Below are 144179 nucleotides of genomic sequence, written 5' to 3'. Positions count from 1 at the left end.
GAATCAAACCAAATAACAAAAAATCATCAAATAACAAAGGAAGACAGCAAAAGAGGAAGAGAGGAATAAAAGAACATAGAACAGATAAAATAATGAACAAAATGGCAATAGTAAGTCCTCACTTATCACCAATCACTTTAAATGTAAGTGGATTAAGTATCCCAATCAAAAGACATCAGGAGACTGAATGAATAATAAAAACAATCCAGTTGAAAAGTCATCCACAAGTTACTCACTTTAAATATAACGGTACACATAGTCTGAAAGTGAGGGTATGGAAAAGATATTCCATGAAAATGATAATAAAAGAGTAGAGTTGGCTATACTTATATTAGACAAAATAGACTTTAAGTCAAAACTGTCATGAGAGACAAGTCATTATATAAAGAAAAAAGGGTTAATTCAATAGGAAGACACAATAATTAAAAATATGATCCAGGAATCCCACTTCTGAATATATCCAAAGAAATTTAAAACAGCAGTGTGAAGAGGTATCTGCACTCCTCTGTTCATTCTAGCATTATTCACAATAACCAAGATATGGAAACAACCTAAATGCCGTTTGACAGATTAAAGGATAAAGAAATTGTGCCATATATATACATATATATACATATATGTATATATATATATATATATACACAATGAAATATTATCCAGTATTAACAAAAGAAGGAAATCCTGCCATTTGTGACAACATGGATGAACCTGGCAGACATTATGCTGAGTGAAATAAGCCAGACACAGAAAGACAAATACTTCATGATGTCACTTATATATGCAATCTAAATAGTTGAACTCATAAAAGCAGAGAGTATAATAGTGGTTGACAGAGCTGAGGGCTGAGAAGAAAGGGATGTTGGTCAAAGGATACAAAAGTTTAGTTATATGGGATTAGTAAATTCTGGAGGTCTAATATACAACATGGTGACAATAGCTAACAATACTGTATTGTTGTACTTGAAATTTGCTAAGAGAAAAGATCTTAAATCTTCTTAACATACACACACACACACACACACACACACACTCAAATGGTAACTATGCAGAGATGATAGATATGTTAATTATCTGGATTATGGTAATCATTTCACAATATACCTATATAAAAACATCAAGTTGTACACTTTAAATATATATAATTTTTATATGTCAATGATAATAAATTTCTTAAAAACCTAAAACCCATAGAAATATACTCTCTATATCTAAAATGTTTTAGATTTAATGTATAATTTGAATATTTATGGGAGAAACATTTTATTCTCATCTAAAGTTCTTTATTTGTGTTCATAAAAGACTGGATCAATTAATAAGCAGGTAATTATTTGTGGGATGTTGTTTGAGATTCAGTGCATTGTGTATTGAATTGCACACAAGCATATAAGAAAAGTTTAAAAAGACTTGTTCAAGAAATAGAGTTAAATAACCATTCAAAGCATTAGCTAAATAATTGTCAAAATGGACAGTGCAAGTGCATCTCATGGGAAGGTGGCGTTCCACATCAAGTGGGCTGAAACAGTCTGGGAGGATCCTTGTTGCATGTAGGTATTGAATTAACATATTGCAATTGAAAGAGAAGTGAGTATGTATCTTCAGAGGACAGAGAGAAGGCCAGTGGGCTGGGGTAAAGAGTAGGTTAGTAGTATTCAGAAATCAGGTTGGTTAGGTTAAATGGTGTTAGGCTGTGGAGACTTTTTCTTTTTCTTTTTTTTTACTTTATTGAGAATTACATTTACAAGAGTAGGGAGAAGAGATTCATTATCAGCATAGGGCCAATCTTGTTACCCCAACTATAACTCCTGGATTATTTTGAAGCAAATCTGAGCCATCATATAATTTCAAATATAAATAATTCAGTAAATATCTCTAAGAGATAAGTGTTCTTCATACTTTAAAAAAATCACACCATAATACTATTATCACATCTAAAAATAGTAATATCAAATATCCAGTCAGTGCTGTGAACAATGTTAATGTAGAATTGAGATTCAAAATTTATCATGTAGGCACTTTTGTAATACTGGGGAGGAACACCATAAGGAGAATATTTCCAGATGGTTAATCAGGAAAAGTGACATGATAAAAATAATATCTGGAGACATATGGGCTTTCTAAGAAATGGTTGCAATAATTCTTTGCTTCGGTTCTGTCCCACATACACAAAACAGGCTAAACACAGAGCAGAAAATGTAATTGTGGATATTCACAAATGTACAGTATTAGCTGAGCATCTACTATATGTCAAGCACAATTTTCTGTGGTGGAAAAATATATATGCTATGGAATGAGACAGAAATAACACTTGTTCTTTTATATCTTGCATTCTGGAGGTGTGAGACGTAATATATAATAAACAAATGATCAACATATTTGAAATAGAAAAAGTGCTACAAATAAAATTAAACATAAGTTAATGATAAAGAGTGACTAGTGGAAGGTGCAGATAGCTATTTTAGAATGACTGACTACAGTGGGATACTCTGAGATGGTGACATCTTAGCTGAGACCTGAGTAGTAAGAAGAGACCAGCCTTCAAAGATCCAGAGACCTTCCTAAGTCAAGTCCTATGGGCTTGCCTAGAGAGAACAACAAATAGAAAATCAGTGAGACAGAAATGATCTTGGCTTGTTCAGTGAGGATATGCGATAGGTGAGGGAAGAGTGGCGGGACAAGATGATGTATGGCCTTGTAAATATCTGGATTTTATTTACTGTGCAATGGAATGATATTGGAAGGTTTTGTAAGTAACATGAACTGAGATTTAAAGAGATATATATATATATCATATATATCATTTATATATGTATATAAATGATAACACTGACTGTGGTAGGAAAAATTAAATGTGGGAGGAATTGAATGACAGTGGAGTTCGGGAGACTAGTAACAAAACTTCATCCTTCTACAGGACTATTTCTACTTAAAACAGTGGAACTAAACCAGCTAAGATCAATCAGTCTTTTCATTTTAGCAGTCTTTGAGGTTATAATATTTCTGTTAATGAATCAGTGATGATGAATATGACTGAAAAAATAAATGATTAGGACTACATTACTATGTACGGATTTTCTACAAATTAAAAAGTATATGTACATAAAAGAAAAAACATCTTTTTACTTATGATGTGTTGACATTTACATTATCACGTGTTGATATTTTATGTTTGCATTATGCAACCTGATTATACTGTGATAAAAATGAAACAATAACTAAAGAATAGCTAAAATAAACCCTCAGATCAAGAAACAAAAACAAACAATGAACATTCCAAAATAGCCTGTTGATTTACTTCGAATGGAATGTCAATAAAAATACTACATATAAAATTTTGTGAACTACATTTAAAGCAGTACTTACAGGGAAAACTTAGCTTTAAAAATACTTTTTTTAAGAAATAGGAGACAATTAGAATGATTGTAAAAGGAATTAAAGCATTCTATTTAAGAAGTTGGAAATATAAGAACAGAGTATATAAAAGATATAAGAAAAATAAAAGTTTTAGATTTTTTTAAAAAGTTGAAAATTTAAAATAAATAAAATGGGCTCTTGGAAAAGATAACTGGAAGAGAGAACTCTTTGGAAAGGTCATTCAGTTGAAAAGGGAGATAATAAAATCAAAGTATGAATTTAATAATACAGTAACTAAAAACATGTGTCTTAAAATATAAGAAGGCTGTGACAAATCTCTGCCCCCAAATTTGAAACCTAGATTAAGTGGATGGATTTTTTAAAATAAATATAAAAAAATCTAAAAATAAAATTGATCATTTAATGAATTAAAATATAATCAAAGATTTAACACACGTCTAACTAGTTTAATAAATGAGTTCTAACAATCTTTTAAAGGATAGCTAAAATTCATCTGTTTATGATGTTCCTGAAAATAGAATAGCAATGAAAGTTGTAGACAGTGTCTTAGAAGGCTGGTAAAATCTTGATTCTAAGAGCAAATGAAGACAGCATAAAACAATTGTAGGCAATGCCACTGAATAAAAATTCTTAAAGAAATCTTTCAAAAAGACATATGTACCCCCAATGTTCATTGCAGCTCTATTTACAATAGCCAGGACATGGAAACAACTTAAATGTCCATCGACAGATGAATGGATAAAGAAGATGTGCTACATATATATAATGGAATATTACTCAGCCATAAAAAGAAGTGAAATTGGGTCATTCGTAGAGATGTGGATGGACCTAGAGTCTGTCACAGAGAGTGAAGTAAGTCAGAAAGAGAAAAACAAATATTGTATATTAACGTATATATGTGGAATCTAGAAAAATGGTACAGATGAACCTATTTGCAGGGCAGGAATAGAAACACAGACGTAGAAAATGGACATGTGGACACAGTGGAGGAAAGGGAGGGTGGGATGAATTGGGAAATTAGGTTTGATGTAAATACACTACCATGTGTAAAATAGCTAGCTAGTGGGAACCTGCTGTATAGCACAGGGAGCTCAGCTCTGCTCTGTGATGACCTAGATGGGTGGGATGGGGGGGGGGTGAGATATTAAAGAAGGAGGATATGTGTATACATATAGCTGATTTACTTCACTGTACAGCAGAAACTAACACAACATTGTAAAGAAATTATACTCCAATTATAAAAGAAGAAATATTAAAATTTTACAAAAAAATGCATCATTAAATAGTTTATTTCAGGAATGCAATGATTGTTTAACATTATAAAACTTATCAATACAAATTAACACATTAATGACTAATAGAAAAAAGATTGCTAGAAATAGAAGAGAAGGTCTTGAATTTGATTCATTCTACATACTGGAAAACTATCACATACCTCACAGTGGTCAAAGAAGCTTTAGATGAATTTCATTTAATATCCAGAAATAATAAAAAGATGCCTGATATTACTGTTGTTCAAAATAGTACTGAAGATTCAGGTCAGAGTAGTTCATTCATTCATTTGTTCAACAAATATTTATTGAGCACCTACTATGTTCTAGATAATGTTCTAGAGTCTGAGATACTGCAGTGAATGAAACTTAAAAAAAAAACTGGTGCTCATGGGGCTTACATTCTACTAAAAAGAAATAAACATTAAATTGGTAGGTAAATTATATAGTATATTAGAATGTGGTTAAGCACTGTGAAGAAAACATGACAGTGAGGGGAAGATAGGAAGTGCAAGAAGTGAAGTGTTTGGATTGGCTGCAGTTTTAAAACAGAAAATCAGGAAAAGCCTTACTACAATGTGATTATAAACAAAGATGGAAGGAAATGAGAAAGTGAGTCATATAGATAGGTGGAGAGGAGCATACCATACAGAGAAAATGCAGATGTAAAGGCCCTGGGGCTGGTGCATTTGAGGAATAATAAAGGGATTGTTGCTGTGGCTGGAGCTGTGAATGAACCAAGGAAAGAGTGGCAGGAAATGAGTTCAGAGAAGAAAACGAAGGCCTGAACACCAAGTGACATGGGAAAATATGAGAAAAAAATGCTTTTTTTTTTCCTTAACAGGACCATTTAGGTTCTTAATTGAGAACAAACTGGTCATTATGGGGACAATTAGGGAGCTAATGACATAATCTGGGAACGAGGTAATGGTGGCTTACATGAGGATGGAAGGTATGACTATGGTAAGAGGTGGTCAGATTTCGAATATATTTGGGAGACAGAGTTAAAAGAATTTGCTGATGGATTGGATGTGGAGTTTGAGAAAAAGAGGAGTTCAGAAAATTGTCAGATATTTTTGTCTAAATAACTGAATTAATGGCATTACTATTCACTGAGGGAAGCAGGTGTATGGGGAAGAAAGATAGGAATTTGAGTTTGGAGTTAAGTTTGATATGCCTATTAAGCATCTAAGGAGATGCTAAGTAAACTGTTGGATATAAAGGTCTTATTTCTAATGAGAGGCTTATATTGGAGAGCAAACTTTAGAACTCATTAGCACATAGACAGGTTTTAAATGTATGCTAGATGAGTTCACCAAGGAAGTCAGTGTCAGTACAAAAGATAAATAGTGGGCCCTTGAGGATCTCTATGTTAAGTCCTCAGGGGATGAAGAAGAACGAGGTAAAGGGACTGGGAGGAAATGGCCAGTGAGATAGGAGAAAAAACAGAAAAATGGAATGTCATGGTGGCCATGTGAGGAAAATCTTTTGTTATTGGGGTTGGGTGATCAACCATAGAAAATGCTCATGAGAGATCCAGTATAATGATAACGGTATGTAGCACAGTAGAAGTCATTGATGATCTTGACAACTGTAGCTTCTGTAGAATAGTGGCTTAAAACCTGACTGGAGTGAATTTCAGAGAAAACAAAAGAAGAGGAATCAGAGACAATGAGAGTAGACAACCCTTTCAAGGAGTATTGCTGTTAAGGAGGAAGGAGAAATGGGGTGGCTGATGGAAGGAAAAGTGGGTAAAGAGAGGTTTTCTTAAGATGTGAGAAATGATAGCATGTTTATATTTCTGATGGGAATAAGATAATTTGGAAGGAAAAAAATAACGGTGTTGAAGAGAGTGGGAGGTTGCTTCAGCAATGGATTCAGTAGGCAAGAAGGATGGGAACAAGGAAGTGGTGCTTAAGTGGAGAGGATTATCTAGGCAAGTGCAGAGACAATAATAACAAAAAGGAAGACAGAATATTTGGCCATTGTGCTTATAAATGGGCGGATAGGCTGATGAGAACTGTTGAAGTTCCCTTCCATTTCTTTCCGAGTAAAGAAAGCTGAGTCAACTGTGGGATGTGGTGTTGGTAGTTTGAGGAGAAAGAAGTCATGAGATAGACTTCTGGCAGAATGAAAGGACTAGGTGATATGCTAAGAATACAAGCCTACACTAAATGTCGACATGATATTTGTAGTTGTGAATTTAATGTGAAGTTAATCTTCATGTCTATGTATATAATATGCATGTGGAATTAGAAGAGAACACACAAATCTGCAGTATTTAGAGATAATATGTTCATCTACACATAAAACCCAACAAATTTATCACAAAATCATTTTAACTAAGCAATGTTTCAGTATATAAATTTAATTTAGAAAAATCGCCACATCTTTAAGCATTAAGAAAATATACAGCCAATAAGAATATATATTTATATATAATTATTATATATTATATATATTTCATGATATTGTTCACAATAAAGAACTAAAATATGCTATGTAAGGATTACATTAATAAACAATATATAGTAATTTAGAAACAATGTAACACTATAAAAGAGCTATGAAAATAATAAAAATAGAGATAAGCATTTGGTAAATGGTAATAGATAAATTTTTAAAAAATTTTATTGGGGTATAGTTGATTTACAATGTTGTGTTAGTTTCAGGTGCACAGAAAAGTGAATCAGTTGTACATATATATATATCCAAACTTTTTCAGATTCTTTTCCCATATAGGCCATTGCAGAGTACTGAGTAGAATTCCCTGTGCTATATAGTAGGTCCTTATTATTATAGTTATCTATTTTATATATAGTAGTGTGTATATGTCAATTCCAATCTTGTAGTATATTCCTCTCCACTCCTTATCCCCTGGTAACAATAAGTTTGTTTTCTACACCTGTAACTCTATTTCTGTTTTGTACATTTGTACCTTTTTTTAAGATTCCACATATGAGTGATATCACATGATATTTTTCTTTCTGTGTCTGACATACTTCACTCAGTGGGACAATCTCTAGGTCCATCCATGTTGCTACAAATGGCATTATTTCGTTCTTTTCATGGCTGAGTAATATTCTATTGTATATATGTACCACTTCTTCTTTATCCATTGATCTGTCAACAGACACTTAGGTTGCTTCCATGTCCTGGCTATTGTAAATAGTGCTGCAGAGAACATTGGGGTGCAGGTATATTTTTGAATTATGGTTTTCTCTGGATATATGCCTAGGAGTGAGATTGCTGGATTATATGGTAGTTCTATTTTTAGTTTTTTAAGGAACCTCCATACTGGTCTCCATAGTAGCTGTACCAATATACATTCTTACCAGCAGTGTAGGAAGGTTCCCTTTTCTCCACACCCCCTCCAGAATTTACTATGTGTAGATTTTTTGATGATGGCCATTCTGACTGGTGTGGGGTGATACCTATTTGCAGTTTTGCTTTGGATTTCTCTAATAATTAGTGATGTTGAGCATCTTTCCATGTGCTTTTTAGCCATCTGTATGTCTTCTTTGGAGAAATGTCTATTTAGGTCTTCTGCCCATTTTTTGATGGGGTTGTTTGTTTTTTGATATTGAGCTACATGAGCTGTTTGCATATTTTGGAGATTAATCCCTTGTCGTTTTCTTCATTTGCAAATATTTTCTCCCATTCTGAGGGTCGTCTTTTCATTTTGTTTATGGTTTCCTTTGCTGTGCCAAAGCTTTTAAGTTTAATTAGGTCCCGTTTGTTTATTTATGTTTTTATTTTCGTTACTCTAGGAGGTGGATTGAAAAATATCTTGCTGTGATTTATGTCATAGTGTGTTCTGCCTATGTTTTCCTCTAAGAGTTTGATAGTGTCTGGCCTTACATTTAGGTCTTTAATCCATTTTGAGTTACTTTTTGTGTATGGTGTTAGGGAGAGTTCTAATTTCATTTGTTTACATGTAGCTGTCCAGTTTTCCCAGTGCCAGTTATTGAAGAGACTGCCTTTTCTCCATTGTATATCCTTGCCTCCTTGGTCATAGATTAGGTGACCATAGGTGTGTGGGTTTATCCCTGGGCATTTATCCTGTTCCATTTATTTATATTTCTGTTTTTGTGTCAGTACCATACTGTGTTGATTACTATAGCTTTGTAGTATAGTGTGAAGTCAAGGAGACTGATTCCTCCAGCTCCATTCTTCTTTCTCAAGATTGCTTTGGCTATTGGGGGTCTTTTGTGTTTCCATACAACTTATAAAATTTTTGTTCTAATTCTGTGAAAAATGCCCTTGGTAATTTGATAGGGATTGCACTGAATCTGTAGATTTCTTTGGGTAGTATAGTCATTTTCACATTTGATTCTTCCAATCCAAGAACATGGTGTATCTCTCCATCTGTCTGTGTCATCTTTTATTTCTTTCATCAGCATCTTATAGTTTTCGGAGTACAGGTCTTTTATCTCCTTAGGTAGGTTTATTTCTAGATATTTTATTCTTTTTGATGTGATGGTAAATGGGATTGTTTCCTTGATTTCTCTTTCTGATCTTTTATTGTTAGTGTATAGGAATGCAAGAGATTTCTGTGCATTAATTTTGTATCCTGCAACTTTACCAAATTCATTGATGAGCTGTAGTAGTTTGTGGTGGCACCTTTAGGATTCTCTATGTATAGTATCATGTCATCTGCAACACATGACAGTTTTACTTTTTCTTTCCCAATTTGTATTCCTTTTATTTCTTTTTCTTCTCTAATTGCCATGGCTAAGACTTCCAAAACTATGTTGAATAATAGTGGTTAAAGTGGACATCCTTGTCTTGTTCCTGATCTTAGAGGAAATGCTTTCAGTTTTTCACCATTGAGATTGATGTTTGCTGTGGGTTTGTCGTATATGGCCTTTATTATGTTTAGGTGGGTTCCCTATATGCCCACTTTCTGGAGAGTTTTTACCATAAATGGGTGCTGAATTTTGTCAGAAGCTTTTTCTGCATCTACTGAGATGATCATATAATTTTTATTCTTCAGTTAGTTGACATGGTGTATTATGCTGATTGATTTATGGATATTAAAAAAATCTTTGCATTCCTGGGATAAATCCCACTTGATCATGATGTATGATCCTTTTAATGTGTTGTTGGATTCGGTTTGCTAGTATTTTGTTGAGGAGTTTTGCATCTATGCTCATCAGTGGTATTGGCCTGTAATTTTCTTTTTTATGATATCTTTGTCTGGTTTTGGTATCAAGGTGATGGTGGCCTCAGAGAATGAGCTTGGAAGTGTTCATTCCTCTGCAATTTTTTGGAAGAGTTTCAGAAAGGTAGGTGTTAACTCTTCTCTAAATGTTTGGTAGAAATTGCCTGTGAAGCCATCTGGTCCTGAACTTTTGTTTGTTGGAAGATTTTTAATCACAGTTTCAATTTCAGTACTTGTGATTGGTCTGTTCATTTTCTATTTCTTCCTGGTTTAGTCTTGGAAGATTGCACTTCTAAGAATTTGTCCATTTCTTCTAGGTTGTCCATTTCATTGGTGTATAGTTGTTTGTAGTAATCTCTTATGATCCTTTGTATTTCTGTGGTGTCCATTGTCCTTTTTCATTTCTAATTTTATTGATTTGAGTCCTATCCCTTTTTTTCTTGATGAGTCTGTCTAAAGGTTTATCAATTTTTATCTTCTCAAAGAACCAGCTTTTAGTTTCATTGATCTTTGCTATTCTTTTCTTCATCTCTATTTCATTTATTACTGATCTGATCTTTATGATTTCTTTCCTTCTACTCACTTTGTGTTTTGTTTGTTCTTCTTTCTCTAGTTTCTTTAGGTGTAAAGTTAGGTTGTTTATTTGAGATATTTCTTGTTTCTTGAGGTAATATTTTATTGCTGTAAACTTCCCTGTTAGAACAAGCTTTTGCTGCACCCCATAGGTTTTGGATCATCGTGTTTTCATTGTCATTTGTCTCTAGGTATTTTTTGATTTCCTCTTTGATATCTTCAGTGATCCATTGGTTATTTTGTAACATATTGTTTAGCTTCCATGTGTTTGTGTTTTCTACAGTTTTTTTTTTTTTTCCTGTTATTTTCTAATCTCATGGTGTTGTGGTTGGGAAAGATGCTTGATATGATTTCAATTTTCTTAAATTTATCGAGGCTTTATTTGTGACCCTAGATGTGATCTATCCTGGAGAATGTTCTGTGCTCACTTGAGAAGTGCACTCTTCAAATATTTTCTCAGGCTCTTTCTCTTTTTCTTCTTCTTCCTTGGGACCCCTGTAATTTGAATGTTGGTGCATTTAATGTTGTCCCAGAGGTCTCTGAGACTGTCCTCATTTCTTTTCATTCTTTTTTCTTTATTCTGTTTTGTGGCAGTGACTTCTGCCATTCTGCCTTCCAGCTCACTTATCCATTCTTCTGCCTCAGTTATCCTGCTATTGATTCCTTCTAGTGTATTTTTCATTTCTGTTGTTGTGTTGTTCATCTCTGTTTGTTTGTTCTTTAGTTCCTCTAGGTCTTTGTTAAACATTTCTTGTATCTTCTCAATCCTTGCTTCCATTCTTTTTCTGAGATCTTGGATCATCTTTACTATCATCACTCTGAATTCTTTTTCAGGTAGATTTCCTATCTCCTCTGCTTTTTAAATTTATTTATTTTATTTATTTATTTTTTGGCTGTGTTGGGTAGTCGTTGCTGCATGTGGGCTTTCTCTAGTTACAGTGAGCAGGGGCTACGCTTCATTGCAGTGCACAGGTTCCTCATTGAGGTGGCTTCCCTTGTTGTGGAGCACAGGCTCTAGGCACATGGGCTTCAGTAGTTGTGGCACATGGGCTCAGTCGCTGTGGCTCATGGGCTCTAGAGTGAAGGCTCAGTAGTCGTGGTGCATGGGCTTAGTTGCTCCATGGCATGTGAGATCTTCCTGGACCAGGGATCGAACCCATGTCCCCTGCATTGACAGGCGGATTCTTAACACTGTGCCACCAAAGAAGTCCCTGCCTATCTCCTCTTTTTTTAAATTTTTATTTATTTATTTATTTACGGCTGTGTTGGGTCTTTGTTTCTATGTGAGGGCTTTCTCTAGTTGCGGCAAGTGGGGGCCACTCTTCATCACGGTGCGCAGGCCTCTCACTGTCGTGGCCTCTCTTGTTGCGGAGCACAGGCTCCAGATGTGCAGGCTCAGTTATTGTGGCTCATGGGCCCAGCTGCTCTGTGGCATGTGGGATCCTCCCAGACCAGGGCTCAGACCTGTGTCCCCTGCATTGGCAGGCAGATTCTCAACTACTGTACCACCAGGGAAGCCCCCCTATCTCCTCTTGATTTAGTTTTTCTTGTAGGTTTCTATCTTGCTCATTTGTCTGCAACATATTTCTTTGTCTTCTCATTTTGTCCAGCTTCCTGTGTTTGTGGTCTCCTTTTCACAGGCTGTAAGATTGCAGTTCTTCTTGCTTCTGCTGTCTGCACCCTGGTCAGTGAGGTTGGTCCAGAGGCAAGTGCGATTATCCCCTTGATAGGGGCTTGACTGGTGTTGTGGTGACCAGAGCCTTCCCTGGATATTGAGCGGGGCCTCCCCTTTGCTCTGTGGTTGTCACTGCCCTGTCAGGAGTGGGGTCTGCTCCTTGGTTGTTGGAGCAGAGGCCCCCAGATCTGTTTCTTAGCTGTGTTTCTGATCTGCAGTGTGAGGCAGCTTGGATTGGAGCACTCCCACTGCAAGAGAAGCCACTGAGTATTTCTCCTCTGCAGCTCTTCACCTGTGACTGTGCTCTGTTGTGTCCCCTTTTGCCCACTGTGCGGGCTCACAAAGGAAACTATTGTTGGCACTGCTCTTGGTGCCACCTGAACTGTGGATATGCCAGCAGTTGGCCCTGGTGACTCTCAGGCATTGTTTTCATCAAGCCACTGGTGCAGATCTGCTGAGGTCAGGTCCCAGGACTGCAGTGATCGTGTACGTGAACCGACTGGGGGAGCTATGGAGGCTGCTCAGACTCTGGCCTGGCCCAACCCCCATGTGTACATTCCCACAAAGCCCACAGCTGCTAAAGCCAGACCCATCCCATCTATAGAAGCGCTTGTCCGTTTGGATGTTTTGCAGGTGCTGAATTTAAGAAGCTGTCAGCAGGGTTATAACTCTGTGGTTGGCGCAGCCATGAGGAGAGACTTTAGCTCTCCTTAGTCACGTGGCCCCTGGGGCTTAGCTGTAATTTCAGTCCCACCTCTGCATGTGTTCTTCCCAGTGGAGTCTGCGCCAGAGATTGCCAGAGCACAGGAGTCTCTCAGGCAGGAAGAAGCCCAAGTTGGCGATAGGGGTGAGCAGGCCGCCCAGATGGCAGGCTGCTGAGCTAGTGATTGGAACGCAAGAACCGATCAGGAAGTGATCGGGGTGAGCGGGTCGCCCAGTCGGGGGAGGAGGTGGAGGAGGTAATGGTAGGGGCGCGCTAGCTGGCTACAGCGGGAGCCCTCCCTGTTGCCAGTGGAAGCAGGGGCCATCGCGTGAAGAGCGAGGTTGTAATGGCAGCCCCACCCTTTTTGCGTCATCCAGCAATGGCACTTTGCCTCTGTGGCAGTCTGGGCTTCCTCCACGAGCATTCCTGGTTGCGGAGCTCCTCACTCCCATCCCCTCAGGCTGTCTCCTCACAGTAAACAGCAGTCCCCTCCTCGAGTCTGTTCTCCAACCCCACGTTCCAGTACCCGGCCCCTGTATGCACTGGCAGACACCTGTCTCAGGCTGGGGCATGCAGGGCTGTGGCATGGACCATCTATGTAGGTCTCACTCTGTCCTACCTGCCACAGACTGGTTGCAGGGCTCTCCTCCGAGCTCCTGAAGCTCCCCTTCTGTCCCAGCTGACCTCCCTGCTGGTGAGGAGGGCTTCCCCAGATGCCAGAACCTCTCTTTACCTTCAGTTTTCCAACAGGGGTGCAGGTCCTGTCCTTCTTCCTCTCCTCTTCCTTTTCCCTTCTTCTTTCTTTTGTCCCACCCAGTTACATGGGGATCTTTCTTGTCCTTTTAGGTGTCCGAGGTCCTCTGCTAGTGTTCAGCAGGTGCTCTGTGAGAACTGTTCCACTCGTAGATGTGTTCTTGATGCATTTGTGGGGAGAGGTGAACTCCACATCCTCCTACTCCTCTGCCATCTTGGAAAGTCTGTATGTGGTAATAGATCTTTTGAACTAATCTTCATCAGAGTATAACTAGAAAAGGTAGGCAAAACATTAAAGAAAAGTTATATTTGAAAGGGAAAGAAAGGTATAAAATAAAATATTGGGACAACATCCAGTAGTAAAAGGAAGCTCAGAGAGGTAAGACAGATTTGGTGCTGTTTTTCCTGTAGGGGCATAAACCAATTCATGAAGAAGTATCTGGGAGTCTGAAAAGTGGAATAAAGTTTTAAATAAATTAAAGCAGCTAGAAGGACAAAAATTGGAGTTTGCAACTTTATGAAGAGAAGCCTGGTACCTCCCAGGAATTAGGTGGGGGCCAAAATGGACTAAGCCATAACAGTAAGGATGAAGTGGAAATAGGTCAGATGTCATAAATACTGAGGCCCAACTTCAAATAGTCTTAATCTCTAATCAGATTAATAATCACTAATGATAATGCCTCTACCATCCTGAAAACATATACAAGTTTTCTCTGGGGAAAGTTATCATCATCCTATGTTTCAAATTATCTTCAGAAGTTTTTCTTATGTATTATCTAACAAACAAACAAAAAATCAGTCATAAATGTTAGCATTAGAGCATTTGGCAGAGAACTAGACATTATTTTTTAAGGGATTCATAGAAATTATAGAATTGAAAAAAAATAATAACCAAAATTTTGTACTTAGTGGATGAAGTTAATGGCAAATTTGATATAGATGAAGAGCAAATGTAAAACTGTAAAACACCAGAGAAGAAATTATTCAGAAAAACTGTGTAGAGACAAAAGTTTGGAAAACACAAAAGATAAGCCAAGAGAGATAAAGGAAGAGCAAGAAGATCTAACATATGTGTAATTGAGATCCCAGAAGTAAATGAACTTCTTGAACACACTTGAAGAGAAAGTGTCTGGGAATTTTTTAAAAACTGATAAAAGTCATAGATCACAAATTTGAAAGCAGTACATATTTCAAACATGATAATTAGAGGAAATGACATCTCAACATTGTAATAAAACTGTTGAAACCAGGCAACAATGCAATTTTTAAAGTTTAAAAGAGAAATTATTTTCAGAGGAGCAAAAGTAAGACTAACAGAAATAACAGAAACCAGAAAATCACAGAATTATATTTTTAAAGCAGTGAAAAGAAGTATGTAATTGTCAACTTGGTCATTGAACACATCCTTCTAAAATGAAATAAAGACACATTTCTTTTACTTCCTCCAGCAGTGTGTCTTTAGTGCGCAGTGGGAGTGACAAAGATTTCTGCTCCTCCCCCAGGAGTTTGGGACTTTTGCCCGCCAGAAACAGTGAGCTAAAGCAGGAGGAAGTGATCCTTTGTGACTCCTATAGCAGTGATTGTGCTCCTCCTGCATGCTTCTGCATGCCACAAGCAAGGGTTTCTCTAATGCCCTGTCTTCCCTTTTCATGTGCATACCAGCTAGAGATCCATGGGTAGTTGATTGTAAGTGTGACCTTACCTTGTGTCTGGGTGGCCAGGGGTTCTATATTCTTTCCTATATCTAGCCTTTAGAAATAAATTAAAATTTCAGCTTATTTTTCCTTATCCATTTGTATGGGTAACAGCTCTTCTTCCTATGCTTTTCCAGTCTGTGCTTTCTGTCTCTTTTCAAAAGGATTTGCCGTCTGTGGAATTAATACTCCTTGAGTTCTGTGTGACTTCTCTCTCTCATGAGGTCAAGAAAACTTATTATTTTGTAGGTGATCTGGATTTTTAGAGTGCAGTTGTTGTTCTTCCAGGTTTCTCTAAATATATTTATAAACAAACAGAAAATGTGAGGATTCATCATTATTATATCAATATATGTAGTAAAGAAAAAATAGAGTGTGTTCCTTCAATCAGAAGGCAAATAATCTTGGAATCTCAGATATTAAGAAGTAATGATAAACCACAATAAAGGAAAATATAAGGATAAATCTAAATATATTTTGACTAAAAGCACTAATAATGATGTGTAGGTTTAAAATATGTATATAATTAAACACAAGTGCGTAAGTACTACACTAGTACATAAGTCAGTATGAGAAGGACAAGAATAAAGAAAAGGCATTTGAACATCCTTGCATTTTCCTGGAGAAAATAAGGTACTAATTTTAGTAGTCAAGGATATTTAACTGGGAACGCATGCATGGGTGCATATTGTAATTTCTAGAGTCACCATACAAGAAATCTGAAATTAATAGAATAATTCTATCTGAGATAGACATTCAATCAAAAATAAACTATGAAAAGAGAGAAAAAGCAAACACAGGACAGGAAGGACAAACAGAAAGCAAATGATAAGATAGAAGATTTAAGCCAAAATTAGCAGTAAGATGAATATTTCATAGTGATTAATGATTTTATAATGATAAAAAGTCAATTTACCAGGAAGATATATAAATTCAAAATATATATTTATATAATAAAATATTCTCAGTATATAAAAATTAGGGATTTTGAAATGAAAAATGAATGCCATACATTTAGTGGGAAATCTTAATATACCTCTGAAAATTGATGGAATAAGCAAAAAAAATCATTAAGCATGTAGAATATTGAGAAAGAAGAGCAATAAACAACAGAAGACATTATCTTAAAGTATACATGAAACGTTTATAAAAATTGACCTTAGGCTGGAGAATAAAGTATGTGTCAACATATTTCAAAAGTGTGAAATCATACAGAGTGTGTTCTCTACCATAGTAGAATTACTCTATGAATAAATAGTTACTAAAGCTTACCATATATCTGATAATTAACTAACACACTTCTAAATAATCATAGTGTTAAAGCTCAGGAGAGTTATTATCTTTGGGCAGGTGGAATGGTATATAGACTGGAAGGGTGCTAGTAATATTTTATTTCTTAATCAGTTTTACTCATTTAGCTGTACTGTCATGTTTTGTGTACCTTTCATATATTTGTTTTACTTCAATAAAAAATAAAACTGTGGGCCTAAAAATAAAAACATGTAAATAGATGAAAGGAAAATATTACAGAGTTGATGTGTTGAGTCGTATGTATAGAAAAAATTGATCTATGACAAAGATAACATAACAAATCAATGAGCAAAGATGAGTTGTGTGATTGTCTTGGGAAAAATGGCCTACTAAATTAAAAAATAAGTAATAAAAAGCTTATACAAAAGTGGAATCCAAATAGCTAAGCCTTAAATAGAAAAATAATACAATGAAATACATATGTGTATGTGTATTCACACACACACATACGCACACATGCATAGACAGACGGGAGAATGTCTGTAACCATGAAGTGGGGAAAAACTTCTTAAGATAAATGTTCTAGCCAGAAATCAAAAGGAAACTGATGGATGTGCCCACATTAAATGTATGTTCAAGGACATAGATGATGGATTTAGAGAATATTTCAAATGAGTATAGTTTTAATATCTGGAAAGCAGAGGGAACTTCTGCAAATCAAGAAAAAAGACAAGAAACCTTTATGAAAAAAAATAGATGAAGTGTATGGATGGACAATTCACAGAAGAGAAATATATAAGTAGGCTAATGATCATAAAAAGGGTGATTATCAATCTCACTAATAAACAGAGGAGGGAAAAAGAGGGTTTTTTGCTAGCTTTAATTCATCAGATTGGCAGCTATGTCAGGTAATTCGAAGTGAATGTGTAGATGTGTGGAAACAGGAAGCCTCATGATCTGTTTATAGGAGACCAAAACAATACAGTCATTCTGGAGAGCAGTTTATAGAGCTTAATGAAATTATGCATTCATACGGAAATCCTAAGCATATATTCCAGAGAATTTCTTGCATAGGTCCATAAAGTCAAAAGCATGAAGGAAGTAGGGGAGTATTTTTGTGGTTGTTGAGGAGTTGGTGATAACCCATGTGTTCATCATTATGGAACACACAGATTAAATACAGTGTACATATATGCAAAGTGTTATCAGCCAGTAAAAACAATTGATGTGTAAATATCTACAGAAACTTGTGTTGATGTTCAAAATTGATTTTTGATTAAAACTTTAAAAACCAGTATAATTACTATAGCAAAGTACCATCTGTATACATTAAACTACAATCCCACACCCAGAAAACCTACATTTTTGAGAGGGTACATGAATATGCAAGTAAGCAGATAAAGCACATTAAAAGATATGGTGTATATGGAATAGGGTGAGATGAACATTGTGATGAAAAATGAACGAGAAAAATAACAAAACAAAACAAAAGAGGGCTGTTGCTGGAATGATCATGATATTGTTCCTTGAACAGAGAAGTTATGATAAACTCATTAGGGTAAAAAAAATGAAATATCTGAAAAAGGAAAATATTCATTTAGATAAATCATATGCCACCATTTTTACACTGTGAGATGTCAGGCTTTTGTTTTTGGATTGTTTCCTTTACTCCACTTTATTCCTTTTTACATAGATATAAAAGTGAAACTAAGCTGAGTGAAATAGTAGAAATCCTTGGTTGGAATTCCTTGCCAGAATGAATTATTAAAGTCATGTAAAACTCTATCAAAAAGTGATATTTAAAATGAGAAACATACTGTCACTGAATACTAGTTTATTAGTGATTTATCATACATTTTGCTACAAGTGCAGATTTCTTAGACCAGTTTCTTTTACATGATAGGACTGTTTACATGATAGACATTTAACAGAGTGTATTAAAGAGGGATTGACTTTTCAAAATTTTAGTTTTCAAATTGTTCATTGCTAACCACACTTAATATGTAAGACTAATCATAGTATCCAATGTAATATTTAATTTTCTTAAATTATGTAAATTAAGAAATTTATGTGAATGCTCTTTAGGAGCAACAACTGTAGCATCAACATGATAAGGACTCTGTTTTTTTCTCTCTATGAAATTCTTATATAAAGATTGATATTCTCACTCTCTTTGTCTTAGGATGCCAGCTGTGTAAGTGGAGGGTGTAACGTTGTGTAAGCAAAAGGAAAGATAAAAATGTACTCAAATACATGAGCTGCACGAAGTAACCTCATAAGCACAACTGCCATCTGTTTCTGGGTTCAGCTAATGAGAGAACTTGTTCAATTGCATATCGACTTAATCTGAAAATAATAAAACCATGACTCCTATGAGTTAAAAAACGTGCCCCTCTAACCTCCACTTCTCAACCTCTAGTTTCACTTGTTGAAAAACAAACAAAACAAATAGACATGTGGCCACCCACATGGCTGTGTAAATTGAAGAAAAGTGAAAATAACGTGCGACAGAATGCCTGAAGGTTTCACTTAGTACTTCACACATGGACTTAATCACTTTGGCAAATGCTCTCTCCCTCCCATATGAACTTTATAGACCATTTTTTCAAATGAAAAGTGCCCTCTCTTCTTTCATGTTTTAAGAACTAGTGGCTCAGGGAAAAGCTGGGAAGTGATTTGGGAAACTGTGTCATCATCTAGGAATTTTGCTGCTTTTTTTTTTTTTTTTTAATTCACTGGAAATGTGCCAATAATGTAGGATGTTAAAATTTCTGTGAGCTTCTTGCTGTATGTGATGGTATGTATGTGTGGGTGAGGATGTGTGTGTGAGCACGTGCACACTCATTATCTAAGTTAAGTCCTTTTTCAACCTGGAAATGTTTAAATTCCATTGGATACATATACTGTATTAAGGCAAGTCAGTGTTCCACTGGGATATCGCTTTTAGAGTTACTTCTAGAGGCTAACTGCTGTGTAAATCAATGATTAGAGCTAATGATCAAAATCATCCGATTGTATTAACAATAGAGAGGGACATAATTCTACACCTACTTGAAAATTTTCAGACAAGACCACTTTATTCCTTAAAATTGGAAAATAATCAACTCTCTAGTGGAATGGAGACTTTTCTTTTCCTGATACCATGTACAATTTAAGTTTACATGGAAAGTATGAATAAATTTGAAGAGTAACAACAACTATTGTAAGGCCTTACTCAGAGAAGGATTTCATAGATCTGCATACACAGAGCTGGTCAACAAAGATCACATGAGTCCATTTAATTCAATAGATTAAAAGTCAGCAGGCACCTACAATAATAAACCCAAAACAATTAAGAAAATGGTAATAGGAACATACATATCGATAATTACCTTAAATGTAAATGGATTAAATGCTCCAACCAAAAGACAGAGATTGGCTGAATGGATACAAAAACAAGACCCATATATATGCTGTCTACAAGAGACCCACTTCAGACCTAGGGACACATACAGACTGAAAGTGAAGGGATGGAAAAAGATATTCCATGCAAATGGAAATCAAAAGAAAGCTGGAGTAGCAATTCTCATTTCAGACAAAATAGACTTTAAAACAAAGACTATTACAAGAGACAAAGGACACTACATAATGATCAAGGGATCAATCCAAGAAGAAGATATAACAATTGTAAATATTTATGCACCCAACATTGAGGTACTTTGCACCTCAATACATAAGGCAAATACTAACAGCCATAAAAGGGGAAATCAACAGGAACACAATCATAGTAGGGGACTTTAACACCCCACCTTCACCAATGGACAGATCATCCAAAATGAAAATAAATAAGGAAACACAAACTTTAAATGATACATTAAACAAGATGGACTTAATTGATTGTTATAGGACATTCCATCCAAAAACAACAGAATACACATACTTCTCAAGTGCTTATGGAACATTCTCCAGGATAGATCATATCTTGGGTCACAAATCAAGCCTTGGTAAATTTAAGAAAGTTGAAATCATATCAAGTATCTTTTCCAACCACAATGCTGTGAGGCTAGATATCAATTACAGGAAAAAATCTGTAAGAAATACAAACACGTGGAGGCTAAACAACATACTACTTAATAACCAAGAGATCACTGAAGAAATCAAATAGGAAATCAAAAAATACCTAGAAACAAATGACAATGAAAACACAATGACCCAAAACCTATGGGATGCAACAAAAGCAGTTCTAAGAGGGAAGTTTATAGCAATACAATCCTACCTCAAGAAAAAAGAAACGTCTCAAATAAACAACCTAACTTTACACCTAAAGCAATTAGAGAAAGAAGAACAAAAAAACCCCAAAGTTAGCAGAAGGAAAGAAATCATAAAGATCAGATCAGAAATAAATGAAAAAGAAATGAAGGAAATGATAACAAAGATCAATAAAACTAAAAGCTGGTTCTTTGAGAAGATAAACAAAATTGATAAACCATTAGCCAGACTTATCAAGAAAAAAAGGGAGAAGACTCAAATCAATAGAATTAGAAATGAAAAAGGAGAAGTAACCACTGACACTGCAGAAATGCAAAGGATCATGAGAGATTACTACAAGCAACTCTATGCCAATAAAATGGACAACCTGGAAGAAATGGACAAATTCTTAGAAATGCACAACCTTCCAAGAATGCACCAGGAAGAAATAGAAAATATGAACAGACCAATCACAAGCACTGAAATTGAGACTGTGATTAAAAATCTTCCAACAAACAAAAGCCCAGGACCAGATGGCTTCACAGGCGAATTCCTTCAAACATTTAGAGAAGAGCTAACACCTATCCTTCTCAAACTCTTCCAAAATATAACAGAGGGAGGAACACTCCCAAACTCATTCTATGAGGCCACCATCACCCTGATACCAAAACCAGACAAAGATGTCACAAAGAAAGAAAGCTAAAGGCCAATATCACTGATGAACATAGATGCAAAAATCCTCAACAAAATACTAGCAAACAGAATCCAACAGCACATTAAAAGGATCATACACTATGATGAAGTGGGGTTTATCCCAGGAATGCAAGGCTTCTTCAATATATGCAAATCAATTAACGTGATACATCATATTAACAAATTGAAGAAGAAAAACCATATGATCATCTCAATAGATGCAGAAAAGCTTTTGACAAAATTCAACACCATTTATGATAAAAACCCTCCAGAACGTAGGCATAGAGGGAACTTTCCTCAACATAATAAAGGCCATATATGACAAACCCACAGCCAACATCGTCCTCATTGGTGAAAAACTGAAACCATCATCACTAACATCAGGATGAAGACAAGGTTGCCCACTCTCACCACTTTATTCAACATGGTTTTGGAAGTTTTAGCCACAGCAATCAGAGAAGAAAAAGAAATAAAAGAAATCCAAATCGGAAAAGAAGAAATAAAGCTGTCACTGTTTGCAAATGACATGATACTATACATAGAGAATCCTAAAGATGCTACCAGAAAACTATGAGAGCTAATCAATGAATTTGGTAAAGTAGCAGGATACAAAATTAATGCACAGAAATCTCTGGCATTCCTATACACTAATGATGAAAAATCTGAAAGTGAAATTAAAAAAACACTCCCACTTACCATTGCAACAAAAAGAATAAAATATGTAGGAATAAACCTACCTAAGGAGACAAAAGACCTGTATGCAGAAAATTATAAGACACTAATGAAAGAAATTAAAGTGATACAAATAGATGGAGAGATAGACCATGTTCTTGGATTGGAAGAATCAACATTGTGAAAATGACTCTATTACCCAAAGCAATCTACGGAGTCAATGCAATCCCTATCAAACTACCACTGGCATTTTTCACAGAACTAGAACAAAAAATTTCACAATTTGTATGGAAACACAAAAGACCCCAAATAGCCAAAGCAATCTTGAGAAAGAAAAACGGAACTGGAGGAATCAGGCTCCCTGACTTCAGACTATACTACAAAGCTACAGTAATGAAGACAACATGGTACTGGCACAAAAACAGAAACATAGATCAATGGAACAGGATAGAAAGCCCAGAGATAAACCCACGCACATATGGTCACCTTATCTTTGATAAAGGAGGCAAGAATATACAGTGGAGAAAAGACAGCCTCTTCAATAAGTGATGCTGGGAAAACTGGACAGCTACATGTAAAAGAATGAAATTAGAACGCTCCCTAACACCATACACAAAAATAAATTCAAAATGGATTAAAGACCTAAATGTAAGGCCAGACAGCATCAAACTCTTAGAGGAAAACATAGGCAGAACACTCCATGACATAAATCACAGCAAGATCCTTTTTGACCCAGCTCCTAGAGAAATGGAAATAAAGACAAAAATAAACAAATGGGACCTAATGAAACTTCAAAGCATTTGCACAGCAAAGGAAACCAAAAATAAGACCAGAAGACAACCCTCAGAATGGGAGAAAATATTTGCCAGTGAAGCAACTGACAAAGGATTAATCTCCAAAATTTACAAGCAGCTCACGAAGCTCAATATTAAAAAATCAAACACCCCAATCCAAAAATGGGCAGAAGACCTAAATAGACATTTCTCCAAGAAGATATACAGATTGCTAACAGACACATGAAAGAATGCTCAACATCATTAATCATTAGAGAAATGCAAATCAAAACTACAATGAGGTATCACCTCACACTGGTCAGAATGGCCATCATCAAAAAATCTACAAACAATAAATGCTGGAGATGGTGTGGAGAAAAGGGTACCCTCTTGCACTGTTGGTGGGAATGTAAATTGATACAGCCACTATGGAGAACAGTAAAGACATTCCTTAAAAAACTAAAAATAGAACTACCATACTACCCAGCAATTCCACTACTGGGCATATACCCTGAGAAAACCATAATTTAAAAAGGGTCATGTACCAAAATGTTCATTGCAGCTCTATTTACAATAGCCAGGACATGGAAGCAACCTAAGTGTCCATCAACAGATGAATGGATAAAGAAGGTGTGGCACATATATACAATGGAATATTACTCAGCCATAAAAAGGAACGAAACTGAGTTATTTTTAGTGAGGTGGATGGACCTAGATACTGTCATACAGAGTGAAGTCAGAAAGAGACAAACAAATACCGTATGCTAACACATATATATGGAATCTAAAAAAAAAAAAAAAATGGTCATGAAGAACCTAGAGGCAAGACGGGAATAAAGATGCAGACCTACTAGAGAATGTACTTGAGGATATGGGGAGGGGGAAGGGTAAGATGTGTCAAAGTGAGAGAGTGGCATGGGCACATATACACTACCAAACGTAACATAGATAGCTAGTGGGAAGCAACCGCATAGCACAGGGAGATCAGCTCAGTGCTTTGTGACCACCTAGAGGTGTGGGTTAGGGAGGGTGGGAGGGAGGGAGATGCAAGAGGGAAGAGGTATGGGGACATATGTATATGTATAGCTGATTCACTTTGTTATAAAGCAGAAACTAACACACCATCGTAAAGCAATTATACTCCAATAAAGATGTTAAAAAAAAAAAGTCAGCAGGCAACTTGGCCTGTTCCAGATGCTCCTGTGAGTGCTCTGTGGATGTGTTCACCTTAGCCTTGATTTCCATCCTTCCTAATTCCTGTGCTTCATTTATATTTGTTCCATAAATCCCATTCTTCTTGACATGCATCTACAAGTTGGTATTTAGCAAAAGACCCTCCACCAATCAAGACACTTTACGTCACCACTTCCCTATATTTGTCATTCATGTATTAGAGGTTGGCAAATATCTTCCATAAAGTGTCAGATAGTATTTTAGGCTTTGCAGGCCAGAGGGTATCTGTTGCAACTACTTAGCTCTCCTATTGTAATGTGAAGGCAGTCATACATAATGGGCAAGAATGAGTGTAGCTCTGTTCCAAAAAAACCCTGTATTTACAAAAGTAAGTGATTAACTGGATTTGGCCCTTGGAGTATAGTTTGCTGACCTCTGAACCATGACTGTTCAGATGGGGAGAGAAACCTCTTCTTAGTGGGAAGACAGTTACACTGTCTTTGTGTTGATGTAAACGCAAACACCATTTTGTTTTTTGGTTTTTTTTTGGCTGCATGGCGTAGTTGTGAAAAGTATAGGCTTGGTGGCAGAAAAACTACAAGCTCTGTGATCTTGGGAAAGTGACAAACTTTCAAATCTTTTTTTTTTCTCATCTGTAAAATGGGATAATGATAATATATACCCCAAAGATTTGTTATGAGATAAAATGAGAAAATATATATAAAGTGGACAGTATAGTTATGTCATATTTCAGGGTTTTGTTTTTAGAAAGTGACCTCCGAATGTAGTAAATTAACTATATCAATACAAATTCCTTTATAAAATCTCTTGTAATCAGTGTCTTGTTAGGCATTGATATTACTAATGTTGACAGTTCAAGATTAAATAAGAACAAGAGCAAGGAAGCAAAATGAAAGCTATAAGAACAAACCAGAATCTTTAAGTTTGAAAGATTCCATGGACTCTATCTGTTCTATTTGTACAATTGGTAACCTTATTACCTTGGAAATTGTTATAAGTTAATAATAAAAGCTATGAACACTTGATGATGACTTTTTATACATAAACACTATGTGAAGAAGAGATGAGATATCTATTAGGAAGAGGGCATTTGAAGTGGTTCTCAACCATCCACTAGGAGTGAGTCACTTAGATGAACAGTATTTATTTGAAATCATAGTACTCTGAATCTGAGCTTCTGAGAAATTGCCCATGTTTCCTCTACATTGCTTTGTCCCGGCAAAACTGGGGCATGTACTTTCTTTCTTTTTTTTTTTTAAAGGGAACGATATCTATTTATTTATTTATTTTGTCTGTGTTGGGTCTTCATTTCTGTGCGAGGGCTTTCTCTAGTTGAGGCAAGCGGGGGCCACTCTTCATCGTGGTGCGCGGGCCTCTCACTGTTGCGGTCTCTCTTGTTGTGGGGCACAGGCTCCAGACACGCAGGCTCAGTAGTTGTGGCTCACGGGCTTAGTTGCTCCGCGGCATGTGGGATCTTCCCAGACCAGGGCTCGAACCCGTGTCCCCTGCATTGGCAGGCAGATTCTCAACCACTGCGCCACCAGGGACGCCCAGTGCATGTACTTTCTAGTCTCTGAACTCAAAGCTAGTATGTTTACCTCATCAATTTAGTTGAGTATGTTCACATTCCCTGAAGGAAATAAATTAAGAACAAATATATTATTTTAGTATGATCCTAAATGGAAATGGTACAAAATATGAATCTATTTAATAAGTATTAATGTTCAAGTTTGGTTGACTTAATAATATGCATTGAGTAAAAACTATGTCTTTACTGCTGCATTAGGAAAAGTGTAATGTGCTAAATTCAGAATGTATTTTTCAAATTCTCTTCCTGTGATATAATTGTTTCACCAATAAGCCTTGATATAAGGATTTGACTGTAGTGTCAGACTGAATGCCTGGGATGATTCCATTGGACCATTAGATCATAGCTAGTGCCAGACAGGTCCCACAGAAGCTGAGGACCTATACTCTACTTTGTATATATAGAGAAGAAGCTCCATTAATGTTTGTCAATTTGAATTTATTCCTATAGTAGATTGCTCAGTGTGAATGCATACATACTCTATTATTTTTAAAGTTAGAATTCTATACTGTATGTTTAGAGAGCTTCCAAATTTTTCTGAGCAATGGCAAAAGATAAGATTTACAATGATATACGAAGAAAATTTGGTGGTCATGCTATCTAAGAACATTTTGGAGCATGTACAGCAAATATCCAAATAATCAAGCTCTTGTCTGTACCTTCTTGAGGTTTTCAAGATGTCCATAGTTTCCTGTAAAATATAATTTCTAGACTAGTGAGTTTCCATATTTGTCTTTTAATGTAATTCAAATGCCCTGCTTTATATGTATGTCCTGTGTTTTATTATAAATGTGTGTTCAAAAACATTTTCTCTTGATGAGTTTACTATAATATGCTAAGCCCCATGAATAAAATCACTCAGTCTCTTTTCAAGAATATTGTAGCAAGAGGCAAAACTTTAAAAAATTCCATTTAATACGGATTGCAACATAGAAAAGATATATTTTTGATTCCTAAATAACATGCGATATACATTTTTGAATGAACATCAGTATTTAAAACCACTCTTTATATTAGGACTCAGAAATTATTGTCAGTTTAAAACAATTCTTGCTGGTTAATGTATACATAGTGACATATACTCTGGTACAGTATAGAAAAGCGAAGATGGTTTTTCAGCTCTTGCTAAATTAAGAAAAAAAAGGATTCAAGTGGGATTTACATTCTGTAGTGGTTCTGTTGCACAGGGGGAAAGATAAAGCTATAAGGCAATAGGACTCTTAGATCATTTTCTCCTAGACCTACAGTCTGTGTTTTTAACTATATTTAGATTTTTAAACTTCTTTCAATGCAATTTGAATAACACCAAAAGTTTTAATTTTAAGTGGCAGATTTTTTTTTAATCTGGGAAAAACAACACAATGTCTCTTTCATTCTTTCTTTGCTGCTCATAATAATGGTATGTTTTTGTCTGTCTTCTTTTCATTATCTTTCAAGCCTTCCTGTAACTGAGTACTAAAACTGGAATCGTTGGCTGTTTTGGGGAGTCCCGTAACTTTCCCTGTGTGTACAGGCCCCGTGAGGACAACCCTTGTCTTAGTCCTCATCAGTGTTAATGTTGACCCAACTATCTGCTGAGGGGAAAAACGAAAGCGCTGAAAAGTATGTACCCTCCCCAGCCTTTTAGGGAGGGAGATGTGGGGCTGGGATTTTCTCAAAGCAAATTTTATCAAATGCATGACTCTCCCTGAGCACTCATTGGCTGGCAAGATGCAGAGAACTCCAGATTACTGAACTCCTACTGGGATACCAGAAATAGATAAATATGACCAAGGATTTCCAAATCCTCAGCCAGCCAATCAGAGGATATGGCCATAACACACTGGCTACAGTGTGTTTTGCACATGATTGTAAAGCCCTAGACAACTGGACTTGAATTCTTGATATGTAGTGATTTTGCATTAAAACCATCAGACAAGTTTTGGCTGGCTTGTGCCTCAGAATGCTGGGATCAATTATTATTTGGGAATCAGCTGTTTCTTTTTTTCTGATAGGAAACATTGTGATGGAAGGAATTATTACATTGTCACATTGTTTTAAAAGCTGAGCTCCAGGCAGCTTTTGCTCATCCCTGGCTGATTGAGCCTGATCAGGACTGATGGGAGATCAACTTCTGGTTCTTGCCATAAACCTGCTTCATCATCTGGGAAAGTGCAACTGCAAGCCATTATTTCATATTTTCAAGAGTTTATGATAAATTTAGCTGGCACTCTGAATTTAACAATAAATTAAAAGCTTTCATATTTTATTATTTTAAAAGGAGGAGCTCTGAGCACCACAGCACACTTTCACAGTATTTCTAAGGAAGGTTTGGCACAAGAATATTAAAGTTTCAGTACCAGATATTTAAGCTTTAACTCCATAACCAAAGTTCTTTGGTTTTTAAAATTTATTTTACTAGCCAACATGATTGGCCCAATATTAAAGGACTTGTTTCTTCATTAGATCCTTCATAAGCAAAATGAAGTTTCAAGGTGTATCAGTTTTCTGATAATTCAAATAAAAACATGTTTACATTAATCTCCTATGCTTCTATTTTATATATAAGCTAAATGTCCTTAGCTATTTCCTTCACTCTAGCAAATATATATGATCGTAAGGTGAGGAATTTTTAATTTACTTTAATATCTTTACCTAGAGTAAATGTAAATCTCATGTCTTAAGCAGGAACATTTGGAAAACAGAGAGTGCCTTTTCCTAATTCTTCCTGTCAAAACACATGCCTCAATTTAAACACATCCAACAAAATATTTGCACGTAATGTAGAGTATTTGTTTATAATATTTTGTAAGATTGTAGAGTTTATATATGTTGTTCATAAATCAATATGTATGCATAACCAAGAAATACGTGCACAGCATTTATAACAATTGAATGGTGTTAACTGTAGGTTTCTGAACTTATCTCAGACAGGAATTGGGTCTTTTAATTTTTTCCCAATGGAATTTATTTCTCTGTCTACAATGGTAGTTCAATAAATATTGTTATCTTACTACCTACATACCAGATTGGTAAGTTTAATTAAAATTAATTTAAGAATAATACTCAGTGAACATGAGTGAAGCTCTTTGGAGCACTCTTAGATATTTTGGGTTAATTATTTCTTTTATTATATAATAACTCTATGAGATAGAAACTATTATTATCTAAGCTTTATAGACCCTAACACTGAGGCAGGGGAATAGTAATGCCTTACTTTAAGCTGCACAGCTACCTTGAATACAGTGATAGAGCAGGACATGAGCTTAATCTTTTTTTTTCTTTTTTTCCAGTTTTATTGCGATATACTTGATATATAACCTTGTATAAATTTCAGGCATACAACATCATGATTTTATGTATTATAAATTATTAAATGACTGCCACAGTAAGTTTAGTAAATATCCATCACCTCACATAGTTACAAAGTTTTTTCCTTGTATTGAGAACTTTAAGATCTATGCTCTTAACTTTCAAATATACAATACAGTATTGTTAGCTATAGTCACCATGCTGTACATTACATCCCAAGAACTGATTTATCTTGTAACTGGAAGTTTCTACCTTTTGACCTCCTTCACCCAATTCTCCCACCAACCATCTCCCCTAACCCCCAACCTCTGTTTCTAGGAGCTGTGTTTTGTTTTTTTTTAGATTCTACATGTGAGTGAGGTCATAGAGTATTTGTCTTTCTCTGATTTATTTCACTTAGCAGAACGCTCTCAAGTTTCATCTATATTGTTGCAAATGGCAGGATTTCCTTTTTTTAAAAAATAAATTTATTTATTTTTGGCTGCATTGGCTCCTCATTGCTGCACGTGGGCTTTCTCTAGTTGTGGCGAGAGGGGGCTGCTCTTCGTTGCGTTGTGCGGGCTTCTCATTGCAGTGACTTCTCTTGTTGCAGAGCACGGGCTCTAGGCACGTGGGCTTCAGTAGTTGTGGCTCGCAGGCTCAGTAGTTGTGACACACGAGCTCTAGAGCGCAGGCTCAGTAGTGACATGAGCTTAATCTTAATAGCTCATGTTGCTTACCACTGGACTACCCAACTCCATCAAAGATTTTGGAAACCCATTCTATGTATTGACTTTTAAATGCTCAGAGAAAAGAAGCAGGAATACCCCATCACCCCATTCTTTTGGAGTTCATAGTGCACAGGTATAGCCAAATATCCAAACAAAAAAAACAGTGTGATGTGTGTTACAATAAATATACACACCAATTTTTAAATTAAATTTTTTATTTTAAGATTTTTATTAAATTAATATTTTTTATTTAATAAACATTTAAACAATAAAAAATGTATTTTAAAAAATAAATAAATATACATACCAATGTCCACAGGAGACCAGAATAGGGAGCAGTGCGTTTGCCTGATGGAGCTAGAGAAAGTATCCCAGAGGAAGTGAAATTTGTGCTGGATCTTAAAGGAACAGTGGAAAATTTCTGGGTGAACTCGGAGTGAGAACCCCATAGATGAGTAAACAGAATGTGGGAAGGCTTGCAGGTGTAAATTTCAGTAAAGCATTTTACTTGACCAGGAAGTTGAGTTGACTCATATTTTTCCTGGCTGCATGGTAGTCTGAAGTTTAATACCAGCTTACTTACAGAGTTCGAATTCTTTTTTCTGTTTAAACCCAGTGGCACTGCCAGAAATTTGTGAATAAAACATTTAGCATCAAAGAAACATCTATAGTTATTTGTTATTCTGGTACTATTTATTTATAATTTCTTGTGCATCAGAGTAAGGTTACCGATCTAAGGAGGTCAGTATCTGATTTTCTTACCAAGATTAAAAGAAATCTTATGAATTTACAGTGGATTGCAAATATTGCAGATGGAAAGGAGGGAAATCAGTAGAAAAAGAAATCCTGACGATGCTATGAAATGACAATCTAAACATCATGAGGACAAGAATCTTTGTCCATTGCTATATCCTCAGTACTAGAATATTCTTGGCAAATTGTGGGCACATCACAAATATTGTTGAACGTTTTTGAGCGAAATAACAACTAGGTATGAAGAAAACATACAGAAACAACTAATATAAAAACATAGCTATTGGGAGTCATTTAGAATAACTGATGGCAAAAATACACATCTGTAGCTAGGTGTATGAAACAGTATATAACAGGTGATGCTCAGAATGAATCAGGAAACACAGGAAAGGATTAAATCATCCTGAATACTTTGTATAATAAAATGTGGAGAACTTTTACCTTTTAGAAAAAATTAAAAAATGAATAGAATAAAAAGAATCAGTGATCAAAGCAATAAATTTCTCTTTCAGAAAATTTACTTTTATTGAATATATTCTAACAATGTTAATAAATCATTATTGTAATCTAATAATTTCATTTAAATGTGTGCTAATTTAAATACTCAATAACTACTACAATGTTTCTTCATCTTAAATAGGCAAATTTGAAGTTGACTTCTATTGACAGCAACTTATATAATAATGACAATTAATTAAATCCACAATATAGTTGAGGAGTTTTTCCAGGGTTTGCTTTAATAGTTTTCACTATTATAAGGTTTAGTTATTTAAAGAGAGTGAAAGTATTGACTTCTTTGATTCATTTTAAACAATTGAATATGAAAAGTTTCTCTTTTTTTTACTACAATTGAAACATAGGTAATTCAACTGATTATGTGCTGGCTTTTATGTTACTTTATTTATTTATTTATTTTTTAACATCTTTATTGGAGTATAATTGCTTTACAATGGTGTGTTAGTTTCTGCTTTATAACAAAGTGAATCAGTTGTACATATACATATGTTCCCATATCTCTTCCCTCTTGCATCTCCTATGTTACTTTAAATCAAAATGATCCTTTTTAACAACAGTTTATGACGTAAAGCATTAACTAGGCCTTCCAAAATTGAACATAGCTCTTGATAACTATCCTTTTCTAAAAAAAGAGAATAAAAAAGATTTTATTTTTTCTTTGTGATCATACATATTTTATTTCTTGACCTCATTGTAATATACTAACTAGGTCCCCCATGACAATCTTGAAACAGGAATGGGGCATTGTTTGGTTTCATTCCTAATTTTAAATGCAGTGAATATGAAATCTCACCGTATGTTCTATGGATGCTTTTTATTAATAAGTTTCATAAACTTAATGAAGTTCATTTCTATTCCTAGTTCACTTTTTAAAAATTAATAAATATTTAATTATTAAATAGTTTTAGATTTATAGAAAAAAATGTGAAAATATTACATATACCCTATACCTGTTTTCCCTTATTATTAACATTTTACATTAGTATGGTACATTTTGTCACGATTAACAAACCAATACTGATACACTTTTATTAATTAAAATCCATACTTTACTCAGATTTCTTCAGTTTTTGCCTCAGGTACTTCCTCTGTCCCAGGATTCCATCTTTGATACCATGTTACATTTAACCATTTTGTTGCCTTCAGTTACTCTTGGCTGTGACAGGTTCCCAGACTTTCCTTGTTTTCTATGACCTTGACAGTTTTATTTATTTATTTATTTATTTGGTGGCAGGGGGCAGGAGAGGGTAAGTCCTAGGTTCTAGTTGGGTCTTTTGTGTATTCCCTATATTGGTATTTGTATGTTAATTTTTTCAGGATTACACTGAAGTTAGAAATTTTGGGGAGGAAGACCACAGAGATAAAATATTCTCATCACACCATATCAAGGGGCCATACTATCAACATGACTTATCACTGTTGATGTTAACCTTGATAGCCAGGTAGAGCTAGTGTTTGTTAAGTTCCTCCACTGTAATGTTACTCTTTTTCCCTCTTATTGCACTCTTTGGAAGGAAGACACTATGTGAAGGCCACACTTCACGAGTGAGGAGTTATATTCTCCATCCCTGAGGGTTAAGTGTCTTCATAAATTGTTTGGTATGGGATAGTTGCCTATTCTCTCCCATGTATTATTTATTCAATCATTTATTTATAACAGTATGGAATCATGGATATTTATTTTATACTTGGGTTATAATCCAATACTACTTTATTTATTTTGCTGCTCAAATTGTTCCAGATTTGGCTATTGGGATGTTTTTCAGTTGGCTCTTGGGTTCCTTTGACATATCCCATTATTGTGTTTTTGTTTGTGTACTTCCTTGTTTAATGGCACTGCACAGTGCTACAGGTTCATCTTGTATATTTCCTTTCCCATTCTTAGAATCAGCCATTTCTCCAAGGATCCTTGATTCTTTTGAATAGAAAATTGTATTAGAAACCAAGACCTAGGCACTAGATGTGCTGCTTGTTACTGAGGCATGATGGCTTCTAGGCCTTTTAAGCTGATAAAATCAGTAAATATATGTGTGTATACTAATCCATATACATGCACAAATCTATTGCTATTTCTCTATATAACCCTCTATATTTATATTATGCTAAATATCAGTTTATACTGATGTTTCCAACTCAAATGCATACCTCATGGGTCATTGCAGCCTCCTCCTCTTGATTCTCTGTGACCTTCCACTCCAACAGTGAGACTCCTGGCTCCCATCCCTCTACCATCCACTTAGTTAATTATTCAGTATACATATATAGTGGTTTTTGAATTGATAACCCATACCTCCATGGGAAACAACTTTATAGTGCTATGTGCAGTTCCTTTTGCTTTTAGTCTTATAGACTCCACATATTTCCAGTTACTTAGGTCAGCAGCATTTCCCGCTATCCCCTTTAGGAAGGTTAATACATTTGTAATATAGATAGATTCTTTAGTCATATTCTTCATTCCATCTCGGGATCTCCTGACCTCCTAAGTGATTTTTTTAAAAGTTGCATACATGAAGTTACCCTCTGTGCTGCTGGTGTCATGTATCCACCATTACAGTATCATACAGGATAGTTTCACCAATGTAAAAATTATCTGCACTGTTGGTGGAAATGTAAATTGATACAACCACTATGGAGGTTTCTTAAAAAACTTAAAAATAGAACTACCATATGACCCAGCAATCCCACTACTGGGGATATACCCTGAGGAAATCATAATTCAAAGAGACATGTACCACAACGTTCATTGCAGCACTATTTACAATAGCCAGGACATGGAACCAACCTAAATGTCCATTGACAGAAGAATGGATAAAGAAGATGTGGCACATATATACAATGGAATATTACTCAGCCATAAAAAGGAACGAAATTGAGTTGTTTGTAGTGAGGTGAATGGACCTAGACTCTGTCATACAGAGTGAAGTAAGTCAGAAATAGAAAAACAAATACTGTATGCTAACGCACATATATGGAATCCAAAAAAAAAAAAAAAATTGGTACTGATGAACCTAGTTGCAGGGCAGGAATAAAGAGGGAGACATAGAGAATGGACTTGAGGACATGGGGTGGGAAGGCGAAGCTGTGGCAAGGTGAGAGTAACATCGACATATACATACTACTGAATGTAAAATAGTTGGCTGGTGGCAAGCAGCAGCATAGCACAGTAATATTGGCTCGGTGCTTTGTGATGACCTAGAGAGGTGAGATAAGGAGGATGGGAGCGAGGCTTAAGAGGGAGGGGATATGGGGACATGTGTATGCATATGGCTGATTCGCTTTGTTGTGTAACAGAAACTAACACAGTATTGTGAAGCAATTATACTCCAATAAAGACCTATTAAAAAAATTTTTCTGTGCTTCACCTAATCAACCTCTCTCCTTCCCGTCATCTCTGACAGTCCATTTTGACAATAAGAACTTATGTAACAATGACTGAAGGTGCTAGCCTAGGGAGTGCTATTGGCTCTTTCCTTCATTTGACTTATTATTATTTAATCAATCATGAGTCTCCTTATACTCCTTTATTTTAAAAATATTCTGAGATCTGACATTTCTGAGTCCATAAAATTAGTTTCTCTAATTTTATTGGGATGAATTAGCAACCACACATTTTGTGTTCCTGGAGAGACCTTGTTTTCTATTGTGTAAACTCTGTCCAGAAACACCTTGGGATGTTAAAACTGAGAACTTTGCTTTTTAATGATACAAATAATACTTTTCATATTACCTGTTTATACTGAATCAACTGTGCCATCATAGTAAAAGAGATTTCCCTTATGTGTGCCTAATTTTAATTATAATAGCCTGCTATGGATCTGGTACATTCTATAAAACGAACTATACCATGTGATAAATGGTCTCTTAGTTATGTCATGAAATTTTCTTTTTCATTAAAAATTTCTACTGTGGCATATACATAGAGGGGACACTCTAGTTGTCTCTCCAACATCCCTTTTGCCATTCCTCTTATGTGTAGCAGCCATGTAATTTAGTAGCAGTTAATCCCATCCCAAACTCTAGTGGTGAATCTTGACTTGTAACAAAGACTTCAATCAACCAGCACATGGCATTCCCTTGGCCACAGGATTTAGCACAGTGGTAATCAGTGTAACACTCAGCAATTTTTTAGATTTCTATGGGATGATATCCCTTTTCTCTCTCTCCTGGATGTAAGTGAGGAACTATGACCCCAGTCATTGATGACATCCATATTGTGACCCTGAGTGAAACCAACCTGAAAACATAGCTCATGTAAGAAGGCAGAGGTGAGAAATGTCAGAGATGTAGACCTAGAACCTTTATTTTATTCTACCTGAAACCTACCTCAGGACATTTCGGTAATATGCTAAAGTAAATCCTCTTATTTAAGTTGCTTTATGTTTTCTATTATTAGCAATTCAAAGTACTCAAACAATAAGCACAATTGGGAAAAATGAAGCTTTAGGCTGTTTAAAATTCAGTAGATTAACATTCCAGTATATCTACTTTGACCCTGCTTTGTCAGTTCTTCCTTGTTTCTCAACTCTTTCTGAGTGCTTATTTTTATATTGTAGATTACTTTTATCTATCACATCTAGACAATCTGCTTAAAATGTGAAAGAAATTATTTTCATGAATTAAAATTTTCCAAGGGCTCTAGCAGCATAGGGCTCAGGCATAAAATGAAATAAATATAAATAAAAATTTTAAATAATATATTCTATGATTCTTATGACTTTTCTTTATTATAATTATTTTGTATCTCCGGGACATGAAATATTATACAAATATAAGACTAGCTATTTTCTACTCTGCACCTAATATAGTAATTAAGAACTTCAAATATTTTATATGCATTTTAAATTGAATAATATAGATGGGTATAGTCTCATTATATACTATTACATCTAATACTACAATTAAGCTGTTCTTGAATATTTGGTTTTGGTCAGTTTTATAAGTATATACATATCTTCCTGTTTTTACAATCCCTTGCCCAATATGCTTCATAGTAGATTACTATTAATTGAAAACTTACTGTGTGTCAGGGATTTTATTACAGTTTAAACTCTTCTAACTGTCTTAACAGGTAGGTATACCAATTCATTTTGTAGATTAGACCAGCGGTCCCCAACCTTTTTTGGCACCAGGGACCGGTTTCGTGGAAGACAATTTTTCCATGGATGGAGCTGGGCGGGGTGGGGGGTGGGGATGGCGGGAATGGTTCAGGCGGTAACGCGAGCAATGGCGAGCGATGGGAAGCAGCAGATGTAGCTTCGCTTGCTCACCCACTGCTCACCTCCTGCTGTGCAGCCCAGTTCCGAACAGGCCGAAGACCAGTACCAGTCCTCGGCCCGGGGGTTGGGGACCCCTGGATTAGATGACTGAGATTCAGATCGATTTGGTCTCCTCCCCAAAATCACACAGCTACTAAGTAGCTCGAGGGGTGTTTGAAACCTAGGCCTGTCTGACTCCAGAGTCACTTAATTTACTCGGTGAATTTTCAAGATCCATGATTCTCCCATCTTTTTTTTTTTTTTTTCCTCTCAGCGCCTGCCCACTCGTGTATAAGAACAATAGTGTTTTAATCTAGCCTAGAACACTCTTTGTGAGGGAAGGAGGTAGGAAAGTGGGGTAAGAGGAAGGAGGAGGGATAGAGCTCTCCCATGGCCAGGTTCACTGCTGGAGCAAATCAGATCAATTCAGGAAATTCTAAAGAATAAGCACATGTGGTGGACAGCAGAATGGACATGTTGAAAGTGGCTTCCTCGATGTTCTGTGGTGAAAACATGGATGATAGATGAATCGCCATGCTTCTTAGGGACTCTGAGAGTGTGGAAACTCCTTGTAGAGGCATGATTCTAAAAGAAATCCCCATGTTCTTTTGAGACTCAAATTTATTTACTTAGTTTTTTTCCCTCTGTAGTCGGGGAGAGGGGGAAGTGAGTGGCACATCCTTTTTAGCCTCCCATAACATGGCCCATATGGAACTCCTTTTGTTTGACAATTCCTTTGATGCTAAATTGGTAGTGATTAATCCCTTTTAAATTAGATATATTATTGCATCTTGCTGGCAAAGCCTTTTAACTTTTTACAAACTTTTTTCACTTAAAAATTCTTAGTGACTTAAAACTTCCAAGAAAGATTTATGAGACACAGAAATTTTCACTTTTTTTAGAGTAAAAGTTCATTATGTAAAACCATTCTTTCAGTCCTGCTGATACCAGAGAACAGTTAAATAAGTGAACGTAATATATTTTTATTATTATTTTACCAAGCTTAGTGACTCCTCTGAAGACATCATAGTAAAATTTCACTCAGGGCAAAACCACACTGAGTTATGTGGTAAGATATGAGGGCAATTCACCTCTACCTGAAAAATGGAATGTATTATAGAATAGATTCAATTATGAAAGATTGTTGAACTCAAGTGCTCTAATTCTTTATATCTTCAGAGAGCACTGAGTAGTAACGACTAGTAAGTAGACTTTTCTATAGCTAGATGAAAGGGAAAAGATATTTGAAATGTTTCTGTTCATTCAAATCAAATAAAAATTTAATTTTTAAGTTGATCACGCAAAACATCTAAATAAAAATAAACATAACAAATAGACATGTACTGTCATCCCTCAGTATTCTGAGGGATGACAAGGAGATTGGTTCCAGGACACCTTGCAGATACCAAAATCCAGAGGTGTTCAAGTCCCTTATATAAAATGCTCTAGTACAGTTGGTCCTCTGCATCCATGGATATAGAGTGCCTACAGTATTAGGTATTTAAATAAAATAATTTCCTCCTTCATATGGACCAATTTTCCTAATTGATTCAATTAGCTAAAAAAGGGAAAATCTCCCTTTCCATCTGATTAGGTAGGTCTGAAATTTTTATATTGGAAAGTCTTCAGAGCAGCAATATGGTTGGATATAAGTGTGTTGGAGTTGGAATCACTGGGTAGGAGATTTTTTGGAAGATGCCTGTGCTTTGCAAACCAACTCTATTTTTCCCTTGGAGTTCATTTTTACAGTGCGTCTTTAAAGTTCCACAAGTTAGCCCTATCTTGCTTGTCTTTGTGCTACAGAGCAAGGAAGAAAGAACTTATTATTCTGTCCTTAAAAAATTAGTGATGATCTCCATTAAAAGATTCTGATGACTATTTGAAAAGTGTGGCAATAACATACATATCATATAGTCAAGATGAAGTTGTCAACTAAAATATGCACTACTTTTATAGCTTTGGTATGTACTTGGTGGCTTTCTTGTTATTGAAGAAAACTGAATAACAAAAAGATGGAATTTAATATTATCTTAATTACTGAAATGGGAGTAGGAAGTTTATTATTCATACTAAGATATTTTTGGCATGTATACTATAGAACTATTAGGTATTTTTAGTTTGAAGGAGATAGAAAAACTAAAATTTTTACAAATTGCTAAAGTTCACAAGAATATAATGCAGGGCTGTTTTTATTCCAGATCATTGGGCCAGTTCCCTTCCATGTGGATTGGCCCTTAGTCTTTCCAATAAATTCTGTGTCAATTTTAAACTAGTTTTAACCCAGAGCCTCTGCATAGTTTGCACGATTGAAATGTGTCTAAAAAGACTTTAGTGCTCAGTTTGGTCTATAAATTTACCTTAGGGGTGTTTGGAGTTTTTAATTAGATATTTTTATTTATGTATATATAATGTGTGTATTTACAGTTACATGCTTACACCACTCATGTGATCACAGTAACCATCATAGAAATATCAAAGTGTGGTTCGTGATATCCATTTAAAATTATTGCACAATTACATTTTATGGCACTGTGCATGTGACAAGATGACATTTTAAATGATGAGACATTTTCCTTTTATCTTTGTATATTTTATACATGAAGTAAATTAAGCAAGAAAAAATAAGCTAATCTATGAATTTTCAAATTAAATAAAAACAAAAGAATTAATATATTTGAAATCACTTTTACTTCCATTTTAGAAAAAATTGAAGAATTCATAGGTTTTATGTTCTCATGATATTATTTTTTCCTAATATGGATACAAAATACAATATATTGGAGCAAAATATAAATTATATTATTTCCCATTATTTCACAGTTCAAAACATTGAGCATATATCAATATATAAAGAAAAATGAAGTGTATAAACATTCATCTGGATAATTCCAATACAAAGTTTTGCTGAAGCATTGAATTTATTTAGATGATTTAAACCTTGATTCATTTTAATTTTTGGAGATGCAGTTAGTGTTTCTTTATACACAATAAACCATGGCATTTACATAGGTTTGTATTGTATAATAGTATGCTCCTAAGCACATTATCTTACTCGCACCTCATAATAAATGTGGAACATGGCCAAGGCAGGTTCTTTCCCCATTAGTAAATGAAAGGCCAGAAATATTGAAAATTTTGTGCAAGTTCACGGTGTCACTAAAGGGCAGAGACAAGAATAGAAGCAAGCACTACAGAGAAGCTATATTTTTCCCATTTCAACATGTCTGTTACAAAGAATGCAATGGATAGTAACAATATATATGATATATATAGATAAATTTAACAAGAATTGTGCATGCCTATTTGAAGAAAATGGCTGCATTTTACTGAGGGGCATAGAAAAAACTTTAAGTGGTGAGAGAGAGATTTCTGGAGAGGAAGAAGTCAGTTCTCTCCAAGTCAACCTATAAACTTCACACATTTCGAGTCAAACTCCCAGTGGGATTTTTCTTTTTTTTTTAGAACTTGTCAAATGATTCTAAAGTTTATCTGGGAAAAAAATTAATGAATAGCCAGAACTTTTATTTTTAAAGAAGAGCAATGCCCCAACCAGGTTGTAAAATGTACTCTTAAACCATAAAAATAATATGCAGTAGGGTTGTTCCAGACCAGACAGAAAGATCTGTGAAACGAAGAGAAACCCAGAAACAGAACAACTATATATGGAATTTTAGTATAGGATAGAGATGACATTTCAAACTCGTGAGGAAAGAATGGATAATTGAATAAATGGTGTTGGAGCCAAATGGAAACACCTAACACCTTATACCAAACTGAATTCCAGATAAGTTAAATATTTATATAGAAAAACTGAACTTATAAATCTACTGGAACAAAATATAAGTGAATATTTATATACTCAGACAGAGAAAGCATTTTCTAAGACCCCATACCTAAAGAAGAAAGATTTATAAATTTGAGTACATAAAAATGTTAAAATTTAGTATGACCTATAATTATAATTAAAATTTAAAAGGTGATTGGTGAACATAGGGCTAATAACATTAATAATGAGGAATCTTATCAATTAATAAGAAAAGTATGAGCATGATAATATAAAAATGAGCAAAGAACAAGTGTCAATAATTTACTAAAGGAGAATTGCAAATGAACAAAAATCAAATGAAAATGTTTACTAGATTAACAAAATAGGCACATTAAGCCAAGGGAGCAAGTTTCCTGTAAAGGAAAACTAGTAGTGATTTTCATCAAATATTGAGAATACAAAAGTTTTTAAGTCTTTCACACAGCCAGCTTCGCAAATGCCTCTTACACATTGATTATAAGTCGGAATCTGTGAACATTTTCCTCTAAAGAAATCTAACTTTCAATTTGACAGAATATGTGATAGGGCGGGTAATATGTGGACTTTGATTTACTCCAGTATTAACTCTGACATGTGCCAAAGTATATAGTGGCAGTGGGCGCAGCTAGGTGACACTGTATTATTAACATCATTTTGTTATTTTTCTCTGATGCTCATGAGTAATCTAGTGGAAGCCAAATGGAATACATTGCTTTGAGATAGCATCCTTATACATTCAAGAGAGAGCTGGGAGTAGATTGAGCAAGTGAGGCACTAACATAGGTTACATAATTTAAGGGGACACCAAAACAAACTAAAAAAAAGACCAACAAACAAGAAACCTGCAGTAACCAAGATAAGTAGAACTTTAATGCAATATTGTAAAAATTAAAATGAATGCAAAAAAAATCCTGATGAATAATATGTAAAATTTAAAAATAAAGGCAAGATCAATATTCTTGATTATTTTTTTCCACACCCTCCCATATGACTCTGAATGGCACTGCTTTTAAAGAATAAGATCAAAAGGACATTTACAAATGTCCGTGAGAATTTGAAGTGCTGGTTCATAGGAACAGTGGCAAATGTTAGAAGGGAAAACAGTTTTGAACCTCAGCTAATTTTCTCCTTTGAGGTAGGCTATTCTAGATGGCCAAAGACCTAATTTATTAAGCCCATTTTGGGTAACTAGAGAAAATATGGGAGAGTACTGGATTTAAATTATGTCTTACAGATGGAATAATGGAGCATCTCCTTTTATTCCTTTCCACTCTATCTATTCCCAAGGAGTGGAAGGTCTAACATGCTATAACTGGGCCCTGGTGCTAGAGAATAGAACTTTCAGAGAAAGGAGCTATGAGTTTCAAGTACCCTTTTCTCTATGAAATGCATTCTTGACACTTCTTCCTTTGAATTGCTTTGTGTTCCTTCTCTCCCAGCCTTAGGCTAATTATCTGGAGAGAAACAGTGGGGTATAATAGTTAAGAATGTGGTCTCTGGAGTTGAACTGCCTGGATGTAAATCCTAGCTCTATCACAACTGCTAGATTATCTCGGGCAAGTTACTATATTCCTCTGAGCCTTAGTTTTATCATCTGCAAAATGGGTCTCTTAAAGTTGTGAAAATTAGATTAATTAATACATGAAAAATGCTTAAAGCAGGATCTGGCTTGTAGGATATACTCACAACACTTAGCTATGACTATCTTATTATTACATATGAAAAACATGGAGACTTCTCTCCAAGCCCCTGTGCTCTCCCTAGTTCAGAAGGGGAGAAGAGAGCAAAGAAGTTTGGGACCTAGGACCCAGTTGGTTGCATTTGTAAGTTTGATTGATGTATCCTCTAGAATATGTATGTGTGTCCTTTATCACTTAGGGAACTATATCTAGAGAAATGGGTTAGAATCTTAGACAACTGAACCCTGGATTTCCTTGTCCTTGAAGAAATGACATTGATTATTGATAATTATCTAAACATGTGGACATTAATTTTCTGTAGTTGTAATTTAAAATGAGTTAATATAATTTCAAATAATGCAATGTGGATTATAAACAGGAGTTTTATTTGCATGTTTTATGTTAATATTTAAAAACTGTAGTCATTTTCATAAGAATTCAGAATTTGATGGGATTCAATGAAACAAAATCTTCAAAGCCACACTGCTTATTTTTCATATTTGTTCTTTCTAGATATTTTCCTCTCCATCTTCTGTTGTTCATGCTAAAGTAGGATCTTTTAAACTTCTTAAGTGTGGCGATAGGTTTTGTGTAGATGGGTTCCATCGTTAGGTTTATTTACCTGAAAAAGTAAGTCAATAACCTGAAGTCATACTGAAAAATGCTGTGGACAGTAAGTGGTTTCAGATGCTAGTGATTTTCATCGACAAATAACATAACAGCTGAAAAAATACCATAAAAACATCACAGACTAGAAGTAGGGGTGTGAATTCCACATTACCACATGAGAAAGTATATATATTCATCCATATTTTAGACTTTTCAAAATTCAAATATATAAAAAGGGGTATTTCAGAAGCTAAAAGGAAAAGATGTAATAAAAGTATTTAATATTCTTTGGTATACTTACATCCATACACATTATGTTTATAATTATAAATGTGTTTTCCAGCATTAACAAACATTTTATTGAAATATATTTGATATATAACACTGTGTAAATTTAAGGTGTACAACATGTTAGTTTGACACATTTAAATGTTGTAATATGATTGCCATTGTAGTGATAATTAGCACCGCTATCATGTCACATAATTATCATTTCTTTTTAGTGGTTGTGATAATTAAGAGCTAGTCTCTTAGCAAGTTTGATGTTTATAATACAATATTATTGTCTATATTTACTGTACCACGCATCGCATCTCTAGGACTTACTACTCCTTGTGAGTTTGTAGCCTTAAACAACATCTATCCTATCCCCTCTCCCCCCAGCCCCTGCTAACTGCCATTTTAGTTTGTTTTTATAGATTGGACTTTTTCAGATTCCACTATAAGTGATATTATAGTGTACTTTTCTTTGTCTGACTTACCTCACTTAGCATAAAGCAGTTGCTGTGACTACAGCACATACTGACCATACGGTAGAACTTTGCTGTGAATTTGTGCCACAGCCCAGTGTAAAGAAAAAGGAAATTGAGAGTGAAGACTCTCCAGGACTGGATCTCTGTCTGGTATTTGCTAAAGAACTTTAGAGGCTGCCTGTAGCAGTGATTGTTATAGTGTATCAAGTTTTCCCTTTATACTTTGGTGGTAATCGAGAATTTATAACCACAGGAAATATTTTCAGTTTTATAATTCTGGCCTTCTTAGACATTTCAAGATATGTTGCAATGAAGTTTGGGGCTCTTTTACAAAATCCTGTTGGGATAAAATGTGTTTCTCATAATTGTCTGATCAAAGATGCATCTGGTACTTCTCAGGCTCTCTGACCTGAGGCTTCTGGTTCAGTAGGTCTAGGATGGGGGTGGGAGGTAGAGACATAGTCCCATCATATGTCAGTGAGAGAGTAGTTTAGAAATAATTTGCCTTTAAAAAGCTAAAAGCTTTGTTACAATTAATGTACTTACATTGACATATCATTATCACCCAAAGTCTTTAGTTTTCATTATTTTGCCCTTGGTGTACACTCTATGCACTTGAACAAATTTATAACGACATGTATCCACCATAGTATAAACATGTTAATGATGGAGGGGGCTATGCGTATGTGAGGGACGGGAGTATATGGGAAATCTCTGTACCATCTGTTCAATATGCTGTGAATCTAAAAGTGCTCTAAAAATAAAGCCTTAAAAAAGCTTAACCTAAAAAAGTGAACATCGAAACTTGAATAAACATTTGAAAGAAGCGAATGCTGAACAATATTGTATGTTTAGGAGATTTTGAAGAGAAGATTGAGAATATTAGAAAGAGGTAACCGGATTGGTCTGACTGATTTTAATAGATTTCCAGCCCCATTTTTTCCCCTCAGTGATGCTTGATGGCTATTTTACTCGCCCTTTGCATTTCCTATACTATCTGTTAAAAATCCCACCCATTCCCCACTTGAGCCCTTTTATTACCCATTCCTAGGTCACATAGTCTTGTTTCTGAAACCAATAAGGAAATAATTTTTACTGGGTGTGAAATCACTCTAAAACCTCCATTTTATCTCTTCTTTCCTTTCTGATGCAGAGTAAGATGTTTCCCTTCTCTTTCACAAGGAAGTTTCTTCAGCTAGGCTTTGAGCATTTTCTCAGGACTTTAATCCAACAATTCTCCTTCTTCTCTGATTCCTTGTATTTTTGAACTCCTGTCCTTTCCTTGCTAGCTCCTTCCTCATCAAATCTTCCTCACCCTGAGGAGATTATTTCTCACAATGCTGCTTTCTTTATTAGCTATATCATGTTTTGTTTTCTCTCCATCATTACTCAAATTCTTGGAGTACAGGTCCTAGGCCCTTTTCTGTGTTTCAGACTGCTGTCTTCTCGTATTCTCACATGGCCAAAGGGTTGAGAGAGCTCTCTGGGGTCCCTTTTTTGAAGGCACTAATATCATTCAAAAGGGCTCTACCTTCATGACCTAATTACCTCCCAAAGGCTCCACTTCCTAATAGCATCACATTGAGGATTAGGATGTCAACATATGAATTTTGGGGAGGCACAATCATTCGATCCATTGCAGTCTCAATCTGAGCATGCCAAAAAGTCAGTGATTTTCTATCTCAGATATGCTTCTCCTTCACCATCTCCTGTCTTAACAAACAACTTCATTTATACTGGGATGGGTTCAGTCTTGGCCCCATTTCCTCTTTTTCCTCATGTCTATTAAGTTAGCAAGTCCTAACAAGTCTACACACATAATGTGTCTCAAATTCCTTCTCTCTGCTGACGCTATTACTCTTGGCCAGTATGACTTATAGCCTGAGTACTGCAGAGATTACTAATTAGTCTCCCTTCTGCTTCACAATCTCCGTCTATAATCCATTCTCTGCAGAACAAACAGAATGATTTATTTCAAATGCAAACATAAATTCATCCCCTCTGAAAATCTGGCAATAGTTACTTTTGACTCAAAATCCTTAACAGGTCCTACAGGACTGTGCATAATTTCATGCTCCCTCCTTATTTTTTTCTCTTTCTCTTTCCAGGTTTACTTTCTGCTTTACTGCCAACCTCCAGTATCCTGTGCTTTACATCTTAGTATCCCACTCATCTTCTTGAGGTTGCTTAAGGATTTCAAGCTCCTTATGCTGTAGGGCTTTTTCTTAAGTTATTATTTTCCTGAAGTTCTTCCTCCTCTATTGTTATCTGACTACCTTCTACTTTTCCGTCTTGCCCTAGCTTGAATGCTGTTTCCTTAGCGTGGCCTTCCTTGAACCATTAGCTGAAGAATAGGCAAATTGTTTAGGTTCCCTGTTTATATTCTTTCATAGCAGTCAATATTTTCCCCTACAGTCTTGCTTGCAATTGTAATTGTATACTTATTTGTAGCATTATTTCTTTAATATCTCTCTCCCTTATTAGACTGTAAAGGCCTGGATGGCAGAGACAGTTATCTCTTTGTGACTGCTGTATAAATATTGCCTCGTATAGAACCAAGCACTTGGTAGCACTGAACAATTTACCCGTTGAATAAAGGATTGAATGAATAAATGAATGAATGAATGATGCTTAGCATTCAGTGACTAATTCTGTTTTCAATTTGCTTCAATGACACCTCCATAGAACCATATTCACAATTGCTTTCTAAGTTGATCTCAGATGTGACAGCAAGTACATTTTCTTGAGGATCTGTCTTCTTACTTTTTCCTATCAAGACATAAATCTTGGTTTTATATACTTCAATGGTTATGACTACTAAGTACCTAAGGTCATAGAACAAAACAAAGCAAAACAAAACTCTATTATATTACGTGATTCTCGAGTCTCAGTTGTGGGATTATTAGTCTCTCACTTTATTTAACGTGAAATTCAAAAAATTTGAAGAGAAATGCCCATCTCCAAACATTAATATTACCATGTGCTGTCCTTCCACTGATTCGACTATAAATCTTCTGTGTAGTCAATAAATGGTTTATTTAAAACGGGCCATAATTGGAGTCATAAGTCAGGCAGCTTTGAGTTCACTTTGAAAAAGTAATCAGTTAGACTACTAATTTTAAAGAAAAAAAAAAAGAGCTCACTGTTTAGCATATGTATCTCTAGCATACATGTCTTTAGAAAAAGATAGTAGCACCTCATTTTACTGCTTCAGAGATATTCTTTTTTATTATTAATATTCATTGGAGTATAGTTGCTTTATAATGTTGTGTTAGTTTCTGCTGTACAGCAAAGTGAATCAGCTACACATATACATATATCCCCTCTTTTTTGGATTTCCTTCCCATTTAGTCACCACAGAGGACTGAATAGAGTTCCCTGTGCTATACAGTAGGTTCTCATTAGTTATCTATTTTATACATAGTAGTGTATATATATCAATCCCAACCTCCCAATTCATCCCAGTCCCCCTTCCCCCCTCCCCCCCGGTATCCATATGTCCATGCTCTACATCTGTGTCTCTATTTCTGCTTTGCAAATAAGTTCATCTGTGTCATTTTTCTAGATTCCACATATAAGCGATATTATACGATATTTGTTTTTCCTCTTTCTGACTTACTTTACTCTGTATGACAGTCTCTAGGTCCATCCACGTCTCTGCAAATGGCACAGTTTCATTCCTTTTTATGGCTGAATAATATTCCATTGTATATATGTACCCCATCTTCTTTATCCATTCTTCTGTTGATGGACATTTAGATTGCTTCCATGTCCTAGCTATTGTAAATAGTGCTGCAATGAACATTGTAGTACATGTGTCTTTTTTTTTTTTTTTTTATGGCTGCGTTGGGTCTTCGTTTCTGTGCGAGAGCTTTCTCTAACTGCGACAAGTGGGGGCCACTCTTCATCGTGATGCGCGAGCCTCTCACTATTGCGGCCTCTTTTATTGTGGAGCACAGGATCCAGATGCGCAGGCTCAGTAATTGTGGCTCACGGGCCTAGTTGCTCCGCGGCATGAGGGATCTTCCCAGACCAGGGCTCGAACCCGTGTCCCCTGCATTGGCAGGCAGATTCTCAACCACTGCACCACCAGGGAAGCCCCACATGTGTCTTTTTGAATTATGGTTTTCTCCAGGTATATGTGCAGGATTGGGATTGCTGGGTCACATGGTAGCTCTATTTCTAGTTTTTTAAGGAAGCTCTATACTGTTCTCCATAGTGGCTGTATCAATTTACATTCCCACCAACAGCATAAGAGGGTTTCCTTTTCTCCACATCCTCTCCAGCATTTATTGTATGTAGATTTTTTGATGATGGCCATTCTGACCGGTGTGAGGTGATACCTCAATATAGTTTTGATTTTGCATTTCTCTAATAATTAGTGATGTTGAGCATCTTTTCATGTGTTTGTTGGCCATCTGTTTGTCTTCTTTGGAGAAATATCTATTTAGGTCTTCTGCCCATTTTTGGATTGGGTTGTTTGTTTTTTTTTTAAATTGAACTGCATGAACTACTGTTTGTATATTTTGGAGATTGATCCCTTGTCAGTTGCTTTGTTTGCAAAATTTTTCTCCCATTCTGAGGGTTGTCTTTTCATCTTGTTCGTGGTTTCCTTTGCTGTGCAAAAGCTTTAAGTTTAATTAGGTACCATTTGTTTATTTTTGTTTTTATTTTCATTATTCTAGGAGGTGGGTCAAAAAAGATCTTGCTGAGCTATATGTCAAGGAGTGTTCTGCCTGTTTTCCTCTAAGAGTTTTATAGTGTCTGCCTTACATTTGGGTCTTTAATCCATTTTGAGTTTATTTTTGTGTATGGTGTTAGGGAGTGTTCTAATTTCACTCTTTTACATGTAGCTGTCCCGTTTTCCCAGCACCACTTATTGAAGAGACTGTCTTTTTTTTCCATTGTATGTTCTTGCCTCCTTTGTCATAGATTAGGTGACCATATGTGTGTAGGTTTATCTCTGGGTTTTTTATCCTGTTGCATTGATTCATATTTCTGTTTTTGTGCCAGGACCATACTGTATTGATTACTGTAGCTTTGTAGTATAGTCTGAAGTCAAGGAGACTGATTTTCCCAGCTCCATTTTTGTTTCTCAAGATTGCTTTGGCTATTCAGGGTCTTTTGTGTTTCCATACAAATTGTATAACTTTTTTGTTCTAATTCTGTGAAAACTGCCCTTGGTAATTTGATAGGGATTGCAGTGAATCTATAGATTGCTTTGGGTAGTGTAGTCATTTTCACAATATTAATTCTTCCAATCCAAGAACATGGTATATCTCTCCATCTGTTTGTGTAGTCTTCGATTTCTTTCATCAGTGTCTTATAGTTTTCTGAGTACAGGTCTTTTGCCTCCTTAGGTAGGTTTATTCCTAGGTATTCTATTTTTTTTTTTTTGTTTTTACAGTGGTAAATGTGATCGTTTCCTTAATTTCTCTTTCTTATCTTTTGTTGTTAGTGTATAGGAATGCAAGAGATTTCTGTGTATTAACTTTGTATCCTGCAACTTTACTAAATTCATTGATAAGCTCTAGTAGTTTTCTGGTGGCATCTTTAGGATTCTCTATGTATAGTATCATGTCATCTGCAAACAGTGACAGTTTTACTTCTTCTTTTCCAATTTGGATTCCTTTTATTTCTTTTTCTTCTCTGATTGCTGTGGCTAAAACTTCCAAAACTATGTTGAATAATGGTGGTGAGAGTGGGCATCCTTGTCTTCTTCCTGATCTTAGAGGAAATGCTTTCAGTTTTTCACCATTGAGAATGATGTTTGCTGTGAGTTTGTTGTATATGGCCTTTATTACATTGAGGTAATTCCCTCTATGACCACTTTCTGGAGAGTTTTTTTTAATCATAAATGGCTGTCGAATTTTGTTAGAAGCTTTTTCTGCATCTATTGAGATGATCATGTGGTTTCAGAGATATTCTAATGGACAAATTCTAATGGACAAATACTATGATGGGATGACATATGGATTCTGTATTCTTAAAATTGTAGGTATTTTTTTTTTCCCAAGTAAAACTTTTAATCTGACTTTTAGATTTTCTGAATCCTACAAAGTCAAACCAAAATAAGTTTTATTGGGAGAAAAAAGCATAAATATGACAAAGAAAATATACAAATAAGGAAAAAGAACTGCCATTTCAATTAAAAAGAAAGCAAGATAAAATTATAGGTACTATTGTAAAGCTTTACATAGAAATAACATTTTGTGATGATATTGCCATCATGTTCATAATCTCTGCCTTATTGATATTTTATTCTTTTTTTCTTTTCCCTAATAGACAATGTAACCCCATACCAAAAAGAAAAAAAACCTTGTTTTATAGTTTTACACATAGATATAGCTTTTTAGATGTTTGAAATCAAGCAGCTGTGGATAGATGTTAATTTATACATCAATATTAAATATGCATATACTAATTTTGAATTAATTCATGTGTTAGAACTTGAACATTGACTAAAGCTTTGAACTAAACAAATATTATGAGCTTTGAGCTTTGGTAGATTAAACACGTATTTTTAAAACTGAAAAATGACTTGAAAATATAATTTTTACATTAGTTTTCACATTGCTTTGTATTTGCAAAATACTTTTATGACTATGGCATACTCTTTTAGTTCTTATTTCATATATGAATAATAAGGAATAGAAATTTCAGTGGATCACCAAAAGTCACATCTCTCTACTATGGGTAATATTATAGAAGTTCTCCAAAAGATTTCTTTTAGAATGTTGGGATAGTTTTTTAGTGTAGATAGAAATATTAACTCTTGGTACTTCAATATATTTAATTTTGGTATTTACATTTTAAACAGGTTCTAAAAATTCTGGTATTTCGATTGTGGAAAAAATTGGTAAGAAAATTTTTATTTATTGTATTAGATATTAATAGGGGTCTCCATTTTGCATTTTTGATGGAATGTGTTAATGAGAGAAAGGGTAAGTAATATTATACACTGCTAATAACTGAAAATATCTTCCCCAAAGGTCACAAAAAATAATCAATTTTCAAACCCTACCATCACCATTACATATTAAATTACAGTGACTGACTTTGCTTATTAAAAAAAAAAAAGTTTATTTTTTAATAAATTTATTTATTTTATTTTATTTATTTTTTGCTGCATTGGGTCTTTGTTGCTGTGTGCGGGCTTTCTTTAGTTGTGGCGAGCAGAGGCTACTCTTCGTTGCGGTGCACGGGCTTCTCATTGCAGTGGCTTCTCTTGTTGCAGAGCACGGGCTCTAGGTGCGCAGGCTTCAGTAGTTGCAGCGTGTGGACTCAGTAGTTGTGTCACGTGGGCTTAGTTGCTCTGCGGTATGTGGGATCTTCCTGGATGAGGGCTCAAACCTGTGTCCCCTGCATCAGTAGGTGGATTCTTAACCACTGCACCACCGGGGGAGCCCCTGACTTTGAATTTAAAGAGCAAAATTTCATATATATTTTTTAAAAAGCCCTCACACCCTTCAAAAATGTATTACAAACCTAGGGCTATTAAAAATATTAAAACACATTCTTGGCCACTTGATTTACATTTTTGGAATACCACCTACTATCCCACAACACTTGTAATTCTTTTCACATTCAGGTATACTCTGCTGCACCTGACCATCTTTTATGAAGTTCCAAAAAATCCCTTTTCTCAGCCAGGGTAATACTCTTAGTGCCTAAGTTTATATTGAACTCTAGACTGCTAAGTGAATATATTTTGTTCTTTTATTTTTCTGCTGATAAAAAACAAACCCCTCATTCTTATGAGGTGCTCATTTTCTATAAAGTGCTTCAGGTATGGGCTCATGAGTCTAGGGAGGCTTTTGTTTTTTAAGTGATTGAGAAAAACTTATAAAACTAAATTTTATCCTTAATGTTGCAAAGCTGTGAATGTATACATGTCTTATATATCTTGAGTTTAATCAGCTACTTGCCCATCAACCTGGTGAAGACTTGCCTAACTGATAGGTAGAGAATGTGAGCTGTGAATAACATCTTACAAATTCCTGGATTCACTTATGCCACAGAATCTCCAGTTAAATAATGAAATACAGTTCTTTTAAAAAATTATTTATCCCATGTATTCTATTTTACCAAAGACTAGATAAAATTAACTTCCTACCTGAAATAGTGCTAATACTGTTGTACTTTTCTGCCTTTCACTGGGGTCATTCCATATGTTTTGATCGTGGATATACAAGCTTCTTCTACCAGTGAATATCTTTGCTAAAGTAAGCAACATAAGAGGAAACTTCATTTGACTTACCAAGTGCTTCACTAATTAAAAAAAATAAGACTCAGAATGTCTCAGGCTTTTGATTCTCTTCTAAGAATAGAATCAAAACAATACTAGCAAATCAGGTGTGAAATCAGGAAATGACATAAAGAGTGTCCATTATGTATTTCCCTTTCATAGTATTCCTAGGAATAGCTAAAACATTGAAGAACATTAAGTTATGTTAAGAAATCAAAGTACTATAGAGTGCATGTATCAAACATCATATGACTAACATTGAACTCAGTTTGAAAAATCCATTTAGTGATTACTGACAACCATTGACATTTTATTTCTTTTTCTGGAATAAAATCCTTGCTTCTGTGAACATCTTGCCCTTGCCACTGTGTTTATTCTTTCATCTTTACTGAGACCATTTGCAAACTTATTTGGACACAGCCAAAGTTTTCTATAGACAGTCCACTCATTACTGTCTCTATAAATTACCAGGGAAATTTTAGAGTGATGACCCAGTATAGGTCTCATATAGCATTTTTATATTGCAGTGTGAACAGATAATTTTACCCATATCTTTTCACAGTTTTGATTGATTTACATAGTTCTGTACTAGAGCCTTCCTGAACAGGGTAGAAAGAGGGTCTCCCACCCTTCTCACAAGTTATTCCCTTTAGCTGGCCACACTGCTCAGTTTTAACCATTAGCTATCCAAAATATTCATACCCTTTTTGAGGATGATTACGGGGATTTACATTGAATAATATTGACTAATAACTTTAGGAACACTGTGCAACTTAAGAATGACATTTTTTTTGTTTTGCAACAATTAAGAAATCACTGGAAATGGTTTTTGTGGAATGTTGTATCTTTCAAATTCTTGGGCTATATAAAAAATATTACTTTATTTTTCCTGGCTCAGTTCCTTATGTTAATAGTTATTACAACTGGTTGTTGAAAATAGCTGTATGTGTATGGTATAGTCATATATACAAGCGATACTAAAACCTGCAGTTTTAATTTTCTGAACTTGCTATTTTGGTTGATCTATTTTCTGTGATTTGTATTACACTTCTACTCAGATCTATTGAATGATTCTTTAATTCAGCAATGCCTTTATCCAGTGTTTGTTAATAATTCAAAAAGGCAAGTTTTCTACAAAACTGGGGAAGAAGTAAACCATTCTTCATTCTAAGAGCATTCAGTATTTAGAACATCCTCAATACTGATGGATACAAATTATTTTTCTATTTCATGACATAAACTGAATTATTTAGCTTTCTCTAGGTCTGACAAAGTCAGGTATTTGGTGTAAAATGGAATTGGATGGATCAAGTCAAATTCACTACTGGGAGAGATACATTAGCATACATAACACACACATACACTCAAATTTTATGGCCTTCTGAGCATAAATAAGTAAAAAGGAAGACTTTATGCAGAAGCAGAAAGGTTGTCCCTTAGCTAATGTGATTGAGTAAGTGCTAAATCACATTAGCTCTTCAAATATTTCCTAATAACTTTAACCCTCCTTTTTTGTAGAAAGTTCCTCTTCTCAAAGTGGAGTGTGAACTTAGCTGGTGGCACAGTGTGTGGTAGGTTAGGAGAAGTACTAGGTAACCATGTTACATCTTCTAGAGTGTTAATTTTACAAAAGAGTGAATATTTTAATGTAGATATAATATAGAATTTATTACAACCTTAACACATAAATCTGTGACTTCAAAGAAGTTTCCTGATTTTTGCAGTCCACTTCAGGAGACCTCTCTTTCTCATCCTTGATGAACCAGTTTGCCAAACAAGTGTCTGGATTGTTTTTCATTGAAAGTAGCTGGTATGGCTGACATATTTTGATTTAAGGCGACTCGCTGTCTGAAAATAACTTCTTTTGCTGTTCTTTTGAACCCAGACACTTAGAATGATTGCAATGCTTATAACAACTGCAATCTCTTTGAGTTTTTCAATAAACTTATTAAAATGCATATGTCATTAGGAAATGATGATCAATTACATTGTCATTTATTATCACAATAACTTGTACTTCCAGCAGATAAGCAACTACATAAATGTTTAAGGAAAAGAAAATGTGAAATATCCATTTAGGCAAGGTAATAAGGCACTGATTATGTGGAATACCCTGATTCTTACCCCATCACAAACACATAGATGTATACTGTTAATGAGGGTAGTCATATGATGTTGAATAACTAAGAATTGTATAAAAATATTGAGAATCTCATGAAGTGGATGAAGTAGAAGGTATAACTAATTGTTCATTCAGCTTGGAAGGTAAATGTGTTTAGGATTGATTGGGATCGGTAGCAACACATTGGTCCAATATGAACTGTATCATAAATAGATTTTTTTTCAGGAGAGTTCAGTTTGCCAAGTTGTGTGTCTGTGTGCAGTCTGACACACCCCAAGCACAATTTGGCCCTTTTCTTTTTTTTTTTTTTTAATTTATTAATTAATTTATTTTTGGCTGTGCTGGGTCTTTGTTGCTGCGTGCGGGCTTTCTCTAGTTGTGGCAAGTGGGGGCTACTCTTCATTGTGGTACGCGGGCTTCTCATTGCGGTGGCTTCTCTTGTTGCGGAGCACAGGCTCTAGGTGCGAGGGCTTCAGTAGTTGTGGCACGCGGGCTTAGTTGCTTCCCGGCATGTGGGATCTTCCTGGACCAGGGCTCAAACCCCCGTCCCCTGCATTAGCAGGTGGATTCTTAACCACTACGCCACCAGGGAAGTCCCATGGGCTCTTTTCTTATGGCCCTTAGTCCCCTCACTATATAAAGGATACCTAAAGCTAAGACTATTTCAAAAACCTAGCATAGTGCCTAGACCTACAAACTACTTCTTACATTTTAAATCTTTTCTTACCTCTTTATTCTACTCTTACTACATTTTGTTAATTTACTACTGGGTTTAAAGCAATAAGTCATTGGCCAAAAAAGGCTTATATATGAAATTATACCACTGCTCTCCTACTTCATAGTAATTGGAACATGGTCAACTAGTTTAAACAATCAAAATGATTTGCTGCTACACATTTCCGTGTCCAGTAATGCTTTTTTACTTTGAGCATTTCTTGTTTTTATCTGAGATCTCTGCCTGTATTGAGTCAATTTTATTATCATTACTGGTGCTCTCAATCTTTTGGCAACATCTCTGTAGCCTCAGGAAGGGCAGCCAACCAGCAAAACGAGCAAAGGCAGAAGCAGGAGTTGGTGGGGAGGGTTGAGGAAAGAGAGACCAGGAGTTCAGCCAACCAGTCAGCCAGGGTACTCAGCTAGTTCCAAGAGGTCAGGCATCAGTCAGCCAATATTTGATAAACAAAAGAACTCAGCTACTGAGCTTCAGTCAGCCTCATTTTACTGAGTTCTATCTTGGGAGAGAGATGACCTGACTCTTCCTTAAATTCCAGTGGGCCTTCCAGCTAATCACTATGCTCTGGAGCCAAATTCTGAAGGGCGTTACATTTGTGGCAAAAAATTACGTCCTTTTCATCTGCATGGGAAAGATAAAAATATGAAAGAAAGTTCAAAGATATTCTGTTTGCCAAGTATCCAGATCAATAACGGTGTAATCGTATTCTAAATCTCACGGGACAGAACGAATGGTTGAATTTTTCATTATTTTTTGTTTATTATTTTTAATTTCCGTCTTTAGTTTTATCTATGTTTTGAAATAGTTTAAAATTTGCATACAATTTGCCATAAGGTACAAAAAACTTATAAGTTCTAAGTACAAAGAACTCCTGAGTACAAAAAATTCTCCTGCAAAAGTAATACCATGCTTTAGAGTCTCAAACTAACACAGTACTGCATTTGTTCTCTCTCTCTCTCTCCCAAACAAAATCTCCTACATCATCTTCATACAGTTCTCCCAATCGAGAAATCAACGTTGGTATGTTATCATTCACATTTTACCAACTGTCTCAGCAGTATCTCTTTTTCCTTTCTTGCCCAGGATCCTATCCAGAAACATATGTTGCACTTAGCTATCAGGGATCATAAATTATCTTTGATTTGTTCCTAAATCTTTCCTTGTCTTATATGTCCTTGATAGTCTTGAGGAATGCAATTATTTCATTCTATCAGGTGCTCTCAACCTGGGATTCTCTGATGCTTCTTCACGAACGGACTCAGGCCATGCTTTCTTGGCAGGAATATCACAGAAATGATGCAGGGCTCTTCTCAGCGTATCCCACCATGAGGCACATGACGTCACTGTCTCACTACTTGTGATATTAACTTTTATTACCTAATCTAGTTGTTATCCATCCCTTTTCTCCAATATAAAATCACTATTTTCCCTTTTGTATTTGACTAATATTTTGTGGGGTGATATTTCAATATTTTCTAATATGCTGTACCTCATAAACTTTTACCTACTGGCTTTAGCATCCATTAATGATTCTTATGTATATCAGCTACTCCTGTGATAGCTACCAAATGATGAATATCTATTTTGTTCACTCTTTCTACTTCGATTAGTTAGCATTCTACTGTTTCTTATATTCTGTGATTGATATGCCTCTCCCTTTTAGTGTAGGGCTTGATAATATAGTTTCAAAATTTTTGAAGTCAATGATTAAAAGGGACAGTTATATTTTAAACTTTAATGAGTACACTTATTTTATATTCTATAAGAGGATCCTTGAAAAGGAAACAAAACAAAAAATGACAATTACTTAGATTTAAGTAGATTAAAAATGCTGTCTGATGAAAAACTTCTCAAAAACAACCAAACAAACAAACAAAAAAGTCCAAAACTCAAGAGTGCCTACAAATTAATTATGGACATTGGCAATGTTCATATTAAAGCAAAAAGTTACAATTGTAGATTATGCTACATAGGTATCAATATAGGACACATTTTGGTAATAAGTGAAGTGAAGTATATGCATTTTAATATGACATATGTAATAATATATATAACTATGAAATTTTTGAAATTAGATTCATCATTGACATAGATAAACTTAACTGATGCTAATATAAAATAAATGAAATCTATATAATTTTTCTATTTTTCATAGATCTTTCAATAATAGTCACTATTATTTTTTACTGAGGTATAACTGACATATAACATTACGACTGTTATTTCTTGATAAGACATACCATTTGGCATTCATTTAACACATACACACAAAGAACAGACAGTCAAAATGCTAAAATGTAAAGCCCTAGATCTGACACTCTAATTTATGAAGTTTCCATTATTTCTTATTTTCTATGTAAACTGGATAATTCCTGTTTGACTTTTTCCTCTCTTTCTTACTATATGTATCCCTCCTTACACTCTTACTTTTTCTTTTGGACAAAGACCCTGTGTTTAAAAGAGAAACTTAACCTGATTAAAAATCATTTATTAGCATGACATCTGCTTATATCCCAACTTTAGATATGAATCTAGAATGATATGTAATATAGACACAATGCTTAGGCACAGTTATCTCATTGGTATCAATAATTATATAATTCTTTGATAGATATCTGGAAATTTATATAGCTTATGTGAATCTAGTAATAATAGAAAAACAAAGTCACAACCAATGAGAACCTTGGTAATGCCTAGGGTCATGAGATGGAGAAGCCAAGTAAAGAAAAATTCAATAAGATGTGAGAGGGTAGTTAGCCTTCTGGTAAGAGATTATCAGAGTTGCTATGATGACCTGATAGTGCCTAAAAACACTGAAATAAATTAGCTGCTATTTTTAATGTTATCCCCATCCTTATTTTTATCCATGCATTTGAATTTTTCTGTAAATGAAGCATGTCCTTTTTTATGTTACCACTACATCAAAATGATTCTCTCAACTACCATTACATTATATAATCCATTAACTGGCTCTTCCAAAATTGAACTTGGCTCCTGGTGACAATCCATTTTAACAATAAGAATCCATAAAACAGAGACCGAATACATCAGTAGACTCAGTAACATTTTCTTGGCGTAACTTCATTGACCCACATGGAATGTAATTGGGGGTAATTTCACAGAGATAATTAGAAATATTACAAATTTCCTGAATTGTTTTCTGAGATTATCAGGGGACTGAAACATTATATTAAGGATACTGAAAGACTATCAGTGAATTAGAATTAAAAGGACTATCTATATCTAAGATTTATATACCTATACTATTTATTTATGTTATTATGTTAGGGAATGAAATATGTTGTATGAAAAACAGTATTTTTTTTTTTTTTTAAAGTAAGGGACATCTTCTCAGAGGAGACATGATTTTAGGCAGCCTGAGAACCACATAGTGAGGTTTTTCCCTTTCTTTTTTTTTTTTTTTTTTAATGATATTCTTGTCTGCTTACATTCTTTTTATTTATGTATGTGTGTATGTATGTATGGCTGTGTTGGGTCTTCGTTTCTGTGCGAGGGCTTTCCCTAGTTGCGGCGAGCGGGGGCCACTCTTCATCGCGGTGCGCGGGCCTCTCACTGTCGCGGCCTCTCTTGTTGCGGAGCACAGGCTCCAGACGCTCAGGCTCAGCAGTTGTGGCTCACGGGCCCAGTTGCTCCGCGGCATGTGGGATCTTCCCAGACCAGGGCTCGAACCCGCGTCCTCTGCATTGGCAGGCAGATTCTCAACCACTGCGCCACCAGGGAAGCCCGAAAAACAGTATTTTAATGTAGAAATGTATTCCAAACTTCTTTTCAGTGTTTTTTGTTTTATTTTGTTTTTCAGATAGAATTGTCTGACAAACTATCAGTAGTTTAGGTTCCTGATCTATTTTTATATTTAATGTACTATATAAGAAATGAGATACTAGAAGCTAACCGTTGCACCCTTAGTTCACAAATGTTTTTAAAAGCGTGTTTTATGGAAGTCCTGTGTTTCTAAACTTTAAGGCATTGCTAGCCGTATTATTTATCTGACTTAAGAGATGCAAATGGCATTCAAAGTAATATTAACTGAAGAATTGATTTTAAAAATATAGAGGTAATTACATTTTAATTATGGCAGATTAAGGTCCTAATAGATTACTCTGAAGATAACAACTATAAATTCTGGACAAATTTTTTTTTAAAAAAGCTTCCTGAAAACTGTAGAGAGTGAGCAGAAACAAGGGAAGGGGACTGAAACTTGGCTGGAGAGACCAGCATGGCATTTTTTGAGCTTTGAAGTGCAGGTGGGCTATGTCACAGAGTACCATGGGTTGTCAAAATCACTAATAGAAGCATTCTATCTTTTTGGCTTGCATAGAATAAGTGTGAGGCCGTCACCACTAGAAAATGAGGGTGGAATCCAGGAAGGATAGGATCAGAAAAGGAACGTCCCAATTTTTGGTGTGTAAGCTTTGCCCAACTGTCTTGAACAACCATGGTTACAAGGAAATGATTCAATATAGCTTTCAGCATAGGCTAAAACACCTGAACTGAGATTTGAATTGTTACTCACAGGGGAAAAGAGTTTGTAATTTGAGACTAACTTAGTTATGTACCTGCTAAAATATAAACATCAATGCTCTTCAGAGACATATAACAGAATTCACTTTCCATATAGAATACTGATAGTGCCCAGGACTCAATCCAAAATTAGTAGACATTCAAAGAACAAGAAAAATGTGCCCCATTATCAAGGGAAAATATAATCCAAAAAGGCCAACTCCAAGATACACCCAGAGTTGGAATTGTCAGATGAAGACTTTAAACCTGATATTACAAGTTTGCTTACAACTGTTGAAGAAAAAAGATACAGTCAAAATGATGAAAAGATAGGAAATAGAAGAGATATAGAGATATGAAAAGAGACCAAATGAAAATTTACAACAAAAATATAATACTAATTATATTAAATATTATATATTATAATACATTAAAAATACTTATCTAAAATAAATATTTTTAAGGGATGGTCATAAAAGCGGGACGGAAAAAACAAAGGTATGTGAACTTGAAATAGAGCATTAAAAATGATCTGACCTAAAGAAAAGAGAAAAATTGAAAAACTTCTTTTCTTTAGTATTTATGTGTAGCTCTTCTCAAATGATAATTTAAATTTTATATGTGGAAGCCCCAATCTCAAGCTTTTTCTCTAATTTAAGGTAAGTACTTTAGTAACAATTTCCTCTTTAAAACACAATATTATAAAACTTGAGAGGTACAAGCACACAGATAATAGAGCAAAAATTGAAACCAAATAATCCCAGAAAGCAGTTAAATCTTAAAACTGTTATATTTCTTTGCTGTTTCTATATAAGTACACAATAGCATTTTCCCCATACTATAATCATTACAAAATATAACTATATGTAAATTTTTTCTGTCTACGTTTTTACATGTGAATATTTATTTCTACCATAAATAAATAATATGGATTATAAATACAGTTATAAATGTAATCCTTTCACTGGAATTTTTCATGAATTTCTGCCACTGTCCACCCCTTCTTTGTACGTTTGGGAATAGAGGGAACATGGCAGGTATATTTTTGCCATAGAATTGTAGTTAAATTTCTATGTAGCATAAAGTATTTATAGTTTATATGTAAACAATCAAATCAGTAGGCTGTAAAAAAATACAGGATTCTTGTGCAATACCCATTAACTTCACTTGTAATTATTAGAACTAGGCTTCAATGTGAGAAAGTTTTGCTTGCAGTATTTGCTTCTGTGATCACCTTCATGGCTTTTCTGGCACACCTTGAATGTGTAGGGGTCTAAAGATCTCTGTCAAGCTACCATTTCTTCTTTCAGCCTAGAACTGGTCCAGTTTGGTCACATTCTCTGTAGTGTTTTCATCTCTTCACTTTTTTCTTTCTTCACAGCAGTTGGCTATACACTGATTTTTCTCTCTCTAGCCAAGTCACTCCCTGAGTTGGACACATTGTCAAATCAGTTTATGATACCACTAAAATAAGGAAGCTACATTTTGGTAATGCTTAGTATGCTGTCCTGTTTTTCCCCTACTCCTTCATCTTTCCTTTCCTAAGCTCAGTAATCATTTGTTCCTCCTACTAAGCTCTGCAATAGTCCCTCAGCTCCTTTTAGTTTGGTTTCACCACTTCCATATTTCATTGATATAATCACATTATAGGAGCCCTTTACATTAGAAATAATTAGCAAAGGAGGAAACTAGGGCTTGGAAGTACAAATGAAGTGGTAGAAGAGTGAGGGTTATTGGGAAACAAACCTTATGCAATATAATGAATGAGGGAGCGTAAGTTCCGGTTTGTGATAAGGAAGGAACTAAGTCATATCTAAATACAATTTGTAAGGGCAAAGACTAAGGGATTGAAAGAAGGATGCTAGGAATTAAGAAAGTGAGATGTGGAAAGTTGGAATCAGCAACTTCTGAGTCAAAAAGTAATAAAGGCGTTGAATATTTAGATACAAGTCCATACACTCACAAAAAATACTTCCTTATGTATGTTATCTGCAACAGAGCAAAATGAATTTTTAGGCATCACCTTGAAACTTCTAAGGGGGAGATCAGAAAACTTTGCAGGAGCAATGGAAGGTAAGAAAATTAAGAGTCTAACATCATTTGTAAGTGCTTGCTCTTTGACATTATGTAGCGTGCTGCTTAACTCTGTTTTTTATTTGATGTAAAATTATTGTAACAGCTTTTCATATTTTCATATCTACCTCAAAGACCCAACTTAATATTCCACTTAAAATCCTTGCTTATGGGGCTTCCCTGGTGGTGCAGTGGTTGAGAATCCGCCTGCCAATGCAGGGGACACAGGTTCGAGCCCTGGTCTGGGAAGATCCCACATGCCGCGGAGCAACTGGGCCCGTGAGCCACAACTACTGAGCCTGCGCGTCTGGAGCCTGTGCTCCACAACAAGAGAGGCCGCGATAGTGAGAGGCCCGCGCACCGCGATGAAGAGTGGCCCCCACTTGCCACAACTAGAGAAAGTCCTTGCACAGAAACGAAGACCCAACACAGCCAAAAATAAAATAATTAATTAATTAATTAAAAAAAAAATGTACTTAAAAAAAAATTAAAAATAAATCCTTGGTTATGTATTCCCCATTAATAATAATTGATTATCTATAAAAATATTTTTATTGCTAACAAAATTCTCTCAGTTTTTTCAAATATTTTTTCATTATTCAACAAAGTAGACCCAGTAGCAAAAACATAAGAGGACTTCCTTCTAATTTTATTGGATTTCCATTTAAAAAAAATTTCTTCAAGGAGACCTAGCTATTCTTGGATGCAATAATTGGGTTTTTTTCTCTTCTGAAATTCTTTCTTTAATAATCTTTAGTTTTATCATCCCTGTCTAATCTCTAGTCCCCTCCTTTCTCTTCCTTTTAGCAACAGCAAAACACAGGGGCTATAAAAAATATTTCCAAACAATGTATAGAGGCGGCTTGGACATTGGAGGTACATAATATATGTTGGATAATAAGTAAACAATTGGCCATACTTCTAGTTAATCTATCAATAACCACCCAACTGGGTTTACTTAAACTTTTTGGAACTGTATTTCCTTATCTATAAAATGGTAAGAATTGTCTTTTTTCTTTTTTTCTTCTAAATCACAAGGGTGTTGTGAGGACCAAATAAAATAGTGAGAAACATTTTGAAAATTACCTAGTGTTATGTAAAACTCACTATTATTATTATCATTATTATAAGAAAAAAGTTTTACTTCTACTCATTGTAGACCCATGTGTACCTGAGTAGGTCATAGTTTGCCTAATTTGAAAGCAAGACCAAAAATTTGTATTTTAATTCCTGATGACTACTTATCTGCAGTGATTTAAATGGAAAGTTTTAAAATTTTTAAGAAAAATGGTTTGAAATAAAAGAGGTACTTTATAACATGAATTTTAGGGTAACACAGAAAGCCTTAAGATAAACAAAATAATTTTTCATTATATAGCCCAAAGATCACAGTTTATAACAATAGTTTTAAAACTTAATTTTACGTATATCTGTAACAGCAAAAATAGGAATTGTAGTCAATAACAATTTCATTGTATTATTTCTATTCTATTTTAAGAACAATTTTCTAGGTGAGTGGTGCTCATAAAACTTATACTGAATTGCCACAAGGGAATCAAGGGAAATAGGAGGAAAATGGAAAATTTGGTTAGATTATTGACTAAACAAAAAGACTTACTACTTTAAATTTGTTTTGGGTTCTTGGTCTTGGATTAACAAGGTAGAATTTTCTATGCTTGGATGTTAAAGTGAAAAATACTAATATTTTCTCTAAATAATACCACTGTAATTTTAAGCAGTCCATCTAGAATATTATTGCATTTTTAATAGGGGAAACTTTTGTTATTATGAAAAATATTTGATTTTTTTTCTAGTGACAAATATATAGATGATTGTGACTTAACTAATACTCATAGAACTCTCCATGTCAAAAATGTTTATGTATATAATTCCCCTTTGTAAATTATCTGTGATATTTATTTTAAAAGAACAGAATATATTTTAAGGGATATTCTATTAAACATTACCATTTTTGTACTGTTTACATACAACTGGAATGTTAGTCTAAAGGCATGAAAATTATTGAGCATTTCAAATGAAACCTGTTGCTTATCTCATATTTTAAAAAAGAAAATCTCCCTAGATTCCTATCTGAAGACCTCAGACTTTCTACAAAGGAATGTGTGCAGTTTCCAAATTCACAAAAAAAAGATTAAAATAAATTGTCTTTCTGTTTTTCATTACAACTTATGGCATGTGAGCAGACATATTGATTATTCCAGAAAGTTATAAAACTTTAAAAATGTCATTGCAAAATCTATTATAAGAAATATTAAATGACACATGGTCACTCTCTCTTCTGACCATCCTATCTCTTTGGTGTTCTGAGTACTATGGGAAAAGTCTGTAAATTAAACTTTGGTTTTCCATATAGGATTTCCTAACACTGATGTTATCCAGACTGACAATCTTAACTTTTATTTGGACGACTTGGTCTCTTTACATTTAAAATATTTGTGTTTAAACCTACCATGTAATTATTAGTTTTCTATTTGTCCCATCTGGTCTATATAATTTTTTCTCTCTTTTTTTCCCCTTCTTTTTGGATTAAGTATTATTTTTATTTCATTCTTTACCCTTTACTTAGCTTAGCATTGCAGTCTCTAGATACTCTTTCTGTGGATACCTTAACAAGAAATATCCTTAACATATATAAATTAAGGATGTTACTACTTTCTGGGACAATGAAAAGACTTTGGAATACTTGAAATCCATTTTCACCTCCTGCCTTTTGTGTCTTTCTTTTCATGTATTTTAATTATCTCTAGTATTTCAAACCCCACAACTTATTACTATTGTTGTTTTACATGGTATTCATTTATAATTACCAAATATTTACACTTTTTGTTTTTTCTCATTCCTTTCTTCATCTCTGTGCTTCCCAATATGATTTATTTTCCTTCTAATCAAAGAACTTCTTTTAACATTTATTTTATCTGCTGATACCTATCAGGTGATTTTTGTTGCTGTTAGTCTAAATACTTTTCCTTCCTCATTTCTTCTCCATCTTTTATTTTGAAAAAATTCAAACCTACAGAAAATTTGAAAGAATATTACAATGAAATGTATCTTTCAACCAGGCTTGTCTACTTTTAACATTTTGCCACATTTGCTTTCTTTCTTTACTGATCCATATCTGTCTATCTATCTCTCTATCTCTGTCTCTATCTATCCTTTTGTTCTGCTAAACCATTTGAAATTAATTTTCAGGTACCATGACATTTCTCTCCAAACATTTCAGCCTCCATATCCTAAGAACAAGCACATTCTCCTACATAACTAACTACAGCATTGGTAGAACCAAAAATATTAAGTCAATGTTTATTATTGTTTCAATTATAATGGTTTAAAATATAGTCTATACTATAGTTTCTGCAACTTTTCCAAGAATGTCCTATCTGAAATGTAATCAGAGTTGATACACTGCATTTGTGATGATACATTGGAATTATGTTCTGTTCCCCAGGATGATCCTTGATTAAAGTCATTCTTAACATTTCTGTCATTTAATGGATTCATGGATTTAAAAAAATATGTTATGATGTGTTATTGTCCATATTCCTTTCTGATGCTCAAAAATGTCCCATATTTGGCCAGCAAATGTCCCATATTTGGATTACAGAAAATATATATATATATATATATATATACACACATACACATACACATACACATATGTATATATAATACTCATATGTATATATCCCCATTTTGAAGATATACTTGCTATTTTGATAAAAGCTTGGTAATTTTTATATTTTTCTTATATTAAGGATTCTGATAGATGTGTGAAAGTATCTTGTGCATTTAATTTGCATTTCTCTGATGGGTAATGAAATAGAGCACATTTTAATATGTAAAATATCAGTTTGGATGGTCTATTTTGTGAAGTGACTAGTCTTTTGTACACTTTTCTATTATCTTTTTTTCTTATTGATTTGTAGGAATTCCTTATATATTTTGGGTGTAATTCTTTTGTCACATATATGCATTTCAGCTATCTTCTCCCATTCTTTGGTTTGACTTTATTTACTCTCTGAATGGTGTCTCTTGATAAATAAAAGTTTCTAAATGCCAAGTGTTAGCCGAACATAGAGCAAACAGAGCTCTCTTACATTGCTGGTGAGAGTGTAAATTTATATAACTATTTTTGAAAACTTTGGCACTCTTTACCAAAGACAAGATATAAATACTCTGTGACACATCATTCTAATCCCAGGTATAAACTCAAGGGAAATGCATATATATTTTTACCAAAGGGCATACGAAAACTGTTTAGAGTGACCCAAAATGTCAGCCTCACTTCTCTGAGCTTTCCTTTTGTTTCTACAATCATCGCCCCTCAGATTCCTGCTGCGTTAGTAGTGGTCCGATACTTCCAAATAAATGTAAAGTATATTTTTCAGTGTTTTTAATTATTCTTGGCAGAGGATTAGTCTGCAACACAGTACTCGGCCATTATCAGAAGCCGAAATCTTAAAGTGATATTATATATGATTTTTCACATATCTAGTCCTAAATTGTTACATGGGATCATTAACTTAAAATCAGAAATAAAGTAGGTTTTATTGTTGTAAGTCTACAGATATAAATGTAGAATCTCTGAATTCCAACTTAATTTACATGTGCCTCTTGTATAACATCGGCATTAGTAAAAACTGGGCGGTCAGGATTTTCAGCTTTCTCAGGGATTCCAAGTCAATTTCTATCCAGTCTGATTCTGTTACAGCTTCCACTTAATGGTAGGTTTGTGATCCCTGAGAGTGTTACTGCTATTGTGTGCCCACTCTTAAGGAAGTGCAGTGCTCTGCCTTAAGTGCAATAGCTGTGGTCTCATTGTTCATATCTAGCTGTTGACCATTTTCTCCATGTGACATCAAAAGGGCCATTCAGATGGGTTTTTAAGCATAGTAATTCTCAGAATACTGATGTTAATTAATACATGTAACAAGTAACAAGTATTACAATTAGTGCCAAAAAATTCACCAATTAAACATATTAGATTGAAGTCTCTAGGAGAAATATAAATAAGCATTCTTCTTTCCTTAAAACAGAACATTTTTGTCTCTTGAGATTTTGAAAAATAAGGTTCTTACATTTTTCAAGTTTTTATAATCTGCTGATTTGCTGTGAGAAGAAAATTTTGGGATTCCCCAGGGTACCTTTTAAATTTTAAAATGTTGAAGTAAGTGAATAGGACTGGACCAAGTATAGAAAAGCAAACATCAAATACTGCAGAAATGAGCCTTGCCAAGGGATGGTCTGGATGACCTAATATGGGGCTTTGCCATCACTAACACCTAAGACTTGAGGGACTTTAAGATTAACTGTATTGGAGCAGAGATATAAGCTGTCCTCTTTGAAAATTCTTGTGTCTGGTGAGGTATAAGGTCACAAAGTTACTTCATCAAGCAGTGCTTTGCAAAGGGAAGGAGGAGAGTTGCAATGTAGGCCAACAATGATCTAAAATAAAGGCTAATCACGGTGTACCTCTAGGAAGACCTCTTACACAAAAACTTAGGTACAAATAAATTAATCAAATTCTCTGTTCTTCTCTTTGGTACAATACTAAGAGTGTGTTAAAATGTAGTTGCAACTCAGTTGGCAAAACTGGGGAAATAGAAACTCTCAGGTGTGGCTGGTTGAAGAATAAAGTTGTACAACCCAACAAACAGCAATTTGACAATGAAGTAACCTACCCCCTATAACATCTGGGACATTATGTGGAATAAAATATAGTGCTATTGCCCACTGGCTCTGTTTTCAAGTGGAAGTGGACTAAATGACCTTATCTGCATGAGGAATAGGGTGAGGTTAGGAATTGAAAGTCTGTTGGTCATGTGGGACTATGACATGGAAGCCTAAGTGCATGCTGTTGTAGTAATTATTCCATTTCCCACATGTACAAAATAATTATGTGGGAACACATTTTTTTTTTTGCTTTTGTTTATAGTTGCTAACTGAATGATTGAATGCAAAATATTGGTTTTTGTTAACTTGTAAAAACACAACACTATATTTTATATAGTTGAATTTTTGAACCCAATTATGCTGTTATAGGAGTTCATTGTGTTTAAAACAAAATGATATATGTATTTATATATTCAGCAGTTTCATCTTTTGGAATTTAATCTACAGATATTCTTATCTACTCTAAAAATGACAGTTATAAAAAGTTATTCACTGAAGCTTTATTGATAATAGAGAAAGTACACATGTCCAGAAATAGTTCATTGATTAAATATGGTATATATTAGATATATAAAAAGGGAGATTATTATGTACTGAGAACTAACTATCTTAAAATGTCTATAACATGCTCTCTTATGTATATTAAGCATTCTGTATGTATATCTGTTCGTTTGTGTATAGAGAAACTATGGAAAGAGAGCTAGAAACTCAGAACTTCCCATGGAGGTGGGGACAAGGGTCAGGTGGTAGAGGGATGGGAGAGAGGCTTGGCATACCTTTCTATACTTTCTTTTTGAATCATGAAAACATAGCACTTATTCCAAAAATAATATTTAAATTACAGTCACAAAGGGAAGACCAACTATAATTTGTGAATAAGAAATTTAGCAGCAATACTTTGATTTTGAGTTGTGCCAAAGTCTTAGCTGTTTTTCACTCTTTCTTATTTGATGGATTTCCTAGATTATCTATCTTGTCTTAAAGATATATTCATATCTCAGAAATCACAGTGCTGACAGAATCCCATACCTTACAAAGATCACGTTCTCTGATTTTTCTTTACAAGAACAGACATAGTTAGAACACTGTATTTTTGATAGTCTGTCCTTAGTGTAGTACCAAATGATATATTGGAGACAGCATTGCACATTTTTTGCATCATGAAATAAAGAACAAAGGTTGCTATGACCCTTCACATTAAATGTTTGCAATTGTAGAGAAGCTCTCAGTTAGGCTTCTGTTCATTCCTTTTTCCAGTTCTCTAATGTGGTTAGCTAATTTTAAACTGTAGGTTTATGTCTTGTCCCTGTATTTCATGAATGCTGATATGGTAATTTATATTGTACATATATTGACATATATGTAAACTTGTCTACATGGATATATTCTTCATACAAACTTACAGTGATATAATAGGACCTTAAAATACATTTTGTATAATTTAAATTTAAATAAATGTTATTTCTGCCAAACTAGTCGACCTTGGGAGGTTTACATATATATTACGATCTTTCCTTACTACCTACCTATAGAATTATCCTTAGATAAATTTTATGAGAATTTTCTAAGAATGAAGTTTAACATCATATCATCACACATATTTTCATACCCAAAATAGTATTATTCAGCTGAAGACTGAATTAGTTTGCTAGGGCTGCCATAACAAAGTGCCACACACTGGATGGCTTAAATGACAGAAATTTATTTTCTCATCATTCTGAAGGCTATAGGTCCAGAATCAAGGTTTTGGCAGGGTAGGTGTCTTCTGAGGTTTCTATCCTTGATTGTAGATGGCCGTCTCCTTCTCCTTTGACACGGTCTTCCCTATCCGTGTGTCTGTGGCCAAATCTCTTCTTATAAGTCTACCTGGATGACCTCCAAGTACAGTTACATTTTGAGATATTGCACAATCCAGGTGTACTGAAGGCCAGCTGTGCTGTGGGCAGAAAATGAGGCAGTAAGAGCTTTGGCTTCCATTCAACTTTCAAAATCCTACTCACGTTCTTCTCACTAGCTGAAGCTAAATCAGAGCTCCTCCAGCAAGGACTGCCTGGTAAACGTGTATCCAAGGTGTACAGACCTGTGATTCAGGGAGAGCAAGTCAGGCAATGAGAAATTCTGAACAACAGACAGACAAGCTGGCAAGATTTGGTATGTTAATTGATAATTAATCATTACACTATAGCCATAATTTATAGTCACATTTTGAGAGGAAAAATAGCACACTGAACCAAACTTTCCCATTTCAATTTATCCAATATGTGTAATTATATAAAATCTACAGGATACTTGACTGCATTTACCAGATGTTTTAAAAACATATGATCTTTTAAAAGGATTCAGTGAACACTAAAATATTTATTTCAAAAATTGATGCAATGTGTATTTGAATTTTCCTCAATTGTAGCTTTTTAAAAAATTACTATTATTATTATTTTTTAAAATTTTTATTGGAGTATAGTTGCTTTACAATATTGTGTTAGTTTTTACTGTACAACAAAGTGAATCAGCTATATGTGTACATATATCCCCTCTTTTTTGGATTTCCTGCTCATTTAGGTCACCACAGAGCACTGAGTAGAGTTCCCTGTGCTATATAGTAGGTTCTCATTAGTTATCTATTTCATACATAGTGCCAATCCCAATCTCTCAATTCATCCCCCCCCCTTTACCCCCTTGGTATCCATACGTTTGTTCTCCACGTCTGTGTCTCTATTTCCAAAGAGCTCTCTTGATTTAATGGCAGCCATCAGGAATAATTAGGTGGTAAAGCCACACCCTTTATATGATCTTGGCCCTCAAACATGTTGTCCATCTGAGAAGTTTTACAGAGTATTTTCATCCAAACCCCCCCTTTTTTTTTTTCACACACACACACTGTATTTTATTTTTACAAGAGATAAATAAACTGACACCAAACATTGTAAATGGTTGACCACAACAAAAGCAACAATGATTGCAATTACCAAACATGAAACACACTCATACTATGTCATAATACTGACATTCAGGCCAGTAATCCTCCACTGTAACAGCTCCTTTACTTTGCAGTGACAATTGATTTGTATATTTTTTGCCTCTGAGTCCTTGTGGGATTTTTTTTTTTATTCAAACAGAAAGTCACAAAAATTATAATCATCCTCATCAGTTCACTCAGTCCCATGTAATTAATTATTTTTACCTTGATCTTTTGCTAGCACTTTTATAAATTCATCAGTTTTCCATTAGAGTTCTGAAAATGCTTATTCATTCAGTTCAGCAGTATAGTCAGTTACCAGTAACCTGTACTTGTCAGAGTCTTTTCCATGAATTCCTTGAAGATGAAAACCTTATATAGGAACATTTTTGCAAAAGCATCAGAGTACATCCAGAGCTGTCTGTAAATGACAAAAGACTTAAAAATGACTAAGGTTAAAGATTTGTTGAAAGTTCATAATAATACAATTGACAAGGAAATTTAGTTATTTCTGAGATATACATTTAAAAGTAATAACTAGAATTATGACTTATAACATTATATCAGAACATATAAGATTTTTAGAAATTTCATGTAATGTCTGAAACATTTATATTAACATATTTCAATACAAATAACCCAAAGAAAGTTTATTATTAGTTGTTTCTTTCTTTGTTTGTTTTTTTATACTACAGGTTCTTATTAGTTATCAATTTTATACACATCAGTGTATACATGTCAATCCCAATCGCCCAATTCAGTATACCACCATCCCCACCCCACCGCAGTTTTCCCCCCTTGGTGTCCATACGTTTGTTTTCTACATCTGTGTCTCAACTTCTGCCCTGCAAACCGGTTCAACTGTACCATTTTTCAACGTTAAAAATACATGCATTAATATACAATATTTGTTTTTCTCTTTCTGACTTACTTCACTCTGTATGACAGTCTCTATGTCCATCCACATCTCAACAAATGACTCAATTTCATTCCTTTTTATGGCTGAGTAATATTCCATTGTATATATGTACCACAACTTCTTTATCCATTCATCTGTTGATGGGCATTTAGGTTGCTTCCATGCCCTGGCTATTGTAAATAGTGCTGCAATGAACATTGGGGTGCATGTGTCTTTTTCAATTATGGTTTTCTCTGGGTATATGCCCAGTAGTGGGATTGCTGGATCATATGGTAATTCTATTCTTAGTTTTTTAAGGAACCTCCGTACTGTTCTCCGTAGTGGCTGTATCAATTTACATTCACACCAGCAGTGCAAGAGGGTTCCCTTTTCTCCGCACCCTCTCCAGCATTTGTTGTTTGTAGATTTTCTGATGATGTCCATTCTAACAGGTGTGAGGTGATACCTCATTGTAGTTTTGATTTACATTTCTCTAATAATTAGTGACGTTGAGCATCTTTTCAAGTGCTTCTTGGCCATCTGTATGTCTTCTTTAGAGAAATGTGTATTTAGGTCTTCTGCCCATTTTGGATTCGGTTGTTTGTTTCTTTAATATTGAGCTGCACGAATTGTTTATATATTTTGGAGATTAAGCCTTTGTCTGTTGATTCATTTGCAAATATTTTCTTCCATTCTGAGGGTTGTCTTTTCGTCTTGTTTATGGTTTCCTTTGCTATGCAAAAGCTTTGAAGTTTCATTAGGTCCCATTTGTTTATTTTTGTTTTTATTTCCATTACTCTAGGAGGTGGATCAAAAAAGATCTTGCTGTGATTTATGTCAAAGAGTGTTCTTCCTATGTTTTCCTCTAAGAGTTTTATAGTGTCCAACCTTACATTTAGGTCTCAAATCCATTTTGAGTTTATGTTTGTGTATGGTGTTAGGGAGTGTTCTAATTTCGTTCTTTTACATGTAGCTGTCCAGTTTTCCCAGCACCACTTATTGAAGAGACTGTCTTTTCTCCATTGCATATCTTTGCCTCCTTTGTCATAGATTAGTTGACCATAGGTGCGTGGGTTTATCTGTGGGCTTTCTATCTTTTTCCATTGATCTATATTTCTGTTTTTGTGCCAGTAGCATATTGTCTTGATTACTGTAGCTTTGTAGTATAGTCTGAACTCAGGAAGTCTGATTCCTCCAGCTCTGTTTTTTTCCCTCAAGACTGCTTTGGCTATTCGGGGTCTTTTGTGTCTCCATACAAATTTTAAGATGATTTGTTCTAGTTCCATAAAAAATGCCATTGGTAACTTGATAGGGATTGCATTGAATCTGTAGATTGCTTTGGGTAGTAGAGTCATTTTCACAATATTGATTCTTCCAATCCAAGAACATGATATATCTCTCCATCTGTTGGTATCATCTTTAATTACTTTCATCAGTGTCTTATAGTTTTCTGCATACAGGTCTTTTGTCTCCCTAGGTAGGTTTATTCCTAGATATTTTATTCTTTTTGTTGCAATGGTAAATGAGAGTGTTTCCATAATTTCACTTTCAGATTTTTCATCATTAGTGTATAGGAATCCAAGAGATTTCTGTGCATTAATTTTGTATCCTGCAACTTTACCAAATTCATTGATTAACTCTAGTAGTTTTCTGGTGACATTTTTAGGATTCTCTATGTATAGTATCATATCATCTGCAAGCAGTGACAGTTTTACTTCTTCTTTCACAATTTGTATTCCTTTTATTTCTTTTTCTTCTCTGATTACCATGGCTAGGACTTCCAAAACTATGTTGAATAATAGTGGCGAGAGTGGACATCCTTGTCTTCTTCCTGATCTTAGAGGAAATGCTTTCAGTTTTTCACCATTGAGAATGATATTTGCTGTGGGTTTGTTATATATGGCCTTTATTATGTTGAGGTAGGTTCCCTGTATGCCCACTTTCTGGAGAGTTTTTATCATAAATGGGTGTTGAATTTTGTCAAAAGCTTTTTCTGCATCTATTGAGATGATCATATGGTTTTTCTTCTTCAATTTGTTAATATGGTGTATCACATTCATTGATTTGCATATATTGAAGAATCCTTGCATCCCTGGGATAAATCCCACTTGATCATGGTGTATGATCCTTTCAATGTGTTGTTTGATTCTGTTTGCTAGTATTTTGTTGAGGATTTTTGCATCTATATTCATCAGTGATATTGGTCTGTAATTTTCTTTTTTTGTAGTATCTTTGACTGGTTTTGGAATCAGGGTGATGGTGGCCTCATAGAATGAGTTTGGGAGTGTTCCTTCCCCTGCAGTTTTTTGGAAGAGTTTGAGAAGAATGGGTGTTAGCTCTTCTCTAAATGTTTGATAGAATTCACCTGTGAAGACTTCTGGTCTTGGACTTTTGTTTGTTGGAAGATTTTTAATCACAGTTTCAATTTCATTACTTGCGATTGGTCTGTTCATAATTTCTGCTTTTTCCTGGTTCAGTCTTGGAAGGTTATACCTTTCTAAGAATTTGTCCATTTCTTCCAGGTTGTCCATTTTATTGGCATAGAGTTGCTTGTAGTAGTCTCTTACAATGCTTTGTTTTTCTGTGGTGTTTGTTGTAACTCCTCCTTTTTCATTTCTAAATTTTGATTTGAGTCCTCTCCCTCTTTTTCGTGATGAGTCTGGCTAATGGTTTATCAATTTTGTTTATCTTCTCAAAGAACCAGCTTTTAGTTTTATTGATCTTTGCTATTGTTTTCTTTGTTTCTATTCCATTTATTTCTGCTCTGATATTCATGATTTCTTTCCTTCTGCTAACTTTGGGTTTTGTTTGTTCTTCTTTCTCTAGTTCCTTTAGGTGTAAGACTAGATTGTTTATATGAGATTTTTCTTGTTTCTTGAGGTAGGCTTGTATAGCTAAAGACTTCCCTCTTAGAACTGCTTTTGCTGCATCCCATAGGTTTTGGATTGTCGTGTTTTCATTGTCATTTGTCTCTAGGTATTTTTTAATTTCCTCTTTGATTTCTTCAGTGATCTCCTGGCTGTTTAGTAACATATTGTTTAGCCTCCATGTATTTGTGTTTTTTAAGTTTTTTTCCCTGTAATTCATTTCTAATCTCACAGCATTGTGGTCAGAAAAGATGCTTGATATGATTTCAATTTTCTTAAATTTACTGTGGCTTGGTTTGTGACCCAAGATGTGATCTATCCTGGAGAATGTTCTGTGCGCACTTGAGAAGAAAGTGTAATCTGCTGTTTTTGGATGGAATGTCCTATAAATATCAATTAAGTCCATCTTGTTTAATGTATCATTTAAAGCTTGTTTTTCTTTATTTATTGACATTTTGGTTTATCTGTCCATTATTGATAGTGGAGTGTTAAAGTCCCCTACTATGATTGTGTTACTGTCGATTTCCCCTTTTATGGCCGTTAGCATTTGCCTTATGTATTGAGGTGCTCCTATGTTGGGTGCATAAATATTTACAGTTGTTATGTCTTCTTCTTGGATTGATCCCTTGATCATTATGTAGTGTCCTTCTTTGTCTCTTGTAATAGTCTTTATTTTAAAGTCTATTTTGTCTGATATGAGAATTGCTACTCCAGCTTTCTTTTCACTTCCATTTACATGGAATATCTTTTTCCATCCCCTCACTTTCAGTCTGCATGTGTCCCTAGGTCTGAAGTGGGTATCTTGTAGACAGCATATATATGGGTCTTGTTTTTGTATCCCTTCAGCAAGCCTGTGTCTTTTGGTTGGATAATTTAATCCATTCACGTTTAAGGTAATTATCTATATGTATGTTCCCATGACAATTTTCTTAATTGTTTTCAGCTTGTTTTTGTAGATCCTTTTCTTCTCTTGTGTTTCCCATTTAGAGAAGTTCCTTTAGCATTTGTTGTAGAGCTGGTTTGGTGGTGCTGAATTCTCTTAGCTTTTGCTTGTCTGTAAAGCTTTTGATTTCTCCATCGAATCTGAATGAGATCCTTGCCAGGTAGCGTAATCTTGGTTGTAAGTTCTTCCCTTTCATCACTTTAAGTATATCATGCCACTCCCTTCTGGCTTGTAGAGTTTCTGCTGAGAAATCAGCTGTTAACCTTATGGGAGTTCCCTTATATGTTATTTGTCATTTTTCCCTTGCTGCTTTCAATAATTTTTCTTTGTCTTTAATTTTTGCCAGTTTGATTACTATGTGTCTCGGCATGTTTCTCCTTGGTTTTATCCTTTATGGGACTCGCTGTGCTTCCTGGACTTGGGTGGCTATTTCCTTACACATGTTAGGGAAGTTTTCGACTATAATCTCTTCAAATATTTTCTCGGGTCCTATCTCTCTCTCTTTTCCTTCTGGGACCCGTATAATGCAAATGTTGCATTTAATGTTGTCCCAAAGGTCTCAGGCTGTCTTCATTTCTTTTAATTCTTTTTTGTTTATTCTATTCTGTGTCAATGAATTCCACCATTTTGTCTTCCAGGTCACTTATCCATTCTTCTGCCTCAGTTATTCTGCTATTGATTCCTTCTAGTGTAGTTTTCATTTCAGTTACTGTATTGTTTGTCTCTGTTTGTTTGTTCTTTAATTCTTCTAGGTCTTTGTTAAACATTTCTTGCATCTTCTCGATCTTTGCCTCCATTCTTTTTCCGAGGTCCTGGATCATCTTCACTATCATTATTCTGAATTCTTTTTCCAGAAGGATGCCTATCTCCACTTCATTTAGTTGTTTCTCTGGGGTTTTATCTTGTTCCTTCATCTGGTACATAGCCCTCTGCCTTTTCATCTTGTGTATCTTTCTGTGAATGTGGTTTTTGTTCCACAGGCTGCAGGATTGTAATTATTCTTGCTTCTACTGTCTGCCGTCTGGTGGATGAGGCTATCTAAGAGGTTTATGTAAGTTTCCTAATGGGAGGGACTGGTGGTGGGTAGAGCTGACCATTGCTCTGGTGGTCGGGGCTCAGTAAAACTTTAATCCACTTGACTGTTGATGGGAGGGGCTGGGTTCCCTCCCTGTTGGTTGTTTGGCCTGAGGCAACCCAACACTGGAGCCTACTTGGGCTCTTTGGTGGGGCTAATGACAGACTCTGGGAGGGCTCACACCAAGGAGCACTTCCCAGAACTTCTGCTGCCAGTTCCTTGTCCCCACAGTGAGTGACAGCCAACCCCCACCTCTGCAGGAGACCCTCCAACACTAACAGGTAGGTCTGGTTAAATCTCCTCTGGGGTCACTGCTCCTTCCCCTGGGTCCCAATGTGCACACTACTTTGTGTGTGCTCTCCAAGAGTGGAGACTCTGTTTCCCTCAGTCCTGTCGAAGTCCTGCACTCAATTCCCACTATGCTTCCAGGTCTGATTCTCTAGAAATTCCTCCTCCCGTGGCTGGACCCCCAGGTTGGGAACCCTGACATGGGGCTCAGAACCTTCACTCCAGTGGGTGGACTTCTGTGGTATAATTGTTCCCTAGTCTGTGAGTCACCCACCCAGCAGTTATGGGATTTGATTTTACTGTGATTGCACCCCTCCTACCATCTCACTGTGGCTTCTCCTTTGTCTTTGGATGTGGAGTATCTTTTTTGGTGAGTTCCAGTGTCTTCCTGTTGATGATTGTCCAGCAGCTAGCTGTGATTCTTGTGTCCTCGCAAGAGGGACTGAGAGCACGTCCTTCTACTCTGCCATCTTGGTTCCTCCTTCTATAGTAGCTTTTCTCACTGACAACTGGAATTAAAGCTTTAAGACAATAACTCTGGGAGGACCTTCAAGGTGGCAGAGGAGTAAGACGTGCAGATCACCTTCCTCCCCATGAATACATCAAAAATACATCAACATGTGGGAAAACTCCTACAGAACACCTACTGAATGCTGGCCAAAGACTCAGACTTCCCAAAAGGCAAGAAACTCCCCACGTACCTGGCCATGTGGCTGACAGGGTCTTGGTGATATGGCTGGGGGTCAGGGCTGAGCCTCTGAGGTGTGAGAGCCGAGTTCAGGACAGTGGACCACCAGAGATCTCCTGGCCCCATGTAATATCAGTGAGCAAGAGATTTCCCAGAGGTCTCCTTCTCAAGGCTAAGACCCAGCCCCACTCAATGACCAGCAAGATAAAGGTAAAAACCCACTAGACCAAACAAATGAAGAGGAAATAGGCAGTCTACCTGAAAAAGAATTCAGAATGATGATAGTAAAGATGATCCAAAATCTTGGAAATACAATGGAGAAAATACAAGAAATTATTAACAAGGACTTGGAAGAACTAAAGAGCAAACAAATAGTGATGAACAACACAATAAATGAAAATAAAAATTCTTTAGAAGGAATCAATAGCAGAATAACGGAGGCAGAAGAACGTATAAGGGACCTGGAAGGTAAAATACTGGAAATAACTACCACAGAGCAGAATAAAGAAGAAAGAATGAAAAGAATTGAGGACAGTGTCAGAGACATTTGGGACAATATTAGACGCACCAAAATTCGAATTATAGGGTCCCAAAAAGAAGAGAAAAATAGACGGACTGAGAAAATATTTGAAGGGATTATTTTTGAAAACTTCCCTAACATGGGAAAGATAATAGTCAGTCAAGTCCAGGAAGTGCAGAGAGTCCCATACAGGATAAATCCAAGGAGAAACACTCCAAGGCACATAATAATCAAACTATCAAAAATTAAATACAAAGAAAAAATATTAAAAGCAGCAAGGGAAAAGCAACAAATAACATACAAGAGAATCCCCATAAGGTTAACAGATGATCTTTCAGCAGAAAGTCTGCAAGCCAGAAGGGAGTGGCAGGATATATTTAAAGTGATGAAAGGGAAAAACCTACAACCATTACTCTACCCAGCAAGGATCTCATTCAGATCCGACAGAGAAATTAAAACCTTTACAGACAAGCAAAAGCTAAGAGAATTCACCACCACCAAACCAGCTTTACAGCAAATGCTAAAGGAACTTCTCTAGGCAGGAAACACAAGACAAGGAAAGGACCTACAAAAACAAACCCAAGTCAATTAAGAGAATGGTAATATGGACATACATATCAATAATTACCTTAAATGTAAATGGATTAAATGTTCCAAGCAAAAGACCTAGACTGGCTGAATGGATACAAAAACAAAACCCATATATATGCTGTCTACAAGAGACCCACTTCAGACCTAGGGACACATACAGACTGAGAGTGAGGGGATGTAAAAAGATATTCCATGCAAATGGAAATTAAAAGAAAGCTAGAGTAGCAATTCTCATAGCAGACAAAATAGACTTTAAAATAAAGACTATTACAAGAGACAAGAGGACACTACATAATGATCAAGGGATCAATCCAAGAAGAAGATATAACAATTGCAAATATTTATGCACCCAACATAGGAGCACCTCAATATAATAAGGCAAATGCTGACAGCCATAAAAGGGGAAATCGACAGTAACATAATCATAGTAGAGGACTTTAACACCCCACTTTCACCAATGGACAGATCAACCAAAATGAAAATAAATAAGGAAACACAACCTTTAAATGATACATTAAACAAGATAGACTTAATTGATATTTATAGGACATGTCATCCAAAAACAACAGAATACACATTCTTCTCAAGTGCTCATGGAATATTCTCCAGGATAAATAATATCTTTGGTCACAAATCAAGCCTTGGTAAATTTAAGAAAATTCAAATCATATCCAGTATCTTTTCCTACCACAATGCTATGAGACTAGATATCACTTACAGGAAAAAAACTGTAAAAAATAAAAACACGTGGAGGTTAAACAATACGTTACTAAATAACCAAGAGATCACTGCAGAAATCAAATAGGAAATCAAAAAATACCTAGAAACAAATGACAATGAAAATACGATGGCCCAAATCCTATGGTATGAAGCAAAAGCAGTTCTAAGAAGGAAGTTTATAGCAGTACAATCCTGTCTCAAGAAACCAGAAACATCTCAAATAAACAACATAACATTACACCTAAAGCAATTAGAAAAACAAGAACAAAAAACCCCAAAGTTAGCAGAAGAAGAGAAATCATAAAGATCAGATCAGAAATAAATGAAAAAGAAAGGAAGGAAATAATAGCAAAGATCAATAAAACTAAAAGCTGGTTCTTTGAGAAGAGAAACAAAATTGATAAACCATTAGTTAGACTCATCAAGTAAAAAAGGGAGAATACTCAAATCAGCAGAAGTAAAAATGAAGAAGGAGAAGTAACAACTGACACTGCAGAAATACAAAGGATCATGAGAGATAACTATAAGCAACTATAAGCCAATAAAATGGATAACCTGGACGAAATGGACAAATTTTTAGAAAAGTACAACCTTCTGAGGCTGAACCAGGAAGAAACAGATAATATAAACAGACCAATCACAAGCACTGAAATTGAAACTGTGATTAAAAATCTTCCAACAAACAAAAGCCCAGGACCCGATGGATTCACAGGTGAATTCTATCAAAAATTTAGAGAGGAGCTAACACCTATCCTTCTCAAAGTCTTCCAAAATATAGCAGAAGGAAGAACACTGCCAAATTCATTCTACGAGGCCACCAACACCCTGATACCAAAACCAGACAAAGATGTTATAAGAAAAAAACTACAGGCCAATATCACTGATGAACATAGGTGTCAAAATTCTCAATAAAATACTAGCAAACCGAATCCAGCAGCACATTAAAATGATCATACACCATGATCAAGTGGGGTTTATCCCAGGAATGCAAGGATTCTTCAGTATATGCATATCAAACAGTGTGATACACCATATTAACAAATAGAAGGATAAAAACCATATGATAATCTCAATAAATGGAGAAACAGCTTTTGACAAAATTCAACACCCATTTATGGTAAAAACTCTCCAGAAAGCAGGCATAGAGGGAACTTACCTCAACATAATAAAGGCCATATATGACAAACCCACAGTCAACATCATTCTCTATGGTGAAAAACTAAAATTATTTCCACTAAGATCAGGAACCAGACAAGGTTGCCTACTCTCACCACTATTATTTACCATGGTTTTGGAAGTTTTGCCACAGCAATCAGAGAAGAAAAAGAGATGAAAGGAATCCAAATCAGAAAAGAAGAAGTAAACCTGTCACTGTTTGCAGATGACATGATACTATATATAGAGAATCCTAAAGATGCTACCAGAAAACTACTAGAGCTAATCAATGAATTTGGTAAAGTAGCAGGATACAAAATTAATGCACAGAAATCTCTTGCATTCCTATACACTAATGATGAAAAATCTGAAAGAGAAATTAAGGAAACACTCCCTGCACCATTGCAACAAAAACAATAAAATATCTAGGAATAAACCTACCAAAGGAGACAAAAGACATGTATGCAGAAAACTATAAGACACTGATGAAAGAAATTAAAGATGATACAAATAGATGGAGAGATATACCATGTTCTCGGATTGGAAGAATCAATATTGTGAAAATGACTATACTACCCAAAGCAATCTACAGATTCAAAGCAACCCCTATCAAACTACCAATGGCATTTTTCAGAGAAACAGATCAGAAAATTTTACAATTTGTTTGGAAACACAAAAGACCCCAAATATTCAAAGCAGTCTTGAGACAGAAAAATGGAGCTAGAGGAATCAGGCTCCCAGACTTCAGACTATACTACAAAGCTACAGTAATCAAGAGAGTATGGTACTGGCACAGAAAGTGAAATATTGATCAATAGAACAGAATAGAAAGCCCAGAGATAAACCCACACACATATGTTCACCTTATCTTTGATAAAGGAGGCAAGAATATACCATGGAAAAAAGACAGTCTCTTCAATAACTGGTGCTGGGAAAACTAGACTGCTATAGGTAAAAGAATGAAATTAGTACACTAACTAACATCATACACAAAAATAAACTCAAAATGGATTAAAGACCTAAATGTAAGGCCAGGTACTATAGAACTCTTAGAGGGAAGCATAGGCAGAACACTCTATGACACAAATCACAGTAAGACCCTTTTTTTTTTCCTTGTAATTAATTAATTAATTTATTTTTGGCAGTGTTGGGTCTTTGTTTCTGTGCAAGGGCTTTCTCTAGTTGTGGCAAGCGGGGGCCACTCTTCATCACGGTGCGCGGGCCTCTCACCGTCGTGGCCTCTCTCATTGCAGAGCACAGGCTCCAGACACGCAGGCTCAGTAGTTGTGGCTCATGGGCCTAGTTGCTCCATGGCATGTGGGATCTTCCCAGACCAGGGCTTGAACCCGTGTCCCCTGCATTAGCAGGCAGACTCTCAACCACTGTGCCACCAGGGAAGCCCAGCAAGACCCTTTTTGACCACCTCCTAGAGAAATGGAAATAAAAACAAAAATAAACAAATGGAACCTAATGAAGCTTAAAAGCTTTTGCACAGCAAAGGAAACCATAAACAAGATGAAAAGATAACCCTCAGTATAGGAGAAAATATTTGCAAATGAAGCAACTGACAAAGGAATAATTTCCAAAATATACAAGCAACACATGCAGCTCAATATCAAAAAAACAAACAACACAATCCAAAAATGAACAGAAGACCTAAATAGACATTTCTCCATAGAAGATACACAGATTGCCAACAAACACATGAAAGGATGCTTAACATCACTAATCATTAGAGATATGCACATCAAAACTGCAATGATGTATCACCTCACGCTGGTCAGAATGGCTATCATCAAAAAAACTACAAACAATAAATGCTGGAGAGGGTGTGGAGAAAAGGAAACCCTCTTGCACTGTTGGTGGAAAAGTAAATTGATACAGCCACTATGGAGAACAGTATGGAGGTTCCTTAAAAAACTAAAAATAGAACTACCATATGATCCAGCAATCCCACCATTGGGCATATACCCTGAGAAAACCATAATTCAAAAAGAGTCGTGTACCACAATATTCGTTGAAGCACTATTTACAATAGCCAGGACATGGAAGCAACCTAAGCGTCCATTGACAGATGAATGGATAAAGAAGATGTGGCACATATATACAATGCAATATTACTCAGCCTTAAAAAAATGAAATTGAGTTATTTGTAGTGAGGTGGATGGATCTAGAGTCTCTCATACAGAGTGAAGTAAGTCAGAAACAGAAAAACAAATACTTATGTTAACACATATATATGGAGTCTTAAAAAAAAAAGTTTCTGAAGAACCTAGGGGCAGGACAGGAATAAAGATGCAGACATAGAGAATGGACTTGAGGACATGTGGAGGGGGAAGGGTAAGCTGAGACGAAGTGAGAGAGTGGAATTGACATATAAACACTACCAAATGTAAAATAGGTAGCTAGCGGGAAACACCCGCAAAGCACAGGGAGATCAGCTCCTGCTTTGTGATTACCTAGAGAGGTGGAATAGGGAGGGTGGGAAGGATACGCAAGAGGGAGGGGATATGGGGATATATGTATATGTATAGCTGATTCACTTTATTATACAGCAGCAACTAACACACCATTGTAAAGCAATTATACTCCAAAAAATATGTTAAAAAAGAAATATTCCTGAGAATATACACAGTATTATAATATAGCTCCATTTTTCTTTCTCAAGATTGCTTTGGCTATTCGCGACCTTTTGTGTTTCCATACAAATTGTGAAATTTTTTGTTCTAGTTCTGTGAAAAATGCCATTGGTAGACTGAGAGGGATTGCACTGAATCTGTAGATTGCTTTGGGTAATATAGTCATTTTCACAATGTTGATTCCTGCAATCCAAGAACATGGTATATCTCTCCATCGGTTTGTATCATCTTTAATTTCTTTCATCAGTGTCTTATAGTTTTCTGCATACAGGTCTTTTGTATCCTTAGGTAGGTTTATTCCTACGTATTTTATTCTTTTTGTTGGAATGGTGCAGGGAGTGTTTCCTTAATTTCTCTTTCAGATTTTTCATCATTAGTGTATAGGAATGCAAGAGATTTATGTGCCTTAATTTTGTATCCTGTTACTTTACTAAGTTCATTGATTAGCTCTAGTACATTTCTGGTAGCATCTTTAGGGTTCTGTATATATAGTATCATGCCATCTGCAAAAAGTGAAAGCTTTACTTCTTCTTTTTATTCTTTTTCTTCTCTGATTGCTGTGGCTAAAACTTCCAAAACTATGTTAAATAATAATGATGGCAAACCTGGTCTTGTTCCTGATCTTAGTGGAAAAGATTTCAGTTTTTCACCATTGAGAATGATGTTTGCTGTGGGTTTGTCATATGTGGCCTTTATTATATTGGGGTAAGTTCCCTCTATGCCTACTTTCTGGAGAGTTTTTATCATAAACGGGTGTTGGATTTGTCAAAAGCTGCTTCTGCATCTACTGAGATTATCATATGGTTTTTATGCTTCAGTTTGTTAAAATGGTGTATCACATTGATTTATATGCATGTATTGAAGAATCCTTGCATTCCTGGGATAAACCCCACTTGATCATGGTGTATGATCCTTTCAATGTGCTGCTGGATTCTGTTTGCTGGTATTTAATTTAGGATTTTTGCAAGGATTTTGGCATCTGTGTTCATCGGTGATATTGGCCTGTAGTATTCCTTTTTATAACATCTTGGTGTGGTTTTTGTATCTGGGTGATGGTGGCCTCATACAATGAGTTTGGGTGTGCTCCTCCCTCTGCTATATTTTAGAAGACTTTGAGAAAGATAGGTGTTAGTTCTTCTCTAAATGTTTGATAGAATTCACCTGTGAAGCCATCTAGTCCTGGGCTTTTGTTTGTTGGAAGATTTTGAATCACAGCCTCAGTTTCAGTGCTTGTGATTGGTCTGTTTATATTTTCTATTTCTCCTGGTTCATTCTCGGAAGGTTGTGCTTTTCTAAGAATTTGTCCATTTCTTCCAGATTGTCCATTTTATTGGCATATAGTTGGTTATAGTAATCTCTCATGATCCTTTGTATTTCTGCAGTGTCAGTTGTTAACTTCTCCATTTTCATTTCTGATTCTATTGATTTGAGTCTTCTCCCTTTTTTACTTGATGAGTCTGGCTAATGGTTTATCAATTTTGTTTATCTTCTCAAAGAGCCATCTTTTAGTTTTATTGATCTTTGCTATTATTTCCTTCATTTCTGATCTGATCTTTATGATTTCTTTCCTTCTGCTAACTTTGGGGTTTTTTGTTCTTCTTTCTCTAATTGCTTTAGGTGTAAGATTAGGTTGTTTATTTGAGATGTTTCTTGTTTCTTGAGGTAGGATTGTACTGCTATAAACTTCCCTCTTAGAACTGCTTTTGCTGCATCCCATAGTTTTTGGGTCATTATGTTTTCATTGCCATTTCTTTCTAGGTATTTTTTGATTTCCTCTTGATTTCTTCAGTGATCTCTTGGTTATTTAGTAGTGTGTGTTTAGCCTACATGTGTTTGTATGTTTTACAGAATTTTTCCTGTAATTGATATCTAGTCTCATAGCGTTGTGGTCAGAAAAGATACTTGATATGATTTGAATTTTCTTAAATTTATGAAGGCTTATTTTGTGACCCAAGACATGATCTATCCTGGAGAATGTTCCATGAGCTCTTGAGAAGAAAGTGTATTCTGTTGTTTTTGGATGGAATGTCCTGTAAATATCAATGAAGTCCATCTTGTTTAATGTATCATTTAAAGTTTGTGTTTCCTTATTTATTTTCATTTTGGATGATCTATCCATTGGTGGAAGAGGGGTGTTAAAGTCCCCTACTATGATTGTGTTACTGTCAATTTCCCCTTTATGGCTGTTAGAATTTGCCTTAAGTATTGAGGTGCTCCTATGTTGGATGCATAAATATTTACAATTGTTATATCTTCTTCTTGGATTGATCCCTTGATCATTATGTAGTGTCCTTCTTTGTCTCTTGTAATAGTCTTTATTTTAAAGTCTATTTTGTCTGGTATAAGAATTGCTACTCTAGCTTTCTTTTGATTTCCATATTCATGGAACATCTTTTTCCATCCCCGCACTTTCAGTCTATATGTGTCCGTAGGTCTGAAGTGGGTCTCTTGTAGACAGCGTATATACGGGTCTTGTTTTTCTATCCATTCAGCCAGTCTATGCTTTTGGTTGGAGCATTTAATCCATTTACATTTAAGGTAATTATCTATATGTATGTTCCTATTACCATTTTCTTAATTGTTTTGGGTTTGTTTTTTCTACGTCTTTTCTTTCTCTTGTGTTTCCTGCCTAGAGAATTTCCTTTAGCCCTTGTTGTAAAGCTGGTTTGGTGGTGCTGAATTCTCTTAGCTTTTGCTTGTCTGTGTAAGTTTTAATTTCTCCTTCAAATCTGAGTGAGGTCCTTGCTGTGTAATCTTTGTTGTAGGTTTTTCCCTTTCATCACTTTAAATATGTCCTGCCACTCCCTTCTCGCTTGCAGAGTTTCTGCTGAAAGTCCAGCTGTTAAACTTATGGGGATTCGCTTTTATGTTATTTATTGCTTTTCCCTTGCTACATTTAATATGTTTTCTTTGTATTAATTTTTGATAGTTTGATTAATATATGTCTTGAGGTGTTTCTCCTTGGATTTATCCTGTATGGGACTCTCTGCACTTTCTGGAGTTGATTGACTATTTCCTTTCCCATATTAGGGAATTTTTGAACTCTATTCTCTTCAAATATTTTCTCAGTCCTTTTTTATTTCTCTTCTTCTTTTGTGACCCCTATAATTCGAATGTTGGTGTGTTTAATGTTGTCCCAGAGGTCTCTCTGACTGTCCTCAATTCTTTTCATTCTTTTTTCTTTATTCTGCTCTACAGTAGTTATTTCCACTATTTTATCTTCCAGGTCACTTATCTGTTCTTCTGCCTCAGGTATTCTGCTATTGATTCCTTCTAGAGAATTTTTATTTTCATTTATTGTGTTGTTCATCATTGTTTGTTGCCTCTTTATTTCTTCTAGGTCCTTGTTAATCATTTCTTGTATTTTCTCCATTGTATTTCCAAGATTTTGGATCATCTTTAGTATCATAACTCTGATTTCTTTTTCAGGTAGACTGCCTATTTCCACTTCTTTTGTTTGGTCTGGCAGGTTTTTACCTTGCTCCTTCACCTGCTGTGTTTCTCTGTCCTCTCATTTTGCTGAACTTACTGTGTTTGGTGTTGCCTTTTCACAGGCTGCAGGTTCCTAGTTCCCATTGTTTTTGGTGTCTGCCCCCAGTGGCTATGGTTGGTTCAGTGAATTGTGTAGGCTTTCTGGTGGAGGGAACTGGTGCCTGTGTTCTGGTGGATGAGGTTGGATCTTGTCTTTCTGGTGGGCAGGCCTGCATCTGGTGGTGTGTTTTGGGGTGTCTGTAAACTTATTATGATTTTAGGCAGCCTCTCTGCTAATGGGTGGGGTTATTTTCCTGTCTTGCTAGTTGTTTGGCATAGGGTGTCCAGCACTGTAGCTTGCTGGTCGTTGAGTATAGCTTCATCTTAGGTCGAGATGGAGATCTCTGGGAGAGCTTTCACTGTTTGGTATTACGTAGAGCTGGGAGGTCTCTGGTGGACCAATGTCCTGATCTTGGCTCTCCCATCTCAGAGGCACAGGCCTGACACCCGGCTGGAGCACTAAGACCCTGTTAGCCACATGGCTCAGATTAAAAGGGAGAAAAAAAGAAAAAAAAAATAAATAAAATTATTAAAATTAAAACTAAAAAAAATTAAAAATTAAAAAAAAAGTAATAAAAAGAAAAGAAAGAAAGAAACAGAGAAGAGGGCACCCAAACCAAAAAACAAATCCACCAATGATAACAAGTGTTAAAAACTATACTAAAAAAAAAACAAAGAAAAAACGTACAGACAGAACCCTAGGACAAATGGTAAAAGAAAATCTATACAGGCAAAATCAAACAAAGACACAGACACATACACACTCACAAAAAGAAGAAAAGGAAAAAAATATATATATCTATATATTAAAAAGGAAGAGAGCAACCAAATCAATAAACAAATCTACCAATGATAAAAAAAAAACCTCTAAATACTAAACTAAGGTAAACATAAAACCTGAAACAGATTAGATGCAGAATGCAAACCCCAAGTCTACAGTTGCTCCCAAAGTCCACTGCCTCAAATTTGGGATGATTTGTCATCTATTCAGGTATTCCAGAGATGCAGGGTACATTGAGTTGATTGTGGAGATTTAATCCGCTGCTCCTAAGGCTGATGAGAGAGATTTCCCTTTCTCTTCTTTGTTTGCACAGCTCCTGGGGTTCAGCTTTGGATTGGCCCCGCCTCTTAGTGTAGGTCGCCTGAGGGTGTCTGTTCTTCACTCAGACAGGATGGGGTTAAAGGAACAGCTGATTAGGGGGCTCTGGCTCACTCTGCCCCCGGGGGAGGGAGGGATACAGATTGCAGGGCGAGCCTGTGGCGACAGAGGCCAGGGTGACGTTGCAACAGTGTGAGGTGCGCTGTGTGTTCTCCCGGGGAAGTTGTCCCTGGATCACGGGACCCTGGCAGTGGCGGACTGGACAGACTCCCAGGAAGGGAGGTTTGGATAGTGACCTGTGCTTGCACACAGGCTTCTTGGTGGTGGCAGCAGCAGCCTTAGCATTTCATGCCCGTCTCTGGTGTCCACACTGGTAGCCGTGGCTCGCGCCCATCTCTGGAGCTCGTTTAGGTGGTGCTCTGTATTCCCTCTCCTCGTGCAGCCTGAAACAATGGTCTCTTGCCTCTTAGGTAGGTCCAGTCTTTTTCCTGGACCTCCTCCCAGCTAGCTCTGGTACACCAGCCCCCTTCAGGCTGTGTTCACGCCGCCAACCCCAGTGATCTTTTCTTTTTTCTTTTGCCCTACCCAGGTACATGGGGAGTTTCTTGCCTTTTGGGAAGTCTGAGGTCTTCTGCCAGCATTCAGTAGGTGTTCTGTAAGAGTTGTTCCACATGTAGATGTATTTCTGATGTATTTGTGGGGAGGATGGTGATCTCCACATCTTACTCCTCTGCCATCTTGAAGGTCTCTCTCTGTAAATATTTTTAACAAATTCCTTTGGAGGTAGCAATAGGCTTTAGAAATGAGCCAGTCAGTTCCAACTATACCTTTTATGGTGGTCTTCTAAGGCATATTTCACAACAAATAGTTAATTATAATTCTTTGTCAATGAGTTCCATTCTGCTCCCTCTGGTACTGGGAATGTAGGCTGTGACTTTGACTGATGCCACTGAGCTGGTGTGTGGGAGATGGGACTGGGGTAATCCACAAGATCACCATTCCTGTCAAGAATCCATTGTGGTTTCCTCCCTACCCACCTCCTTCCTTCCTTCCTTCCTTCCTTCCTTCCTTCCTTCCTTCCTTTTTCTTTCTTTCTTTCTTTCTTTCTTTCTTTCTTTCTTTCTTTCTTTCTTTCTTTCTTTCTTTCTTTCTTTTTCTTTCTTTCTCTTTCTCTCTCTTTCTTTCTTTCTTTTCCTTCCTTCCTTCCTTCCTTCCTTCCTTCTTTCTTTTTTTGAATAAGTGTTCCCTGAATTGCTTCAAGCCTTTGGTTAATTTTGAGTTCTGAAACAGTCGATTCTGATGATTTTTGCCCATTTAAAATATCGTTTTATGGAGGGGCAGAATTTTCGATTCCTTATTCTGCAATTTTTGCTGATATGCTGACATCATTTTATGCTAATTTGTACTAAAGAAAGTCTTTACCCTTTTTATTGATTGACAAATTGATAGTCTTATTTTCTTAATTTTTGGTTATTTGATGAAAATTCTCTTTTTGACAGTCTATTTTGTTTTATTAGCTATTCTGATGATAAGCTTTATAAATATGTTTGCCCAACAATTAAGGAACTCAAAGTCTAGTGGGGCAAACAAACATCTAAATACTATGATTATTTATACATTTTTGCCATTAATTATTGACATCGCATTTTTCTAATCTGAATAAATTTACCCATTAAATAAGCCATTCAAAATAAAATAACAAGGTTCATTTAGCACCTGGGTATTTCTAATGTTGAAAGCACAGTCCTATTAAGGTATAGAAGGATTCTTATAACCAGACATTCTCCTTGAGTTTGTTTAACTTGGACCAAGGACCTAGTAGCCTGAATGACATGCTTCATTCCAACTTTTAAACTGTTGACTGAGTTAAGATGTGTTGATGAATATTAATTTCTTTTACTAAAAGCCCTGACACTGAGACATGTCTGTTGTCTGCTTGTTCCATCAAATAATGAAAGGTCTTGGGGATTTCCTCCAAAGTGTGGATGTTGGCACCTGGAGCTGACGGGCAAATTTCAGGCAACCTGTGCTATAAACTACTCTGTTTTGCCATTTCTGGATGGCCTCGAAGGTGCCTTTATTCTATTTCTGCTGCACGTGTTTGATACTGTAGACCCCTTTTGAGACTGTCCCAGGGATTATTTATAATGTACTGATGTTACCTTATTAGTAGCTGCTATTTCTGCACAGAAGCATGAGGTTTGTTGACACTTGTTTTACTGCTGAAACTTTATTTTTGGTGTCTGGTAGACCACTATGGAGTTTCACTACTGAAATGTTTTGGCACCCTGAATGAAAAGTCATCTCATGTTCATTTTCCTCTGGGGGTTTAAATAAGCACCTGAATAAGCTTTAGAACTTGACAGATAATGCAATTTCACAAAGTTATTGCATTCCTGTTTCAACTGGCACTTCTAATACTCTCACAAACAGTTTGTGGGGTTGGTAAGGTTCCTTTGCAGGAGTATTTCAAAAATAGGTCCAAACTTACAGCATGAATGTAAATTTATAGAAGGGAGAAATATTAAAGCATTTTTAAAATTAATTTTAAAGCAGTGCTCTTTTGGCACTGATGAGTAATTTCCAAAGCTGGCTCTCTTGTGATCTAGTGATCTACACACAGAAACAACGTAATATGATTGGAAACCTGCTTTGCAGGTGGTGCCTTTTTCTTCAACTTCTTCATGAAGAGCTCCAAACTAAGGCACTTTGGACAGCCTTGGTTCATTTTCTCCACTGCCCTTTAGACATCTCTGTGCCATCTCTTTTTCTAGCTTAGGATAATCTAACCATTTTTAAATGGGTGCGTGCAAACCAATTTTTAATTTAAAATACATCTTGGGAGACAAATGTTAACAAAATTGTATTTCCATTCTTTGAGGCAACTTGTGTTTTATAATTAAAATGTTTCCCTTTTAAAAATATATCCAAGCCTGTTTTATAGTTTCATTTTACTTTGGTTATAATATGTTATAAAACAGAAAGTCTAGAGCTACATGCAAAGTAAACCAAAACTTTTGTAAAACCTAGGGTAAGAAGATGCTATTTCTCATAGTGTGTGCTTATGCATACTTATAAATATACAAATTACTCATCAGTGCCTATATATATATGCCTTGATTGCATATACATGTGTATGTGTATATATACATCTATATTTATGGATGTATATTTTATATCAATATATATGTTTCTGTGTGTACATATTTATATGTGTATATGTGTGTGTATATATGTAGGTATATATGTAAATATGTGTATGTATATATGTATCAATACATGAAAATGGCTAAAATTCAGAAACATAAGTAGAATGTAATTTGTCTCATTTATTCAACATTTGTTTTTGATTCCCTAATGCATGCTAAGTCATGAAACTCCATCTGAGATACAAAGTGGCATATTAAAACTAGGTCTTGCTTTCAAGTTACTTATACTACAGGGGAGGTTACAGACAGAGAAGACTTCTGTGAGGAATTGTTGTCTACTGAGACTTGCAAGGTTGAATCATCCTTACTTGACAAAAGACATGGGTGATGAGGAGGAGGTGAGGAAGCAAAGCAAAGCAGAAGGGGCAGCATATTTGAGGGCCAAGAGACAAGAGACCAAGTCACTAAAGGAAGCAGAAGGAGGGCATAAATGTGGAGAAATAGGAAGGGTCTAGATCATGAAGATTCTCGTAACTCGTGTTAATGAGTTTTAAGTAGGAGAATGAGACGATCACATTTGAGCATATAGCAAAGAGCTACATGACAATGAGATTGGAAATCTTAGTATAAAATAGTCATTCAAGGAATTTTAAAACGTGATTAATATTTAATAGCTCTGAATCATTTTTGGTAAGTCTATATAGGTTTGCAATAGTTAGACATCAGCATGGCTGATCTTGTTTTATCCTGTAAATTATATAATATGTGATAGTGAAGATCACTTAACATTCCTGGTTGACTTCACTATGAATATTTTATCACTGGTTAGAAACCGTATTAATATCGTCTCTTCTTCATTGTTTCATCTCTTAGTTTATTATAAATAGCAATTAGGCAAGCCTTGTTAATAGTAAGTTGTCATAAAGAAGATAAGAGAGAATTATAGACATGTAAAAGTCCACTTATGGAGGAAAATTCATATTCTATGCATTTTGGAGTATCAAGAAAACAAGAAAGCCTGTTATGGGACAGGTCAAATTTTCTTACAGAAAAATTACCAAGAAAAAATCTTCATATTATAAACATCATCATGCCCCTTGGGGAGGGTGGAAATTTTAAGGAGAAAGGATGATTAAATATGTGACAAAACTTAGAGGAGGTCTCAAAGTTGTTGATGGCCCAAAGTACCTTTGCAACTGGAGTTTCAAGATTCCTGGAATTTTCATTCTTATTCACCTCTTTGAGTAGGATCTGACTCTTGAAGATCATTTTAAAATACTTTCATATTTCCATGGAAGAGTTATGTATGAATTCATTAGCCTAGATTAGTCTGTCAGCCTAGTTGGCTGTTGTCAAAGAGATGATAGAGTTGATAGGAAACAGGAATCAGAACACATACATTCTACATGTTAGAAGCAGGTTTAGGAAACTTGAAGATTTCAAAAAGGCAGGCTTAGGTGGGGAGCGATAATAGCAGTCTCACGGTCTGGGGACTGGGTTCTCAGAATTTAGAAGTATGTTAAAGGGCAATTGAAGAAAAACTTGCATCTTGAAACTACTAATTGCGTACTAGTTCTAAGTGCAAATTTAATCAACAGAATTTTAATGCAGTTACAACTATCTGGACAATACCTTAGAATTAGCTGTAATGAAATGAGCTTTAGAATTAAAGTTCATAGAAGCAATGCTTACTTGTCTAAACAGCAGTTTTACCCCATATTGAAGAAGAAGTCAACAAGGCTTGGAGCCTAACACACACACCAGCCTCTGACTGTTTTGGTACCTGAGTAACTCTGAGAAGTCAACAGCCGACTAGAATTCAGAGATCATATAACTCAGTGATGTCTAAGTTCAATGTGAGTGTTATCACTATCACTGTGTTCCCTGAGATTAACGAATGGTTTGCTCATAAGTATTTCTTCAATAAATGAGCAAATGTAAGAATTCCTTTTTGAGGAACACTTGCATTCTGGGAGGAGCTTTTGGGGAAGGAGAGAGAGAGGAAAGCTGGTGCGTGGGCCCCCTCCTCTCAAGCTGAAGAGGGCAGAGTCACTGTTTTAGTAATTAGGGTTCCATATAAGATTTCCTTGAGAAAAAAATGCTATATTTTTTTAAAGAAGAAGAAAAATGAATGAGTCCATTCTTCTCACTTCACCATTAAAAACACTGTGTACCAAAGAGGGTTTAGCTCAGGGTTATACACAGGTTAGAGCAAAACCAGGCTGTGAACCTGGAGGGCTGGTTTTCTAGTCCCCTGTCATTTAAACTCCCCCAAACAGTCCTACAATACAGTCAATACACTTGGGAATCCACTTTTTAATTAACAAAATGTGTTAGACCACAGGTCAATCATTTATGCTTACTCAATCACATCTCTCTTTTAATTTCCTAAATTCATGGGTAATGCTAAGCGATACAGTGGATGCCCTGTGATGCATTTGTGATGAATTAAAAGTAAGCCTGGCCCTTTTCTTTTATGGCATACCTAATTCTTATTTGTGGATGAATCACTGATACTAATCAGGCTGCTTGTGATAGATTTACTTCTTATAAGTAGAAATGGCTCTTCTTGGGATAATAATGGATATAGGATGCGTACCCATGCTTGGTCATATTTTTGAGTGTTGTGTGCTTATATTCATGCATGTTTTCCTGTGTATCTTATCAGTAGCGTGGATTGAAATGAAATAATTCTAAGACAAAAGATTGCTTGGTAAGCTTGACGAGAGCTGCAACCACGGTCATCTGGATAGGCCTGATGGAAGTAAACATGATTTTATTAGTTGGAAGTGTGCCCATTTTCAAATTTGTTTAAAAGGAAAAGGAAATTTTCTCCTCACTGCTTATTCTATTTCTAAACATCTTGTAAAGACCTCTTTTTCATCTTTTATTACAGGTCATTATGAGGATGGCAGAAATTAGACTTTCCTGGGCATTTACAAATCTAGTGTTTTGAAAGGTATATTACTTTTTCCGCTGGAAATTAATGTAATGAGAAATGTTTTACAGACACTCTAAACTATAAAAACACAAACACGTTTCGTGTGTGGCATACCTCTTTTCAATGGAGCCCTAGTCTCTGGGTAGATCTATTCCTCCATGGCCCTGACACTGTGGCCTCTGCCTTGACAGCTTGCCAGCTTTTCTCCCTGGCTCACTTTTCTCCTAAATGGTCTTTGAACTTATTTTTGTTACTTTTAGTCTGCCTTTCTTTCCTGCTTCCTTTCTCTAACACACTTCCTTATTAACTTGTGTTCAGATATGAATAACTGACATTTTTCTTTTAGATTTGCCTTGAGATATTTCTATTCTTCCTGGTTTCGTATTATTCTTTCATACTGAGGACTCCTAAATCTATATACCTATCATTGGTTTCTCCATCTACATCCAACTCCTTGTTGGACTTGCCCATTTGGAAGAGCCACAGGCTAGTCAAGCAATGTCATTTCTGACTTGTTTTCCTGACCTCAGGGGCATCATCAGTAACCCTGGCCAGATGACATGAAAGTCTTTCATTCCATTTCTTACTCCCCACCTTACCCCCATGCATTCCAGATTCTAGAAAACTTCCAAGTCTATCCCTTTACTTGAAGGTCACTCTGAGCCTGGGTTCATTCCTCAGGCTATCTTATATCTTTCTCATCTTTGTCTGACAGAATGTTGTACCCGGTACCTCGGATAGATTTAACAAATAAATAAGGTGTCCTTCTTACCTTCAGGACACTTGCTAACAAGTAGGGTCTATAAATCATATGCACTAATAATAATAACAGAAACAATAATGATTAAAATGTTAAATGAGTTAAATGATATTTTGACATAAGTTAGAAGTCAAAATCAAAGTTTTAGATGCCTTCCTCAACCCTCATATCTTGCTGACTTCACAATTTCAATCTCTATTTATAATGACATACATATTTAACAAATTTATATAGTTTTATGCCAAAGTTACTCAAAAAGGGACATGTGATTCATGATTCGTTGCATGCCATTATAAAAACATGGGGATGAATGCCAGAAGAGTATAAATAAACTGTTAGAATTTAGAGGCAGAAGCGTAGTGGGTGGAATGAGCCCTGGAACATGAGATATTGAATATTTTCTCCAGTGATACTGTATGACATGGAGTATGAGAGTAGAGAGGAGCTTGGGACCTGATAATCAGGTGAAGGAGATCATGGACAACCCCAAATAACTATTAATTGCAAGCACAGTAAAAACTGTGTTTATCCTTAGAATTTAAATTGTGTTTAGCAAAACTTATATAATACTCTGCTCTAGGCACCACTTGAAGTGGGTACCATGATCCTAATTTCACACATGAGTAAACCGAGTGAAGTATAGAGAATTAAGTCATTTGCACAAGGTCATACAGTCATATTTGGTGGAATCAGGCCTGTATTGTGGTGCCTAATACAGACTAAGTATTATATGGGTATTGTTAAATAAAATTTAAATTGCAAAAATAAATGCAGTTTGGTACTGTGGCTATGTAAGATAATATCATTATTCTTAGGGAATACACATTGAAATATTTAGGGGTAAAGGACAGTGGTATGGAAATTACTCTTAAATGGTTCAAAAAGTTATGTTAATGTACACACGCATGCACACACACATAACATGTAGATATATGTTTACATGGGTAGGTAGGTGGACGATGAAAAAGCAAATGAGGTAAAATATTAACCATAGGTGAATATAGCAAAAGAGTATATGATATTCATTTTGTCATTTTTATCTTTTTGTAACTTATTCCCATATGTGATGTCTATGTTTTATTATGTGGGCCCCCCAAGTGAAGACCTTTAAATGTGTAGATGTTTTTCACAGACTTATAGAAATTTTTATTTATCTGCATGGTTTATTGTTTTTCTTTTTAACCTGACTTATTCATAAACTAGTCTGCCCAAGATAATAAAAAGTTGATTATACCAGTATTAATTAAGAATGTATGATATTCAAAATATCTAAATGCTTAACAAGCAGTAGGGCTCAGACACTGACCAATCACACAACAGACACTTACTGGGTTGTGTTCATCTGGCTGACCTGTGAGATCAGGAGCCAGGTGTCCAATGGTACAGTGAGCTGACATGGTGTGTGCTGGTGGAAAGTTAGCTATGATATTCCTACTTTGAAGAAAAGAATAAGAAACATCTTATCTTTAAGGATAACATAAAAGATAAGAATAAAGATAAAAGAATGGATGAGATTTAGCTGGTTAGATAGCTTTAAGGTTTTTGTTGATAACTTTATGTGGTTCTAAACCTACATTTTTTCCATGAAAGTACTTTTTCTTCGCCACAAGTTGCTGCCTCTTTTTGTAGAGAGCCAAGTTTGCTAGGCACTTTACATGTGTTACCTTTTATATCAGGCTTAAGAATATCTGTTTTACAGATGAAGAAATTGAGTCACAAAGTGGTAGATAATTATGAAAATACTTTTAAATTTAGAGAAGGTTTTCTCATTGCTAACAAAGTAAATTCTATTCCAGAGGATCTAGTTTTAATAAATAATTTGGTCTATTTAGTCTAATACTGTATTAATTATGCAACACATTTATGCACATGTAGTATATATACTAATTATATACACAAATAAAATGTATAACATACCTACAATATTTATATACTAGATATGAAGAAATTTCTCTCCAGCATAGTCTTAAAAATTGGCATTTTCATAAGCAGTGTGTTAGAACTATTTCCTAAAATCTTCTCCAAACACTTGGCAGTTTTGTTGTCTGCAATCTGGTAGGTGTAGTGTGGAAATTTTTCTTTAATACCTAAACATTTTCAATGCTAGAAAGGGCCTTCAAAATCGCCTATTTCAAATCTTCATTTTCAAGTGGACAAATGAGTCTGCTGGAATCCAGTACTTGACTTCCATCCAGTTTTGTTCCCATTCTAATACGCTACAAACAATGATCAGTGATCTTATCTATCTAAATTGCTTCATACAGTATGCTTCTAAATTAAACTTTTTAGAAATCGTTCAGTGCTAATTTTAATTTGAATTATTTGTCTGAGAAAATATTATTCAGAAAAATAGAAGTTGGTATTTATGATTTAGATCAGCAAATTCTTTCAAACTATCAATATTAAAATTGTTCTCTAACCTGATTGTATGTCATTGTGCAATTAAATTATTTACTCATTGAATTGAAATTTTAGTATTTACAGTATGCATTACACTCTCCAGGACTTTCTTTAGTTTTGCATTATTAACATGGATAAAATTAAGTATTAATTTAGAACATTCTGTAAAAAATTTATAACATTCTATAATTTAGAAGCATGTGCCATAACTCAAATGTTATCACTGTAGCGGGTAATGACTCTGGAAGTAAAATTGAATTCTATAGATTACTTTAGTCATTCAAATGTGGTTTTACTAAAACCATTAAATGTGCATGAAAACAACCTTTAAATATGGATAATTTGAATACTTTCTTCACATTTTAAAATGTTAGTTCTATTTTTCCCACTACCCTCCAATCATTAAGTCTTAAAAAAAAAAGCAATTAACTTTAGAATACATACTTGAAATTACCCTAGGGACCTAATTTTGAAGAAGATTAAACAAGGATAATAGAAGGGAGGCAGGGTAGTTTTGTATTTCCCATGAGCTGATGCCTGATTTTCCTCAGGTCTTCATTAGATTTACCTTATGCTTCTTGGCATCTGGGTTGGTGCTTATTTCCAAGATTTTATTAAGATAGATAATTATGCCGTTGTTTGTGGACTTTTAATCTGAACTTCATTATTTTTTTCAATAATCGTTTACTCTGAATTTAGAATGCACAGCAGGAAAGCCAAATTAAAGGGGCCATTATAGAGCAAGAGGTGCAGAATGATTAAGAAGCTCTAAAAAACGGAATTTTGTACTAAAACATTTTTTAAAACCATTAAAGATTCCATCTCTCTGTCTCTCTCTTTTACTTATTTTTTGATCCGGGATTTATTTGTGTCCTTTAACCACACAGGAGATGATGTCAGATGACAGGAGAGTGTTATAATGTCTATATGAATTATCGTAATGGGTTACAGACTTGAGACAGGCCACCATGATCTCACCAAGGAAATGAGGTTAATACAGATTCATATGTTGGAAGCATACAGTCTGGACCTGTACTAGTGAGTCAGAGAGTAGATATCTAAATTTGAGTTCCTACCACCTTCCCATTTCTAAAATACTTATTCATCAATATCCCATAAACTATATTTGTTTCAGAAATTCACTGACATAGAATTTTATTTTTAGGTGGGTGAATAGGGAAATTATTCCTTACTGTATTTTTAAAAATCTCTCCATTATTTTGCATTTTTGACCTAAGAAGTACTTTCAAGAGTTAAAGTTTTATTATTTTTATGTTTTCACTTTTGGACCTGTGTACATGTCTGGTTAACTGGATATGTCACTGTACCAGCAGTGATCCACTAGGGGTCTTAATGGTGCAACAGTGAGTACTGGTTGAGTGGAAGAAAAGAGAAAATTATTTATGACTGGTGGGTAAATGGCATGATAGTATGGAGAAGGTTTTTGCTTCTTAATACTTATTCTACCTTGAACTGGCAAGTTTAAATTTTAAGAAAAGTTAGCTTTGTAGAAGTTACACTTAGAAGGTATCCTGTTCAATAATTTTGCATAGAATAAAAATAGCATTGCCAAAGCAGTAGGCAATCCAAAAGAGCTCAATTAGAGAAAAAAAGCAAAGACAATTTATGCTACTCACACTAAAATGAAAGTTGCTTTTACTTTCTCTAAGACTAGTTAGTCTGGACTGAATTAACTGCTGCATGCATACCCAATGGAAACTCAATTATAAGATACTATTAGCTGACCATCTTTTAATCTTTATGTCTTTAGTCATTTATGCTTAAAATACTTTCAAGTTGAATTGTCCCATCTGAAAACATTTTACTTTAAAACAGATAAGATAGCATAAAATGTATTTATTATGTGGTTAAATGTATATGTTTGGAGCATGTATGTTATTTTTGATATTGATTAAGTAATAATCATTTATTAATTTTGTGACTTATCATTAGTAGTCAAAACAATGCTTTATCATCAGCCCCACATGATTATCTTAGCCTACAAAATTCAACAGCTAGATGATGGAAAACACGTTCTTGTTCCTCAAGGCTGATTTTCATGTGAACCATAAATAGAAAATCTTAAACAGATAGCTGAAGGTTTTAAGATTAGGCCAGCCTAAAGATGAAGATAACACATCAACATGAATTTCCAAAAATAACTGAGCAAAAGAACACATGAAAAACGTAGGGTTCTTTTCCCTTTGAAAGTCTTTTGTTATCACCCTGAACTGCAATATGTGCTATCCCTTTTTATCAGGTGGAAACTAAAGTGTAGGATTTGGATTGTTCATTTCCTTTTTAAATTCTCTCTTTCCTCACCTTGTGCATCTTATCTTTAAAAAAAATCCATTTCTGAGGAATGGATAAATGATTTCACTTTCCATTTTTAATGGTTTCTAATTTGTACAGTTTTCCATGTGTGGCATCCAAATGTGTTAAAGCATGGAAGAGAGGGAAAAGTCTGTAAGACAAGGATGTTAGTGTAACTTGAACAGAAAGTTTTAAAAGGGCATAGTCCACATTCTGAAAGAACTGTATACCATACAGTCTTCTTGTCTGTTTATCTCAGAAGACTGGTACCTTTTTATTTTGCCTGGTACCTTATAATAGTGTCTCCCAACCTGATATCTCAGGTACCATAATTAACCAACTATGATACCTTTGGTTTTTTGCTAATTAATAAGCTTTGTAACACTCTCTGGTTTAATGTTACACTGACTTTTCTGATACACAATGAAAAGATGCTTATTGGCCTATCTAGCCTAATACTTCTATGTTCTGGTCAAATTTCAATCCTGTAAATCTCCTCTATTTCTCTTTGGTTTTCTGAACTTTGATCTTGCCAGGTTTGTGGGTCTCTCATCAAATGCCCAGGGATTTTGAATGAGAACTGGATGTATAAGTGGGTTTGCACTTGTTGAATACCAGCTATGAGCTGGAGCCTGGGGTGCTTAATGCAATACCAGACTTTGCCTTCAGGTCTGGTAAAGAGCCATCTGCCAATACTAGGAAAGAGGTAGAAGAGTAAGAGTGAAATATTCTCATTTCCCTTCTCCTCATCCTTACACTAAATATGGAAAGTTGGGGGAGACATCAAAATGACAGCAAAAAAAGGCTAAATCACTGTGAAAAATTAATAAACGAAAAACGTAGGATCTGATCAATGATACTGTATATGAGCAAAGAGGGAACGCCTCACAGATTAATTTATTACTTCATGAATCAAGAAGTTTTTAGAAAAAGTTTGCTTCTCCATAAAAGGGCATTATGTACATCAGGAAGAATGTTCCGACTTAAGAGAAAACCATATGTGGCTAACGGTGGAGAGCGATGACATGAACAATGAATGCACAGAATTAAAGCTTCACTAGAGTGGTCAAAAGCAGAGTTGGCACCACAGGAAACTCAATCAGTTAGGTGGAACTGATGTGGAGAAGTGCTCCAAGAATTCAGTTCACTTAAATAAAAGCAACAACAAAGAGAAAGAAAGCAGGCTTTGAAGCAAACAACAGATTCCCAGCCTACAAATGGTAATCATTTCCCCAAATATAGGACAAGTGGATCAGAAAAAGTGTAGTAGAAGAAACTTCCCAAACTTGAAAAATAAGACATGAGATGGAAGATTTAGAGGAGCCAGTATATATAAGCAAATAAAGTGAATGAAGGTGCTGTTAACAGAGGCTCCAGAAAATTACATTTGCTATAAGAAATTAATTATAAAAGAATTCAGGGTAAAATGTATTATTTATGAAAGTTATAAAATGATATTCTTAATTATAAATCACTAAAGACAGTAAGGAAATACGTGTCAACATAATTCTTTAAAGTAGAAAAGGGAATTCAATGATTACATACTTTTCCATGAAGATACAAAGATATGAAAAAGTACATATATTTTTAGATATGTAACATTTAAGAAAATATACTGTTCATGTAACATTTCGGCAATCATTGCTTAAAAAAAATTCTAAATGACTTAAAGTACAAACTAGCAAGTTATTTTAGAAAAGGTCTGCAATCACTGGTGAATAAAAAATATTACTCCTTAGGAGGAAATAGGATGCTATTTATGACTGTAAATAGTTGTAATTAAGAAAATAAAATAATACAAAATATAAACATTAAAAAAAGACCTTTAAAAGGTCAGAGAAACAGAAGCCATATAGGAAAGACAGAAAAGTGGGTGAAACAAAGGGCTAAATATTTATCTTGCAGTATAAGTAGAAAAATATATTTTAAAAAATTTACATTGATATCATTAGGTAAATCTTTTTAGAACTATTTGTGAAAAAAATCTTGAAAGCATACAATATTATAAAACCTAGATCAAGTATGATAAATTAGAGGGACTAGGCTAAAAATGTACCCATCAAGTTCAGCAAATTTGGCAATGATGGAAAATGACTTAAATTCTTCTTTAAATAGAAATAATCTAATATTATTAAATAGAATTCATGTATCTGCTAATACAAGAGGCAGCAAAAATTCAAATTACTTTAAATACTAATAAGAAAAAGCCATATATAAATTGAACTCAAATAAAAGTAGGGATTTTCATATTAATTTTAAAACATTGAATTTAAGCTGAGAAAACTCTAAATTTCATTTCATGTGAAAATCACTGATTATATTAAAATTTAAGGTGATATTATTACATCTTTTGTATAAAAAACATAGCAGCAGGAAAAATATTGTTAAACAACCATAATCAATAGAATTTTAATTAGAAAATCTTAAACATTATTATCAGTATGTCAGACCAGGTAGTCAGCAGAATCAATAAAGAAATGGATAATTTGAGTACAGATAGAATAAAATGCATCATGTTGCACACTTTGCAGGTGTAGAATATGCTTTCTATTCAGGTGTCCATTTAATATTTTAGGTTGATGATCTTTACTGACAAGGACATTCCCAATAAGTACAACAAGGAAAAAAATTTTAGGGTTCTATTTTCTGATGAAAATATAATAAAAATTAATTAAACTAATTAATTCAGCTGTTAAAATAATTACAGCTATTGGATCAAAAAGAACTAATATATAAATTCCAAAGTAATACAATTACCTTGAATAAAATTATAAGAATATAATAGAAATCTACAGAATTCAGATTTTAAAAAATTACATCATTATGCCTTTATAAGTAAATATAAAACAGAAATATTTGAACCAAGCCATAATATCAACATTTAATAAAGTATAAAACACTGTTAATCAAAAAGGAGATAAAGTAAAAAATAATGAATATATATGAATTATAAATGAAATATATACATCATTTTTAATAAAATTCTTTTCCATAGCACACACACACTATATATTTTAAATTACAGAATTAATTATCAGAAAACTATATAAAAAATTAACAAAACCCACTTTTTCTTAATATATTCTTGAAACCAGAGAGGAAGAAATAAAGAGGCAAATGTTTGAACTCCTGAACGTCTTTTTCTCGGTCAGTATGGCAGAAGATAAGGAAAATCATTCTCTTTTGGACTGCATGTACCTCATAGCATATTTTCTGATATTTATCGTCATATGTATGAGGGAATCTATCGTATTTCTCTGATGCAAACAGCTCTCCACTATAGATGGACAGGAAAATTCCTTAGTCCCTTTATCTTAACATTCATTTTTTCTCTCCAGCAATGTGAGTGAAAGTAGTTTGTTGAAAGTTAACCAGGAAGTCCCAGCAGGAGAAAGGGGAATGAGACAAAGAACTGAAAGAATACACAATAGAGTGTATTAATGAGATGCTACCCTTGTGGGCAAATGAAGCTTTGACCTCTTGGAGACTGCCGACGCAGTAAAGAACGCTTCTGGAATCACTCCCACTCAAGGAGAGTGGAAGCTGGGGTATTAATTCTTCAATTCCCATCATCAATGGCTAAGACTGCCAGGATTGGGAGGGAGTTAACTCCCTAGCACTATGGAACTGCCCCTTGGTGAGAGAAGGCCCTGGATGAATAGTCACAGGTACAAGTACTAGACACTAGGTCTGAGGGGATACAAGCAGAGCACCTACAGTAGGAGATCTTCCACATACACCTCCGACCACTACTGAGGAATCTTTTTACACAAAATCATTCTGATGAGGTAGCAAATTGACATCAGTAATACAATATTTGAGTCATAGTTAAGTACTATGGATGGCAAGTGAAATATTACTCTTGAAAAAGATGAACTGCTGAACTTTTTAAAAATAGGAAAGAGATCAATATAATTAATACAGAAAGATTTTTCTTTGGACATGGGTACAAATATTCAAAACTGAGCAGACATGTTAACATAGAAAGGTGGGATTAAATGAGAAATTTTTATAGTCTATTTATATGGAAAGTAATACATAGACGTTGTTTCAAGTAAAATGTTGTAAATTAATTCAAATTACACCTAGGCTCAATTTTAGAATAGTGGTTTATAATGGAAATTTAAGAGACTGCATTTTTTAAAACAGATACTTTAGAGTATTAAAATTTTATTTTTTTAAATATATATTTCTCCCCACTTCTTGAAAAAATAAAGCATCTTTGTCTATGTTAGAATATAAAATACACAATTAAGCAAATGTTTCAGAGTTCATTAATTGTTCAGTTTATGATTAAAAGATTTTTAATTTTTATGACATTTAATAACTGGAAAACAAAAAGTGGTTGGTGAACACTTTTATTATTTGCTATGGAAAAGCAACTTATATATTTGATTGAAACTCCTTGTTTTACTTAAGAAATGTTATGTATTAGAAACCTACAAAGTTATGCATTATTTTCACTTTTACTTAGAATCAGTTAAACTTATTTATGGTGGATCAAGTAGAACCACATTTTAAAGATGGGATACAGAACTCCTGACTATCACAGTTTTATCATGGGATTATTTTTAGGTATGACTGGAAATCCTATGTTCTATACTTGTTATAATTAGTATAATGCACCCATATATTTTCTTTCCATCCTAACCTCCCTCACTTCACCTCCCCTCCTACTTCCCTCCCCTCTCCTTCCCTCCCTCTCTCCCTTCCTTCCTTTTTAAGTGGGATTTTCTGAAATACTTAGCTCCATTTAGATTTCTTATTTCAAGTCCAGTGTAAATAGTTGCATATATTTTATCTAACACTGAGATTTTTGTAGCATACATTGTGTAATGCACAATTTGTATAATCCCAAATTCTGAATTATTCCTTCTTTTTAACTCCACTTTGTTTTTTCTTCCATTCATGAAAGTGTATGGAAATTCAATTAAGTAAGGGTGACTTAATTAAAGAAAGAAAATTTTACAAAATCCAATTTCTTGTTGCTCAGGCTATTTGTCTCAAAATAGCCTTCAATATTCCTCAAATATTGTCAACACTTTGATCTATGATCCGTTCTAGAGGCAACTTCCTTGTTGCCATACTGAGAGTTATTGTTCAGAATCCTGAAGGAATAAGTATCTATTCTTAATCACCCTCAAGATTTTGTTTGCTTTTTATCCATCTTGGCTTGTATGGTTAATCTTAATGGAAATTACTTCGCTCTTTCCCAACTTCGCTTTTTGTTGGTTAAGTTTTTCAACAGAACGATGAGGCAGGGTGAATCAGGTGTCAAACAGACATTATTCAATTTTACTATTATTGAAATAGTATTGAGGGACTTCCCTGGTGGTGCAGTGGTTAAGAATCCACCTGCCAATGCAGGGGACATGGGTTCAAGCCCTGGTCCAGGAAGATCCCACATGTGGCGGAGCAACTAAGCCCGTGCGCCACAACTACTGAGCCTGTACTCTAGAGCCCGTGAGGCTGCGTGCCACAACTACTGAAGCCCGCGCGCCTAGAGCCTGTGCTCTGCAACAAGAGAAGCCACCGCAATGAGAAGCCAGCACACCACAACGAAGAGTAGCCCCAGCTTGCTGCAACTAGAGAAAGCCCGTGCGCAGCAGCAAAGACCCAACGCAGCCAAAAATAAACAAATAAATAAATTTACTAAAAAAAAAAAAAAAGAAATAGTATTGAAATATATCCACATGAACAACTGTCACGTTTCTGGATTCCTGATTATGATTAAGAATAAGTGAATTTGTGACTTTTTAAAAAATATGCTTGCTCTGACGACTCTAGATTTTTCCTCAGAAGAAAATTCTACCGTGCAAGTTACTGAGCCTGGCTTAATTCAAACTTTAGTATTCTAACTGGACTACGTTTCTCTTCTAATGGCATCTGTTTTCTCATTTTAAACTTTGCAAGTTTCTATAGGGTTTAGACCCAGACGCAGGATTTCATGTTGTACAGAAATTAATATGTGCTTCCTTGAAGGAAATTATTCAAGGTTAACTAAAAGGAAGACAATATTTTGTTTTCATTTATAGCATAGGAAACCTTGATTTGAAAAGAAAAAAAAAAAAAAATCCTGTGTCCCTCCTCTGAGTAAGGCCTGAACCACATCTCACAATTAACCCAGCGTCCGATCAGCCTGCAGAGCTTGACAAAGCTCCAAGTTCTGGGCCCTTCAACAATAAACCAAGTGCATCAAGTTCTCTGCCACTAGGCCCAGAGTTCACCCTCCTCTAAGACTGTTAAGACTAAATCTACTCTTTTCCAATCCCTGTTTTCATCAGTCAATGTCTAAAATGTAAGTCTTTAACCATTGATTTTTTTTGCCACATCATAATGTCACCCATAATGCTTGTACCTCTTTACTCCTAACCTAACCCTTCATATATCCCCACTATGCTGGAATTAGTTTATGGCAGTCCTGTCCAAGAGAAACATAATGTCAGCCCCATATAGAATTTAAATTTTTCTAGTAGCTGCATTAAAAAAAACGTAAAAAGAAACAGTTGAAATTAGTGTTAATAATATTTTATTTAACCTATTATATCCAATATTACCATTTTATATGTATTGACAGATTACATGTTACAGATTGATTACATATGTAATACGTAATAATATAAAAATAATTTTCAAAAATACTGTATATTTTTTATATACAAAGCCTTTGAAATCTGGTGTCTATTCTACACTTACAGCATATCTTAATTCAAAGTAGCCATATTTCAATGTGTAATAGCCACATGTGCGTAATGGATACCACATTTGACAGAGAAACCCATTAGGAACATGGCATTTATTCTCAATCTTTCTTTGTGTATTTCCTGGATTTCAAATTTGAAGGGATAAATTTACATGACCCAGAGATGTCTTAGCATGAGACTGAACATAAGAATGAGTGAGACCATGTTTCTTGTGCAGTGGTAGCTGGCAAGCAAGGCTGAAGATAGTGAGTGTGGCATCTGGGCTCCACATTTCATGTGTGGTCACCTCCTCCACCGGGGTTAGGCAGTGGGAACAGCGGACTTGTGGGTGCAGTAGCAGAAGCCACCTGATCTTTGCTTCCGCTTGGGGTCCTGCAGTTTTCTCCCAATGTCTGATTGTCTTTCACCCTATTTTTTGTTCCTTTGAATAATACTTTTTCAAGAGCTAGCCCAGGAAAAATCTCCTGAGGAAACATTCCCTGACCTCACTCACTCTCTTACCAACATATAATCTCTTCTTTCCTAAGTACTTATCACACTCTTTTATAGCTGTTTTTTAAATTTCTCTGTCTTACTGAAGGCAGGGATAGTCTCTTCACTATTGCTATTTTTATTGTTAAAAATTGTTTAATTAGTATCTGGCACATTATAGGTTTTCAGTAAATACTTATTAAATGAATGACTGAAGGATGGAGAGAATAACAAACATGTATGTGATCTTGACATTTCTGCCATAAACCTTTCATTAGTGTTAACATATACTTTGTATTTTCTAACTCTTGACATTGATTTTGTACTTAGATAGGTATCCATAGAGATGAACTAGCCAACCATTTGTTAAAAGAAAAATGTTTACCTGCCTTTTGGTTACAGCCTCCAAATTTAATTAGCCCCAAAAGAGGAACATGCCTCAAAAGGAAGAGTCTTCTTGTTAAGGAATGGTAATAAAACTATGGCCCCCAGGATCCAACCACTGTAGACCACCCAATTCCTTTCGTTTTCGTTCCCTAAATTTACTGCGACAGGAGGCTCTCTTTTAATATGTATTTCATTACGGAAAATCAACAAGATCTTTCATGAAGTGCCTTTGGATTTATTTTCTGTAGTTGTGTTTTGCTCTCCTGAATTGTTTGCAAAGTGTCTGCAGGATTGATTTGCAAATTGATTTACAATTTCTGGAATCTAGACAAAAAAATCAAACAATGATGGGATATGAGAAATGAGGTTTAAAGTTTAAGAGATTTAATTAATGGTTAAGGATTTGTGTTATGAATTTTGGCTTTTAAGAGAGAATTTATTGAAACCATATCTTAATTTCGGAGAAAGAGTTAAAAGGTCATTCTGAGTTCTATATAGAAATCCTACAGTCACATGTTCTCTCAGCTCCAAATCACTACTGGTAGCTATTATAATTGGGGTAAAATTCCTAGCAGGGACAATACTGGTGAGAAGAAGGGGTGAGGAGAAACCATGGAGAATTCATGTGGCACTAAAAGTAGAGGCATAATAAGGATTTATTGGGATATCCAGATCTCCTTTCATATAAAATCCTTGGATTGCTTCTTTAATCAGCTTTTTGGCTATATCCTTTTTTTCCTTATTTTTTTTTTTCAACTACTGAACTCCCTGCTTTTCTTTCTGTGGAAAATACTGATTATTTTCCTTTGAAAGCTCCCAACCCCATTTCACTGTGAAATAGAATCCAGTTTTATCCTCACACTTCTAATCATAAAATTAGCACAGACTCCTTGGTAGATATTCTAGTATTTTATCCTCAGGGCAACCTGAAGAAATAGATGATAAGATTTTCAAGAACTTTAATAAAACTTCTCCCTATTACTTATTAAAATATATTAATAAATAGAACTGCACTCTGATAATTTTCACATAATTACTACATCTTTGTTGTTAAGGATCTCAATCAATACTTCTGCAGAATTCCTTTTGATTAAGCTAGGGACCTTCCTTTATTGCCCCATCCTCCCTGTCCAACACTAGTGACACTTTTTTTAAGGACTAAAATCTTCCACAGGGGACTTTGTTGAACAATGTATCTGAAGAATGTTACTGGGTGTTACATGAAAGAAGGATTCCTTGGGGGATCTCAGTTGGGTAAATGCTCTAGCACAGGTACTAATAGAATTTTCAGAGATTTTAGTATGCTGACATGCATGGAAACTCCATAAGATGAAAAAGAGTATTGAGCATTTTCCCAACTGACTTAACTACAGGAGGGTCTTGCTTTTTGCTTTAATTTTTTTGTTTGTTTTTAAAATTTTCAACTGAAAGTATTATTATACTACAAACACTTTTTGTTTTCATTTACTTGAAAAAATACATTTCATACCTATAAGAATAATAAATTAACTTTTAGTTTCCAAAATACTCAGGCAATATTAACCCTCATTTCTAGAGTAATCTAAATAGTTCTTCAAGGGTCTGTTGTGTTTAAAAAGGAATTGCATCATAGGAATAAGTCTGATCTTTCTTTTGTGGAGAGGAAAACTGGCCATGTCCCACTACTCTACACTCTGTACTCTTGTGGAAGGGGATAAAGAAGCCATAGCAAGGACTGTCTCTCTTATAATCTCAATTTACCCCTAGGTATAGTACCTTCTACTGTATCACTCTGGTTTTTCTCAGTAAAGCAGCAGACACCTAGGTATTCTAGTAGGAATAAGTCTAAAATGAAATTAGCAGCAACATATCCAACCTTAGGAGTCCTAAGGGAGCAAAAGTTAGGAAGGTTGCCTGCAATGTCTTTGCAAGTGCAAAGAAAACAGAAAGCCACAGCTATAGAGTGGGCTACTCCCAGCACCAAAGTTTATGTGGTTAAGTCTCCCCAAACTGAGGGCAAAGCACCGGCGAATCTGCCTTCTTCCAGTGTCCACATGACTTTTCACAACGGCCACAGAAAATAATGGTGTTTTCTTGTCTTTTGTCTTTAAAATCATGTCTTATTGGCCAAGTCTAAGCAAACCTGCTGGCAAGTGAGTCTGTAAAATATTTGTGGGCTTTAAGGCTCTACAATCGAGGAGAGATCTTAGAAGGAAGGATGGAGATAGAACCTGAGTGACAACAACAAAAAATATCTAGTATACCCAAATTGTAGGTAACAAGTAGAAATATATAAGGTGGCAGTTATATTGAGCAGTTACTGTACATTCAGTGTTGGAGGAAAGGGAAAAAAATTACAAAGAAAAATGATGTTCCTTATTCCACTAATTGGTATAATCAATGATCAGAAAGGATCATATAAATAATTGGTTCTTGAAGTATGGTTTCTTGCTCAGCAACAACATCACCTGGGAATTTTTAGACATGAAAAATCCTGGGCCACCCCAAATAAACTGAATCAGAAACTCTGGGAATGGGGTCTTGAAATCTGTGTTTTAATAATCTCACCAGATATTTCTGAAATACACTAAGTTTTGAGAACCACTGGTATGAAGTTTCTGAAGAGAGTATTCCATGAGTATTACTTCGATTCTAGGAAGGGTAAAGAATGCGTGAAGTTTTATAAACTCTTAGTAGAGGCTAAAATGACTGAGATTCTGTCCAAGAATATCTGGGTAGAGCTGAGAAATTAAAAGGAAACAAGCCAGCTGAACTTTGCATTTTGTGGAGTATTAGTGTAAGAGTAGGAAGACTGGTGTCTGAGTTACTCAAAATGAGTTGGCACTCACATCAAAAAGACATTAAAAGGAACCAATGTAAATGATTCTAGTTTTTATACACCCACTCCGTGTAAAAATGGATAGGGTGTAGGGCATGATACAGATCAAACCACCTGAATGGCTGGTCCAGTTCCCTGGTCCTCTTCAATATTCATGCATCCTGAGCAACAGTGCAGAGCTTCAGACACCTTCTCTTCTATGTTTGATCCACTGTAAGTTCCCTGCATTAACCCTTCCTCAACTCTAGAAAAGCACCCTGAACTGCGGGATCATGGGGATGTGAAAACCAGCTTTGCAGCCACGCTAAGGCTAATTATGGTAAAGGCAATGCTTTTTTACTTCCAAAAAGGGGTCTCTAACTTTCTTTCCCCATTCCTCATTTTTAAAAGTTAAAAAAAAACCCCAAAAAACCAAAAAAACAGTTATTGGCTAACAAAACTGAGGGAGTTTGAACTCTTACCATGCACAAAGTAAAAACAGGTTTTCAAACTGTCTTTTTTAATTTAAATATTGCTTCTGTATAAGAAGATTTTCCGAAATCATCTAACAGGTAGCTCAAGGCAGGGTTACTCTAGCAGCCATCCTTCCCTGGGGATTGAAAGGAATGACTTCTGAAACCAGCCATTTCTTAGCAAATCATATAAAAACCTCACTGGAGAGTTTTGCTGCCAGGAGAAAGATTTTAAGCATCCACTGATGAAACCTCTAAGACAATAAAGAGTGCCAGATGCTTCAGATTTGGGTTTTAAAACTGCTGATGTCCACATCTAGCCTAAACATGCTTTATCCAATCTTGAAAAACTAATGTAGTGCTACATTCTTTCATGTGAGGTAATGTCGTTTTGGAGAGATTTCCTTTCCTGCTAATACAATTCAGAAGGGTGTTTGTATAAAGCAAAGAAAAACAAAAATAAAAATATAACATCCTGATTTATATTGGAAAGAAGTAGAGAAGGTATATGTTTTGGTGGTGGGGGGGGTTTAAAAGGGAGGGAGGGAGTGAAGGAGAGAGAGAGAAAGAGAGAGGGAGAGAGAGAGAGAGAGAGAGAGAGATGCATAATACATGTACCGTATTCTGAAAGAAGAGAGTTGAGTCGTCCAATATATTTGATTTTATGTCTAATAATCCTATAATTGAATGCCCTCTATTAATCAGAGCCAAAGTAGACAAAGGGAGATATTAAATTTTTGTCATGGATCAGGCTTTTAAAAAGTAACTCTTATTAAATTGCTATACATATAGGGACTTTGGGGAGTGATAGAACTGCTCTACATCTTGATTGTGGCACTGGTTGCATGAATACATGCATTTGTCAAAACTTACAGAACTGTACTCTAAAATGGGTGAATTTTACTGTAGTAAGTTTAATCTTAGTAAGAAAATTGCTCTATATATTTTAGACTGCTGAGAGATTAATCATTGTTCTGAGCATCTCAGAAGTTGTCACTAAAGCAAATTAATTTTATAAATTATTGAATTAAGTAGTGCAAGAAATATGTTGAAAGTTAATGCTAAGATCAAGAACATCTATAAGAAAAAAATTACACTGAAGAAAAATAATACAAGTAGCTTAACTTAGCTTGGACTATATGTGGAATATTTGATTTAACTTCCTTGAGTTTTATTCTGCATGTTCATGTTTTATTCCTCATGAAGAACATGTTCTTCATGTTCCTCCAAAAATCTAGACTCACCTTCATTTTAAAAAAAGAGGCAAATCATCAGGCTAGGCGGGGGCTCTGAGAGTGGCTGCGCTTTTACTCCTGCACTCCAGGGAGCTCAAAGGGAAAAACGCCCTGAGAGGGAGACCGTGAAAGAAAGAAACCCCAATAAAGGTGGAGACCTAAGCTCTCCTTCAACTCCTGTCTTCTGCCTGTGACCACCCAGGTGATTTTCCACATGGCCCTGCATGGCGTGCCCTACTGCACCTCCTCTCTAGGACTTCTGTGTGGCTGACAGGGTCTTGGTGCTCTGGCCGGGTGTCAGGCCTGAGCCTCAGAGGTGGGAGAATTGAGTTCAGGACATTGGACCATGAGAGACCTCCTGTCCCCACATAATATCAATTGGCGAGAGCTATCCCAGAGATCTCCATCTCAACATTAAGACCCAGCTCCACCCAACAGCCAGCAAGCTCCAGTGCTGGACGCCCCATGCCAAACAACTAGCAAGACAGGAACACAACCCCACCCATTAGCAGAGAGGCTGCCTAAAATCATAATAAGTTCACAGACACCCCATACACACCACCGGACATGGTCCTGCCCACCAGAAACACAAGATCCAGCCCCACCCACCAGAACACAGGCACCAGTCCCCTCCACCAGGAAGCCTACACAAGCCACTGAGCCAATCTCACTCATTTGGGGCAGGCACCAAAAACAATGGGAACTGAGAACCTGCAATCTGCAAAACGGAGACCCCAAAAACAGTAAGTTAAGCAAAATGAGAAGACAGAGAAATATGCAGCAGGTGAAGGAGCAAGGTAAAAACCCACCAGACCAGAAAAATGAAGAGAAAATAGCCAGTCTACCTGAAAAAGAATTCAGAGTAATGATAGGAAAGGTGATCCAAAATCTTGGAAATAGAATGGAGAAAATACAAGAAACGTTTAACAAGGACCTAGAAGAACTAAAGAGCAAACAGACAATGATGAACAACACAATAAATGAAATTTAAAATTCTCTAGAAGGAATCAAAAGCAGAATAACTGAGGCAGAAGAACAGATAAGTGACCTGGAAGATAAAATAGTGAAAATAAATACCGCAGAGCAGAATAAAAAAAAGAATGAAAAGAATTGAGGACAGTCTCATAGACTTCTGGGACAACCTGACATGCACCAGCATTTGAATTCTAGGGGTCCCAAAGAAGAAGAGAAAAAGAAAGGGACTGAGAAAATATTTGAAGAGATTATATTTGAAAACTTCCCTAACATGGGAAAGGAAATAGTCAATCAAGTCCAGGAAGTGCAGAGTCCCATACAGGATAAAATCCAAGGAGAAACACACCAAGACACATATTAATAAAACTATCAAAAATTAAATACAAAGAACAAATATTAAAAGCATCAAGGGAAAAACAACAAATAACATACAAGGGAATCCCCATAAGGTTAACAATTGATGTTTCAGCAGAAATTCTGCAAGCGTGGCAGGATATATTTGAAGTGATGAAAGGGAAAGACCTACAACCAAGATTACTCTACCCAGCAAAGATCTCATTCAGACCCGACAGAGAAATTAAAAGCTTTACAGACAAGCAAAAGCTAAGAGAATTCAGCACCACCAAACCAGCTTTACAACAAATGATAAAGGAACTTCTCTAGGCAGGAAACACAAGGAAAGGAAAAGACCTACAAAAACAAACCCAAAACGATTAAGAAAATGGTAACAGGAACATACACATTGATAACTACCTTAAATGAAAATGGATTAAATGCTCCTACCAAAAGACATAGACTGGCTGAATGGATACAAAAACAAGACAAGTATATATGCTGTCTACAAGAGACCCACTTCAGACCTAGGGACACATACAGACCAAAAGTGAGGGGATGGAAAAAGATATTCCATGCAAATGGAAATGGAGAAAAGCCGGAGTAGCAATTCTCATATCAGACAAAATAAACTTTAAAATAAAGACTATTACAAGAGACAAAGAGGACACTACATAATGATCAAGGGATCAATCCAAGAAGAATATATAACAATTGTAAATATTTATGCACCCCCACATAGGAGCACCTCAATACATAAGGCAAATGCTAACAGCCATAAAAGAGGACATCGACAGTAACACAATCAGAATAGGGAACTTTAACACCCCACTATCACCAATGGACAGATCAACCAAAATGACAATAAATAAAGAAAAACAAGCTTTAAATGATACATTAAACAAGATGGACTTAACTGATATTTATAGGACATTCCATCCAAAAACAACAGAATATACTTTCTTACAGGAAAAAAACTGTAAAAAATTAAAACACATGGAGGTTAAACAATACACTACTAAATAACCAAGATATCACTGAAGAAATCAAAGAGGAAATCAAAAAATACCTAGAAACAAATGACAATGAAAACACGATGGCCTAAAACTTATGGGATGCAGCAAAAGCAGTTCTAAGAGGGAAGTTTATAGCAATACAATCCTACCACAAGAAACAAGAAACATCTCAAATAAACAACCTAACCTTACACCTAATGCAATTAGAGAAAGAAGAACAAAAAACCCCCAAAGTTAGCAGAAGGAAAGAAATCATAAAAATCAAATCAGAAAGAAATGAAAAAGAAATGAAGGAAATGATAGCAAAGATCAATAAAACTAAAATCTGGTTCTTTGAGAAGATAAACAAAATTGATAAACCATTAGCCAGACTCTTCAAGAAAAAAAGGGAGAAGACTCAAATCAATAGAATTAGAAATGAAAAAGGAAAAGTAACAACAAACACTGCAGCAACACAAAGGATCATGAGAGATTACTACAAGCAACTCTATTCCAATAAAATGGACAACCTGGAAAAATGGGCAAATTCTTAGAAAAGCACCACCTTTGAGACTGAACCAGGAAGAAATAGAAAATATAAACAGACCAATCACAAGCCCTGAAATTGAGACTGTGATTAAAAATCTTCCAACAAAAAAAAAGCCCAGGACCAGATGTCTTCACAGGCGAATTCTATCAAACATTTAGAGAAGAGCTAACACCCATCCTTCTCAAAGTCTTCCAAAATATAGCAGAGGGAGGAACACTCCCAAACTCATTCTATGAAGCCACCGTCACCCTGATACCAAAACCAGTCAAAGATGTTACAAAAAAAGAAAACTACAGGCCAATATCACTGATGAACATAGATGCCAAACTCCTCAACAAAATACTAGCAAACAGAATCCAGCAGTACATTAAAAGGATCATAAACCATGATCAAGTGGGGTTTATCCCAGGAATGGAAGGTTTCTTCAATATATGCAAATCAATCAATGTGATACACCATATTAACAAACTGAAGAATAAAAACCATATGATAATCTCAATAGATGCAGAAAAAGCTTTTGACAAAATTCAACATATTCAATTTATGGTAAAAACTCTCAAGAACATAGGCATAGAGGGAACCTACCTCAATATAATAAAGGCCATATATGACAAACCCACAGCCAACATCATTTCATGGTGAAAAACTGAAACCATTTCCACTAAGATCAGGAACAAGACAAGGTTTCCTGCTCTCACCACTATTATTCCCTATACATAGTTTTGGAAGTTTTAGCCACAGCAATCAGAGAAGAAAAACAAATGAAAGGAATCAAAATTGGAAAAGAAGAAGTAAAGCTGTCACTGTTTGCAGATGACGTGGTACTACACATAGAGAATCCTAAAGATGCTACCAGAAAACTGCTAGAGCTAATCAATGAACTTGGTAAAGCAGCAGGTTAGAAAATTAATGCACAGAAATCTCTTGCGTTCCTATACACTAACGATGAAAAATCTGAAAGAGAAATTAAGGAAACACTCCCGTTTACCACCGCAACAAAAAGAATAAAATACTCAGTATTAAACCTACCTAAGGAGGCAAAAGACCTGTATGCAGAAAATTATAGGACACTAATGAAAGAATTTAAAGATGATACAAACAGATGGAGAGCTATACCGTGTTCTTGGATTGGAATCAACATTGTGAAAATGACTATAATACCCAAGGCAATCTACAGATTCAAAGCAATCCCTATCAAACTACCAATGGCATTTTTCACAGAACTAGAATAAAAAATTTCACAATTTGTATGGAAACACAAAAGGCCCCGAATATTCAAAGCAGTCTTGAGACAGAAAAATGGAGCTGGAGGACTCAGGCTCCCAGCCTTCATACTATACTACAAAGCTACAGTAATCAAGACAGTATGGTACTGGCACAAAAACAGAAATACAGATCAATGGAACAGGATAGAAAGCCCAGGATAAACCCACAGACATATGGTCACCTTATCTTTGATAAAGGAGGCAAGAATATACAATGGAGAAAAGACAGCCTCTTCAATAAGTGGTGCTGAGAAGACTGGACAGCTACATGTAAAAGAAAGAAATTAGAACACTTCCTAACACCATACACAAAAATAAACTCAAAATGGATTAGAGACTTAAATGTAAGACTGGATACTATAACCTCTTAGAGAAAAATATAGGGAGAACACTCTCTGACCTAAATAGCAGCAAGATCTTTTTTGATTCACCTCCTAGAGTAATGAAAATAAAACCAAAAATAAACAAATGGGACCTAATTAAACTTAAAAGCTTTTGCACAGCAAAGGAAAACATAAACAAGACGAATAGACAACCCTCAGAATGGGAGAAAATATTTGCAAATGAAGCAACTGACAAAGGATTAATCTCCAATGTATAAAAGAAGCTCATGCAGCTCAATATCAAAAAAACAAACAACCCAATCCAAAAATGGGCAGAAGACCTAAATAGACATTTCTCAAAAAAAGATATACAGGTTGCCAACAAACACATGAAAGGATGCTTAGCATCACTAATCATTAGAGAAATGCAAATCAAAACTACAATGAGGTATCACCTCACACTGGTCAGAATGGCCATCATCAAAAAATCTACAAACAATAAATGCTGGAGAGGGTGTGGAGAAAAGGGAACCCTCTTGCACTGTTGGTGGGAATGTAAATTGATACAGCCGCTATGGAGAACAGTATGGAGATTCCTTAAAAAACTAAAAGTAGAACTACCATACGACCCAGCAATCCCACTGCTGGGCATATATCATGCGAAAATCATAATTCAAAAAGAGACATGTACCATAATGTTTATTGCAGCACTATTTACAATAGCCAGGATGTGGAAGCAACCTAAGTGTCCATTGACAGATGAATGGATAAAGAGTATGTGGCACATATATACAATGGAATATTACTCAGCCATAAAAAGAAATGAAATTGAGTTATTTGTAGTGAGGTGGATGGACATAGAGTCTGTCATACAGAGTGAAGTCAGAAAGAGAAAAACAAATACCGTATGCTAACACATATATATGGAATCTTGAAAAAAAGAAAAAGAAAAAAGGTCATGAAGAACCTAGGGGCAAGACGGGAATAAAGACAAAGACCTACTAGAGGATGGACTTGAGGACACAGGGAGGGGGAAGGGTAAGCTGGGACCAAGTGAGAGAGTGGCATGGACATATATACACTACCAAATGTAAAATTGATAGCTAGTGGGAAGCAGCCGCATAGCACAGGGAGATCAGCTCAGTGCTTTGTTACCACCTAGAGGGGTGAGATAGGGAGGGTGGGAGGGAGGGAGACGCAAGAGGGAAGAGATATGGGGATATATGTATATGTATAGTTGATTCACTTTGTTATAAAGCAGAAACTAACACACCATTGTAAAGCAATTATACTCCAATAAAGATGTTAAAAAATAAAAAAGAAAAATACCGTATGCTAACACATATATATGGAATCTAAAAAAAGGTTCTGATGAACCTAGGGGCAGGACAGGAATAAAGACGCAGACTTAGAGAATGGACTTGAGGACACGGGGAGGGTAAGGGTAAGCTGGGACGAAGTGAGAGAGTAGCACTGACATATATACACTACCAAATGCAAAATAGATAGCTAGTGTGAAGCAGCCGCATAGCACAGGGAGATCAGCTTGGTGCTTTGTGACCACCTAGAGGGGTGAGATAAGGAGGGTGGGAGGGAGACGCAAGAGGGAGGGGGTATGGGGATATATGTATACATATAGCTGATTCATTTTGTTATACAGCAGACACTAACACACCATTGTAAAGCAATTATACTCCAATAAAGGTTTTTTTTTAAAAAAAGGAAAATATACTGGGCGCAAAAAAAGAAAAAAAAAAGAGACAGATGACACAATACTGGCAATCTTATTTTTGGAAAATTTTACACATTATTTAATGATCTATTTCTGTGACATGGACAACCAATTATTTTCTGTGAATATATACACAGTTTTTCACATAGATGCCTAAATTCTGGGAAATTTTCATTAACCAGGTGATGTAAAATTATATTAGTTTCACTTTTGCAGTATGCAATTAATTATTTTGGATTTTTTATTTTTGTTTCTGCAGTATGCTTTATTAAGCATTTTAATAAAGTCTATTTTTAAACGTGATTGTTAAAATGAGTTTTAACATGACTATTTCCAATATCTTTAAACTTTGGTTTCCATCTCCACCCTCTCCCCTCCCGGCCAAGCCATTGTAACCTTCTAATGGGTCCCTTACTTTTCCTTGTTAAATCTTAACAACGTATTACTGGCTCTAGGCTGGTTGGCTCTATGCAGAAATATATGCTGTTTTTCAGTCCTAAGTGCTTAAGGGCTTCTGGGGTCAGATAAGGGCCATGGGGGTAGAGCCAAACGAACTGGTAATGTTGGTGCCCAAAAGAAATCTGAAATGAAGTCTTATTATGCAGAGAGGGATGAGGTGAGAAACCAGGAGGTTTGTGTGTAGCCTTCTGTATTTGCTGTTTGACAAAGTCATTCTTTAAAAATAAAAACCCACTTTTCACTTAAAAGGAATGAATTACATCATACCACCATCTTTTCTTTCCTCTCCCTTTTACACATTTGTCCCAATACATCAATTGGCCCAATTAATTAAATTTCTTTATCCAATATTGTGGACTTTTACTCCATTTTTTGTAAAATCCCTGACAGAAGAAAATAAGCAAAATTTGTTGCTGTGATGCCCATCATTTTTTAAATTACCATTTTATTTAAAGGTGGATGAATCTTAAGGTAACTTTGAAGTAAATTGTAGTTACGTTACCAAACACTGTTCCAGCCGCTCGCTGCTGGAAAATCAATACCTGAAAGAGAGGAAAATGGTGGTAGAAAGGAAAGTGGTTTTTAATCAGAATGTCAGCAATCTGGGGAGATGGTGGACTCAGTGTTGGCAGAAAACCAACTGCAGAAATTCTGCTGGGCCTTGAAGGTTTTTGAAGGGAAAAGGGGAAATAATCTCAGTTAATCATTGAGACAGGAGATCAGACTCCTTGCGGTCTCCCACCTCATGCAGGCTCCTTGAGTTCTTGTGATCGTTGTTTAGATGTTATCTTGTTCACGCAGTTTGTTCACAAGATTACTAAAGGGGAAGCTAAGGAAGAGATCTGGTCATGTGTTAATTACTCATTCTTCATTTCTACTTCTTTGATCTATGGAAAGAATCAACAAGTTAGGCAGGGTGTTGTGTGATCAAAAGATTTGAAAGGTGCACTAGGGCCAGAGATGAGTAAAGCATGGGGACACCTGATTTAAAAGTTAGTTACAAGGTAGCTTTGCTTAAATTGGCAAGAAAAGGGGTTTCCTCCTGAGAGAGGTTTTCTGCAAAGTGCCGCTTACAGTTACACTGAAAAAATTTTCGGCTTTTATAAATCACCATAATAGGTCATCCTTTTATTTGAATAAATCTAACATTCCTAATTTTCAATTTAACATCAGGCTTAACATATCCAAAGTGGTGCTAACAGATAAGTTACATAAAGCCACTTGGCATGTCCAGTAAAGTTTGAAGCAATTTCCAGTTAAGTTAATAATAGGCATCTTAAAAGAGGTGAGAAATTAGAATGGGTGGAACTGCAGCAGAGAATTCTGGGAAGGTATTTTGTACGCGTAAATTCCCCTGGTAAAACTTCACATCTTACTATTGCTGCAGCTCCACAGTGAAACAAATCCTTTGACTTTGAACACACTGACTTCATTTTCCTCATTTCAGTTATGTTTAGATTTGGTAGTGACTACTCTTCCCACAGTAAGACTCTAGTTGTACCTGGTATAATCGACAAGAGTTTGTGGTGTTTAAGGAACTGGCAAGAAATGGAAGACAGGCTGGATTAGGAATTTGAATGGGAAGAAAATGGTTGTACTTGTTAGGAAAATGATATGATTAAGGATTGCCAGTAACCAGCATGATTTCTTCAACTAGTTGGAGATAGAAAAGGAGGGCAGATTTCCTTTATGTTATGGTCATGCTACAAAAGCAGGGGACACTCCCGCTCAAAATTGGTTCATATTGAGACTGATGATGCTTCATGAAAACATACAAAAGCATATAAAAAAGTTGATTTCTTACAAAATTGAGGTGTCTAGGGGAGAGCAGAAGGGGAGGAGCCAGGCCTGTGTTTTAACTGTGGTGCTGTGTGGGGTGCGTCTGGAGTGACAGTTCCCGTGAGCGCAGGGCCTTGCATGGCTTCAATCTCTCAGGTGCTAACGGAAGGAGAAGCCAGGCTTTCTTATCAGCTTGCCAGATGTAGGGCACAGAGGGAATAGGGAGTGGGAAGGCTTAAAAGCTGTCAGCACTCAAACATCAAAAAATGGAATCAGACTCATTATAATGTAGACTGCAAATTTCTGCAATTCTGAAGTCTTATCTATTCCCTTGAGAAGGAAGTCCAGGGTTTGTTTTGGTTTGATTTGTTTGTTTGTTTTTTTCCCCTTACCTTTCATAACAAGTGTCCTCTGGATTTTTGTGTTATATTCAAAACTGAAGTCCAGTATCTTATTTACCTGCTAGAGGAAGGGAACTCTCCCATCTTCTCTTTGATGCTTCTGTAGACAACTGCTGGCTTCCCGAACAGCCCTGCTTGATGAACTCTCTTTCAGGCATTGCCTTGTTGCCATTGTTTAGAGGAGGCCTGGAAACAGTGCGGACACCCAGTCCGTCTCCATCTGCAAGAACGTTCATCCAGAACCTCGGTGGTTGTTACTGACTCCACAGACATTGCTGCAGGTGACAGCTGATTTGTACAGGCCTGGATGGCAATTCTCAAGTCAGAAAATTAGAGGCGTCTTGCTGGGGAAGGAGGGAAGTTCATCACAATCTCACTCAGATTTTTGTAGGCTGAGGAGACCAGCAAAAATTCCATTAATGATAGAGAATGGCGTGACCATGTAGAGCTGCCTACAGCAATTACTTCTCGAGGTCCTTCCTAGTTAACTTATACTGAGAACAGCTATTTATTTCAGGGCAAATGCTCACTCTGACCCTCACTGTTTTAGAGGCCCTAAAGCTCTAACAGATACTTACCTAAAAGCCCATTGTTACATTTCTCAATATCAAAGTTTTTTAGTCTCATCAGTGTGAAAAATATACTCTCTATAGTAATAATTATAATATTTAAATGCTTCTTCAGGACACTCTAGAAATTTTGGTTAAAACAAAAAGCCAGGTGCTTCTGTTAATAGGGAGAGCACATCAAAAACCCTGCTGGGTTTTGGTTGGTAGTAAAGGTGTGGCATGATAACGCCTGAGTGTGTTATTACTTTACATTAGTGGCTCAAGGTAGTATATTTGAGGAGGTGATAGTAAGAGGACACTGAGAGGAACCCTGAAAGTGCTACACAAACCAGACTGCCTTTCTTTCAGGCTTCCGGTTGGGTTTGGCTCACTGGTTGGCCGATGCTGTCCTCCTCTACTAAAGGCCATAGCTCTTGATGGGGTCCCTCTCTCAGAGCCACGGCTAAGCTAAGCTTTCTCTGGGTCCAGCAGCTGCTACTCTCCTTTTGCCCCTTCAGACTTTGGGGTGGTGACTCTTACACTCTTGCTAGCCACAATTTTTGGTTTCTTTGCCCTGCCCACAGCTTTGTAAATAAATCCCTCATTCAAATCTCCCAGTTACTCTGAATTTGCCTCTCTCTTCTCCTGGAAGATTGGCTGATTTCCTCCAGACAGGGAGGAGTCAGCCATGCAAAGTTAGGGGAAAGACATACCAGGCTGTGATATCAGCAAGTGTGTTTTTGTGAAACATACAAATGTGATGAGGCTGATAGTTATAATATAAAGGTGGTAGGTTAACTATGAGACACCCAGGGTTATCTTTGATGGGTGATTTTTCTTACATTGTTGCTTCACAAATATTTTTGACTACCTGTTGTTGAAGGGGATGAACTAGGTACTGCAGCTATATTGATCCTATTCACATGCTGCCATATTCATTCTTGAATTCGAGTTTGTCAACAGGTAATATTCTTTTGGTTCTCACTTACTGGAAGCAAAAGCAGTAGCACATTTTTATGGTGGGGTCACTTTCAGAATTCCTTCCTTAGTGACAGAGCACAAATTGAGATGATTGTGTTTAGAACTTTCTATTCCTTCATGCCCTCTACACACACACATACACACACACACACAAACACATCCACAAAACACAGTTTTAATTTATTCAAAGTGCAGCTTAGTATACTTGAAAATGTCTCCAGCAAGGTCACATAGGTTCTTTGCTGCAGGTTTTATACTTCAAAGCATATTGTAATTAGTTTGGCTTCTACTCTAATATTGCCATTATATTACCTTTATGAGAACATTCTTTTCTGTTTTGGAGTAATATTCTGCTTTGATATGATTAATGGTAGTCCAATATTTCCTTCACTATTTCAGTGGAAGAATATGGTTTTTCACAAAATGTCCTCATGCAATACATAGATGCCAAAATTTTGTTCCATGCAAGTTTTCATTAGATTTTAAATCAGAAAAGAAAATGTAGTTTGGGGAAATAAAAGGGAGTCCTGTTTAGTTTTGGTTTTCTCTGTGGTCTTATTTTTACAGTAACTTTTATCAGCCCTCTTCCCTATCACGAAGCTTGGGAAAGTTTGGGCTATTTCCATTGCTTTTCCTGTTTTCGTTTGGCAGATATGCATTGTAAAATAATGTCTTCTTTTAAAAGTCAAAGGAAAGAGAAAGAGAGAAGCTCTCCTGAAATTTCAATCATGTGTTTTCTAGTCTAAATTTTAAAGATTTTACAATATTTTATCTTTGTTTAGACTGCACGTCTAAATAATTCTCTATCAATCAACTATTTTTGTTGTTCACATATTAATTTTTCTTAACTTTTACTAGGTGGCCTAGGTTTTAAGAAAATTGTTCTTTCTTTTTTCTATATTTATGACATATTTGTTTAGAATTCAAATCCAAGGAGGTTTCCTCTGATGAATTTTGATTCTCTCACATATGAACTTGTTCAAATTCTTTTTTTTTTTTTTAATTTTTATTTATTTTTATTTATTTATTTTTGGCTGTGTTGAGTCTTCGTTGCTGCATGCAGCATTTCTCTAGTTGTGGCGAGTGGGGGCTACTCTTCATTGCGGTGAGCAGGCTTCTCACTGCGGTGGCTTCTCTTGTTGCGGAGCACGGGCTCTAGGTGCATGAGCTTCAGTAGTTGTGGCACGCGGGCTTAGTAGTTGTGGCTCGTGGGCTGTAGAGCGCAGGCTCAGTAGTTGTGGTGCACGGGCTTAGTTGCTCCGCGGCATGTGGTATCTTCCCGGACCAGGGCTCGAACCCGTGTCCCCTGAATTGGCAGGTGGATTCTTAACCACTGAGCCACCAGGGAAGCCCCAAATTCTTATTTAAGAATTTATTCCTCCCCAATTAAACGTTTGAACAAAGAAGAGAAGTGATACAGAAGACAGAATTGGATAAAGTACAAAGAAGTATGTTACATTGTGTATGGAGCCCTATTATTAGTACATTAATAAAAGAACATTCTGAAATCTTATTAGGGTAATTTTTGGTTTGTCTAATTATGTTTTACTTATACTGCTTTTTGGAAAGCATGATAGGCAGAATGGTCTCCCAAAGATGTCCACACCCTAATATATGGAACCTGTGAATATGTGACATTACATGCCAAAAGTCAGAAAGATTCAAAACTTGAGATGGACTCTATTAGATTATATCTATCAACTGTCAGTTAATCCCATTATATTTTGGAAAGAGCTTAAAGGTAGTCATTTAAACATAGAACTCTCTGGAAAATTCCTGAAATGCCAAGATTTTTCTGAGTCATTGGTAGAGACACTGATACTAGGTGGATATAGATTCTAGATGAACAAATATAAAATCAATAATTTTGTGTTCTGTCTCTGTGTTGGGGCAGATGTAAAACTGCCCTCAATATTGCCTAAGGTGTTAGAGTATCCCTAGAGCTGAGTAGAACCAAGAGGGTTTGTTTTAGTTTTTGTTTTGATTTTTTGCACATGTGGCTTGTGGGATTTTAGTTCCCCAACCAGGGATGGAACCTGGGCTCTCAGCAGTGAAAGTGCTGAATCCTAACCACTGGACCACCAGGGAATTCCTCCAAGAGGGTTTTTATACAAAATAATTCATGGGCATGCTGGGGGTGGGTGAATCAAACTCAGAAAACTGCTGGAATGGAGATTTGTCTTGCTCAGTAAATGTACGACCATCCACACACTTGCTCAAGCCATAATTTAGAGGTCATTGATGATCCTCTTCCTGAGCAATTCCTAGCAACTGCCTTTCTGATGTATATCATTCCACTCATTATGTCTCTCCATACTCACTGATACCACTCAAAAAAAAATAATAGCTAAAATTTACAATGCACTTACTATTAAGTGCTAAACCCAATACTAAGAATATTCATGAATTATTGCAGTCCTTCTACAATCTCTAGTAACCACTGTTACTATTTTTTTGACATGATAAAGAATCCAGAGAAGTAACTTGCTGAAAATCGCACAGGTAGTAAGTAGCAGAGAAGGGTTTTGACAATCTCTTTCCATAGCCTGCACTCAACCACTCCATTATATTCTCTTCCAAGACCTGGTCCAAGGTCCCCCCACCCTTCATGTTGCACTGAAACACCAATACTAGTTTCCTTCCGTGGACATTTGTCTAGGAAAATGCTGCCTCTTAACATCTCTCCTTAGTTTTAGGGAATTTTCTACTGTGTGAGAATTGGTTGGAGACACTCCCCTCTGGTTTTCACTATAGAAATCAAAGGGACCCTGTTCTTCTTGTAACATCCTTTGGAAGTTTGGGTATGGGCATATGACAAAGTTCAGACCTTTGGTTTATAGCACTCAGGAGTTTGAATTTGAAGAGAATGATGCACAGAGGCAGGAAGAATTGGGGAAATGTTTATGACAACATGGAGACATCTAGAATCCAGCAAAGATTATGAGCGTTTAGCACATTCATTGTTGAGTAACCAGTGGCAGTGGCATTTGGGAAGGCATCCCACCAGATTATGTCTTTATCTTCATTTTTCTGTGCTTCCTATTGTCTACCCTTTCTTGATTCCTGTTTGTCTTTTGTATTTGATCCTCCAGGCTTCTGGATGATTCTGTGGGTTACTTGATATTTTTCCAAATAGTTCCTTTCCTGTGTAAGTTAAAGTGTGTTTCTAATACTTGCAGCCAAGAACCTTCATAGTCTTCCAACTTCCACTCTTGATCCACTTGCATTCTGTTCTCTCCTTGGCAGTCAGAATGGTATTTTTAAAATGTTAATAGATATTATTTCTCTCATTAAAAACGCAATTGCGGGAATTCCCTGGAGGTCCAGTGGTTAGGGAGCATGGGTTCAATCCCTGGTCGGAGAACTAAGATCCCGTAAGATGTGTGGTGTGGCCAAAAAAAAAAAAAAAAAAAAAAAAAAAATCCAAAACCCAAAACCGAAAAACAATTGCACTGAGAATAAAATACAAACTCTTTATCAGGGCTTACAGGCTTACAAAGTCCAACAATATTTACCCTCCTACTTTTCTTACCTACTCTTGTTCCAGTATCTCTCAGTGTTTGTCAGAGTTGTTCTCTGTTGTTAGAACACTGCCCATCACATTGTTGTATCTGTTGAATAAACTAACATATAAAATAATAGCTGAATTTGCTATATTTTGGTTGTATACCATCCAACGTCTCCTTTCTTTCTATTACTATTCTGTTGTCTCTTCAGGTAAACTATATTGGGTATAGCCTTGGTGAGAGGTAATGCACACTTCCCACATGGGAGCAAAGTGGCCACATCCTCTTTCTATTCCCATGAATACAGGGTGGGCAGGTAGCATAGGCTCATCCATGCAGACTTCATGCTCAGACAAGGACTGGGTAGAGGTCATATTTTAATCAGTGGCAGCAACTGTATTAGACAAGCCTCTTCCAATTGTGTGGTCTTTGCTATGTATTTTTATTGCCTCACCTTCTCTGAAGTTCTTGGTTCCTGTCAGTCTCCCAAAGCTGATACTCCAGGTTCCTATTATTTCTGTGAGACTCTGATATTTTTCCAATAAATTCAATTTTTTGCTTAACATATAAACACAGTTACTTGCTGTTGTTAACTGCCAAGAATGTCACTTATAGCTTAGTAACCTAGGTCTTGGTGGTGAGAAACAGAAAACTCTGTCAAACTTAAAGATAAGACCAAGATAGAGTATACTTGGTTAGGTGTATGACTGGGGATATACAGAAGTGAAATGCAATGAGTTTAGGAGACTTGGTTCATTAATCAGGGGCATGTGCCCAGATTGTCACCTTATTTTTTTAGGAGATCTATTGTACCTCTACTGGAGGTAGTGTCATGTCTATAGAAACAGCAAATATTTTTCTCAAAAAAATTAAATGGACTTTGTGTTTACTAAAATGAGAGACAAGTGCTTGTGTGGGGCCTTAGAGTTCTGTGTCATAAAACACCGTAGAAGTGAATTATTCTGGTGATATTTAAGGACCAGTGAATGTCTAGTTATGTGTCATTCTGCAATGGTGATATGCTATAGGTGGAGTTCATTATAAATATAACCGTATGACATTGTCACCACCCTGGAGCTCACTGTAATAGGAAATCCTACTGATGCAGGGCAACTTTATTCAAATTTGACAACTCAAAATTGAGTGGATTCTTTATTGGGCCTCAAGCAACACTTCTAACTGATTATTTTCTCAAAAATTCAGTTATATTTATTAGAAGTAGGCTGGAAGTTCTTCTGCTAGAGTGTTTACTTATGTTCATTACACTGATTTCTACATTTATTTTGTTACTTTTTCTATGACCTTTTCTCTATGATCCATTCTCCACATGGTTGCCAAAGAGATCTTTATAAAACATAGGTTAGATCGTGTCATTTTCTTGCTTAATCCTGCAATGACTCCTATTGCATTTTCTAAAATCAGTCTCCTAACCATGCCCTGAAAGGACTTGACTATATTCATTACTGTACATTTTGCTTTCTATTATCCAATCGCACTGGTATTCATGGAACATATCAAGCTTATTCTTATCTCTGGTCCTTTGTCACTCACCATTACCTCTGTCTAGAATGCTGTTTTTTCAAGAAGGCCTTCCTTTGGGTTGCACTTCAGATATCATCTCTTCAAAGAGTACTTGTCCACCTTCTCTAAAATACTTCTTACCCCATCACTTTCTATTTTTTGTTTTGTTTTGCTTTGTTCACAGCACTTAACATGTTCATATGCTGTATTTGTTTACTGGCTTTGTACCTCTCCCATTGAAATTTAAGCTGTCGACCAGGAAATCTGTTTATTTCATTCACTGAAGAATTTCTTGCATATAGAACTGTGCCTAGATGACTGAATAAGGAGTGTTTTATGGAAGAGTGAGGTGAAGATTAGTAAATAATGCTCTACCTGTTGATGGGGTTGTGGATTTGCTACCAAGTGAGACCAAAATAAAGTGGGAAGCCAGAAAGTGGGTGTTATAGAATAATAACCACCTGAATTAGTCTACCAAATGGATCTCTGATGATGTGGTCTCAGTTTGAGTGATTGGAACTCCCTTTAATCACTTTAGGTCTTTAGCTCCCCTTACACCTATTCTACTTCAGGAACATCCCATCCCAACCCACATGCCTTGCTAGAAAGGAAGTGTAGCCTGGAATTTAGCCAGAGCTAACTAGAGCTAGACACACAGCTCAATTAGTTCGGCTCCTCTGCCAGATTTCACAGCCAAGTCAGTTCATCCTTTGGGCATACTGTGAATACTTTTTGGAATTACACATGCAGTGAAGTACGATTCCAAGGCAGTTCTTAAGTAAACAGCTAAAATACAGAGGCATAATAATCATGAGATGTAGGAACAAAAAGTAGAAGTGATTAACTGAGTAATTAGGTAGAGTCCTCCCTGAAAGATGATATTTGAGCTTGAGCTTAAGGGTAAAAGATGAATAAAATTTAAACAGGCAAAGGAGAAAGATCAAATGCCAGGCATATGTTAAACATGAATACTGGTGAGAAATTCTTAGCATGGATAATTGAGGGTAGTTTGGTCTCACTAAATTATGAAGGAAGGATAGAAGTCAAGAGACAATGGAGGTTGAGACTGGAAACATCATGAGAGTCCAGATTATGAAGGAGCTTGGGGGTTAAGGAATTTCAAATTCATTTTATATGTAGCACAAAACTAATGGTGTCATTTATTATGATGAATTTCAATCATTTTTTTTGTCTCAAGCAGGTATTTTTAATATCATTCATTCAATAAATGCATATTTATTAAATGCTTATTCTTTCATAAGCACTATGACAGTAAAGAAAAATGAAACAGTCCCTGATGTTGAAGATCATATAATGAAATAAATAACATAATGTATTTTAAATACTGTTATAGATGGATGCACTGGGTGAACTGGAAATATTTTGGATGGAATGCTCAATAAAAGAAACCAGAATCTATAATTGTGGTAGATTAAAGCAAATTTTTTGCTACCACTCCCAGTTATGTAGTTGTTTCTAATTTCTCTCCCCTTGAACCTGGGATGGCAATAGTGACATATAATCAATAAGTTAAAGCAGAAATGACCTTCTGGAAATTCATAAGTAAAGTCATTGGAACCTTTGCAGCGTTCTTCCAGGCCTCTTAAGATACTAGCTCTTGGAACTCTAGGTGACATGCAAGGCATTTGGCCACCCTTAGGGCATCATGATGGAGAGACCATATTGACAGAGCATATAAAGTGGCCCAGAGACAACATAAAGAAAAAGTAATACTTGGCCAGTCCCTAGCTGTCCTAGCCACCAGCTAGTAGAGCCAATCCAACTGAGGTATGAGACTATGTAGAGTGGAAATGAGTAGTTACTTCCTAGCCCGTCCCAAATTGCAAACATGTGAGGTGTTTTAAGCCACGTGAAATACCAGAAGAGTCAATCTAAAGTGAGAGAGACAAATTCAAAGTTAAATTGTCTGAAGACAAATAGACATGGGGACACACAGTGATTTCATGAATTGGAAAGAAAAGAAAGACTTCAAGGCAATTGCTACCATGGTCACTAGTTGTGTAATACATGGTGGGTTAATCCAGGTTAAGAACACAGTGTCAGGGAAAACAACCATAGAAATCTGGAATAATTGCCATCATAAATCTTCTAACTTACTACAATGGACGAAAAACCAGAAGTTGACAAAAAATATGTGTAATCCCAGAGTAAAATAATAGACTAGTAAAATTTTAAGTAGAATAGTAGGGTTGAGTGACAAACACATTTATATATACATAAAATTATGATTCTTAACTTTAAAAAATAATCCACGAAGAAGTAAAAATCCCTCATTTTTTCTTTTATGAAAACTGATGTTACTTTTTGAAATTAGTATTTATGTGAGAAATGAAAAGAGAACAGGCATGGGATGGAATTGAATGATGATAATTTGGCATATTGGGACATTGAAGTTGTATTAGGGTGATTAGATTGTAATTTTTTTCTTCTCTAGTAATTTTTCTTTATCGTCCCATTGTTGGTTTAATTTAAAAAGTTAAAGTATAGAAAATAAAAAATTCAAATACAATCAATTTTATTTTCTCAGCATGTAGTGCATTTTCATTTTTTTCCCAGACAAAACAGTTTTCTTCATTGTTAATGTTGGTATTGCCAAGTCTTGCTAGCTTTATTTTCTCTGGAAGATTTGCAAATGTTCTGTAAATTTCCTGGTTTGGAAAATTGTCTTCAATTTGCTAATTTTTATTTATGGAAATTCTCGTGAAATTTCACCAACAACATTAAAGTGCCTATTACTGTTAAAATGAAGAGTACAAATATTCTATATGTCAAAATTTACACATAATTTATATGTATATTTTTAAAATTCTTGACTCTGTTTGCAATTTTGGGTGTAATCACTGATATCTATTATATTCCTGGCCCTATTTTCAGGTTCATAGGATATAGTTAAAAACAAACACACACCGTGTAAAGGAAAACATTTTCATACTCTTGTGGAGCTTGCATGAAATACGTCTGTGTGAAAGGAGTAAAATAGAGAATAGGAAAAAATAAACAGATACATAAGACAAATTTTGATAGTGATATATACTGCATAGAAATAATTTTTGGTGGCATCTTATTGGCTATTTAGTAAAGTACAAATCTAATTTTTACCATACCTGCTTACTTTTCTATTTAATTTGTTTTCCTTAAACTAATCCCTTCATTGATATCATGAAATCTGTCCCTTTTTAAAATCAGTACATCCATCATAAAACAGCATTATTAATGTCCCAATTCTACAGGTCATTATTGTAGACCACTGCAAATGTTATATATAATACTAGGTAATGGAATAAGAGCACTGATTAATAAATAGTACATAGTTTATATTCTATCGAAAACCTTGGATGTTTTAAGTTGGTCTCTAAAACACAGAAACTGGTCTCAGGAGTTTTTAACCCTCAACTTGATTATAAATATGCAAATAAGCACATAACCACAATTATATAATTTAAAAGAAAATTAGGCAGGGACTTAAGTTAATTACTCCTGGCACCTTTATTTATATGTTTGGTAGTTAGTGCATTCAAAAAATTCATTGGTACTTGGGACTTTAGACATTTGCTCAAGCAGAATCAATATTATCTTATTTTGAAATATAACATCTGTTATACTATGTAGTTTATCCTTCCCAAGAACAAAAATCCATGACTGTTTTCAGCCTTGAAATATATTTCATTTTTCCTTTTATTTCATGTTTGGGTTTTTTTGCCCTGTAAAGTTAATCTTTGAAGTTTCAAGGTCTTGTTAAGTTTACTGGTACATGAGATCAAACATGCTTCAAACTACTAAAGTTTTATGCAATCAAAAAAAGAGCATCAGTCCTTCATTTCCATGATGATGTCCTTTAATGGTATTTTTAGTTACACAGATTTACCAGAACTTGAAATTTACCATGACTCTATTTTTATGTATTTTATGGTGAATTTTCATATGGAATAAAACCTCCTTCTCTGTTAAAGTCAAAGATGCCATTTTAAATTTACTTTATATAAAAAGGCATTCTCAGAAGTTTCTGAATAACAATGTTGCCCTTCTACACCTTTAATGTAATTATGAAACTTTGCCTTTGAATCTTTAAACATTGTATGTTTGTGTTTAAATGTATTACACCAAAGTTTCCCCAGTAATTTAATAAGTGTGAGCCCTAAAATGAATATGACTTGTGTTTTTGCTAAAGAAAAAAAATCAACTTAAAAGTGGGATGCCCTGCTCACATAGAGAAGATTTTATTGACCCAGCATCAGTTGGCCATGTGTCTTTAGTTGTTTTTCCAATAATTGTAATGGATTTACACTGACTCACCCATATCCTTTCATCCAATTCTCATTGTGAAGAAGAGCATACATGTGCAAGATGGCTGGAATAGAGAGTGCATATGATAGCCACAGAACAAAGAGACGTTAGGATACAACAAATGTCTATTCAGGGTTTGCTTATACCTTTATCTGTTTTTAAGTACAATTTTAATTGATTCTGTTAATTAAATTTTGCATGGAGGAAAATTAGCTTGTTATGTTGCAAAATCAAGCTTTAAAATGTTCATTAAAAGACATTCAGCATCTTTAAAAATAAATTATATATATATATATATATATATATATATATATATATATATATATATATATATATATATATATATATATATATACCTTCCTGAAGTAAAGAAGAAACCATACAAAAGTGTAAATGTCCTTTTGGAAGGATGTTAAGTCGGGGCCTGAAGGAGCCTTCAGTCTTGGGAAGAGGCCAACTGGATGGGTACTGTATGTAGTAGAGACATTCTGCTACTGGAATCAACCAAGAAGAACAGAAAAATCAGGCCACAGAGTTCAAGCTGTGGGAGACAGAACAGCCCTACACATTCCAGACAGTTTTGAAATTTTCTGAAAATCTGACATATGAGGTCCTGGCTGAGTAAGAACTTACTTATGTTTTTAGGGCTTATTTTCTATTTGTTTATAATGTTAACCCATGATTACCTGAGGGAAGTTACTTCTGTAATTATAACTCCTTGGAAAGAGAGCAGAAATCAAGATGATTTATGCAAATATTGAGATACTAGAGAAAAAATACAACTTTGCCCTGCTCTGTCAGTGCTGACTGCAAGAGTGATTCAGTTCCAAGTGTCTCTGTAATTTTTCACTCTGAGCAAGACACAGCAGATGTGCTAAAAATAATTAACTTCCATGTACCACATATCAGCCTTAAGGGCCGATAATCCAGTCACGCTCATCTCTTCACCTTCAGATGTACCCTCTGTGGGTGAGATAGACCAGTGAATGAAGAGGTACCCTTCTCATCCGTCTACTTCTGATGGCAGGAATTGGGAGAAAACCTAATAAAACATTAGTCTTATTAGACTAATTAGACTAAACTAATAAAACATTAGTTTTATTAGACTAAGCACTAGTCTTATTAGACTAGACTAATACTTATTCGTATTATTAGTCTAATAAGAATGATCTCTGGTCACATGTGTCACTATTTATACATCTTTGTAAAAACAGGCAATCATAAATAAATAAATAAAACATCAAACCTACTGCCATAGCCTGACATACCTTTTATAATGCTTTGAAGTAATTTTCTTTCAGCACGTTTTCCTATATATGTTTTAAGTAGTGGGGATAATTCTTTATTTTGTCTTTAAAATGTATGCTTTTTTCCTGAGTTTTATAATTTTTCATTTTCTATGGCTGCATGATATGCCCTTACATGAATATTCTTGATTAGTTTGAACATTTTCTTTATTTTGAGATATTTAGGTTAACCTGTCACTTTTTTCTTAGTATGAATATGGTTTTCACAAGTATTGTTGTGAGTAAATCTTTACATATGTATTATATATGTATAATTTATATACATTTATATATATATCCATATATGCCCCACATAGACTCCTACAAGTTAAGTTCCTTGGGTCAAAGTGAAAGAAAATGCATAAGGTTATTAATAAAAATTGCCAAATTTCTTTCCAAACAATTGGAAGTTGATTTGACTTCCATTCCTTCAAGCAGCATATGAAAGTAGCTGTTAAACAACACCCAGGGAAACACCTTGTTAAAAGTTTGATGCCTGAAGCAGGAGGACAGGCTGAGGCACTAATGTTCACACATTCTGCTAAAAGTAAACAGAAGGCTGAGACATTCTGGCATAGAAGGCTGGCCACTTCCAAATCCGTAGAGCCAAGGCAGCCTGAGGCCTTCTAAAGCCAAAGCTTCTCACTGGTTATGTGACCAGTTGTGCATGGTCCAAGCCAGACTGAGTCACACTGTCTGGGAGTATCAGTGTGAGTGTGGAATGATGTGCTCCCTCAAAAATAATCAAGTCATATATGGGTTGTTTCCATAGCTCCTATGCATTATTAAGTACCACACCTGAATGGTTTTACTATGTCAGGCTCACATTTTTGTATATCAGCTAATGATGGACTGTTTTACAGTATCGCCCTGTGTGATGTCTTCCAGCCAATGATTTAGAAGTAATGGTTTCATTATCTTTGTCTAGAGAACCTACTTATTTATGTAACTAATTATGTATATGCAAAGAATTGACCTAGAAATGAGTGAGAAATAGAGATGAAAGTTCTGATAACTGTTAGAATTAAGTGTTAGAGTTTTAGTATTAAGTATAAAGAAGAATAAAATATTACTTGACTAAAGATAAAATGGACATGAATTAGGCTGAAACTTATGAAATTATTTTAACTTTCAGAAACAGCAGTTTCCTATGTTTCAGCATAGCTTTGGTGGATATTTAGCCTTGTTGAGATGAGTATTGAACTAAAGGAATGTAAAGGAAAATAATATTAAGGGCAGGTATGAAATAGTATGAATATACTATTAAAATTGCATCCAAAATTTATTATTCTGTTAACAAAACCCAGTTATTTCACTTAAGCCTAATGGTTGGCTTTCTTCCACTCTCTTATCACACTCTATCTCAATGACACATCATGCATAGCTGTAGATGTGCTACTCGTGCACAAGAACTTAGTTGGGGAAGCATTCAGTGTGCTTAGGATTCTGTTTCTTTGAAATTACTCCTTAGTAATTTTTTTTTTTTCTTGGTGGTGGTGCTTTACCTCTTCTGGGTTATAAATTATTTGTACTATCTTATTTTAATAAAGAATTAATAGAAAATTTAAGCTTTTTATTGTGGTACTAATCTACTGCACCCAAAATGTGCACAATAAAGGACTTCTTATTGCTTGGTCTTCATTCCAAATTAAGCCTTCATCAGTATTTGAGAGTACAAAATTCCTGGCAAAAGTTCAGTTTGGAGAATATGCCTATCAAATTCTGTCCACGGGTTTAGAGATCCATTACTAATGTTAGAGAATTTAACTTCATAAATAATTTTTCAAAGTTGTAATATGATTTTCTTTCTATTAAATGCTTACAAAGGTACAAACTATTTTTCTTCATATCCACTGCATTGTTTATAGTCATCCCTTCTTTCTTTACTTATAGATTTTGGTATTCTTTTCTTATTTTTCTCTTCTAACAGTAGAGTAAATAAATCACCAAATAAATAAATAATAAACTTGTCTTTAATTGTTATTGCTTTCAAATAAAAAGTGTATATTCATAATACTCCGTAATTCTTAAAACCAAAGTAATAGTGTATATGGTGTTAATAGTCATCAATAAGGTAATTAAAAAGTAATTTAAAAAGTAATTACAATTTTATTTTCTCTATATGTCATTGTATATTTGTTCTCTGTTGCTCTATGCAAGAAGGAGAAAAGCCATAAAGAGAAATAATTCATTTTACACTGGGTGGAATACTGTTACCTCTGAATTTCTTTCTAACTTTGACATTGTACTGTGTGAAAAGGGGGAGTATCAAGGACCCAAGTCATAAAGCTGAGTAACATTCTCCTATTGTTGATCATATGCCAACCTCTGCGTTAAATGTTTTAGACCCTTTCTTGTTTAATCCTCACAATGATTCGATGAAGTGGGTGGTTTATTAAAAAAAGTAACTGATAGAAAAATTAATTAATATTATTACTTTGCATTTATTTAAACTATTTCTTTAAACTTCAGCAGTGGTTTGGACCTTTATATGTTTATCAACTTACATTTACCGTAAGTCTAAAAAACTCTTTTAAGAACATTTTAAAAAATGTGCTGAATATCTTCTATACACCAGAGTCTTTCCTCTTTGACCTGGCATTCTTTCCTAGTCCTTGACTCTGGGTTCAGCCATGCTACTTGCTTTGGCCAATGGCATGTTAACATATATAATACAAGCAGAGTCTCAAAACATGCTTTATGATTGAGGTTGCTCCATCTTGCACATCTGCTGTTGCCACAAGAAGACATGCCTATGTGAACCCCATAATCACCATAAGTGGATGTCAGACACGCCAGGTGCAAGAGTGAGACCCCAGCCCAAGTCACTCTATTCCCAGTGTTGTGATTTGTGAGCTATAATAACAAATTATTGTTGCTTTAAATCACTGAATTTTGGAGTGGTCTGTTAATCAGCAATAACTAAATGATACAAAAGTCCTGAGATAAGTTTCTCATAGAACCTCCTAAGAAAGAAAAATGAGAGTTACAGTTATATGAACTTTACACTGTACTTTTTCTGTATACTAACACATTTTTTTTTCCTTTAAAGATATCAGTGAAGTACACAAAACCGATTGATGTAATGCAGTTTTCTGAATTTAATTTCATTCCCGGGGAGTGACTGGTACCACATGTACTGAGTAATAAAAGTGTTACTAAAGTATTGTGATTCTCAAAGATCATTATCTCCAGTTTTTTTTGTTTGTTTGTTTTTTGTTTTTTCCTCTCCAGTCCTCTTGCCATACATTAGCCATAGGGGTCATTCAAATATTATTTTGTCAATTTCCTGCTAAAAATCTTTCATTTGCTCTTTGGATAAAGTCCAAAATTCTTAACATATTGTACAGGGTCTTACATACCTTGTACATCCTTTTCTGGCTTTATTTCATGTCACGCTTCCTCCTCTTTTTTCATGCTATGTTTCTGCCTCTTTTCATTTCTTTCTTACTAGCTCTTCTCTCTTTGATTCCTGTGCTTCATGTAACTGTTCCCTCCACCTAGGACATGTGCTACTTTATTCCTTGCCTAATTAAAAATTTTTTTTCCCATTTTCATCTTAGAAATCAGTTCATTTAGGAAGCCTTCCCTTCTTTCCTAGTTTGAGTTAGGTAGTCCTTCATTTAGGATGGGATACTTCCTTTTACTTTCAGTTGTCACTGCAGCAGTTGTTAGTTTGCTTAACCCTATGAGACCAAGTGCCCTGCAAATTCACTTATTGCCTTCTTAGTACTTTCATGGGGCCTGGCAAGTTGAATGCACTTCAGGTTCTTAATAAATAAATAACTTCGCTTAATTTAGATCAGTCTCTCTAAAGTAGGACTAGTAAAGACCACAAAGTATGAGCCCTTTTGACCATTCAGTCCTGCTTGTAAACCTAAAAGTTAGACTAAAAGTTATGATTTGAATGTTGTAGAGTCTACTTCCTGAGGATACAGACATCCTTATGCAAACTTGGGACAATTTGATTCATTGAACTACTTTACAGCATTTTACATAAATTATTTTTGGATGAATTAATCACATTATTAATGAACCATAAACACCAAGTGTTGTGTTCTTTAAGGACTGTCTCCATACTCATTGAGTGTTTTCCTGGCACAAGCAAATTAGTCACGAATATAATCATTTTCAGCACTTTCTTTAACTTGTTTTTATTTTCATATTTCTCTATATCATTTTGTTGTTGCATTTGTGGTAAATATTGTAGTAAAGCCAAAAAATATACACTTCTATTTTATGTCTATTTTATATTGAGTTTGACAAACCTTATGGAAAAGTCACTTCTTAGTGTTTGTTGGAAACAAATACATAATTGGTTTAAAGATGTCTTCCTGTAAAGAACTCTTTGAGGAACTATATATGTATGTGTATGTGAGTTTTTTTTCCTTATTGTTTTAAATTAATGAGGCAGTGTTTCTCCTGAGGAGCTGGGGACAGGGAGTAGAAAAAGCGTGATCTTTGTTTTGTTTTTCCTGAGGAATAGGACTTGTATTAATACTTTCTCATGATGTTGCTGGTAATTAGTTATTGTTGAATAAAGGATAGGTGTGAAACCTGCATGGACCTGAATTCTTGGCCTTTATTAATATGACATTAAACCCTTTCATTTCATAAAGCTATATGTGTGTATAATTCAGACATAAATGATCACAAAGGCTAATTTTTGAGGGGCAAAATAGAATTGCATATCCCATTTGCTTTGGCACGTCGATTAAAAAGCCAGATGTTAAGAACAGATGTCAATGAGCTATTTTTCATATGCCATGGTTTACAGTTATGAACTCTCCATTTATCACCTCAGATGGGAATAGTTAATTTGACAGTGAGTGTTTTGGTTATTAGCCAATTTCAACATGAGTCCTTGGTTTTCGAAATCTGATGCACAGATATGTGATAAAAGACTTACAATGGAAGCACTGTTAACTTGATTTTTGTGCCTTAGAGTTTACCAGCGTATATAATGCAATGGAAATGAATGTTCACTCTTCTGGTGAATGAGCATAAATTCAGTGTTGGCAGAGAAATAATGTAAATGTTATGACTGAAATACAGAATGGTTAATCCAATTGTAAATTCCAAATAACCAAAAATCAGACCTTTGTATGGGTGCATGGCAGAGTGAATTTTGCTTATTTCTTGTGTTTGATTGTAATAACAATGTTCATTAAGATATTTCTGGCCATGTTTGTACTAAATATGTTTTTGGTGTTGGCTTAAAAATTTTGCCCTACTATGAAATAATTTTCATATGTATAGAATACCATATTTCAAATTGTTTGTTAGCTTTATTGATAGAATAAATATTTTAAACCAGCCATTTACTATAATCTGCTAGGAAACTTAAGTAACAGACAAAATAGCATAATAATAATTTTTAAAACTGTATATGGGCAATATTTGGAAGATTAAAAACACTTTAGCATATATTACATCTTTATATTTTCACACCAAATTTGTGAGATAGATCACTATTTTTATTTTATTATTCCCAAGGCTGGTAATGGCTGGAGATGGGATTTCAATTTTTTTTTCTATTTTCTCTTCTAGTTTTCTTTCTACTACACTTCACTCCTTCTCCTTCAATTCAGAACTCAAAAAAATAATAGTTACTTCAATCCAGGGGTTTAAAAATGTATCAAGGTCTCCTCTAGGAGATCTGATCATATTGCAAACAATTTAAGCCCTTGTCAAATCTTTACCTAAACTAATGACTTTGATAAGTGCAATAGAAATTGGCTTAAATCACCCTTAACCAACTGCTGTGTTAACTGAAGGTCTCCATTTTTCTCTATAACTTACTGATTAGAGCCCATCGCATACTGAAACCTCTGCATTTCTGCTCCTACTATGCTGGGTATGAGCCAGTAGTGTCTTTTCAAAATTCTTTGTACCAGTTGCATCTGTTGTATTAACTGAATATTGCATAACCCAAAAGTGAACAGAAAAATAATTACTTCTATGAAAACTAAGTGGCATGGTTTGAAAGGTTAAATCAAGGTTAGTTGCAATAAAATTTAGTGTGTACCTGAAAACTTATGATTCTTGGGTGAGGGGCATTATAAAGTGCTGGAAGCCCTTTGCATTCAAGCTGCTTTGCATTTATTTTTATAAATTCTAGTTTCTCTTTCAAATGGCAACAGTAGAGGGTGCATTTTGCATATGATGTAAGTGATGTAAGAAAAATGATAAAGAAACTGCAAATTGTAGACCAATTCTTCAAGAAATGGCCCTTGTCCTCAATGGAGAATGAGCAAGCATTTCTGTTTTAAATTAAAATTAAATGTTAAAGTTATAATTATATCACTTATGATTTCCAGATTTAACTTCCTTTTACAATGATCTTACCAGTGTCTGATCTCAAATATGCCAGTTATTAGGGATTCAGTTGTTTCTAAATACCCAATATTGACTTATTAAATACCTGTTGCCTAACCCAGTGTCCCAAGTCACAGTGATGGTTGTTCATATAGTATAGCCCCAGAGTAGACGTTCAGAGGTTTCAAAAGTAGACTTTTCAAAGGTCATTGTGTGAAATCTGCAAAATAGGGAATCCCAACTATGCATGGCAGGCAAGGAAGGTGAACAAACTTCTGTGTCATGAGAGGACCCGTAGTACTACCTCCCAGCAGACAGAAATGGTGACGTGTTCGGCATCCTGGTTCAGAGTCCTCCCTGTGCTGTAAGGTTGAGCTTTCTGTTTCCACTCACATGAGTGGAAAGGACAGTCAATGAGGGCAGCTTACAAGTGTGTGAATCCATTCTCTGACCTTAAAAGAAGTGGATGGATGTGGTGTGGTGAGGGAATGAATGGGCTCAAAGTAATCATGTCAGTGGGGATTCCAGCTTAAATCTTTAAAAAAAAAAAATAACACTCTCATATAAACAATTTCTTTAAAAATTTGTTTCAGCCTAAAGGGCTAAAAAAATTGGTTAGGATAAACAAAACAATAGTAAAATATTTTTACACACCTTCAATATGAAACTTAAACGCACACACAGATATTTCATATCAACTCTGGTTGAATCCCTTAGAACACTTAATGCTCAGTTATACATCTAAAACCTCTTTCGGTCTTTCTAGCACCCAGATATATGGCTGAGAAATGTTTATTTTTGCACACAGATATTAATGACGATTACTGGAGGGCTTAAAATTCAGATTATTTTGTTAATTTAAATTCGGCTCTCTTAAAATTCTATAATTCTGTTTTATGATCCAGATAAATATGACCTTGGAAGGGAAAACATATAACTTAAAATAAAATATAATACCTATCAGTTCTTAGGTTTTGTTTTTTCATCTGCAGTCCTGAAAAACACATTCCATTTCCATCCACAAGTTAATTTCTTAAAGTTGTCTTAAGGATTTTATCTGCATAAAAATTTTCAGTAACTACAAAGTAACTGGAAATTTCTCCAAAGATATGATTAAATTACCAGGAAAAATCTTACATACTTGGAATTTCAGAATGATTTGGACAAGTGGCCAAAATCTTTGTCATTAAAACTGTACCAAGTACAGCTAGACAGCTTACTGCCTTTTTTGTGCTTTACATTCATCAATTTGGACAGAAAAATCAAGACTGTACACATATCTATATGCATAGCTAATGAGGCCGTATTGACTGAATTGACACAGGATGAGAAGGGAGACTGTTTGTCAGGAAATATGCTGTTTCTTTTTTTTCTCCCCAGAATTTTCTTTCTACTTATTTGTCTACTAATTTAATCAAAATGTTCAAACAGTGTAGAGTTGGCCCTCGGTATCTGCAGGTTTCCCATCAGTGGATTCAACAAACCTTGGATCAAAACATTTTTTTAAAAATCCAGAAAGTTCCAAAAAGCAAAACTTGAGTTTGTACTTGCTGGCAACTATTTACATAGCATTTACATTGTATTTACAACTATTTACGTAGCATAGGCATCGTATTAAGTATTCTAAGAAATGTAGAGATGATTTAACGTATAAAGGAGGGTGTGCGTAGGTTACATGCAAATGCTATACCATTTTATATAAGGGACTTGAGCGTACACAGATTTTGGTATCTGTGGGGGTCCCTGGAACCAATCTTCCTTAGATACAGAGGGACGACTATATATGTAAATGAAATCAGAATTCATTGAGTAATTCATTTTTTTCCCTTCTTTTTAAGACTTTATTACTTTCATTCTTTTAAAGCAGTTTTAGGTTCACAACAAAAATGAGCAAAAGGTACAGAGATTTCCCATCTATTCCCTGCCCCGACACAAGCACAGCCTCTCCCATTATTAACATGCTTCACGAGAGGGTACATTTGTTATGACTGATGAATCTACGTTGATACCATAAACAAGTGGTTTGGTTTTCCAAGCAGTAATTTCTGATGACCTACTGTGTACCTTACGTGTAAGTGGACTCTTAAAATTTTATGAAAAATCCATGTAATTGGATTTGGACAAATTGGAAAAAAATTGATGAGTAATTGGGTGAATAAAGTACTGAACATGCTTTCCTTTGGCTTTAGCATTAAATCATCAAACAACTTCTAAGAAGCCATCTAGGTTTATTCAACTTAAATTTTACAGAAAAATGATCTCTTTGGACAAATAGGCCTCTTCTACTGCATTATTTCTGTTATTTAATTTGGAAGGGTTGTAGACTTATAGGTTCAATTGCCATCTTAACTGGAAATCTCGTCCATCAGTTGTTCTAGACATTTAGAACATTTTAAGGGGATATGAGCAAACTTGAAAATGTATGCAAAGTAAGGAAGAAGTTAAGGGATTTAGAGACTAGATTATATTTAATAATCAAAGAAACTGAACACATTTCTTGTTGATAGAACTTCTTGTGAAGGCATGTCTTCAAATATCTGGAGGGCTGCCAATTTAAGTGAAGATTAGACTTAACTGTTTACAACTCCAAAAGGCTGAGGGAACTAAGAATAAAGGAAATGCACAGGGAAACAGACCTTAATTTAAAAAATGACATTCATTAATTTAAAATAATCCAAAAACTGAGAGAAATGCTTTGTGAAATTGTGTTGTATTTCCTTTTGTGGTATGAGAACATACATTGTATAATTTCTATTCTTTTAAATTTCTTAAAGTGTGTTTTATGGTCCAGGATGTGGTCTATCTTGGTGACAATTCTGTGTGAAATTAAGAATTCATATTCTGCTGTTAATGGATGGGCTATGGCAATTAGACCAAGTTGATTGATAGTGATGTTTAGATCATCTACACCCTTACTCATTTACTTATTTATTTATTTATTTATTTATTTAAAAGAAAAGAAAAATATGGGCTTTATTAAAAAAAATATTTTCCATGTATCAAGTAGTACAATCATACAAACAATTTCATCACAAATGACCTAGGCAATTCATTTAAAATAAAATTAAATAAATCTTCAAGGGTAAGATTTTACATTCTAGCCAGTCCTTAAAAACTAAAGTCCCCTATCCTTACTCATTTTCTGCCTACTGAATCTATCACTACTGACAGAGGGGTGTTGAAGTCTCCAACTATAGTACTGAATTTGTCTATTTCTTATTTTAATGCTATAAGTTTTTGACACATATATTTTGATGCTCACTTGTTAGATGGATGCAGGTATAGGATTGTTATGTCTTCTTGACAAGTTGACCTCTTTGTCATTATGTCATCCCTGTCTTTATTCTTGATGATATTCCTTGTATTGAAGTCAACTTTGTCTGAAATTAATAGTTACTCCAACTTTCTTTTGATTAGTGTTATCATGGTATATATTTCTCCATCTGTTTACTTTTAACCTATTTAAAGTCATTTCTTTTTTAATTAATTAACTTATTTTTGGAGTTGAAAATTTATTTTCTCATTAAAATAAAGTGGCATAATGAGTTAATATTCCTGAACAAATGTTTGCCACCTAGCTTTATTGAAATTACCATTAACATTCTATTTCACCAGTTCTATATAGTATACCTGAAGAAGATGAAGATTTCTTTTTTTTTTAGGTTCTCATTAGTTACCTATTTCATACATAGTATCAGTAGTGTATATATGTCAATCCCAATCTCCCAGTTCATCTCATCCCCCCACTCCCTTTGGTGTCCATAGATTTGTTCTCTATGTCTGTGTCTCTCTTTCTGTTTTGCAAGTAAGATCATGTATACCATTTTTCTAGATTCCACATATATGTGTTAATATACGGTATTTGTTTTCCTCTTTCTGAGTTACTTCACTCTGTATGGCAGTCTCTAGGTCCATCCACATCTCTACAAGTGACCCAAATTTGTTCCTTTTTATGGCTGAGTAATATTCCATTGGATATATATATATATATCGCACATCTTCTTTATCCATTCTTCTGTTGATGGACACTTAGGTTGCTTCCATGTCCTGGCTACTGTAAATAGTGCTTCAATGAACACTGAGGCATGTGTCTTTTCGAATTATGGTTTTTCTCTGGGTATATGCCCAGTAGTGGGACTGCTGGGTCATATGGTAATTCTATTTTTAGTTTTTTAAGGATCCTCCCTACTGTTCTCCATAGTGGCTGTTATCAATTTACATTCCCACCAACAGTGCAAGAGGGTTCCCTTTTCTCCATACCCTCTCCAGCATTTATTGTTTGTAGATTTTTTAATGTTGACCATTCTTACGGGTGTGAGGTGATACCTCATTGTAGTTTTGATTTGCATTTCTCTAATAATTAGTGATGTTGAGCATCTTTTTATGTGTTTTTTGGCCATCTGTATGTCTTCTTTGGAGAAATATGTATTTAGGTCTTCTGCCCACTTTTTTTTTTTTTTTTTTAATTTTATTTATTTATTTATTTATTTATTTTTGGCTGTGTTGGGTCTTCGTTTCTGTGTGAGGGCTTTCTCTAGTTGCGGCAAGCGGGGGCCACTCTTCATCGCGGTGCGTGGGCCTCTCACTATCGTGGCCTCTCTTGTTGCGGAGCACAGGCTCCAGACGCGCAGGCTCAGTAGTTGTGGCTCACGGGCCTAGTTGCTGCGCGGCATGTGGGATCTTCCCAGACCAGGGCTCGAACCCGTGTCCCCTGCATTAGCAGGCAGATTCTCAATCACTGTGCCACCAGGGAAGCCCTTCTGCCCACTTTTTGATTGGGCTGTTTGTTTTTTTGATATTGAGCTGCATGAGCTGTTTGTATATTTTAGAGATTAATCCTTTGTCACTTTCTTCATTTACAAATATTCTCTCCCATTCTGAGTGTTGTCTTTTCATCTTGTTTGGTTTCCTTTCCTGTGCAAAAGCCTTTAAGTTTAATTAAGTCCCATTTGTGAATTTTTGTTTGTATTTTCATTACTCTATGAGGTGGATCAAAAAAGATCCTGCTGCAATTTATGTCAAAGAGTGTTATTCCTATGTTTTCCTCTTAGAGTGTTATAGTGTCTGGCCTTACATTCAGGTCTTTAATCCATTCTGAGTTTATTTTTATGTATGGTCTTAGGAAGTGTTGAATTAAGGAAACAATCCCATTTCCCATTGCAACAAAAAGAATAAAATACCTAGGAATAAACAAATACCTAGGAATAAATAAGGAGGCAAAAGACCAGTACACAGAAAACTGTAAGACGCTGAAGAAAGAAATCAAAGACAACACAAACAGATGGAGAGATATTCCATGTTCTTGGATTGGAAGAATCAATATTGTGAAAATGACTATACTACCCAAAGCAATCTACAGATTCAATGCAATCCCTATCAAGTTACCAATGGCATTTTTCACAGAACCAGAACGGAAAATTTTACAATTTGTATGGAAACACAAAAGACCCTGAATAGCCAAAGCAACCTTGAGAAAGAAAAATGGAGCTGGAGGAATCAGGCTCCCTGACTTCAGTCTATACTACAAAGCTATAGTAATCAAGACAGTATGACACTGGCACAAAAACAGAAATATAAACCAATGGAACAGGATAGAAAGCCCAGAGATAAACCCATGCACATAAGGTCACTTAATCTATGACAAAGGAGGCAAGAATATACAATGGAGAAAAGACATCCTCTTCAATAGGTTGTGCTGGGAAAACTGGACAGCTACATATAAAGTCATTTCTTGTAGGCAACATACAGCTGGGTCTTGCCTTTTAATCCACTCTGACAACCTTGTCTTTTAATTGGTGTATATAGATCATTCACATTTTAAATGATTATTGATATATTTGGATTGATATCTATCATGTTTGTAACAGTTTTCTATTTGTTGCCTTTTTATGTTGTTTTTCTCCCCCTCACTATTTTTCTACTGTTTTGAACATTTGATATAATTTCATTTTATGATCTCTCATAGCATATAAATTATAATTCTTTTTATAAAATTCTTAGTGGTTGCCCCCAAATTTGCAATATACCTTTTAAACTAATCTAAGTCAACTTTAAAATAATCCTATAACACTTGCATGTATTGCAAGTATCCTGTGAAACGCTGTTCCTATTTTCTCCCTCCCATTCCTTGTGACATTAATGTTATTTATTTCATTTATCCATATGCTATAATCACCCAATACATTGTTACTGTTTTTACTTTAAACAGTTATGGTTTTGATCATTTACGAATGAAAAAATGAAGAATTTTATATTACCTTCATTTATTCCTTCTCTAATGCTCTTCATTTCTTTATGTAGATCTAAGTTTCTATATCATTTTCATTTTCCCAGAAGAATTTTTGAAGCATTTCTTGCAAGGCAATTCTGCTAGTTATGAATTCCCTCAACTTTTATTTTTAGAGAAAAGTTTTACTTCTCTAGTTTAGGAGAATCATTTTACAGGATATAGAATTCTAGGTTGATGATTTTTTTTTCTTCTAACACTTTAAATATTTTTTCTACTATTCCTGCTTCCATGTTTATGAGAATTACACCCTAATTCTTATCTTTGTTCCTCTCTAGGTAAGATTTTAACCCCCTCTGTCTTTTTTTAGGATTTCCTTTTTGTCTTTGTCTTTCTGATATTTGAATGTGATATATTTAGGTGTGGGTTTTGGGGTTTTTTTGGTGGGGTGGTATTTATAGCCCTAGGTAATCTCTGAGCTTTCTAGATCTGTGATTTGGTGTCTGTCATTGATTTTGGAAATTTCTCCATCATTATTACTTTTCATGACCAATCCTCAGAGATAGGATGGAGCCAAGTCAAAATCTGATACAAAAATAGAGCAGGAGAACTCCCAAGCAAATGTTGTAGCATTTTCCTAGCCTTGTAAGAGCTGGGAAAAGAGATTGCCTTGGAGTTTTTATGGGGGTTAGGGGATAGAGCCAGGATGAGGGTT

Source organism: Balaenoptera ricei, chromosome 5 (genome assembly GCF_028023285.1).
Source record: "Balaenoptera ricei isolate mBalRic1 chromosome 5, mBalRic1.hap2, whole genome shotgun sequence".
NCBI classification, from domain to species: Eukaryota; Metazoa; Chordata; class Mammalia; order Artiodactyla; family Balaenopteridae; genus Balaenoptera; species Balaenoptera ricei.
The sequence above is the reverse complement of the archived record's forward strand: the minus strand, read 5'-3'. Positions refer to the sequence as shown.